This window comes from Myiozetetes cayanensis, unplaced genomic scaffold, assembly GCF_022539395.1.
Source record: "Myiozetetes cayanensis isolate MyiCay16 unplaced genomic scaffold, myiCay2020 scf23, whole genome shotgun sequence".
Classification (NCBI taxonomy): Eukaryota; Metazoa; Chordata; class Aves; order Passeriformes; family Tyrannidae; genus Myiozetetes; species Myiozetetes cayanensis.
The window spans coordinates 6,726,830-6,834,905 of NW_026087445.1; the positions used below are offsets into that span (position 1 = coordinate 6,726,830).

The 108,076-nt window shown below is 43.9% G+C and overlaps 3 protein-coding genes across 7 annotated transcripts; 1 reads left to right on the top strand and 2 right to left on the bottom strand.

Annotated features, from left to right (window-relative positions):
- Window positions 1-3,978: 3,978 nt before the first annotated feature.
- Window positions 3,979-67,867, bottom strand: AK8 (adenylate kinase 8). Its single transcript, XM_050320330.1, is given in 14 exon segments — window positions 3,979-4,566; window positions 6,178-6,258; window positions 29,267-29,408; window positions 42,668-42,757; window positions 44,384-44,443; window positions 44,446-44,514; window positions 47,112-47,312; window positions 47,869-47,940; window positions 49,448-49,529; window positions 55,973-56,041; window positions 61,146-61,259; window positions 61,923-61,972; window positions 65,796-65,880; window positions 67,769-67,867. Coding segments are annotated over 14 exon segments (1,455 nt in total). The 5' UTR covers window positions 67,862-67,867; the 3' UTR covers window positions 3,979-4,319.
- Window positions 67,868-68,672: 805 nt separating this feature from the next.
- On the top strand, window positions 68,673-72,581 carry SPACA9 (sperm acrosome associated 9). Its single transcript, XM_050320335.1, has 3 exons — window positions 68,673-68,816; window positions 71,354-71,556; window positions 72,171-72,581. Exons 1-3 carry the CDS (start codon window positions 68,673-68,675, stop codon window positions 72,508-72,510), a joined length of 687 nt encoding a protein of 228 aa, XP_050176292.1. The 3' UTR covers window positions 72,511-72,581.
- A 4,572-nt stretch (window positions 72,582-77,153) lies between these two features.
- TSC1 (TSC complex subunit 1) lies at window positions 77,154-104,292 on the bottom strand. Of its 5 annotated transcripts, none has more exons than XM_050319945.1 (23): window positions 104,206-104,292; window positions 97,311-97,373; window positions 96,100-96,275; window positions 95,132-95,235; window positions 94,341-94,493; window positions 92,551-92,695; window positions 91,390-91,544; window positions 90,997-91,070; window positions 89,395-89,573; window positions 88,821-88,930; window positions 88,473-88,596; window positions 87,990-88,102; window positions 87,597-87,669; window positions 86,162-86,260; window positions 85,501-86,068; window positions 85,219-85,262; window positions 84,412-84,578; window positions 83,400-83,582; window positions 82,935-83,045; window positions 82,335-82,457; window positions 81,184-81,371; window positions 80,916-81,077; window positions 77,154-80,193 (listed from the first exon to the last, which is right to left on the bottom strand). In XM_050319945.1, exons 3-23 carry the CDS (start codon window positions 96,203-96,205, stop codon window positions 79,707-79,709), a joined length of 3,468 nt encoding a protein of 1,155 aa, XP_050175902.1. In that variant the 5' UTR covers window positions 96,206-96,275; window positions 97,311-97,373; window positions 104,206-104,292; the 3' UTR covers window positions 77,154-79,706. The 5 variants fall into 5 exon arrangements, with proteins under 5 accessions (XP_050175902.1, XP_050175903.1, XP_050175900.1 ...); XM_050319946.1 differs by having other exon boundaries at window positions 81,184-81,368; window positions 87,990-88,105; XM_050319943.1 differs by having other exon boundaries at window positions 87,990-88,105.
- Between the last annotated feature and the right edge of the window lie 3,784 nt (window positions 104,293-108,076).

The window sequence follows — 108,076 nt, forward strand, 5'->3', positions numbered from 1 at the left end:
GCACTGCCAGCTTATTGAACCTGGTTTCAGACTGCTGGGGAAGGGAATTTTCAAGCCCACAGTGTCAGCTTTGCACGCCAGTGGCGATCCTTTGGCACGAAGCTTTCACTTCTCACCTGACCCATTCACAACAGTGCCCAGGAATGGGGATTTCATTTTTGTTTAAACCAGCACTTGTCCCTCAGTGCATTTTTAACCAGCAAGGCTGGAATAGCAGAGCCCCCCTCAGGCAGTAACGTTTAACCCCTGGTGCTGCTCTGAGGGGGTTTTTCTGCCCACTGAGCAGCTGAGGCTGCTGCAGGAGACCATTTACCTCCTGGATTCGTGGTGTGCAGTTCTGGGAACACACAGGTTAGTCCCATTCCTGGAGCACTGGAACAACACAGACAGTCCTAACCAAACCTTTTGCTTTCATCCCATGGGAAAGGCAAAAGAGGGAGCAAGGTGGGAGCACCTGCTGCCAGCTCCTCGTGCTATTTTGCCACTAGTGGAGTTGCCTCCCCAAACTAACACATAGCAGAGACACCAGGTGAAGTGCTGCAAGAACAAATCCCCCAGGATCAGGGAGTTTATCTCACTATGTTTTTGCCTAAATGTTGCAGGACATTTCAAACAAGTGAATAGTTGAACTACTTCACCATTTGGTGGTGAACACTCCAGCTGTTTATGGTGCCTCATCTCCAGATGGAGAATCACACCAGCAGACTGATGGTTCCTGCTGCTTTTATTAAGGGTTGTGGTATTTTCTCTTGCAGCTGAGAATCAATATAGCCAAAGGTTCTGTTCTGTGTCCAAAGCCAGTGTGTCATTGTCCCTGATAAGTAGCTTCTGATAGCATTTAAGATTTGCTACTCGCACTGATAACAGACTTTATCCCTCCTCCACTGGGATGAAGAAATCCAGGCTAATCCAGGTTTGGTGGATAAGCAGAACAGCTCTGGACTGTACAGTCCCCAGTGCCTTGGTGCTGGATGCCATTCCTGGAACTAAGGTGGAAGTCTGGGGTCATGAGGACTCAGTCCTGTCTCCAAATTACAGCCCCTGCTCTGGAACTGGTGACAGGGGACTTCATTGCTGCCTTTTACCTCAATTCAGCTCTGGGTCAGGGGCTTCATCATTCAGTCACCCTTTCCTTTCATGTGTTTCCTCATCCTATTAATCCTGTGGCATATTTCTAGTGAGGAAATGCTAATTTTTGTTGCTAATGCACAAAGCCAATAAGCATCTCCCTGATTTTCTTAAATTTACCAGGACTTCCACTGGCTAATGTATCATCAGCGATCATGAGCGACACAACACCACTTTCTCTGTCCTCATTAAGGGTTTCTTGACATAAAAGGACTGAATGCAAACACAGTCCTAGTTCAAGACCAACAGATCACACTGCTATGCCTTAAAATACCCTTTACAAGTGTAATCTCCCCAACACAGAGCCCTTCCCCCTGTCCCCACTCGGGAAGTGGGACAGCCTTGCAGGCACAGCTGCTGGAGGCTCAGGTGCCACCTACAGCTCTGGCATCGGGGAGAGGATGAGGGAGAGCCATTCCTGCTCCATGGAGCAGGTCGGGGTTCATGGCTGAGGCTGTGCCATCACCTGAGCAACATCCAAACCTCAGGGGGAGAGGTCAGAGCAGGAAAATCTTTCAGGAGCTACAGGGAGTTCCTGCAGAGATGGTGCTGGAGGTACAGGGTGTCCTGTCCAGGGCTGTTCAAATGTCCTTCCACCACTGAAGGATCTGGTGCCAGGAGCAGGTGGCACAAAAGTTTGTGGAACAGCTGGACAAACACCTTGTTGCTGAAGTAGGTAATGAACAGCATAACATATAGGGTATGGCACAACCTCCGAGCAGCCCTCCCTGCAAAGTGTCTCTGGGAAGCAGAGTGATGGAAGATGTCCATTCCAGACCCAGACAAGCTGTACAATAAGTAAAATCTAATCCCTGCTGTGTTCTTCCCACCTCCTCTTTACCTTGTTTTTCCCATTGCTCAACATTTGTTTTGCCAGAATAAGATGCTAATAAAATCGAGCGCAGTTACCAAATTGGTTTTCAAGTGTTGCATTCCAATTATAAAAGCCTAATTCCTCCTTCCACCCACTGAACCTTTTTGGCATTAACAGGCTTTACTATGCAAAGTCATGCAGGGGCTGTTTCGTTTACAGTAATTAAATGAATGTCAATTGTTTTAGTTGTTTCTGAGGGAGAGTTCTACATGAGTATTAGCATGTTCTGCTAACCCTTACGTTCTGCACTTCAGGCCTGCTGCAAACCCTTGGGGGTTGACCATTGACCTGAGACTCCATACCCAGACATGCCAAGCGCATCTCAATGAGACTGAGCCCTTTTTCTCAGTTTCTATGGAACCAGCGGAGCAGAACTAATATAGAGCCCGCATATAGATGAAAGAATGAAGAGGAAAAAGGGCTTTACAGCTAAATTAATTAAGCAGATGTACCTGTCTAATTAAAGATGCGCTGTCCCTTTTGTACCCCAGCCGCAGTACAAACAGTATTTAAATCCACTCTCTTCCCATTTCATCTATCAAAATATTTAGTAGGAGCGCTCAGATGAAGGTGATATTAGCAAGATGAGCTTCCCATGTATTATTAATAGAAGGGCTCCCAATTATGCATGAATGCTGCAGCGTGTCTTGATAGCAATGGCATAAAAACCAGCTGCCCGAGCAGTTACCAAACAGCACATTTGTAACAGGTAGGACTGTTACAAATCCCTTGCCCAGCTGTGCACGAGGGTTTGTGGCTGAGCCCTGTGCCCTGGGAGCAGCCTCTGCCTCAGCCTGGCACCAGGAGCTGGAATTTCTCAGGGCAAGAGGCATCGAGGACTCAGCTGCTTGGATTGGGCTTTCTTAGATCTCAAAGATGCTCACTCTGAGATTTTTAAGATTTCCAGCCCTCGAGGCTGAAAAGTCCAACTCCCATTCACCAATCCTGCCAAAGGTATTGAAAATTCTGACTTTAAAGCCACCCAAAATAACACAAGATTGTCACAGCCATCCAGATAAGCAGGGTCTTCCCACCTGGAGTTACTCCAGAGGAACAAGAAGGAAGTTTGGCATGTACATCTCTCAGTTCTCCAGACAGAATCAGACACACACAGTTAAAAACAGCAACAAAGACCCAAAGCTATTTACAGCAAGTCAGAGAAGTCATCTAAAAGCAAAAGGCTTCTGGAGGTCTGTCCTCTCTGAAGGGACAAGGCATTTGCCTCCTGCACATTCCCAGACACAGAGATTTCCAGGAGAAAGCTGAGGCTCCTCCCCATCCCCTGGTCAGGGGGAATTCACACTCACACACAAGGGAGGAATAGAGGGAGCCGTAATAGAGGCATCAAAGGCAGTTCCCCTCTGAGCCACAGCACAAATCACACCCCTTTCCCACAGGCATTAAGGATGTGCAGAATCTGAGACAGCTAAATGACTGCTGTGCCTTTCATCTGAGACTTTCCAGTTAAGAAAGACTTACCTGAGCATTTACTGCAGCCAGATCCAGTCAGAGCAGAAATCCTGGGCACCAACCTGCCCTGGCACAGCCCAGTCAGGGCAGCTACAGATTTGGAGCTGGGCTTCCCCCAGCAACACAGAATTAGTAACTTCTCTGCTCCTGCAGCTCGTTATGTCCTTGATCGGGATCTGAAAGTGATGAACCTGCAGTCACTTTCCTGAGGCTCTGGAGATCTTTTCCAGCTGTTCTGAGTCTTCCTGCCCAGCAGAACAGGCTGACAGGGATGGCTGGTGCATCTGCAGAGGGTTTTATCAGCGTTTTTTTTTAAGCAATCTGAGTTGACAAGGGAGTAAAAACCTCTGCACCCTGACCTGCACACTGTGCTGTGTTTGGGGACAGTTCACTGCAGAGCTGGGAGCTTTGCTTTCCTCATTCTTTAGTGATTGCTGGCAGCAGCCTGGGACAGAGCAGTGCCTGTGTGGGTTTAGTGGAGAACAGTGGGTGAATTAAGACACAAACACGTCTAACAGCTTTAATACTCCAAATTGGCTTCGTTGGTATTACACAGTTAAGACGAAACTACTACTCAGAAAGAGAAAAAGATATTTGAATTAAACAGGACTTCCCTCACCACGGTGCTTCCTACTTTGCATCATGAAGCAAAAGCCAAAAAAATTTCCTCTACAGCCCAGTTTCTTACTCTCTGTACATCGCTCAGCCTTGGTGAGCTCCAAATTTAACACAGCTTGGCTGACTTCCTCTTCCCCTGTGATACCCTGCCACTGCAGCAACCTGCACAACTGCAAATATGACAGGGAAAAACTTTCAAATCAACTCTTCCAGCCACCGTCCTTTTTAATTACAAATGTCTAAATTTCCTACATGGAAGAGGCTTAATGATGCAGCTTTCTATGAACTCAAAGACAGCATAAGGGTCTTGGTCAGCATTGACATAAAAGGCATCTTCATAGAAATCCTCCAGGTCCTTGACATTCCTGTAATAGCTTTCCAGGCGCTTCTCAATATTTTCCTCCTGGTCTCTGGGGTTCTGCCTGAGCCGGGCCTGGATCTCCGGGGTGGGAGCTGGTCTGAAGGTGGTGTGGTATCTGGAGGGGAGAGAGAAATGCCCCTGTGTCAGCCCAGGCTGAGGGCAGAGCAGCCATTTCCTGATACTCTATCACAGTTCCTTGCATGTGCCTCTTTTCTACTTTAGGTTGGGGTTTTAAAACAAAGGACTCAGCAGGACAGAGGGTTCTCATCCTCAAAGTCCTGCCAGGTGACAGCAAAGGAATCCTGAGGGTGTTCCAGCACTGCCAGAGGCTCCCAACAATCTCTAAAAGCTCCTTTGCAATCAGGTGTTTAAATTCCCTGCCATGGGAACCGGTAATTCTAACTGAGGAAATGTCTCCTCTGCCCTGACACAAAACCACTTTATCCCTCTTCCTGTACAGCCAAATTTTCTGAAAGTTTCGGGATAAGAGAAGCAGAGCTTGGGTCTGTGCACAGAGCTGCATTCCAGCTCCAGCTGGTGCTGGATGTGGACACAGAGCCCCTTGCACAGGAGAGTCACTGAGGGCACAGTTGAAGGCCACCCCTCCCCTGCCCTGCAGGGGTGCAGCGTTAACACCGTGCCAAGGATTAGACCCAGCACTGAAAACAATTCAATTCACCAGGAATCTGGGAGGAATAAACCCCAGAGTTTGGAAGAGGAAAGCGTGTTAACTGGAGCAGATACTGAACAGATACTAATCCTGATGATAAGAAAGGCAAAGATGTGTGAATGATTTGCTTCAGCCTGTTCATTTCTGCCGAACAACCACATCGCTCATTACTAGAGCAAAGAGAGCAGTTACAGCAAATCACTGCTGCTGTCACAAGTTAATGCTGCACCTCGAGTGAGATGTCTGAATAATCAGCTCTCACTTCGGGACAAATCCACTATTTATGGCCTTAATCTTTGAGGGCTCAGTATTTGTCTTTGATGCAATAGGATTCGACCTTTAGAAAAGTAAAATAGTGGTTTGAAAATTTAAGTGTGGGGAATCATAAAAACAGACCACAATTGTAAATGCACACCAACTCCAGCAGGTATTTAGGAGGATAAATTTGTTACTTGTTCTCCAAAAAGCAAGGGGGGAGAAGGCAGTAAAGCTGAAGGTCATTGGTAAGACAAGGGGGTGTGATGCCAGTGAGATGAACTGCCACGTTGGAGAGCCCAACCTTCCAGTGACTCAGTGGCTCCAACGAGTTTGCTCTACTGAGCAGGAGATGTATTAATACCTCCCACCAGACAGGACCATCACAGGAGCCTGGGGAAGTAAAATGCAGCAAGTTTTCCATTTTCCCCAGCTGGGAAGCCTTCAAAATTCCCACGGGAATGTCTGAAAACCATCTGCATTTAGGTTTGGTTTCAGCCATCTTCCCTCAGCATTATGTTACCAACCAATTCAGTTACCATTAAAATGTCAAACCTGAGCTATTTGCTCCTGTAGGTTTTAAATCCTGCAGGCTCCAGGATGTAAAATGCCCTGTTCTGGGGAGCAGCAGGAGGGTGGGCTGGTGCTCCAAGAGCTATGAAAGTTTTACCTTGCCTTTTAAGGAATCCCTAAGCAAGAGTACAGCATTCCTGAGTTCCTGAGATTTCTGTGAAGTCTACCTGGTGCTTTCATCTCCCTGGCAGTCTTGACAAATGTTAAACACAAGGCAGGAGTGCAAACCTTTGCCCAGTGACGGGGTCCGTCCTCCGCTGGGACAGTCGCTCCATGACGGACTCGTAGGGCAGATTAAAGAAAAATACCCTATGGAGAAGGTAACAGTGAAGTGCATTAACACCCCAAGAACATCACCTGTGACCTTCAGAACACGAGTTAATGTTTATCCAAATGAAGAGCACGCTCAAGCACGGCAGTGACAGCAGCACCCAAACCTGCAGCGTCACCCACATGAGCTCAGGCACAGCATCTCTCCTCTGCTGCTTTGTCCTCACAGCTTTTTGGTCTCCAGGTCAGCCAAACAGAAGTTCTCTGGCACACAGACTGTGTGTGCTGTGTGCACTGCCAGGGCAACACTGGGGATAGACACTAGGGAGGGAATTCCAGCTGGAGTCTCTCTCAGGGTCCATCACAGCCTGCTCACCAGCCAGCACTTACCTCTGAATTTCTCTGGATCCAGCTTCTCGACCCAGATAGCAACTACAGTCACAATAACATGCTGCAAAAGGCAAATTCAAAATGTCTACTGTTCCTGTCCAGGACAGAAAAAGGGCTTGTCTGCCAGCATTATGGATTCCTCCCTAAAACCAGCACTGCACTACTCGGTGCCCACGACAGGGATTTTCCTCTTGCTGTTTTAGTCCACTTCCACTTCTTTTGTCCTTGTCTCCCCACAGTGGGAGTCCTTTGGGCTCCCACTCCTGTCCTGCATCCTTGAAAGGAGGATGAGGACATGACCCATGGCACATGCTGCTGGTGACAATTCCCTGTCCCTCAGGGAGCAGTGCCAGGCTCAGGGAGCAGCCCTGCTGGTGACAGCGCTGGAAGCAAACGTTAAAGCTTCATTTTAAGACCAAAACCTGCAATTCCCACTGAGTCTGAACAAGAGAGGGTTGCTCAGCACCTTAAAGGCTCAGCCCCTCAGTGCCAGTGGTGAGGGTTCCACACCAGGAACAGCTTTTTCACTAGAGGATGGAGCTGGACTTGCCAACTCATTTCTTACAGGTGACACAAAAGCCCGACTGGGATGCAGACCCCGAAGACAAATCTACCACTCCTGAGCCCAGACACACCACCCTGTGCATATAAACTGTTGTGCCCATCTCACACCAGCTCCCCCTTGGCACTTTGGTTCATTATAATGGTCCTGTTGATTTTATGTTCACGTTCAAAAGCTCTTCAGCAGAAAATTCCTGATAAACTGCTGAGCCTGAGCAGAGCTGAGTCCCCCATCCCCCAGCTGCTGCAGACTAAAGCAGATCAGCACAAAGATCACATTCAACAATTAATTCAACCAAAATAAAAAATGAGGCTTCCTTTGAACCTATGAAAACGGGTTTTTACCAAGAGAGCACGACCTGAAGGCTGCAAATACATCTCCCTTTCTAATGCACCTTCTCCTGCTGCTGCCTTCAAGGCCAGGCTTCCTGTTTTCATTTTTGTCTGCCTCTCACAGGAGATACTGCGTGCTTTAGACATTCACCAAAGGAACATTTTACACTGACTGGGTGGGATCAGACCAGATGAAAGGCTGAGCTTTACCTTGGCGTGCACGTAGCAGATTACGAGAATCCTTTGTAGGATTTAAAGTTATGAAAATCATCTCTCTTTTCAAATGTTTACAGATAATGACTTCTATTCACACTGTGGTAACAAAATAACAGCCAGGAATAAAACATTCAAGATCTTGGAGATTCCAAAGACAGGGAAAGAACAACAGTTTCAACACTCTTTTATCCCTTACACTCTTAACATTTTGTTTTTCTTTGTTTCTGTTGCCCAACAATGGCACAAAAACGTGATTGTCAGAGTAGGTAACATCTGATGATGTGTCTCAAGATGAATATTCTAGTAGAGAGGAACAACATTTATACAGTCATGATAATTGATACGGCTTCCTATTATATTCTCAAATAAACAAACCCACTAAAGGATTATAACCTGGCATATCAAGCAAGCTTGTCGTAATTCATAGTTACTAACACAAAAAAGTATTATGGTATTTGAAACAGAAGAGCCTAAAAAACTCCCACTTAAAAAGCTACCAACAAAATGAACTCTGAAAGCCTTGTCTGAGATTCCCTTCCTTTTTAAACAAGATGCTGCTTATTATCCAGCCTGGTGTCACCATTAAAGAAGAGTGCAGGGAAGATGTGGGAGGGTACAGACATCCCTGCTAATATGGATTTTTTTTTTCCCCCCACATCCACTCTATAACAACACACACAGAATATGCTGCTCAACAGCACAAACTCCCAATCCAAGGGTCCTTCCAGGGGAAGGTGGGATGCCTTACCCTGCCATTCCACACATCTCCTGCAGATAAGAGGAAACAACACTCCCCAGGGCTGTCAGTTTAAAATCGTTCAGAAGCAGGAAAAAAAAGATGAAGGGGAAAACCACTGACAGAACTACAGTCTAGACTTAAAATACTTCCAATTAGAAAGCTTTATTACCATTTTGAAGGAGACACATACCCCACACAGTCTATTATGCAGCCCCAGGAGGTTTACTCACATGAGTAAAGCCTATTTACATGTGTGCACTCTGTGCAGCCTTAGCCTGGGCTGTGTGATACAACTCCTGCAGCTCCTCGAGGTATTTCTGAGCAACATTTCACCTCTGTCCCTCCCTCAGCCTGCTGTGACTCTGATCACATAACAAACCTGACCCTCCAGCTGTCCAGGTATAATATAGTAATAATAAGACAGAGAGCTGCACCCATGACCTTGATCCAGCAGTAACTGCAACAACTCCCTGCAAGCACTGGCTTCATCTCCAAGCAGAGCTTGGCCCCCTTTCACACACCAAGTGTGATTTTTTTTTTTCCCATAAATGCCTCCTCTGTAAAGCTCACTTTAGGAATCAGCCAGGCTTTGTATGTTGTAATGTGTCACAACTTCTATCAAGGGGAAATATGAAACAGATGTCATCAGAACTGGTAGACAGGGAGGCGAGGAAACACAACTCATATCAAAGTACACCACATTATCCTGCTGGATTAGCATCCAGCACAGCTCCCCTCCCAGGGCTCTTAGTTCAGCTCCAACAGGTGAGTGGTGTCAGTCAGCACCAGGTGAGGTGCTCCAGGAACCCTCACTCCTGTGTCACAGGCTTGGCATCCACCCACGGGCAACCAAAAATCACTGGCACCCAGTTACAGATTGGTGTTCCCAGTTACAGACTGGTGCTCCCAGTTACAGACTGGTGTTCCCAGTTACAGACTGGTGCTCTGTGGGGTAGAACTGGGTGGAACCTCCCAGGTCTCTGAGGACAAACATCCCCCTGACTCCCACTGAGTGGCAACACTGCTGCTGGATGCAGGAGGGATTCACAGGCACAGCTCTGTCCCTTCTCCTTTGTTCCATCTCCCGGGAGAGGGTCCAGCCCTCTCAGGTTGCACTGATAACAAAACCATTAACACAAATATTAAAAGGCAAAAGGAGTGTCAGAATCCTGCCTCTTCCTCACTGTACTTGACATCACTTCTCTGATCTCTTGCAGCTCCCAGACACACCAGAGATTAAATTCCAGCAAATCAATAATGTTGATGACACCTTCGCTGTGTACCCAGTCAAATGAGAGCTGCTTGCCTTTGGATGACGATGGAATGTGTTCCAGCTCTAACAGCTGGAATATAACATTGTTTTCCTACCAGCCATCTGGCATTCCAAAGGGGTATTCCAGTCGCTTCTGGCTACTTGGACAGCATCATCTAAGATCCTGGAGATCACCAGGGCATCCTGACGGCCTCCCTTGTCAAAGGGAGAGAGGAGAAGGTGAGGCAGAGGTGGCAGAAGTGCTAATTCACAGCTGACTGTGAGGCAGCATTTTTGGAAAAATGTGTCACAACCACACAATAAGTGAAGGAAGGGGTTTTTTTGACCTACACAACAGCATTCAGCTAATCCTGAGCTGCATTTGTTCCAGATGGCAGCCAACCCAGTTAATCCAAGTTATTAACAACTGGCAGTGCTCAGAGCTGTCCTCAGAAGAGTTTATTTGGTGGTGACTTTCCTGTTTTCTGGGTATAATGTCCCCACTTAAAGTACCTGTAATGGAAAAATGATGAGTGTTGCCATGAGACCAGCAAGTGCTGTGTGCCTGAATCCTGGAATCCCTGTGCTGGGGAATAAGGAACACTCCTCCTGCTATGGACAGTCCCTTTCCAGGATGGCTCCACTGCCCTTCCATCCAGCTGCTTTCACATCTCCAGAGAACTGAGGCTCTGCCACAGCCTTGCACCCCTGTAGGTCCTGTCATTTAAGCACAGCTGTTCTATGAGGCTGACCTGGATGGATCCAGATGTTGACTCTTCTAGACCTGAGCTATTTTCTTAGGTCAGCTTCTCATCCTTGGCATCTCCCAGCACCTGGAGTAGCTCTGGATGGACATTGGAGGAGTGGAGCCCAAAGCCAAGCCCTTTGTAGAAAACTGTTGTTGTGAAATGAGACCCATACCATTAAATCCAATCGAATTCATACTTTGTTTTCATTTAAGGATGTAAAGACAACACAACATGATACCTGAGACAGGATCCTGACTCCCCAGCTGGCTTTTAAAAACAGAGACTACTGACTTGCTTGTGGCTACACCAGGGCCCAGATGAAACCTTGCAAATAAAGTTAGGACGCTGAACTTAAAATAAAAATACCACACCAACCACCACTGGGCCACTTTTAAATGGAGCACTTAAACTTTTGATTTGAAACTGCAACTTTGAAAATAGTAAGCTGTTAATCTTTCCCATATTTTCTTGACTCCTGTACATCTTCCCTGTCTCAGGCAGGTACCAGCTGCCACATTCCCATTCTTCACGCTCTGCACTCTGCAAAAAAAAAAAAGAAAAAAAAAAAAAGAGGCCCCTGCTGGCCAATTCTTGTTTAAAATTGTGCATAATTGATAGTGGCAAATCTACCCCAGCTGTGTCTAAAACCTCTCCAGGGGCAAGAAAAACACTCTCTGTGACTGTCATTAACTACTAAATTAGCAAGTGCTCCTGGCAGTTTACAACGTACCACATCAGTCTGCTTTAAAAAAAAACAAAACCAACAAGAATGTGAAGATCAGATGCTTTGTGTGATCTCAAAGTTACAGCAAACTTTGGGGCCAGAACTTTGACAGAACTCCAGCTAAGCCAGAGTAAAAGAGAACAGGAGAGTGGAAGAAAGAGAGGAAGGAACACAAAGTTACTTTCTTTCCCAGGCAGACAAATAGAAAAAAATATCAAATTCAAGGCTAGAAACTTGTGCCTTTCATAAGGCACAGAACATCTTACTCCATATGGAGATGTCAACAGTGTCACCTGATGCTATGGCACAATTCCCCCTGGAAAATAACTCTCCTGGAGGACTCGGTTCTGGCAATGCAACAGCTACAATTGTTGTAATTGAAATACAAAGCTGAGAAAGAGATGAGGCTGTTGGAATGTATGGATCCACAAATGCATGGAAAACCTTGGGGGACATCATGGACTGAACTGGCAGAGTGACAAGAACCATCTCTAGGAACTGTCCTGGATTTGGCTCAACTGTGAGACCCCTCGGTAAACCTGACCATGGTTTTTTTGGTGTTACAAGTTTCCAAAATGTATAAAACTGCACAAACTTGTGGATTATACAAGGACCACAGCCAGACAGGAGAGGGATGGCAGGCTTGGTCAAGGTACCAAAACAGTTTGCACTGCAAAAAGGTCTTTTCCTTGGGAAGCACCACTGAACGATCCCAGCAATATGGCAAACCAACTCAGTGTTCCAAGCTGACAGCTACAGATAAGTTTAGATTTGAATCCAAGTGCCTGATCCCAGCCACAACCCAGCCCATCTTGTGTTTATTAACTTTCTAGCCATAGCTATTGACTTGGATCAATCAGTTCCCCTCAAGAATGTTCCCTTCCCTGGAGCACAAAGACACCTTGAACCTGAAACCTTGGCTAAGCCTCTTCTCAAGCACTTTGGCTCAGTCACAGGATCCTGTTTCCACAATGACATTCTGCATTCCCAAATCCCCTCTTAAAAATTAAAAACTGGTTACACAGATCCCATCAACCTCTTCCCCAGCCTCGTTCAGGTTTCTCTCAGTGCAGCTCTAAACCAGCTGTTCTGCCCATGGGTAAACAGATTACAAAGGCTCTTCTGAGGCTGCACCACCGACTGGAGATGAATCTCAGTTTCCTCCCTCTCCTAAATACTCCTTCTGCCTGTCTCTGCAATGGATAAAATGATCCTTATCTCTTATTTATGGAAGGAGCTGTTGGGAGGTTTTATTCACTGATTTCTTTCAAATGCTGGAATATCTCCTAATGAAAGATGCTTGAGTCTATTTTGGGAAGTAATTTCACCCTCTAGGTTTCAGCCATGAGGGAAAACACTTTGCCTAAGCACTAAAACACAGGTTAATCAGCACAAGTGTTTTGCTCATCGAGCTCCTATAATGATTCATGGGACAACAAGCTATTTCCAGGCACTGGATCTTTTCAAACGGATGCATTTCTGCCCAATAACTCCAAAAGGCAGCTAAGTGGGACACTATTCCCAGGACGTGGCTCCTGGCCAGGGGAGAGAGATGAACAACATCCTCAGTAGCTGCAGATGTTCCTTCCCTTCACCAGCAGTGCAGAGTAACGACTCCACTGGATGTTTTCCACCAACCAGTTCCATGTGCTGAGCTCCACCAGCCCAGGAGAGGGGTCCCTCCTGTGTCCCACCCCACCAGCAACATCCCAGCCCAGCCCACACGGTGGGAACAGGCACGGGCTGGATTCAAGCTGGGATAAAGCAAAGCAGCTCCATGGGCATCACCTGGATTCACCCCAGCAGGAACCCCAGGCCCTGGGGCAGGCAGAGCCCTTGCAGTGGCCTGCAGAACTCGGGGCTGTGGGAATGTCACACGAGCACAGGGAAAGGCACCCAGAGACAGAGCAGATGTTTTTGTAGGAGTGGCTTCAATGCATTTTTTAAGGTTTTTTTTTTTTTTTTTGAGAAGGCAATATTAACTCTTCCCATCTGTAATAAGTGGCTGGGATGCACTAGTACCTCCATTCAAAACTGCTTTACATTTCTCCCCTCATTTTTATTCTTTGCCTCCTCCTTACTCTCAGCTGTTATTCCAGCATCTTTGCATTCCCCCTGGAGTTCATTCCAGCGGTGCTTTTTGAATCACAGAATAAGATGGCAGCCAGCACTGCTCTGGAGGGTTGTGGATGGCACCATTCCCACCCTGGGCAGGGTTAATCCAACCCCACCTCAGATAATCGACAGCCTCTGCAGCCCCAGAGGCCCCAGGTCAGGAACCTGAACCCCCTTCCCCGAGTGCAGCCGTGTTTCCTCAGATCCCTGCAACCCTCCCCTGCAATAATTAGATGCTGCAAAGCAAACCTGAGTGGAGCAAGAGCTCCAGGGTTAAGAGCCAGCAAACTCATCTCAGAAATGATGCCTTTGCTACCCATCTGCAGCTTCGCTTTGGCACCTCCTGCTCCTGACAAGGAAACCTATACTTTTCTTCCTTATTAAATAAATGGAATCAAATTTATAGTAAATGATACTTAACCCCCACCTCCACCATTTAAACACTAACTTTTGCTGTTAGTAAGATATTTGGGATGTAAAAATAAATAAAAGAACTGACACCAAAAAAATGTATGATTTGGGGGCAAGGGGAGGGAATAAAGGGATGGGTTATAATGTGTCATTTTATATATGTGTCAAAGGAAACCAATTTCATAATAGGGAATAAAAATTCCCTGTTTAAATACTGTCAAATAAATCCTCAAATGTAATAGGGTTCACTTCTGGGGAAAGGAAAACTAAATCTGATTAAATATTAATGTGGCGTAGTATTAATTAAGAGAGAAAAAAGTCCATCAAGAGAACCCCAATATGTTTACTGTGTCCCCAGGAAGCTGGAAAATTTCACAATCAAGTGTGTAAATGTTCTAAAAAAGGGTCCTGAATATTTTATGAATATTTGTCATAAAACAGAAATAATAACCACTGTGCAGAGCTATTAGAATTAATATTTATGCTGCCCGCCATGAAATATTCATGGGGACAGAGAAAGGGGGGCCCGTAAGACAAGAATTAATTTACATTGGGCTTGGTTTACCCGCTGGCTTGATGTTTAAAGACGGCTTGACAAGGCTCCATATGAATCCGTCAGTCACTTGCAGCGGTAGGTGGGGTGAAGGCAGGGGGAGGAGGGGGGGGGAAGCGGGTCCAGGCTGCTGACAGCTCACAGATTGAGTTTCTGACAGCCCTTAAAAAAAAAATCTAAACGGCCCCCCACCTTTTTTTCCTTCTTCCATTGCCCAAGGCGCTCTGTACTGCCACCGTTCATCCGATCTCCCCTTCCATCTGCTGAAATTAAGGAATTAATGAGCGCTATACACTTTACAGCAGGCCCCAGGAATGTTTACTGGTGATTAAATTATAATGCAGCCAGGCTGTATAATTCATGAACCAATTAAAGGAAGTGTTAGTTGATTTGATGGGATGAGGACGTACAAAAAGCATTTAACTAATAGGGAACCGTGGGCTGCCGGTGGCTTTGGCTTTCTCGGATTACGTGGCTAATTGCTCTGCTTTATAGGGCTGTCACAGATAGCCATACATATTTCATTGTTCTCAAATACTTCAATTGTTTGCTTTCGTGTTGCTGCTGTAATATGTAGAAGCCCAGCCAAACTTCAGTGTAGTTAAAGCACTACCCTGCAAAAGCAGGTTGCTCTGGGAGGAGGGAGGGACGAGAGGGGCAGAGGGAGAAGGCTGGCTGACAAAGGAGTAACTTAAAGCCTCAGAGTTAAATGTCACTCAGCAATTACATGATTAAAAGGTGCAACATATGATAGTCTTTTGTTTTACAACTTTTTGGACACTGCTGTTCTATGCTGACTTCAGCGGGGAGAAAATATTGGTCCAGCGGGCTGCTTTTTGGTTTTAATGCTGAGAAGGGAAAGGAGAAGGTGGAGAGGGGAGTATATTTTTAAAAAAATCCAGCAAGGAAGAGCTAGATTGCTGTGGCTATCAAGAATAATACACGGTGTTTCAACTTACATGGTTTGATATTCTAAAATACCGGAGAGATGAAGGGGGCTGATTTCCCATCTGGGAGAACGCTCCGTGTCTAACTCAGAGAGCTGCTGAGTCGTGCCAGCTGCTCATCCCAACAACTGCAGTTTATTACACAAGAAATGGGGGAATTTGCCATTCCTGCAGTTTCACAAGGCACTCCCCCACAGCTGACAGGCCACAGGATTTGATGAAAAGGATTCTCTGGATTTGAAGGGGCCTATCAGTCAAGTTACTCCTGTCCTCAGCCGAAGCAGGCATGTTCTTCCAGCAGTGAAATCCCCCAGCCCACATGCAGAAGTACAAGTATTGCTGAAGAAATTTTTGTGGTTAGGCCCTGAAATCTGTTGAATAAACAACAAGCTGGGTGAATATTCTCTTTCCAATGACCACTGCAGACCTCCAAGGGTCCCTAACAAGGTGTATTGTCACCCACCTGAGGGACTTCGTGATAAATCCTGACACCACCACCCCTCCCCATCTAATTTAGAGCTTTACATTGCAAAGTGTTGAACAAACACCAACTGAATGACTTTCAAGATACACTATTATGTAAAGCTTATAATCTGGTTCATCCCTTTTCTCCCTATCCCTCCAGGATTTGGCTTTGGAAAGCAATCCCTGTGCAGTGCCCTCCACCAGAAAAGCAGAATGTCTCTGCAGGCCAGGGCAGGTGTTTACCAGGGAGGCAAGAGATCTACAGTCAGTGAATATTTACTTTTTTCTAAAAAGCAGAGCAAAGCTAAGTAGCCCCAGAAAGAAGGAGCTGAACATCCCATTTCCCAGGATACCACTCAGATGAGCAGGCTCAGGGTGAGGTTGTCCAGGTGGAGAAACAGGTGGGAAAAAAAACACCTTGAGCTACTAAAGAAAAAAGATTTCTCATATAGAGAAATCTATTTCCCATATAGAGAAATCGATTTCCCATATATTGATAATTTGTGCCAAGCTTCTGGGTTAAGTAGTAGAAAACTGTGGCTTAAGAAATTAATTAATTTAATAGGTAGGCACCAAAATTAGGGGCAATGACACCAGTCACACAGCGGGAAAACTTGTCATTAACCCACTGGGAGGTTGAGTAAAATGGAAATTGGATTGCCTGTTCTAGAAAATAGAAAGGTTAAATTGTCTGGGAGATAAAGTTGATCCTAAACTCTCCTAAGTGGGCAGTGCCTCGGCTCTGAAATCTGATGAGGCAGATAATCATCTGGACAGTTCCACACACGGTTGAAAGCCAACATGTGATTCTGGGAGGCTTTGAATGCTACCATTGTTGGATTAAACACCTCTGCAATTTGGCAAAATCCATTTTGGAACGAGTTTATGACATTCAGCACCCGAGACAGCGACAAAGAGTGTTTGTTAGTAACAAAAAAGTGTGTTTGTGTAGGCAAAGTGAGCTCAGGCACATCCCAGGAGCAGGGAGAGGCAGCAGTGTGGGTCTTGCATGGGGGAGCAGCAGAGGTGAGCCCAGGCTCAGGAATCACTCTGTGCCAGTGATTGCTAAGAGGAAACGTCAGAACTTCCCAATGTCAAGGAATCAGAGGCGCTGCTGAAAGTGTTTTCTTTGTTTCTTTTGAAGTGCCCTGGATATAATCAATCACACAGGAAAAACTCCTATATTTTGGTTCGATGTGGAAAGGGCTATTTGCATTTCAATCTGTCCAACTTATCCTGCCAATAAAAACAGGGAATCATGAAGAAGAGATCAGGCCACTGGAGTGGAAAAACAAGAGATGACATCCTGCAGACCTTTCAGATAAAACAACTCCTTGTTTGTAACATTTCTGTTGACGTCCCAATATTTCTGAATGATTGGGTTTTCAAATGAGATCAGTCAGCATGCAAATGAGGAAACAGGATCAAGACATCTCCCACATCTGATTGGAGAGAGAAATTATCAAAAGACCCTTTTTTCATATCAAATTTCCATCACAAAAGGTCAAACTTTCAACTCCCATTACTTTTGCTAACTGCATTTCACTGTGCCTGCCAGCTCATTGCTGCTGCTGTTTGCAGAGGGAAAAAAGAGAAGTAACAAACGATTCCATCTTCTCCCACATCTGTCACACAGGATGGACAAACATTTTCTAATCTTATTCTATTTTTCTCTACAGCCCTCAAAATCCTTGCAGCCAAAACATCCCTTCCAACCTGATTAGCTATTCCCAGGTTGTTTTTATTTTTCTTACGGGTTCTCTTCAAATTTTCTACCCTCCGGACTGACAGAGCACCAGCTGTGTTGCCAGAATGGTTTGTACCACAGTTTGGCCATTTAAAACACTTTGTGATGTGTGCTTTCCTAAAATATATTTCCTTGGGTGTTGTCTGGCTGGACTGATGCCTAAATACACAAGTAATGGATGTTCCAGGCAAACCAAAGACAAAGAGAGAGCATTTCAAGGATTTCCCTTGAAATCCTCACACAGGTACATTTATTTCCTTGCAGTTCATCCTGGCCACAAGCACTGCCTGGCCTCCTGCAGATTTGGAACATCTGATCACGGCCCAAGATTCCAAGGTTTTGCTCAAAACAGCTCACACAGATTCAGAGGACTCACACCCCTGTGTGCAAGCAGAGGAGCAGCTCAGCCCCCCGAGGGCTTTTCAGGTTTAAAGCTGAATTTTGGGGCAGCAGAGGCAGCAAGTGGGGCAAGCACAAGAAAGCGAATTCATTAGTTAAAAGTGCAGGACTCAACGTATTTGGTGCTACTGGTTCCATAAAAACTCTCCCTCAACATTATTATCATTGCCACATATACAACCCATCCAATCAGCACCTGGAGATTTCTGTTATTCTGCTTTTCTCTGTTGTTCTTATTACTCCACAACTAAATGTTTCACAAAGCCATTTCCTGCAGAAATATTTATGCTCCCAAATGTTTATTGGCCCCTCTATCACAATCGAGCTTTTATGAGCACTCTATACAGAACACTGAATTAAATACATAATTCCTGCTCTCTCAGATCTCACTGCTCTGTTTGTCTATTTTACACAGCCAGGCACTGTGGTGAACTGCAGAACACCTTGGAGAAAATCTAATTTATATGGTAAAGATATTTCTATCCACGCTGATTGTGTGGGCTGGTGATTACAGAAAGCTAATGAGGACGAGGACGAGGGAGGGTTTAAATTCCATTAAAGGCTTTTATTCATTGTGCTGGTTTTCCTGAACAACGTTTTTCAGTGATTTCTACACAGCTGTGGACACCAAGCTCTGAACCATCACAAGCTGAGCTGGAAGGAGATGGGAGGATGCTCCTGGAGTCCCCAGGAAGGGCTGGAGCTGTGCCAGGGCAGGCTCAGGGTGGATCTCAGGGAAAGGTTCTTCCCCCAGAGGGTGGTTGGCACTGAACAGGCTCCCCAGGGCAGTGGGCACAGCCCCAAGGCTGCCAGAGCTCCAGGAGGGTTTGGACAATGCCCTGAGGGACAGGGTGGGATTGTTGGTGTGTCTGTGCAGGGTCAGGAGTTGGATTCCATGATCCCTGTGGGTCCCTTCCAGCTCTGGATATTCTATGGAAGTAGTGGTGGATATATTTTATCTCTAGGTCTCCACTCTTCCCAAGTCTGTTACTAATGAAACACTAATCACCAGCCCTCCTAAACAGACAAAAAGGCATTATCTGAAAGGTTAAAGTCTGTAATGTTTTCTTTTTTTTCCTGGGCAAAGGTTGTCCAAGGATGAACAGGGGATCTTAGTCCCTAGGTAAGGTCTGGAGTTCATGAGATTTATACTGGGCTCTTCAGTGTAGAGGAAAAAAAAAATAAAAGATCTGCTGCATGGAAACTAAATTTGACATTCAGATACATTCAGAACTGAGTGTGGGGCTCTAATGATGAGTAACTGTGTAGTAAGTTATTCAGGCTTGGATTGATTGAACAGGCAACTTTTAAATAGAGAGATTTTTTTCCTCTAAAAGATACTCTAGTTCAAACAAGACTCTGTCTAAATCTGTTATGAATTACAATGTGTTTGGAATTAATCAGACAGAATGTGACATCTAACAAAAAAGAAAAAGATGGATTTTTCTTCTTAGAACTGTTTTAAATAAAGATTCCTGTTCCTTAAAAGGCTTAACCACTTTGCATAACTGTTTGTACCCAGGAATAAACTGAAGGTAAGGGCACTCACCTCCACTTGCAGTTTGCACATATCAGGAAAACGTGGGAAGCTGAATGTTTATAATCATTCTCTCCCTAACACAACACAGAATCCTGCCATAATGAAAAGCACCTTTTACACAATCAAATCCTCTGCTTCTCGCGAGGGCAAAACTTCCAGCTTACATAACAATTAAAGATTTATGGTTCATGCAACCACCCCAACTCCCTGGCACAGACTTTGTTAGAATTAGGCATATTCAGAAATGCTAAACCCCTGCAGCAGGTTTTTTAAGGGTGGGGAGGAACCCAGAGCGGGGTTTTTGTGTCAGCTTCCAGGAACGAGCTCCCAGTGCCATTCCCGTAAATCACCCCGGAATATCCACAGTGATATCACATCTTCCATTAAAAAAAAAAATACTGCAGCTTCTTTCAGAAGCACTGCCACTTGCCATTTCTTTGAGGTAATCAGATAGCTGTTAATTAATAAACCTGTCAGGTGAATCGTCCTGCTCCGGTCATCATTATCCATTCTGTAACAGGATCCTGCTATCAGCACTGCTCTCCACCCCATAGCTTCCAGCTCAATTAACTTAATGCTATGCAAATGAGAGGCTCTCCTCATCATTAGCTTATAGCCCACAAATGTTAATAACATAATTGGGCCTTCAACAGGGTAATTAGACACGATTTCTTCCATTAGTCTTACAAGGCTAATTATTGTTGATAGGAGAGAGGGGATGAGTCCCAGTGCTGCATGCAAAGAGGGGCATCTGGTTAAAGCAAATATAGACAAACCATCAACAAGGTGAAACAACAGTTGAGAGCTCTAGCAGGGTCAGGTAGGGGTGGGGAGGAGGAAGACATCATGAGGAGAAAGTTAGGAACAACTGGAGAAGTTCTCTACAAGGTAGGAACTAAACCCAAACACTCAGCTTGACTCTGCAACTCTCCCGCTCTTAGAACAGGAAAACATCCTGAAACAACAGGATGCTTAATAAATCCTAGGAAGATACTCTCAAACTTTGGCAGACAGGACAATTTGGAAGCTGTACTGATCAAACTGCCCAGGTTTGAAATGCAAATATGCAGCCAGGAGACCTTAAGAACCGAATCTGATCCTCCATCTCCCTGGTCATTATGTCCAACCCTCCCTCCTGCCATCACTGGGGTTGCTGTTTCTCATGGCATCTTTTTTTTTCCCAACAGGTACTTGCTGTAAGAACTAGAGGAGGTTTAGATTGGATGTTAGGAAAATTTCCTTCATGGAAAGGGTGGTCAGGCATTGGAACAGGCTGCCAGGGGAAGTGGTGGAGCCACCACCCCTAGAAGTGCTCAAAAAATGTGTGGATATGGCACTTGAGGACATGGTTTAGTGGTGAACATGGTGGTGGTGCCATGATGGTTGGACTTGATGGTCTTTTCCAACCTTTTTAAGGATTGGAAGGGCCTTTAAGGATTTGGTGATTCTAATTACAGAACTGGAATACACGGAATTCTTTCGTAATCGCAAAGCAAAAATGCATTTTGGCAATTTATTCGTGGAAAGCTAACAAAACCTGGATTCAGCAGAATGGACTGGCAGTAGCATTTTTAACACACAAAAAGAATAAGGCAGCAAGTTTGAGCTGAGATTATATTCTGGCTCGTGGAATGAAACCTTGGGGGTTGTTCCTATGCCAGTTCATCCCGTGCAGCCTCATCCACGGAGATCAGAAATGTACAGCTGGAGACAGAGTTCTGTGAGGAAACTGCACTTTTAAAAGGAGAAAGTAAACTTTCCAAAAATATGGCAAGTTCCCCATGGTCACCATCACTTGGCTTGGACATTTTAGTGTTTTCCTGCAAACCCTGTTAGGGAAAATGTTTGTTAATCTGAAGAGCCCACAGGGCTCAGGGGGTTGAGAAAATACATTATTTCTTTATTTTGTTTCTATTTACTTTAACTTTGGGGCAAGTTCATGGCCAATATGAATCCTTTGATTTCACTGCAAGTCCGTGAGGTGGAACTCTTCCTCTACACCAGGCTTAAAAATCAGTTTAAATTATATTCACAGAAGTAGCAGCATTTACTAGAAGGTGAAATGAAACAATTATTCTTTTAATCTACTGAGCTTTGGTCAGTTCTATGAAGAGAACAGACTGTCCTGTGGCTTGTTCACCCAGTGGGTATCAGTGGGATATTAATCAGCATTTACATCAGAACAAATATTAGACCACAATTCTTTTAAGAATTATTTTTATCACTTGCAAAGCACGGCAGTGTCTTAGTGAGCTCAGAAATACTGCATGTGTTAGAAAAGGATAAATTTAAAAGCCTCTGTGGGACAGATAAAAGCCTTTCACACAATGTATTTAAAGCCTTACAAGGACAGCATTCCATAACAGGGAATTTTGCAAACATAATGAATTTAGGGGCAGAAAATATGATTCTTGCACAGCACAAAACCCCTGGGTCACCACTTACACCAGAGCCAAAGGAAGCCCACTGAAGTGATAGTGATTGATACATTTATGTGACTGCAGGTGATCCAAGGCAATAGAATTAGATCCAGTGCATCTGTCAGACAGAAGGGATCATTCCCACATCTTTCCTGCAGGATAAGCTATGACAGTATTCAGTTCTGCTCTCTTAAATTGCCCTGCACTTACTAAATTTACTTACTCGAAAATTCTGAGCAAATATCTTGTTCCAAGGCAAACAGCAGTAAATCCACCCATGTTTTAATGAAGATTACACTTTCTAATCCTCGTGGTAATGACAAACTAGCCTCCATTCAATATGCAATATTACTTGTCAGTTTTAATCACCCAAGCTGTATTGTATTTGCTACAGACTGATGCACTTGTCTTCCCAGATCTTCAGCCTGGAGAATCCAAGCAAAAGCAGTGTAATGCCTGTTCTGCTGATGGTTTTCAGGGTGGGCCAGTGTTGCCAGCCACACCAGCTCTGAGCAAAGCCTTACTCTGGGATCAGTCTCAGATCCAAAGAGAGGCCACTAAATCAGAGCACAGCTGGCACAATCCTGCCTGAGTTTTTTACTCCAGAAATCCTGAATTCTGGTAATTATGGAGTTCATAAACTGAGTTTTAACCTGTACAGATGTGAGGGTGGCCTTACTACATTTAGTCAGAAGAATATTCAGTCAAATCTTGCTACCACACTGCTGAAGTAAATGGTAAGAGGTTGACATGATGTGAGATGCTGGACAACACTGGCCAGCCCTCCCTTCCCCTCGTGCTTTCTCACACACTAAATGTCTTCATCCCCATTTTTCACACGTAAAACTCTCATCAGTTTTATTTATATGTGTTCTCTTACCCAATGCAAAGTAAATGCATTGGCAAATTAAATCAAAATGCTGCAGCATCTTTATATTTGAAGTTTTTCTCCCTCACTTATTTTTCAGAAGTTTTTCTGGTTCCAGTCAGATCTTGAAACCAAGCATCTTCCTTACAAAAAGCTCCTAAATGCTACAAAATCAGGCTTGCATGTATATGGTTCTTATTTGTGTGTGAACTACTGAGTTAATTAAGGTGAAATGCTGAAAATGACTGCTTTAGACCATGAAGAAATAATCAGAATTGAAAAAGCACATCATATTTTACCCTGAGAGACCAATCAGTGTTACAATTCCACGAAATGCACTGATGGTGCATGACTGTGCAGCCACAGCTTTTTCTTACAGACCCATCTTAGCAAAATTATGTTAAAGTGGCTCTGTAGCAAACAGAGGAGCTGCAGGATGATCCCTGAGGGCCAGAGCTGCAGCACTCACACAGCACCCGCAGCATCCCTGGATCCCACCCGGAGCCAGTCACAGAGAACAAACTGGGAGACCCCGGGGAACCCAGGACCAGAGGGTTCAGTGAGCTCTGGGGGTGCTCTTTGGTGCCCAAAATGTGTGAATAAAAACTTCAGCAAAGTGAGGGTGGAGGGGAAAACCAAGGTTAGATGACTTGGTTAATATTTAAACAACACTTTCATTTCCCTGATTGTTTCATTTCATTCCTTAAACAAAAGTTGTGTCTTAGATGAATGTCCTGAACAGCCCTTGTTGATTTGTAGAGATTAGTACCATGAAGTTGTCATTGTGAACTAGGATTTTAAAAGTCTGGCTCTTCTTTCAGGCAGTCCTCAGATCTCCTCTCAGAACAACACAATTTCCCCTGACACGATGGAAAAGTGAGAGTTTCCAGTGTTCTCCTCAGCTCAGCTTCCTGAGCAATGCAGGAAGGGTTTAAAAGCAAACATGAGAACGTGGCTACAAGGCTCAGTAAAAATCCTCATTTTCTTCTGGGAACTAGAGACAATCTCAAATAATACCCCACAGTAAAGAGTTTTTGTCTGCAGGGACACAAGCCAGAGGTGACTGGGAGCAGGAAGGGCACAGGACTTTTGAGGAGCTGACCAAACTTCTTGGATCTTGCCTCTTTCTGCAGTGTTGCCTGGCTTAGGTAGCACCTTCCAACCTGCAGAGGCAAGTGTTCCAACAGAAAGCTTCCTGTAATGTTGAATTTGACATCAGAATTTTTGGACTCTTCAAGATTCAAATACAACCCAACATCACCTACTCAAAGTCACCTTGATGAAAAACTGCTGCCACTACACAGGCAATCTGGCAGCCAAAGGAGGAGCTGGGAGCTGTGCCTGGAGAGCATGGAGACTTCCCAGTACTTTGGGAGGAAGCACTGAAAGCATTAACAGCAAGACCAGTGCTTTCCCAGTTCGACTGTGTTCCCATGTGGATATAGCAGAGACGTTGCTGTTTTGGTAAATCTTGTCTAAAACTTGCTACCATTGCCAAAAACACGAAAAGCAGCCCAGACTCTGCTGCTTTTACAGAGTTTTCTCTATTCAGTTCAGCACTGAGTTCAGAAAAGCAGCCTTGATACTGGTGGTAACTTCCAAGAAAAATGGTTCCAACATAAGGGCAATCAGGACAGAAAGCCTTCAGGTTTGTTATTTGGTAGAGATAGTTACTGCAAAAAAAACCCCAACACCCTCCTTTCTTTAAGCAGCAAAAAGAATGAAAGGGTTGTGCATGTGGTTTTGGATCCTTAAAAATAACAATAAACCCAAAAATATTTACTTAGAAGTAGAAGCTTTTCTTCTTTCTTTTCCTGGAGGCTTCGGAAGCTTGCTGAGATCAGAGATCTCCTTAATTGCTGCATCCAGGATTTCACCAAACAAACTCCAGCCATCAAAAGGAGCTTGTATGAGATGAGGTAACTTCTAAAAATAATCCTTGCCTCCCACAACTGAAGCCAAATATACCTCCTATTCTTGCTGGAGCAGAATCAGCTTGTGACAGCAAATGCAGCATCCTCCAGAAAGCCCCGAGAAGGATTTTAAAGCTGCATTTGATGTTTTGCTATTGCTGGCTCAAGATGCATATTAATGCCCTTCCCCAGGAGAGAAAGGCTCTTATGGTACCAATATAGGTCAGGCAGAATGTGCAGCAGAAGTGACATAATCTTTTTATTGTAATCATCCAATTTTCTATCTATTGGATTATTTAAGAGCATTAGCTTCTATTCAGATTAGTGTTGTGTTCTGGGGGAAGAGAGAGCACAGACCAGTGAGGAGGAGGAGGAGAACAGAGAATGAGGATTCCCCACTGATGGCTGAACCTCAGAGCTGCTTCCACTGATTTTCTGGGGGCAAAACTGTGTGTGTGTGGGATTTTTTGCACCAGATGTGGGTGTGCAGGACAGAGCCTCAAGCCAGAGCCCTGCACACCTTTCTGTGCCCAGCTCACTCAGAGCACAGCTGAGGGTGTAGTCACCAAAGGTAAGAGGGGAAGACAAAAATTCCTCACCTAAAACACACTTCCCAAAACAAGCTTCTGATTCCTAAGCACCCCACTGGCCTCAGGGAGATCCCATTCCTTTAACTCCCCTGCTCCTTTAGCTGATCCTGCTCCTTCAGCTCCCACTTTCACCCCGAGCCTGTTTGATCTGAGCAGGTGCTGGAGGAGGAAGAGCCCAGCTGAGGGGGCAGCACTGACGTGCAGGGGGATGATAACAGGAAACCCATCAGGATTAGTGAAGACATCAGTCACCAAAGCAGCAACCACAGAACAGCCTGGGAAGAGGGAGCTGAGGAAAAATTGGGAGTGATGAAAACCAAGAATTGTTCTGCCTGTTATTTTTATGTATTAAGCCAAATCCTGCATAAGTCACTTTTCCTATTGTTTCTCTCTCTCCCTGGTGAAGACCAATTTTATTACTGATTTAGTACCTTGATTACCACATCATTTTTTTTACCTTGAAAATAAGGAGAAAATAAGATATAATTGTAATGTTTCTTCTTTGCTACTCATCAGATTTCTGTATGCCATCAATTAAAACCACATCTGATATAAATACACAATATCCATCATTTAAATTAGGCCAAAGTTTTAAAAATGCTCTGTAAGATTTTTCCATGTCAGAACAATTCAATCACTATTATGTTTCCCTGATGCAACTATTTTGGGATTTAGCTTGTTCCTTGATAGGAATTTAATTAAGTCATTTACATGTAATTTCCAAATATGTAGCTGTTACAAAAGGCAGCAAAGAAACGAAAAGGCAAAAAGAAACCTGAGGAGAGCCAATCTTTAACCAAAATATTTCTGATATAAAAATGAATCTGAGGAATACATATTCAGTGATAAGTATTCCAGTCCATGTCTGGTAAACTCCCAGATAATGGCAGCATGGTGGGGTCACTGGGGTTCTATTAGCTCAATTAATGAGGAGTAAGATAAGGCTAACACCCAGCTCTTCAAACGGCTCAAAAATAGAGCTGATAGTAATGGAGTTATTAACCTTCGCCAGCCATTGAATTTTGCTGCTGATTCAAACTCCATTTCCTAGTTCAGGCCTCCATTAATAGGCTGTTTATTATCCCTAATCCACATTGGGATCAGCTGCAGAAATATGAAAGCCCCATGTAAAAAGCAACTAGTTAAAAAGAAAAAAAAAAAATCTCTTTTTTTTTTTCCATTCTGATTTTTCCCTTTTCAACATATTCAGACATTCTACCTTAGAAATTAGGAACTTCATTATCCTAAACTGTTTGAGTACAGGTTCTTATCAGAGTGATAAAAAATAAGCTTTAAATATATTATGTAAAAAGATGACATAATTGGGGATACAGCCACATCATTCTGAAAACTAAATATGACACACCTGCAAAACTCACACTGGAGAAGCTGTTGCTGTTTATTTTCTCTACTGAGGAAGAAACAACTTGAATATTGAAAAAATGGCTATTTGAAATCCATTATATATGTACTGTTAGGTCAATCCTCCAGGTCATCCCTCCCCTGCTAGTGATGATGGTGATGATCACAGATTCACAACAGATGACACTGTTGCTGCTGAATCTTGTTTGCAAGTTTGGGAGAGAGCAGGAGGGATTAAAAATATTTTGGTGAATATTAAATAGAATTTTCGGTGTATTAGAACTGCCCATGGCTACATGATACATTTCTTATTACTGCCCAAGCATTAACCATGAAAACAAGTTAAAATAGCTATTTTACAGCGATCTGGGGGAGGAAACAAAGTCAGTCCTTTGCATCAGTTCAGAGCTTCAGATGCCAACCTGTGTGTCTTTTACTCCAGAGCTGAGAGGCCACTAAATGGATTCAGCTCCTCCTTTGCCCTAAAGGCTGCCACACTTCAATAGGATTGGGATCCTGTCCACTTAGGCAGGAGCTGCTTGGAAGGGAGGAACACAGAGAGCAGCTCCGGTCTCCTGTGAGCGCAGGGAGAGCAGCTCTTTGGGAGCTCTTTGAGTTCTCCTGCGCTCAGCAAACCCTCCCTCCACTGCAAATTCTAATTTAAAGAAAACCCTGAACCTCATCTTTCCAGTGGAAATTGAATTATTTCCCTGTTTGTTCCCGGGCAGTTCTTTGGATGCAGTAGCTGATGCTGTACAAGGTTTTTTTTTATTATTACATTTTAACAAACTTTATAGCCCATTTTGTTTGTTTTCAAATAACTTTATTTTCCTTCTTTTCTACCATCAATTACTAGGTTTGTTTTTCTTTCCATAAGATGGAGGAGTCAGGAGACTGATCCTGCTCAATGCTGTATAATTTAGTATTATGTATAGTAGCTTTATGAGGTGGGAGTCAGATAAAACATAGTATTTGAACACTAACCATTTATTAGCTCTAAGGAATAGATTTGTGACTTGACAAGCAGACAATAACTCTGTGTTCTGATCAGCCAAAGAGGTCTACTCTGAGTTCAAAAACCAGAGTAACATTCTCTTTCACAAATAATTTTGTTTACTGATGTGACTAGATTTTAATAATAAACTTGATATATATGTAAATTTATTTTAATCTAATTTCATCAACAGAGCCCTCCTAAAAATGAGACTTTGTAGATTGTTCTGTGTCTGATTTATAGATTTCTACATCCTATTCCCAGATTGATTTCAAGGCTATAATTCTATCAGGTTTTTCTCCTGATGTCAGAAACACCACCTCTGCAGATAGTGTTTTATAACTAGCATCACAACTGCAGCTGAATTACTGCCCTGCTGTCCTAGGCTGCAATATGTCCTTTTGTTTATAATCACCCTCTCCCCCTTATATCCCTTCTACTTCAGCTTCCTGGAAAACATCAGCTCCCAAATCAATCAGGGAGCACAATGTCTATTTTTGTCCCTTCCTTCAACCCCTGTGTGAAGCAGCGGGGGCCAAATCCTTCACTCAGCTCTGAATGTGCAGAGCTCTTTAAAGCAAAAGGGAGCTCAACAAATGGATCAGTGCTGAATTTGCACACACCCAATTTTATAATGAGCTGTTCTTCCTCACTTGACGAGGTCTCAGTCCTGTAAAGGAGCACGTGGGGCACGCTCGAGGGTTCACGCTCATCTCAGGGACTCAGACACGTGTTTAGGGATTCAGGACCTTCCTTCTAAGGAATAATCCATGGAAATGATATTTAACTGAGTCTAGTGTAAATTTTATGATTATTTCTCCACTTTTCAAATAAAACTACCACTGTTTTCACACACTTTTTTTTTTTCAGGCCTTGGTGGATGACTGTCAGCTCCCTCCCTTTGCACTCCCCTCTTTCTCTCTCCACAATAATCTCACCCTTTCCCATCTTTTCCTCTCCCCTGTACAGGGAGTGGGGAGGGAATTCAGGGCAGCCACACAGGAGACACAGGACGAGTAACTTTGCCAACCTACACACCTTCTCTACTTTTGGGATAAGAACAGCTTCCTGGAAGCATAAAGACTGCAGATTTCCATGTGTGCCTTTGGAATGGCCACTGTGCCAGCCAGTGGTAGGGACTGAACCCTGGGAAGGGAGTGGAGAAGCCTCTCAGCTTTGAGGAGTCCACCAGCACTTCAAATCCTCACCACTTTTGGACCAGCTGTGAAAAGTCACCCTATTTTATTTCCTTGGCACTCATAGCAGTTCTCTTTTGATGCTGATGCCTCTCATATTACATTTCTGAACAATTCATTACGCCTCAAATAAAAGATCATTCTCATGTTGTTTTTAATTATTTCACAAGCCCCAAAAGTCTCATAATGAGCTCCTTGCAATACCAATATCTTTCCATGGTATTATTCCAGGGCTGAAGAAAGAGATCCTCCCTCCTGCTGCAAATAAAATCCACCTTCTGATATAATCCAAATTTTAATCTGTTTCTTGGGGGTTGTCTTTAGAGGCAACTCAGACAAATAACCAGAACAACCAACCTCTTCTCTCTCCCACAGTTTGGCCACCTGGAGCATTTTTAAGGCCAGGGCTCTATCTCTACTCTCCAGCAGCAAGACCCCTTGGCTAGCTAAGGAAGCCATGAATTAATAAGATGCAATAGCATATTTGACGTCAATAAAGATCTGTATCTTTCCACAAACAATTTTCCCATAGGTTGTAACGTCGTGATTGCTCAGTTTCTTACCTGTTTGGATTAATCTGGGCTTTGTGCAGCTTCTCTGCCTGCTCGATGTCCCTGGGGAAGCCGGAGAGCACCCAACCATCGGTCAGGCAGTCGAGGTTGCTCAGGCGCTGCGTCAGGAGCTCCAGGACGAGGTTGTCTGGGACTGCAGAGGATTAAAAAGGTGACATTTATTTTGTGTGCTGAGTCTGCAGTTCAGGAGGATGCACACAACTTCCTCTGGTCAGAGTGCTCCAGAAATCACATAGAGTTACCCCTGTTTGGGACTGAGAGATTTTGGAGAGAGGAGTCACTGTTGGCTTTTGCATATTTACTGTGCCCCCATGAACCCCCAAACCCATAAGGGACTGCAGGACTGAACTAAAGTATTTGGTAAAAGCTGATGCCTCCACCATTTTGCAACGTGCTGCTTCTCTCAGCCACGCTGGGCTGATGTCACAGCGCCGTGTGTGACACAATCTTAGCAAAACACAAAAACAATGACCCGAGTTGTGTAAAAGAAATCCTAAAGCAGGAAAGACGTTTCTGAGCATGCTGTGTTGAACCCAGCAGGTGATAATGGCTCTGCCACAACAGGCTACCTGTGCTATTGCTCCAGTTTGCCCAAAGGCTTGAAGACTTTGAAAGTGAATTTTCAAAGTGTATTTCAGCTACTTTTACTACTCCATTGATGACTCTCTAATTTTAGAGATTAAAGTTCTTTTTCCTCAATTATTATTTTCTTTCAGGACAAGAGAGAGAAAGAAAGAGGTGTGGGTGTGTTGTGCTGTTGAGCTTCCAGCAGATCCTGGGACATTCCCCAGTTCCAGGGCCAGATTGCTTCCAGCCCTCATATGGGAAGGAGAAACTCTGCAGCCTACAAGAAAATTAATAAGATGCAAGATGCTGACTGGGATTGCAATTACTGCTGACTGGGATTACAGTGAAGCTTTAAAAATTCTCTTTAATGGGACACAGTGGTAAGGAAGTACCCTGCATATTTTCACTGGAGTCTTCATAAAGTAAAATATTTCGATCAAGATATTTAAACTCAGGTAAATTGGGGGGTGAGAGTGGGAAGGTGCTTGGTTTTTGTTTTTTTTTTTCAGAATTAAATTATGAGGTTCAACATGACTGACCATAAATTTTCCAATGACTGTTGTGATGTGTTGGTCTCAGTGTCAAACAATCCCAGTGAAGGGACAGCAAAATCACCTCGAGCTGCTTCCCAAATCAGCAGCCAAAACAATTCCCAGGCAGCAAGGAGAGCCCCTTCCCTTCATCTGCACAGTGTGTCTGACACACCGGTGCCTCTGCTGAAAACAAGCCAGAAAAATTGCTACATAAATCCCCATCATGGCATGTGGATGTTTTGATGCTCACCCTGCCATCACATCTGCATACAAAAATACAACAACAAGTGCTTGTAGGAGAGTGTACGTGTCAGATTCCTAACACTGCACTTCGCTTCAGGACAGGCTGACAGGAATCTGCCTGTATTTTAGCAGAGTGAATTATTAGCAGTGCACATTTCTACCCTGGGTGCAAGCAGGTTTGAAACTGCAGCAATCGAATCCATCTGCTTCCTGAAATTTAACATTGCACCTCTATCGTGAAATTCATTACTTCTCCTTTAAATCATCAAATTACTGAGTTTACAGAACTGCACTCAGGATTCAGTGTACCAGCAAAAAGGGAGGAAAACCGCAGGGAATTAATTAGAAAACAGATTAGTGTATTAATTGAGGATATCCACTTCACATTATAAAAGAACAAGTTAAAGAGAGCAATATTCTCCATCTGCTGAAATGAGAAGAAAGAAAGAAAAAAAAAAAAACAAACAAAGAAATGGAATAAACCCAGACACTTGACAAAGAGCAAAATGACAATGCAAACCCAGGTATTCCATTAAAAATGGGATTCATAAAATTAACTCTACAACAGCGCAGCAGCAGGCAGGGATGTTCTCAGGCAGATGATACTTCCCTATCCAAGGCCTGAGCTGCAGGCAGGGATGGGAGGGATAACAGGAGGATTTCAGTGCCCTTTGCAGGGCAGTTCTTCTGCCCACCCTCCAGCTTACAAGAACTGGTACAAACCCGAGACATCCCAGGAATAAAGAAAAACAAATAAACCCGCCTTCCCTTTCCCAAAAATGTATTCCACACACAGAGCAGTGGAATTTTCCCCGTGCTCCTGAATTTCTGGCTGCAGCACTGAACTTTCTTGTCTTGATGCATGTTATTTTATGACAATTTCTACTGGAATCATCAACATGGGTTTATGGAGATGGTAAATTACAGGATTTTTTTTTCTTTCTGTAAAAAATTCAGAATGCTAGAAACAGTTTTCCAAGGAATTGGAATAAAACACACAAACTCATCAGCTAAACTGCAGTAGGATTCTGCCAGAGCTGACATGCCTGGGAGATGAACAGGGAGTCAGGGCAGAGGCTGAAAGCCCCAGGAATGGCACAGAGACATCAGTGGGTATGTTGTGCTGCTGAGCTTCCAGCAGATCCCAGGAGACTGCCCAATTCCAGGGGCCAGATTGCTCCCATCCTTCTTATGGGAAGCACAATCTGCAGCCTACAAGAAAATTAAAAAGCAGTTGTGATGGGAACCTGGTGGCATCTCCTGGATCTGATCACTTCCCCCAGGCCTCCTGTGAGCCCCCATGAGCAAAATCCTCCACCTTGGCCGGTCACTCCTTTTGAACAAAACTGAAGCAATCACAAGAGGAAAAAAAAAAATCAAGATGCAGTGACAATCAATGAATATTTTGCCTGATGACACTGCAGGTTTGGGGTGTTTTGAGTAGCAGTGGGGAGATGTGGCAACCCTGACACCTCTCCCACTTCAGCTGTGAGCGACTGGAAGACATCAGCAATACCCTTCAGGTTGTTTGTTCGCTCATGTACATATATACATCACTGAATAATATAGATGCTTACATATTTTCTGTGCCTCCCTCCAAAGCTTGATGGTGAGAAATAAAACATAAACAAGTCAGACAGCGAGCTCTGCTCTCCTCTTGATTAGCAAACATACCTATCACTTCAACACAATGGGGGAACAGAGCTCGTTGGCTGCTCGGTGGCATTACAAAGTACATCAGCTGCCCTTGAACAGCAACAGTCACACTTAAAACAGCTGCATTAAAACTGTAAAACATCTTCCACAGACCAGAAGGAAGGAAATAAAAAAAAATAAAAATTAAAAAAAAAAAAAGGGAGAAAAAAAGGAAGGAAAGAATCAGTATTATTCTTATTTTGTAGTACAGGCAGAGTAGGTAATGAAGAACTCTGCAGCACAGTATTCCTTTTCACTCATGTGGAACTGTCTCTGGAATGTAAGGCAAATTAATAACCTGTAATTGGAGGGGCACACAGCCTGTGAGGAACTAGCCAGAGGTCTCCTGGCCTTAAGCACATGACCCAATGGGTATATTGCAAAGTAAAATATAGAGCTTTTCTGATGAGACAGTCAATCCACATGTTTTAAGTAGATTATGAAGCACAAGAGCTTTGAATAATCAATTCCTTTTCAACATAAGCCTGTGTGAGTTTCCAACTCTGCAAGTTGGGGGAATGAGACTCGAGAGAGATTTTACTTTATCATTAGAGAAGTCCAAAGGTAAGTTTCTTGTAAAAATTACAATGTGCTGCTACAAAGAGCTACCCAGATTAGGTAATGTGGAAGCACATCTCTATTAGGGTGAGAAATCGGGTACAGGAGTAAAATTCATCCCTCAGAAGTAAAGCTGCAGAGCCAGGTGATACCTGAGAGCATCATTTCTAGCTGTGGACCAGGGTCACAGTGACATCAGACATGGAACACAGGGCACAGTGAGGCCCCAACCAGCTCCATATAGAAATGCAACTCATTCAAGCATATATTCCTGCCCACCACCAACCCACACACCACTGTCTCCTTCATCTCCCAGCCTGTCTGACCACATTAATGGTCCAGACCACCCAGCTGAATTAGCAGCTGAGGACCCAAGGAGTGATCTAATCAATTCAAGGGTATGATCAGCCAGGGGACAGAGGACTGGGGCTTAAAGTGCTGCTGTTCATGCTGGATCTGCTGTGTGGACACCAGAGATTTTCTGTCTCCTGGGCTGTCAATCAGACCATTTAAAAAATAAATTTACTTCTCAGAGCTTCAAAGGTTTTCACAGGTATCAGGTACTCCTCATGAAGTTCAGAGGAGTGTGGCCTATTAGCTCTTCCCCAGCCCATGGATCTGCAGGACTAATAGAAACCTGGATCAGGCAATCAGCTACAAAACTGAACCATCTGCTCAAGACAAAAGTAACAGAACATTAAAGGTACAGTCTGAAAGGCAAAAACACCACTTGAGAGATTACAGGGCACTATTCTCCAATAACTTCAATGCTGTCAGTGCTCCAAGCTATACAATTATCATATTTAAGTTGATTCCTCCTCCGTATATTTGCCTTTAAAACAGACTTTTGAAGGGTATTGACTCACTTCTCCAAACCTATAAAACCTCAGTTTTAGGCACAGCATAAATGCATTTGCAGATATAAATTCTGTCAGCTTCATGCTGTAAAAGGTTTAAGGTCCTTTTGACAATACTGTCCATTTACACTTCATCCTGCTCATAGAGATTTTTTTATTTTATTTTTTTTTTTTAGCTGGGTCTGAAGACTTTCACAGCTAATTCAGATGCCTGAGGCTTGATCCCAATAGTTGACAGTTAACATCTTGCCCTGAGAATAAGCTACTGCCAAAGGCTACTTTCCTGGGTTGTCCTGTCAATCCTAAATTTAGCAAAGCATGAGATTTACTTATGTTATTCCTCTAGAAACTCGGGATGATTCACAACGAGTAATTGGGTTTTCCTATTCTGTTTTCTTGCCCACATTAAGGTCCTCAGAGATTGTATCGATCGAGACTGTATCAATTGTTTTTTAATGTGTTTGAGAATGATTTAGCAGTGATTTACCGTCGCGTAGGCTGATCGATAATTGAGCCTAATCCTCCGAGCCGCCCGGCTGGCGAGGACGGGCAGGTTTGGCGTTCAGCCGGGTCGGTCACCGGCGATAAACAACCATCCGAGTGCGAGCAGCGGCACCGGGAGGAGAAGGGAAAAAAGGGAATCGGTTCTCAATCACAGAAAATGCCGAGCTGGAAGGGACGCACAAAGATCATCGAGACCAACCCTCAGCCCTGCACAGGACTATGCCCAGGAGTCACACCGTGTACCTGAGAGCATCATCTCCCCCGGAGGGGCTTCAGCCCCGCGCACCCGGGGCTGTCCCGGTGGGTCTCGGGGCTATCCCGGGGCTGTCCCGGGGGGTCCCGGTGGGTCTCGGGGCTGTCCCGGGGGGTCCCGGTGTTGTCCCGGTGGGTCTAGGGGCTGACCCGGTGGGTCCCGGGGCTGTCCCGGTATTGTCCCGGTGTGTCCCGGGGCTGTCCCGGTGGGTCCCGGGGGGTCTCGGGGCTGTCCCGGTGGGTCCCGAGGCTGTCCCGGTGGGTCCCGGGGCTATCCTGGGGCTGTCCCGGTGGGTCTCGGGGCTGTCCCGGGGGGTCCCGGGGGTCGCGGCCGCCGTTGGGTGTTCTCTGTCTCCACCTCGCGGTCTCTTCGGGCATCGCAGCCGGTCCCGCCCCGCTCGCAGGAGCCGCCGCCGCCGAAATCCCGGGAATTCACGGGAAAAACGAGCCCGCTCCGGGGGCTGCTGAGGCCTCCTGGAGTACCGACCCCTCCAGGCTGGCACGGAAACACTGGGAACATCCGCGGTTTTCCTGTTTTTGGGGAAGGGATTGAGGCAACGCAGCAAAGAGTGGCACTGGGCGGTGATCCATCAAAGGGACCATTCCCACGGAAATCCCGTCTCCACTCGCTCATTTTACACACACGGCACTGCCGAGAGAGGGCTTCTGTAAGAACTGGCATAATTATTTTAATACAGTAAAATAAATAGTGCGATAAAATATTTCCTTTCCACATTTTAAATATTTTTGTTTCTTCGAATAGATTAGAATCTTTCCTTTTTTTAAACATTTTTAAAATTTTGTTTCTGTTTCGAGGTTTTTCTTTCGGATTTTAGTAATTTAAAATAGGAATTGGCTGTGTTAAAGAGGAAATGCTAACGTTTTAAAAGCAGGTTTGATCCCAAATCATCAATCAAACGACACCGGATAAATTAAGACCTGCAGAAATGCCTTTTAAAGGAGAGCAAGCGCTGCCTCACAGGTATCGAGCCAGAGATTCAGGAATGTACATCTGATCACATTTAGTGACGGGGTAAGATGCTTACACTGCTTTACCTGTCAGCAGCAATGACAATTCAGTCCAAAATGAGTACCCAGCACACAAACAAAAAGCTTGTTTTCCCCTAAAAATACGGCCTCTTGTGCTATTTTCTGTGTATTTGCCTAATGGCACAGGCTCCCAGGATGAGCCAGTGGGCTGATTGCAAGGCCACAATCCACACCCCTGGGTTCCCATCCACACTCACTCACTGACTGCAGAGAGGCTCGAGTTGAATGAGGTTTTCTGCCTCAATTTACCTGCCTGTCAAAAACCGCTCTGAACTGCCTCACAGGGGTGTGTCTAACCTGAAAGTTTCTAAAAATAGAAACAAAATGTATATTTGCACTACTTCTTTCATTGCTCTGGCTTCCACAGAGAGAATACAGCACGAGGCAGCAACCACAGTTTGAACCCAGCAGACACATAATTTCCATGATCAACCAAGTTCCCTATTTCCTCCTTATTTCTAAGAGTTCAGCTCTACTGAAGAACACAGGGCTTGGAATAGCACAGAATTTGGCCTACAAACCTCTTTTTGACAGAGATAATATTAAGAAAAAGGGATAAACGTGGTGTGATAAACATGGTGAAAAACATCTTGGCTTTTTACACCCAGTGCTGCTTCCCCACACCACAAGAAAGGAGGATGCTCATTCCTTACCAGGGATGCCTGGTGCCAGCACACGCTCTAGATCCCAAACAGTCCTGTGTTTCCTCTTCCCACTCCTCCTGACACCTCCCAGCCACATTAAAGGGACATTAAAGGCAGAATTTTCTGTTAAATTCTCCAAAAAAGGGGATGCTGCCAACATGTAATGTGCTTTTCCTTCTGGTTTTGGTATAAAAGCTCACATGATGTCCCCATCCTAAACTGCAAAGAGAAAAACACACAGAATTCAAGTCAGCAGCCCCGTGCTGAGGAGACAGTGTGGGAGGAAAGGAAAGGAAAACCCACTTTTCCAAGTTTTTAAGAATGATTGTCACCAAGAAAGAGCAATAGAAGAGATTATAATCTCAATAAGAGATTAATACTTCACATTTACATTGCACTTTGCTGTTTAAAAGCCCCTGACAGCCAAGGGCCACATCTTCACTCAAATCCATGAGGGTTTGTGGCACCAATATTGGAATATTGACCCTTCAGCAACAGTAGGAATGGTGAATACTGCTGGAAAACCAGGAGACTGTCAACCTTTGTACAGGCAGGCCCACATCCACTGCCTGCCTGATTATCCCAGCTGCTCCAGACAACAACTGCACTCATTTCTTTAATCAAACCACATTTCTTTTGCCTGGTCTGGCTTCCAGGATTGGCTTTTTTTGGGGTGGTTTATTTTTTTTTTGTTGCTTTGTTTTCACTCCTAAGCAGGGTGGCCTTGAAAAAATGTCTTTGTAGACCAAGTCTCACCTCAGCTCTGAGCATCTGTGAGACCAATTTTGACTGTGGCATGTGGTGTAGAATAGAGAAAAATACACTCAAGATTTTCAAATGAAGGAAAAGGCAATTCTAACTTACCATCTTGCAGTGATTCAAGACCCAAAAAAGTAAAAATTAGGAAAGAAAATGACAACTTACTACCTATATGCCCTCATGTAAAACTTTCTATGCTACAGCCTTGCATCTTTTTATAAAAATATGGCCACCTAAAACAGGAAAAAAAAAATATAAATTTTATTTTGTTCTCTTGACCACCAATTTTCTCCTAGTCGGAAAAAAGACTGCTACCTATTTTCCATAAAAAAACCTTTGTAGCAGTCCCAGAGGAAAAGTCAAAAGTTTGACTTGAAAAACGGAGCTACTTCAAAAGCATTGTCAAAGAGAGGTGAAGGTTTCTTAAAAATGCATAAATTAAAGTATGGTGTATTCATAAATATCTCCATAACTTTACACAGTGTATTTGTGGGTGAGGTGCACATATAGGGGAACATATAGAACCACTATAAACCCAACTTAAATGAAGCAGAAAATCGATTTGTTTATTAGCTCCTGTTTGGACTCTGTGTGTGTGTGTGCGAAAAAAAATGAAAGAAAAATGGAGAGGTTTTTTTTCAATAATAAAAAGGGAGTTGCACTGCAGGGCCCCTAAAGCTTGTGAAAAATTAAACTCGACGGATTCAAACTGTCCTATTTCCACTTCAAAAGAGAAGAGGCACTGAGCTCTTCCCAACTTATCTTCAAACGCCCAGCACCCTAGAAAGTTTCTTTAAAAAAAATAAAGTCTCTCGTTCCCCCAAGCACTGTACCCGTTACTGTAGCTGCTGTCTCTCCCTCTTCTAATTATACCCATGTGAGTCTATTAATCAACTTGTAAATTATTTAGAGAGCCATGCGCTGTCTTCAGCCAGTACAAACACACTGCATGCAAAGACTCGCTGAAAACCAATGGAGCTCCCAAAGGGTCTCTCCAATGTTCAGACAGCTCACAGCTCGCCAGCACAGCTCTTAAAAACAAGGAATAACACTCAGCTTTACCTCCTCAGATATAAAGATTTACTCAGCCTTTCAACTCTGAAACTCCTTGCAAGTTTTTAACAAAAAGAGCTGTTTTATTGTCGGAGCTGTGTTTGGCACTTAGTGATGAGAATATTAATTTTGTGTCAGAAAAAAAAAAAATAAAAACAACCTGAGTGTTTTTCGGTGAGGCTGTGATCACAATCACCAGGGGACCCCAACTTTCAGAGGCTACACCAAAAAGCACCCCTTTAAAACCGTTCCAATTTAAAATAAGGGGAAAAGAAATCCATATTTGTACGGTAATAGTTTTTATTAGGGGAAAATAAAAAAAAAGGGAGAAATTAGGGAATTCCAGATTTTATCCCCTACGTGCAAGACTGCCATTGGGGACAGCTTCAGATATTACTGCTTAAAAAAAAGAAAAAAAAAAAAAAACCAAACAGAAAAAGGAAGGGGGAAAAAAACAACACAGATTGTGTGTGTTCAACTCTAACAGGCTGCAAACAGTGCAGTGTTATCTGTCTTCCATGAATCAGCTCTCTTACCACCTGAATCTTCATTTTGGTGGAAATAACACACCCAATTACCCAAACTAATAGCAGTTCTCCCAGCTGAAAAGCAGGATCTTACTGGTTTGGGAGTGGGGATCTTTTTCCCCCTTGCTCTTCATGGTGTTTTCCAGTCATCTCACTTTTCTTGGCTCAATTTATTGCTGCCTCACAAACAGATATATTAATTAGCAGTGATCACTCCACTCTAAACTACCATGAAAATTGGACAGAATGACATACAAATTTCAGCTGACTGATGACCTGCCCTATTTTTGTGGGGTTTTTTCAGTAATAAGATGCAAACACCTCAAGGGGGCAAACACCAGGGACATTTGGGTGGGGGAAGCAAAAATGCTTTCTACAATTTTTTTTTTTTGTCTCCCAGGTTATCAAATTCTGACAGACACCTTTAAAATGGTGAACACAGATCCTGTGGATGGAGGATAATTTAATTTTTAAGTTAATGTGTGCCCATGTTTTCAGTGAGACAGGTCTAGAAGTCAGTCTAGCCCTTCTCAGAACTACAGGGACAGGAATTCTGCACAAAGGTCTTCCTCAAGCCTGTGGGGATCTAGGAGGGGTCTACCTACATCATCTGCCCAGGGAAGGACCAGTGTTCCAGAAAATTTCATGAGGAATCAAACTAAATAAATTAATTTATGGAGTTGTCTTGCTGCCTGTGGGAGGGTTCTGGCCACTACACTCACCTCTCACTCCAAATGAAAGTCTCCCCAGGCTGCCCAAGCAAATGGAGTGAGCTAAATTTAGCATTAGTGACCAAGATTTAATCTAACTGGAGTCAGTGAGCAGAACACTGGTCTCAGACTCCAATGCTGGTAATTTTCTGCCCAGAGTATAGTTAGTAATAATTGCCCAGTACTCAGTGAAACCACAATATCCTAAAGGAACAGTCTGTGCATTTCAGACTGGTTGTCCAAAGCACAGTTCTATGTTTATGACAGACAGAAAGCTGTCAGGTTGCTGAACTTATCACCAAAAATGCATTTTTCAATATCCAGTGTGCACCTACTAGGCTAGTATGTCCTGGGAATTAAAAAATTAATGGGCTCAGAAATATCTATGCTGCCTTCATTAAGCAAAATAAATCCCCATACCCAAAATTGAGGAGTTTGATAAAGCAGGTCTTTATGAGACAGTAAACACTAGAAAATACAGAAAATGAGAATGCACTGGGTTGCCTTCTGGGGTGAATAATAGAATTGTCTGGGCTGTTCCTGAAATACATGATGAATACCTGAAGCAGCAGTGCTGAAAAACAGCATGAAGGATGTTTGTGAATCCTAAACCCATGAAGAGATGTGCTAGTCAAGCTGAACTAGAACAGAACAGGCAGAGCAAGAGCCCCAACAACTCAATAATGAGTTAGCTTTGACTAAGCTGGGTTTGGAGCCTTGTTAGGACCCCACCACGTGCCCTGCTGGCATCTCTTAAATGACTAATTGCAGGCAATCAGTCGTGTCCACGAGAAGGGAAACAGGCTGAGATCAGTCCCCTGGGGGAGCACTTTAGGAACACATGAGCCATATCCTCGAGGTTTCGTGGCACGACGTTCGTTTTGCCCAGTGATGATTTGAGTGCAACGTTTTTCACGGCCTGCCTTTGGTTCCACTATTCTGGGATGGTGTCACTGGCACAATTCCTCCCCCAAAGGACAAGCTGAGCCCACTTACAACTGCAAATGTAGTGAAAATGTTGGAGTTCTCATTGCTTTCCTGTCATAACACTGCCTGCTGTTGACTGCACCAACTCTTTTCAAAGGGAGATTTCCTTGAAACTGGATGTGGTCAATAATGATGTGAGAATCTTTCCCCTGTTTTAACCTGGTTGTAACTCTGCAGCAAGAGAGCAAAGATGCAAAGATCCTTTGCCCACCTTTCCTTTTCAGTACACTGCGTTATTTCATTTTCCCCGAGCCTCTTGTGAGGGCACTAATGAATTCCTGTTAGTGTTTACTAATGTAAATTCATTCTTTGTTATCCCTGGGAGAGGAGGATTAGCAAAATGACAGAACTTATTATTTCTGGTATTGCTATATGATATTTATCTTTACTCAGCCCTTAATTTTGTCCCACTAAATAAAATATATGTGTGCATACAAGCAAAAACTAAGGGAGAATTTTTAGCATAGTGTACAGAAATATAGTTATGATCCCTATTAACATTCAGAAGTGTTGTACAGCTTTATTCCTCCATGCTGTATTAAAAAAATTAATCTAAATCTGAAATAACTTCTAATTTGGAGGAAGAAAGGAATTACAGCTTCAATTTCATTTTCCTGAAATGAAAGCAGCTCCCTTGGACTGAGGATGTGCATATTTTTAGGACTGGCTAAAATTTATGACCTCTGCAATTATTTTAGTCTACTGGGAATGCATTTGGTATCTCCTTAAAGGAACTGTAGTGGTTAAGATGAAGTTTATAAAGTATACAAAGAACATTTTAGTAAAGAAAGCTCGTAAAGGACCTATCTTTGAATAAATAGACCAATCCAAACTCCCATCTCATCCGTAAGTGAAATTTAGAGAGCGAGGCATTTACAGGGGTTGTCCTGCTCTTCAGAGAGATGAGGAGAAAGTGAGACCATGAATAAAAGACACAGAGCTTAAAATTATCTCTGTGTGTGAGTTACACACAAATAGCCACGCTCAGGTCAACCAGACTGTACACATGGAGAAGTTATTCCCACACAAGAACACCTCGGACCCACCGCATCAATTGACCTCCTGCCTTGGAGTTAAATGGCCACTCTGAGCAGCAGCATCTCCAAACCAGAAAATCCTCTCCCAGATCTCTGTGCCTGTTCCAGAGGAGCCAGCTTCTCCCTTCCAGGCTGCAGAGATCCATGCTTTCCATTCCCATGGTTCCCAGATAACCCCCTATTCCCAGTAATATGGAAATTAATGAGCTGAGTTACTCCACTATGAATAAATGCAACCCATTCACTAGAGACGAAGTTTAGAGTTAAAATATATTACCTTGTGGCTTGATAAAGTGCCTGACAGAGGGATAACATTCCCAAAGCTACAGGCTGTCAAAGGTCTTTTGGAAATGCTTAGAAAAGTCCTGAATCTCTTGGTCTGGTATCAAGGGAACCTCAGTTAATTTTACAGGCTCATGTTTCAGATCTGTCTAATTCAGTCTCAGAATTAAGCTATTGTGCAAAAAAAAAAAGGGAGGAATTTCAAGCTTTCCACCTCACCAGATAATTTCCTTTGCTAAAAATAAAAGGCAATGAAGATTTCGCTTTTCTCAGGGGGGGTTTGCTCAAAATTCCATTAAAACTGAAGCTTAACTGAGATTTCTCCATCTTCAGCACGTTTGTCTCCTTGTGTTTGTACCACTGGTAACTGTTTGGCCTGGTGCCAGAAACAGGACTGAAAGTCCCTTTTCCAGGCCACTGTAATTTGGCAAAATAAACATTCTTCCATTCTTACTGCAATGCAACTTCTCCTCTGTAACTACAGATCTTCTCTGGTTTTTAATACCCACCACACAGAGACAGCTCTGCTCGTGCAGGACTCCCAGGCAGAGAAGCTGAAGCTGCTGCCCTAAAGAGCTCCCAGGATTTATGATTTATCTGAAATCACTGCAGAGCCTTCCAAAAGCAAAGTATGCTTAACATTCTCTGTGGTTGTCCCCTCCTACAACCAAAAATGCTGAGAGAAATGAAGTCCAAAGAACCTTTAAGTTTAAAATATTTGTGTGGAAGTGCAGGAATTTAGGGTAGCGTTCTAGAAGTCAACATCCACATGTAAAATGAGACACAGTACTGTGCTTTATGACCAGTTTAACACAACAGTGTGCTTTAAAAATTAGTTCAAGATTTTAAAATCATATTAGAATCCTGATTTTGATTGAGAGATAAAACCACAGGGTTTGAATTTCAAATTTCACTGGAGCAGTGAATTATTTGCTTTGAAGATATAAAAAAACCCTCATAAAATCCAACTTCTGTCACGCAGTGCTACAAATCCCACGGAATGGATGGAATTAATTGACTTCCAGGTTACTCTTAAGTAACTCAGATTAGAATCTGACCAAGAAAATTCACTCACAACTCAGTTTTTGCCACAGATTTGTAACTGGGGTGTAATGAGAGAACAACGTGCCCTACCTGGCCATCCATTGTCAATGTAAGGCTTAATGAGTTCTCCAAGATTTGTGTTGTCTGCAGCAGCTTCCTTTAGCAGTTGCCCACAGCAAACTAACAGGAAGGAAGAACAAAAAAGACACAAGGTTAAATTTTAAAAAGGAAGCAACAAAGAAAAGAAAAAAAAAAAAAAGAAAACCCAGAAGCTGCATACTGGGATAAGGTCACTGAATAAAACAAAAGTTGTATGTTTTTTGGGTTTGTTGTTAGGAATTTTTTTTTTTTTTTTTTGGTCAAGCAGAGTGAAAAGCAAAGAGAGGGAGAATATTGAATAAAAAAAAAGAATATGTTTGGCAAAGAATGTATTAAAAATGGAGATGGAAAGATATTAATCAAAAATGTTTCTGAAATAATAACTCAGGGGATTGCCAGTGGTTTTCACTTTTTATAAACTTGTAATTACTGAATAAAGTTACACCTGCTGAACAGCATCTGAACCACACTGCTGGAGGTGCAGATAACACACAGTTCAAGGAAGGGACTCCCAGGATCATTTAATGATCATGTAGGAATTACATTCAAAAAGCTGTGCTAATGCAATATTATCATTGACTTCAAATACACAGAGCACCAGGAGATGCAGATTTAAATTTTTAGCCTTGCACGTGAAATATTGTTACTTTGGACAGCATTTGGTGACCCAAGTGATTGAGTCCCACCTGCCCCACATGAGTCAGATCCAACAGAGCCTTGTTTTCTGGGACAAAGCTGATAAAGTTTAATGTTTAAGTGACAATTTTAACTGTCACTAGTTGTTCTGGAGAAGCAAATTTATATTTACAGTAAATAGTGTAAGAAGATAACAGAAACTCATGTGCATAGACCCCAACCTGAGACACCTAAAATGCACACACCTAAATTCAGTCCAATTCATGTGATATTTAAACATAGGTTTAAATTTTTAAGCCTGTGCTTCAATCCCAATGGCCTAATTGGAAATAAAGAGGGATTTATTTCGTATACATTGAAGGAACAGTAAAGAAACAAACTTGCCGTTGTTTAACTAAGAGGATATGACTGATCAGCAAATTTTACAGATATTAGACATTGGTTTAAAACAATTTATAGCCATTTCACTATTAGAAGATGTTATAGAGCACTTAAAATACTGCACCAGTCCTATCACCAAGCTGCACACTCGTATTACAGAAGTTTGTAACATTTGCATGCTAACCATGAACAAGTCTCATACAGGAGTTTGTTGGGTCTCTTTTACAAAAGAAAGAGAATGTATCTTTCACTAATTCCTTCATTTTCTCCCATGTTACTTCAGATGTGCAGAACCTGAGTACTTATTAAAGTTCAGAGTAAATTCTATTTTAAAAGTGCCCCAATTTTGGTCAGACAGCTGAGACTGCAAAGACATTACTCGTAGTCCACTGATCCATAGGAGAATTCAGGGCACTATAGGAACTGAACAATGGAAAAATACAGATGTAAAGGGCATAAAAATGATGAAATGATGACTAAAAAAAAATGTTAGAGCTGGTTTGTCACAGCACATACTCTTGGTTTATGCCTCTCCATTCAAATACTTTTCACTTCTCTCCAAAATCTGACATCCGTAGCAAGGGACAGACAGAGACATTTTATGAGCAAGTAAGAGAGACAGCAAAAGATAAATGATCAAAACCAGAGAAAGGGGGAATTGAGCAAAGTGCATATTTACTGAGAACTTACTGTTGACAACCCCGTATTTCTGAGCTATTAGTGCTGCCTGCAGGCTCTTCCCACTGCCTGGGGGCCACAAAAGATGATCCGTGGGGTGAAGGGGGCGGCCGATCTGTGCCGGCTTTGGACATAGGCAAGAACTAGAACATGAGAGAAAGGCAAACAATACAGTTTGTAGCCTATTTCTTTCAAAAAAAAATAAATTAAATAAAATCATTAACTTGTCTCTTCTTTAAAAAAAGGTTGTCATGTTGATCATCATTTATTTAATCACTGAAACATCCAGACGTGCAACCAAAATAAAACTGTCCCATCAGCAACTTGCTCTGAGAGGCATTTTAGAAATCTTACCATCATTACACTCCTCTGCTCTCTTTCATCAGTAGCTGTGAAACCATTTTAGAGAGCAGATTCAATTAATAATCGCTCTTTTACCATCTTGTTTTTAGCAGAAGCAATTTTTGCTTGATAGCTGCAATTTTGCCACGCAAATTATAGAGGGCTATAATTACATTTAATACTTTCTGCAGTTTCTGAGCAAATATTTAAGTGTAAAAACTCAGGATGTTAAATTAATGACATTTATCCAGCTGTGTGTGATTAGGACTCCTAATTACAACACTATAGACTTGTAGCACAGGGTGTCATGACACAGCACCGACAGCACAAAACTGTGTATCGATGTGTTTTCCTTTTGTCCATCATTTCTGTGTAATATGCAGAGAATATTTGAGCTTCTCTGTCTGATTCCACTCATCTGCTGGGCATCATTCTCCTGAATTTTGTATCATGCAGGAAACAGAACCTTCATGCCCATGTGCAGATGATGAGAGCTTTGCAAAGAGCACAGCACACGTGAAGCAGCATCAGTGTTCCCACGTTAGAGAGATCTGAACTTTGTTACAATCCCAAAACAGTAATTGAGAGATCACTAAGAAGCCAAAAGCTGTCACAGCTTGGTAGTGAGGAGAAACTGGGATTGAATTTGGACATGGCCAAACACTCTCACTCCTTGTGCCCTTTTTATGGCCAACAATGCCAGAGGAGGAGCAGCTCAAGCTGCAGCCTCACTCAGGTTTTTGTGTGATCTTCAGATCCAATAAAAGACTCTCCAAAGAGTCCCTGTAATAAAACAGTATTTTAGTCCAAGCTTGTTTGTATGAATCAGAAACCTACGTTAAAAAAAGCACAGAGGGTTTGGTGGAGAACATCCTGAGGGATCAGTATTTTAACTGCCAAGGTCAACACATGGCTCTCAGCTTTTCTGAGAACCTTCTCTTAGACAGTTTGGGATCATTAAAAAAATCTTTTCTAATAAGGAAGCATCTCCAGCAAACTCCAGCCTGCAATTTCTAGATAGCAGACCTAAAGCATTGAGAAATTCAAACTGCAACCCCATGGGATCATATCCCATCATATCCCATCTCTTCCTGCAGTGCCACAAGCTGTGCTGGGATCCCAAACCACCAAACTGGATTTGATGTCACATATCCTTGCCCAGGGTAGCAGCAACTGAGTTGAAGTTATAATGCTATAATTATGTGACACAATCCCCAATATTACTAATATTTATGAGAGATCTCCTCTTTCTTTTTTTTTATCTCTTGCTGGAGTGATAAAAATACTTAACAAAAGCACCTGGAAAATCATAACAGAAATAAGTGTTGTTGCTGCATAATTTCCTAAACCCCAAGTATCAGCTACCCAAGCAGTGCTCCAGTTATTCTGAACATTTTCCATAACCCAGTGTATTGAAAAGCACAAACATTACAGGCAAAGCACCCTGCTTACAAATGATGCTTAATTTGCAGTAAATAACCAAGTTAATTAGGAGTAATGATCCCCTAGACAGTCTCCACATCTAATTATTCTTTAAAAAAAAATCTGGCTGCTTGATGCACTGCAGAAAAAAAGATCTAGAGAGGATTTTTTCATTCCAGTTTTCAATTTATCTCACTACATTATTAATTAATAATAATTAATATTCAGGCACTCACATTTTTATTTACAATTCAAGGCATGAATTCTTTATGAATGATGATATGAACTTTTAAATTTAATTAAGTAATTTAGAGGTAATTAATGTGTAAATTCAGAATATAAACTTCCTACTTGTTTATCTTAAAAGTGTGGCACTCGTTATTAAAAAAAAAGACCTTTTTGAGATGCAAAATTACTGGGATATAACAGATCATCTGCAGACTGACAGCTACAAAGTACATCATCAGTTGGTCTTTCTGGCAGTTTCCTTATTCTCTTCTAGAAGGATCAACATTAGAAGTCAGATTGCATTACAGTCAAGCAAAGCAAACAAGAGTTGTTGAACACAAAAGCCACCAGCACAAACAGCTTTTAAACAATGAAATGTTACTGCCTTTGAACTACTCCTGCTTCTTGTTATCAGGCTTTGGATGTTACCAGCCCTTTGGGAGATCAACAATCGAGCCACAGGGCTCCCTTTTAGAGAGAGCCTCACAGAAATAACGGTGGCATTTGCTCATCCCAGTCTGCTTTCCTTGGCAGGACTGGGCAACTGAGGCTTTCCAGTTATCTGCACTTACTCCAGTCCTGTAAAATAATTACCAGGAACAGCCCAAACACTGCACTAGAGAGAACACAACCCAGCTGGGAGCCATCTGTGTTGACTAATCCTACAAAGTGTCCCTAACAGCCAGGAACGACCTTTCCAACAGGACCTTCCCAACTGTCAGATTTTGCCATAAACGCACATATTTACCCTGTGAGAGCACATCCATGGAAGGCTGGTCTGCATTGATGGATTTCAGAACTTTCTGGTAGATCTGGAAAACCTCAGGGAAGTTTCTGTGATATTCCAGCAGTTTCTTGGACACCTCTTGTTCGGACAGGTCGTCGGGTTTCACCAGCCGTTGCTGTACCAGAGGATCGCTCGGCCACTCGAAGGTTGTGTGATAAACCTCTGCAAGTCAGATTGGGAACTAAGAGCACATCTTAACAGGTCTCTGGTTAAGGATGTCCCTCCCAGTTCCCCTCCTAAAACATTCAGTTTGATTTCTTTATTGAGCAAAATGTTGCTCAGTAATTTTATTTTGTGAAGGGCGATTGGTAACGAAACTCGACAGGACAACACAGAGCAAAATCTGCTTGGTGGTGATTTAATGGAAGATATCTAAGAGCATATCTGCAACTCAAAACCAGAACAGGAGCTGGCAGAGATGCATTGCAAAATTCTAAGCTCCTATGGACAGATCTAACCTTCAAATATTCTGTACTGCCATAGTCTGCTGTTTGCAGGCTGAATATTGAGCTTTACATTTCCCTCTATTTTATTGACCCTGAAAATAATGCAACATCAACAAACCCTGTTTTCAAACAGTTTACATTTATAATTAGAAATTCCTACTAATTCTTGAAGGGATGCCATTTAAATTTTAATCCCATTAATACAACAATGATTTTGAGACCACGTAACACTCCAGTTTGTAGTGGAGATCAGGAACAAACACATACAGCACCTTGTGTGAGGGGGTCAAGCCTTTTCCCACTGTTCCTCTCAATCAACACAGTGTCTGAAGCATAAAGCATAACTAGGCAGTAAAAAAGGAAAAAAGAAGAAAAAAAAAGAAAAAAAGTGTAGTTCTTGTTAGTTAGTTGCTTTATTTCCTGTAACTGTTTAAATGTGTCCTAATATTAAAGGTGGCTGGATGCCCTCAAAGCAGATTTGCCTCATTCTTATTTCCCAGTATTCTCCTTGCAAATATTTTAATTCACTTTTAATCAGAATTTTGCTTCACCTACTAGGCAATATAGTGGGATAAAATATCCATGAATCCAGTACCCAGGAGCATTAGCTGTGCCTGTCATCCCTACCAATTAACAACTGTCTCTGGAGCCTGGGACAGAAATACCACAAAGCACTTGGGACTGATTCTCTTCTATACCACAAGCCACCACTTTTCACCCAGGTACTTTGTTAGTGAGACCAGTGAAACTTATTTTTTTATAACCTCACAGAAAAGTGTTCAAACTTGATTAGAAGCATCAAAAGATGGAGCATCTGTCAGCTCCCTGGGTTGCTTTTGGCTAATCATCCTCACAGTTAAACACTGTAATTTAATTACTATTTCCAGCGCATTTGATTATTGTTTCAAACAAGTTCTTTTTATGACTTTCTCCTCCGTATCAAATAGCTCTTTCAGGCACTTTTCTCCCTATTAAGGTACTCACACACCGGAAATCTCATCTCCTCTCAATCTTCTTTTTGATTAACTAGACAGACTGAGCTTTAAGATTCTCATTCAGGTCTTGGTGGCACAGATATAATTGTGAGCAAAACTCAACTTCAGATGTTATTAGGTATATTAAAAATACATGCAAGTACTAGACATTAAACATTTTTGCCTAACTCTATTGCAGCGATTCTGAATTCTTCATTAACAGCCAAATATCCTCCAAACCAAATCCAAAGTGACAATTCATCAAGTTGGATAACATTCTGTTCACTGTGCACTGGCAAGCTCTACATTTATCATTTCCCACTGTATTCCACACAATTGTAATGATTTCTTACATTCTAAGTGGGTCCTTTAACTATATTAATTTGGGACAACTGGCAAGGGCAGCTGTCAAGGTCTTGTCTGTCAGCCCTTTGTCCAAATCAAGGCAGAATCAACCCTTACTCTGAAAGGTCAAGCTTAAAATCAGGATGTTTCCACTTCACTTGGTCAAGTTTACATTCTCTAATTCAACAGAAGAGTTAATTTGTATTTTAGTACACAAGGAATTGATTTAATCTGAGGATAAAGGCTGATTTTTAGAGATGGAAGTTGCAAGTGAAGCTACTTGTAGCTGCTCAGAGGCACTGCAGGGTCTTGGATCCACAGAACTCTGATGTGTAAGAAGAAAAGGGTTCCTGTGTGAAAGACAGGGTTTAAAATCTCACAAGTTACCTCAGATTTCCAAGTGGATCTGAATCATTCTGAAATATTCTGCTGTCTGGTGACTCTGGTGTTGAATTTATTGAGGATTTTTGGGGACAAGTGCTTCTAGTCTTTCCTACTGGATGCAATCACACATAAACCTTGTACTGCTTACCAACATGTCTAGGAAAGATGCCAAAGGATTGCAGCATCCATGCCTGTTCCTGATTTTCAGGGAAGCCTTCCAAAATCCATCCCTATTGAACGAAAACATGAAACAGTTATTGATCCTGGAAGAGAAAAAAAACAACAAACCAAATTAATACTAAATATCAGTGCTATTTGCACAAAAATTACCTCATTCTCATCCCACAACAGCACAAGATTTCTTAGGGATGCTTGTGAGAGAAGAAAGCAAACATGGAGCACTGGTATTTTTGTGAAATGCATGCACTGAAACCACTGCCACAGAGCAAGGGGAACTTAGGGGTTGCAGCAGTGATTTTTCCCCACACACACGTTTCAATCTTTAAAAAAAACCCAAACCAACTTCTATCTTGAATAAAAACAGCCCCAAAACAATTTCTACAGTTTTGAAATATTCAAAAGGATACCAGCCCACACTGTGTATATATATAAAAAAAAAGAAGCTAAACAAATCTAAAGACAGATTTAATGCCAAGAACACTGAGGAAAATATGCACGCTTTCATTATTTTCTTAAATTATACAGGAAAACTCACAGTAATGGAACCAGCGCTCCCAGAGCTAATGAAGCAACAGAGCAAAAGAAAGGAAAAAGAAAAAAGAGCCTTTTGCTCCCTTAAGTCCTTGTTATAGCCAGCTAAGTGTTGGATTGAGCATCTTTAAAAAAACATTTACAGATCTGTGAAATACCGTAGGAGAGCTGCAGCCTCGCTCAGTTTTTGTCTGATGCAGTATTTGAAACCTAATCCACTTCCCAGGCTCAAGCCTGAATCTTCTCTGAACTTTCCCTAATTTATCTGTTAGTTGCTTGACCACACATGTCCTTGCTCTATCCCAGACCTCAAACTACCTTTGTGATGCTGCAATAAATCTGGGAGCCATCTTTGCACCGAAATAAAGGAGATATTTTAATGCTGCATTAGCTGGCAATCGTTATCACCCCCACATAAATCTGATGTTCTGTCCAAGGTGTTTCAGGCAAAGACATCTCCACGACTTCTCTAGGAGGGAATGGGCCATTCCAATTACACAGGAAAATAGAGTAGACTATTTAAAATTCCTTAATTAGCCTGGTTTCAGGGACATGTCATCCTGCTGATACCTGTAGAAAATAAGAGACTCGAGCAACTGCAAGGCATTTTTGCCACTCCCAGTGTTTGCTCTGCCGAATTGGAATGAACCACTGGCTAAGGTCACACAGGTGCTGAGAAATCAATTTATCCCCTGGGACTCGCAGGAGGCAAAGCTGCACAATGTTTGTACTGGTGAGCTCAGAACTTCAGCACTAGTTTGGAATATATTGGGTACAAAATAGATATATAGATATATATAGGCCCAGATTTTCTTCTAGGGAGAAATGGCATCTGAGGTCTGAAGCAAATAAATTGATGCCAATTTACACAGACTACAAATGTGGCTTATTTTCTCCAGTCCAAGAGCAACACTTTTGGAGACTAAACCAAAACAAATGAAAAAAACCCACAAAAAACCAAAAAACACCCCACAGAACCTGATGTCACTACTGCTTATTGCTCAAATCACATGATGTGCAACAGGCAGTGAACACAATATTGTATTTTAACAATCCGTAGCAAACTTCTAGAGGTTTATATACAAATTTCAAAGGCAATAAGCAACTTCACAGCTAAAATGTTTTTTTCTGGTTTTGGAAAACATAGCTCAATAAAGAGCTTCCTGCAACAAATACATTTTAGGGCATTCAACAAATGCAAAATAAACACACAGCACAAAAATAGTGAGCATTTTGGAGCTGATTTCCAAAGGTCTCCGAGTTCCAGGGTATCAGTCAGTCCCTAATTAGAATACATTATCCATCTACTTGACACTTCAGTGAAATGTCTATTCCACCACAGAGCTGCAGCTTTGTTCAGAACAGGTTTATTGATATTCTGCTGCATTCCCTCTCCATACCCCCAGTGGCTTGGTTCTGTTTTATCACACATCAAAAAGGCCGTATGCTCAGGGCACCCCATGCACAGCTCAGAGCTGGAGGTCTGAACAGCTGCAAGTAGTGTGGTATCACAGGAGGGACAAGCTCCAAGCAGATGTCACAGATAAAAAAAAAAAAAAAAAAGGGGGGGAAAAAAAAAAAAAAGAGGAAAAAAAAAAGGGAGTGTGGCTTGGGAACGAAGCAGGAGGAAGCGAGACACAGCAGAGCAAGACCTGACTGAAAATATGCCTATCATGCTTTCTGCAAACACTGGTCTTTTCTGCCCTCCTGACTATCATTAAAGTGTAATTAGTAACTTCACATGGTAAATTTGTTTCTTTAAGAAGCCATCTATTTTTTTTGTGCTCGGTAGCAGTCACCTCACAGCCACGCTCGGGTGGCACCTCCTCACACCGAGGGTGGAACAAAGGCTAACAGTGAGTAATTCCACGGTGCCTTTACTCTGTGGCCACTGCTCCCTCTCTTTCAGCTGGAAACCTCCATCTTTTCCCACATAAACAGAGCACTCTGTTCCTGCCTCAAAGCCAGGTGAGGTGATCCTTGGAGATCGAGGCCATGGTGAAAAAATCAGCAACAAGGAAGCACCTTCAAAGCCATCACTCTCCTCTCCAGATTTCGGGAATCTGGAGAAAGGGAAATGCTCAAGGTCACTCCCAAGTGTACATCTCCCTCCTTTGCTGGGAGTGCTCTCAGCTATAATACCAAGCCTACAACTTTCACACTTTCCACCACAACAATAATGACTTGGGTATTCAAGGTCTCTCCTGTTATTTGACCTGTACATCCTCCATAGTTTTTTTAATTACAAAATCCAAAATTGACAGTACCTTTGAATAATGAGAAGGGAGAGCACACAGAAATAATGCTGAATTACGTGGCATGTCTGAAACAAATCTCAGCCACAAGCCTAAAGGTCAAAGGTCACGAACATGGTGCTTTTAGGAAAACAATCACAACAATTTTCCCACATCATTATTCAGTGGTTTTGAGTAAGTACTACATGGTTTTCACTCCCAGCTGGAGAAAGGGGGCAGACAACAACACACAGAAAAAGGACCAGTAATAGCTTTGCCAGTATGGATGTAAAATTCTGGAGATTTTCAGAGATTTTTCAGATTGAGGAGTGCAGTAGGAATATGGTCCCCCCCAGCTCCTGCAGTGTGGACGATGGAAGAAGCTCAAGCCCTACTAAAGTCCCATTAGAAAGAAACTTTGTATCTCCCACATTATTTTTGCTGGTTGAGCAAGATGCAAAGCTATTTTTAAAAGTCCCAGTCTTGTCAGAAAGCAGAAAAGATGGTGAATGGGCAGGTTCTCTCCCCAGATAAATGCGTGTAACATCATGTTCTTTGCATGGAGTTTCACAGACAATGTGATGCTCTTCAGCTACCAAGGTAAAACCAAGAAGAACCAAGAGCCACTGCTCTTCTTTGCCTTCCCTTTCAAGGACAGCCACTGCTCTTCTGAACTGTTTAATACCCCTCCAAAGTCATTCTGCCACTTGTTTTGTGTGAATCACTGGCCTAAGATTAGTTTCTAAAGATCCTAAGACTTCAGGAAGGTGGCTCAGCTCACTCTCAGCTACATCCTGTAGCAATCTTTTCACTGGCTCTCTGCAGTTCCACGAATTCCCTCCACAATCCCAGCAGTCAGAGGGGCTGCAGCCAACCTGTACAACCCTGGAAGAAGGAAAGTCTCCATATCAGCTTCACAAGTCCCATAATGTTTGCAATAAGTTTCCTGTGTGTGTGCTGGGAGACCTCCCCATCTGATCCCTCACGGTCCTGACCACGTTTGTGTTCGAAGAGCACGTAACACAGAGTCTCAGCAGGGCTGTTGATCAGCAGGAATGCTCTCCTCAGAGAATGCCTGTGACATCCATAAACCTGGGAGTGTCAAAACAACGGCACAGAAAATTCCGTGTTCCTACTGTCAGTGGGATGAAAGCCGTGCAATTAATGCCAGGCCAATGACACCACAAGGAGAAATAAAACAAACAGCTGGTGGTAGTGTGGTCCAACATACTGCTCCTAATCTATTAACATTCTCAGTAAAAAAACATGCTGACTCATCTTTTGAAAGAAATGGCACAAATCTGTTCAAATGATGTAAAAAATCCACAGCATTAATTCTGGTTTGAATCACACAAGGCAAATATTGCAATTAAAATGCATAGATCCTCTTTTGAATGAGAAAGACATACACAGAGTGACCACAAATTACTATCTGTTAATGTAAAGATTTTTCATAACCATCACACATTTGGAAAACCAATTATGTGGTTTTCCTAAAAACAGCTGAAACCTTCAGCCATCCTATTCTTGCTGAAAGTCAGGGAAGCTTTATAAAGGTTTTTTTTCCCCTTAGTTGGGTAAGACATCCAGCTCTGATTCAGTGCTGCTGGTGATAACAACAGGAACATAAAATGTAGGCAGGACTCTTTGCAGCTGTTGGCATTTTCACCAGATTGTCACCTCACTCAGAGTTTTACATGACCTAATACTTTAACTTCACTGGGAGATCCTGCCCTCACTATTGACAGGAGAAGTAGAGCCATGCCAACAATTATGGAAAGCATAGAGCAATAAAGCATGGGGTGGATGCAGCAATGGATTTTGATTATACATTAATAGTAAAACTCATCTTAACAGTGTCATAACCAGCACTGGAAAAATTAGCTGCTGAAAACATACTTTTTAAAATCAGGTAAAGAAACTTATGGGGAAAATAACTTGGAGAGGTTTTAGGGATGTTATAAAAGCCCTAAACTGAAGAGTTATTCACCTGCTTGCTAGTTCACAACACCCCCTGCCATCCAACAGCTCTCCTCCAGAGAGTATTAGGGGACAGACTGCCCCAGCAACTCCTACCTGTGAGAGAGCATGTGAGAAAATACTTAACCAAACTGTTGAAAACACCAGGGAACCCTCCCTGCCCTACCTGCTCACTGCCACAAGCACAACCAGAGGAGCTGTTTGTGTTCACCTGAGGGGTCTGACACCACCCAAAGCCTGGCAGTCAGGAAAGCAGTTCCTCTCTTGGTTTATCATCTTTTCAACTTGCTCTCATTTCTGCAGCTTTAGAGATATTTTAAACATCCTCACTCGAGGAGAGGTTTCACCCGAGATCGATGTTCCACATCTTGCCCCAAGGACAAGGTAGTAAATCACACAGTCACCTGACTTGCTGTATATCCATGATATCTCATTGCACTGCCTGCATAAAAAATGTTGACATTCATAGTCATTTTTTTCCTGCTCATTTGCTGGTATATCCAGAGTTGACAATATTGGTTTCTACAGCTACACTCTTTAATCCAAAATACCACAAAAATGAACAAGACAGTACACCACATGTGTGTTTTTAAACAGGCTCTCCTGCCAGCTGAAGGGCCTGTGTGAATTTATTGCAGAGAAACAAATATATCAAGTAGTACCATACATTTGATCTGGAGTGCTAAGCAACTATAACAAGTCAAAATAAAACAAAACAGCTCAGCTAAAACGACCTTCAAGAGAAACCAGACTGACCCATATAATTCAAGCACAGTGCCTAGAAATGCATGAGGTCAGGAAGTTCTACCTGGCCCCTGACCCAAAGGGGTGGCTGTGACAGTGACTGCTCTGAAACCATCAACTATTGATGAGAAAAAAGCTGTTTAGTCCTTCATGAACACAACACCTACTTTGGACTGGACTTTTTCCTCTTTAGAAGTGAATCAAATAATGTGCCATCCTTATTTTGGCATGTTTACAAACAGTGTTTTATCCATGAGATTGGTATATCTCTTACAAATAATCCTTTATAATGGGCTGACTGTGAACTCCACAAACCATAACAACATTGGAGATTTTAAAGAAAACACATAAAAATGATTTTGATCTCCTTGAGTCCAGACATTAAATTCAACCAGGATCAATCTACTAAAGTTCTCTGGGTTAAAAGTCTCTACTTACATCAAGGCTAAGCAGGAAGGGGAAAAAAAAGAAGCCACACATCTGAATACAGCTAAACCTATTCAGTTGCCTATTTGTATAAGCTAAGAGTGAACATATTAGTTAATACCTCGAATATATTCAAATACACTTTTCCCTAACACAGGAAAAAAAAAGAAGACACAATGAAAAACAAATAAAATTGAAATGAGTAACTTTAGACTCTCCTCCCCCCCCTTTCCTCAGTAACACTTAAAACCTTAACATATTGATTTTTTGTATATTTTCTGTTTATCTGTTTTGTCCACTCTATCTCTGCCAGTTGCCCCAGGCAATCAACAAAGCTCTGCTTGTTCAGCCTTTGATCATCTCCGTGCTGGAAGATTAGCATATGCATACTCTCATCCTCCCCTTTATCCTGTTAATAAAGCTCCAAACTCCCTCCGCTGATGTTCAAGAAAGCAACCGGCTCCAGAGCCCCCGATGATTTGCCCCCATTCCCTGCTCTGCTCAGGACTAGGAATGCTAACTACTGCACGAGTTGTGTAAGTGCTTATCCCCCCGGCCCTCTGAGGAGCAATTCTTACTTGTTTGATGCAGTCCACGTTTGACAGACGTTCCTGGATCAGATTGGCCCAGAGCGCGTTGGGAATTTTCTAAAGAAAGAACAAAAAAAAAAAAAGGCTGAATATTCACAACTGAGTTCAAAAGGAATTTTACCATGCAGGCACATTCTGGTTAAAGGTGAAGTGAGATGTCTTCTTAAAAATAAAGAAATAAATAATTCAGTGTTAAGTCCCAGGTCATTAACATGAGTTAATGACAAAGAGTTAATAAGGGCACAAAAATCAATGTTAAAGGCAAGCTGAACACAGAGCGTGAACATCCATGGGGTTTGTTGCACACCAACACGGAGGCAGTGCCAAGTTTTACACACTAACACACAAATGAGCATCAGACCTGCAAAATCCATAGGAAAATCACATCCATAAGTTGTCCTTTTTACCACAAGTGTCTGATCCACGACTGTGTCAGTGGGCTCAGCATCAGGGATCTCGCCAGCCATCAGTGAGACAAACAGGATCTCAGACACTGAGTGAACAACACAAAGAGTCTGATCTCCAGGTTTGGTTCATGGTTTCAAGTAACTCTCTGTCATCACCCAGAAAGATTATTTATAATGTATTTTATAGTTAAAGAGAGATTATTTTTAAGCTCAGGACTGGGTGGAATGGGGTGGAAAGTGCATTTGCCAATATTCTCAGAAGTGCTGTTGAGTTCTGTGATTCCTACTTTGTCCATATCTAGAGATGTTTTGTAAGGCAGCATTTTCTATGAGACAGAAGAACAAAGTTCCTCTACAGATTTAACACCTTCCCAACACTTTTTTTTTTCCCCCTAACCAAAGTCTGAAGGGTATAAACCCAAAAAGGAGCATTTCTGTAGGCTTGTGTTAAACTAACAGAGGTAGAGAAATATAATGACAACGTGGTTGACTATGAGGAAAGATTTAATAAAACCTTTATTGTATCATGAAACAATGCCACCAGGAGTGGTGGAACTGCTACCACACAAGCCACTTTAAAGGAGGATGGAGAAAACACTCCAGAACACACAAAAGAGGCCAGTGTGGCACAGACAAAGTGGCCCAGCCAGGCAGAGGGGTTTGCTCGGTTTGTTTATCTCTGCTGTCCCCAGCTCTCAGCGCCTCCTCCTCACATCAGCCATTCATAAGGCAACTTTCGAGCAGGTAAAAGAGAAAAAGGGAAGGAAATCGCTGTGTTTCTTGGAAGTCAGCAGGTCCCTGAGGGTGGTGTGTCAGAGCCTCCTGCAGCCCCTCCCTGCTGGAGCTGGGCCCGCGCCTTTGAGCCTGTCACCTTCCAAAGGGGCCCCACGCTGCTCCCAGGAACAGCCAGTGTCTTCCTCACTTCTTTCATCTGTCATGTCAAGGCAGGCTGCAGACTGCTGGGGGTCCTCTCTGCTAAGCCTTGCCAAACCAATTTAAGCCTTCTCTGAGTGCAGTGGTGTGTTCTGAGTCCCCTCTTTGGCGCGGGGTTCACTGCACAGACACGATCAAGGACAAGCGTTCAGGTGTTTCGGTGCTTCAGCTCCTTCTGCTCTCCGTGGCTCAATTCCAGTCTCATTTCCTGGGCAGTTTTGCTCCTACTGAGCAGTGGCCTACAAAATCATTTCCAAGGGGTTGCTTGCAGAATGCCTAATTATTCAACTAGAAATAGTTATCTTTGATAGATATGATGGTCCATTTAGAATTTCTCTCTCATAAACACATAAATACATTGTGAGCTCGGTGGATGGGACTGCACCTCCCAGAAATCTGCAATAAGGGACAATGGCACACATTTGATAACAGCCAAACCACACCTCACCTACAGCACTCAGAGCTGCCCCAACATTCAGCTCAGGTAAAGGAAACATCTGCTGCTGTGGGATTTTGTTTGTGTTCAGACCACTTTTCTATACACACTGGTTTAATCACTGTTTCCATACTGCTGAAAAACTGTACTCACTCATGATTAATTTTAAATATCCCATATTATTTAAGAGACATCATACTTCAACTTCCATGCCTGATCTACCCAGACTTACATCTCAATGGTCTTTTCATAAAACTCTCATCATTTTTTTTTGGTAGGGGAGCACTTTCACTGGACATCTTTCTTGAAAGCTTTGGATATATTTGCTCTGAAAACACGACAGCTAAAAACTTCTGCCTTCTCCAAGTTAGCACCTTGGAGAGCACAGCAATCAGGTTTCAAGAAATTTGGTTTAGTATTCTCTGAATCATGAATGGTTAGATTTAATTTGTTCAGATAATACACATGAAAGGCTGGGCTTTAATGGATACACAAAACTGGAACAGTTTTGTTCCTTCAGAGTAGTGTACCCTGGAATAGATTGGAATGCTGACCATGAATAGATAAGGATGCCTTGGGTTTTTCTCTTTTAAAAAGCACAGGGACATGATGCAACTCTAGGGCAGTTTTAAGTTATTAGGGAGAATGCAAACACCTCAACTGCAATTTAGTGTGGCATTAAAAGCACACCCATCCCCCAAGCCCACAATTACCTCAGTTGTTTCAACTTCTTATTTTATCCAGTTAACAGGAAAAGTGAAACATGAAATAGCTCATCATTAGACTTCACTATAGGAAAACCTGAAGATGCTTCCTATTAACATTATAATAACTAGAGATGAGGGAGTAATTTGCAATGTTTTATCCAAAAATGTAGCCTCTTTTTCTGCTCATAGAATATTTATTGATAGCCCATGGTTCTTCAATTTCCTGAATATTCCAAAAATATTTGACTTCTTTTTGGACTATTTTTACACGCAGAATGATCCCATTTTACTTTGAACAATCAACATTTAAAATTCACTACCTGAGCTGCGCTCATTAGGAAATGGCCAGGTGTGTGGGGGTGAATGACTGCATGTCCAACTCGAAAAATTGAGCTTGAGAGGATAATCACCTATTTTAAATATGCTCTTCCATGAATCCTCGTGCCAGGAAAACCCAAATGCTTCAATGCTCGCTGTGAGTCAATGCAGAAGAGATGAAAGCTTTGGTTGAAGGTAAGTGAGTAAAATAATGTGAACAAACATTTGCAGAGCTTTTTGCAGCATTTGCCCAGATCTGGTAACATTGACCTGCTGACCTAGAACTGCCTGACCTTTGGCCCTGGGGTTAATTCAGCCCCAGTAAGTTTATACGTGGAAATGACATTAAATTGGGTTATATGATCTTCCCACCAGACTTCCAAAAAACACAGCCTTAGTTCCTGCTTTTCCTCTTCTCCATTTATTAAATTGCTTTGGCCAGGACTCCCAACTTTTCAATGCCCTGGTTGCATCAAAGGTAGTGTAAACAGCTATTGTTCTGTTCCTGAAAAGAGATCCAAACCTATTAGTGCTAATGGATGCTCCGTGGGCTGGAGGAGTCATTTACCACTTGCTGCAGCAGAACCAGGGCTCAGTTACAGCAACAGGAGATTCAGGCAGCAGCCAAGAATCAGGAAGGGAAATATACAGCTCTTGAGACGAAAATTTGGCCACATTTTAAGTCACTGTAAAGCTTGCATTGATTCAGAGGAAGCAAGGAGTTCCCTCTTAGTTCTAGGAGTTATGTTTGAAGAAATAAACTCATATAAAAGAACAAAATTACTTAGCCAAAAGGTTCTTCTAGACTCTAAATCTCAAAACCAAAGGCAGTCAGCACAGTGCTGAACCACCACCAGACTCTTTGGGCCCTCCTCATTACCTGATTAGCCTTGACATTTTTGACTTTCATCTTCCACACCATCCATCTTTTTAAATCAAATAAGCCCAAAAGGACACCCTTGAAAGTGCATCTGTATAGTCTGAAATATGTTAATAATTACAGTAATTAAACCAAAGGGAATTTTTGTTTTAAATTCTCCCCCTCCAAGTATAAATTTATGAACCTATCAAAACAATCTTTAATAATTAGCAAGAAGATTTCAAAGTACATCTTCTCGATAAGAATAATTCTGTATCATCCCAGCCAAATGCAAACCCTTTTGCCAGTGAGTTCAGTGAACTCTCTCCTCTCAGATCTTGAAGTGTATTACTTGAGCCATCTCCAAACTTCATTCACTAATTCAGTGGGATAAGATCACCCTATTTCCAGCCTAATTTTCTAAGGAAAAAACCCTAATCTGTGTATCACACTGTCTGCCATCTCAGTGAATTATGAATCTGTTGGCCAATTCCAATCTTAAATTGAATTTAGCAGGGGTGTAGAATTCTCACAGATATGAAATTGCTTCAAATTTTATGAAAATAGGTGATGAGGGAGAAAAGATACATTCAAACTAGTGGACTTGCTAGAATGAGTCCCCAAAAACCAGACTGCTTCCATTTTATTTCTCATGGAACATTTTGACATCTGGAGAAAGAAATCAGCTAAAAGGGCAGGAATCAGTAGCAGAGATGTTTCTCTGTATTCAACATATTTTCCCATCTACTTGTCACTAATTTTGAATCAGGACATCTGAAAAAAAAAAAATGTTCTTTGGACCAACTGCTTTGAACATCAATTAGGAGGCCCACAATGAAGCATGAAAGGATTTAAAAAACCTGTCTGGAGCAGACACAGTACCTGGAGCTGGGGAGAACTGAACAATCTGAGGAGCTGCTCTTGCCTCAGTTTGAGAGCTGCAAGGGCTGTCAGTCACTGCCTGGATTGTCACACTCCTTTGGAGTTAATGCACCAAGTAAGTTATTTGTGTCATGCTACAGAGAAATCAAGCATGCACAACTAAGTAGCACTGTCAGATCAAAAAAAGTTCTTTGTGTACACGTTTTCCCAAGCATTTTGTACCAAAGGAGACCTGAGAGATTAATGCTCATTTTTAGTGAGATTACCAAACATGCTCAGATAGAAGGCTCGAACCATCCTGTAAATTGTACTGTGCACTCCTGGACTCCTCCCACTTCTGTTGCTCATTTCAGGGTTAATTTTTCAAGCTCTTCATTACTTGACATTGTCTTCCTCTCCTTCTATGCCCTGACACACTTCTCTTTGTTCATCTCTTACCCAGCAGAGCTCACCCTTCTCTGAAAGATGTACCTTACACATACACAAATGTACAAACCACCACAGCCAGAAGAGTATTTACTCTCATCTGCTCAACTCATAGCAGTGGATAATCACTGGAATGCCACCTAATTCCTGTTCTGTGACATGAGAACAGCTGTTCCTGTATTCCTGTACACACCTGATTTTTTTCTTTATATGCCTTTGCTTCCTCTGTCAGCGCTAATGTTTCCTTGAATAACAAAGTCTCCTGAGAGACACGGATGGCATCAAAATGTTTACTGAGCCACATTGCCTGAGGGAAGAAGAAGAAAAAAAAATACAGGTTGAAGTATTTGGAAAGAAAATGAAGCTTTTTTTTTTTCTTTTTTTTCAGAAGGCTGCAGAAAGACAGAGCTTTCCCAGCCATACATTTAAGGGTACAGACTTTATGTGTAAGTTTAAGTGGTTTCTTATGAAGACGTTCCAGAGTCTACAGCTCTGAATGAGGGCTTTTTCATCTCCTGTCCCATAACACAGAATTTAAAGGAAGAAGTATTCTCCCTAGTATCACACACCACCATCACCTGCAGTTTCTGTGGTTCAAATACAACTCTGACATTTGCAATTAAGTGGTGCCAGTGGACACGAGACGACTGACCATGCAAATGGAGAAACCCACAACAAGGGAACGCTCCAAATGTGTCATTACAGTGCTTCTCACAGGTTAATCAGTCCTGCTAAAACAAGGCAGGCAGAATTCTGCTGCCTTCCAGAGCTCACTTTAAAATTTCCATTTAACCTGTAGTGCAATGTACAGGTGTCTCCCCCAGGAATGCCACCCTTCAATTTGCCTTGTGCTCTTCTATCACTTAGATAAATCTGAAAATTATTTTTCCAGAATAAAGTTTACACAAATGCTGGGCTCATTACAAGGTAAAGAGTGAGCAGTGTTACAACACTGAATTAGGCTACTTACAACTGTAGTTTTCCCAGAAGCAGGTGGACCAAGTACACAAATTTTTGGAGCTGTGAAACAAGGATATGTGAATGTCAAGATGCAGAACAGCAAAGATCCCGACCAGTTTCTCACTGTTGCATTGCATAATATCGGTGCAGTCACAATGAAACAATTATTTCAGTTGGAAAGCTGCCTCAAATGGAGGCTTCAGGATTGGGCTCCACTGGGGAAAAAAAGAGGGGAACAGTAAGACAGTGCCAGCTGGGTCCTGCTTTAATCTCCATGGTCAATGAGATTAACACTCTGACTAACTCTGCCATTTGAAGAGATAGATGAGGTCTATATATCTCAATCCATCCAAACACACTGATAGTTTAGTGGCTGAACCAGAGCATAAGACACAAACATCTCCTTACCCAAGTTTGACTCTTATTCCCAAAACATTTACTTAGAACTAACATATTTTGTGATGAAAAATTATTTCCCTTTTTAGTTTCACCTAAATAGGTTGTGTCAGGGTTCAGAGGAGATTTAGACACTGCAAAATGAAGCACTCTCTCGCTACGCTTTTTGACAGCTACCTTCACCTTTCCAAGTCATCATTAAAAAGCAATTTTCCTCATTTTCTGCTTCTTGTGTTTCTCTATTGCAAATCCCTCTCCTTTCTCTGAGGGGGAAAGGTGCAAAAAAGGCATCCCAGTTCTGAAGAATCCTTAATCCAATGCATACAGACAACACAATAGGCATTACCTTCATAAGCTTTGTCAGGAATGAATCAGAGGCAAGAGAAGAGAAAATGGAGTAATTCCTAGGAAAGCATCTAGAACTTTTTCCAGAAATACACCTTGGGCTGCGACTCCTTGAGCTGTTGTTTTATATTAACAGCTTTGATGTTTCCCCCTCCACCAAACCACAGAGGGGAAAAAAACCCAAACCAAACCAAACCAGATTATTTACAGGAGTGACTGGTTAGTATTTACTGGGAGTAAGGCAGGTCAAAGCAGAGGAGGGAGCTACTCACCCAAAAAACCTCTTCAGCTCTCCATAACCAGGGGAGATGGTGTCTGATGGTTACAGACAGGCAAGGATGTGAAATGTATTTTTATGAGGCCTTCCAGGTACTTAACAGTTATTGGGCAGGTGCAATTTTTAAACATACATGAAACCCAAATTACGGATTCATCTTTACAAAGTTATCTGACTTGGAAGGTTTAAGAACAACTCCCCCCTTATTGGTTCTTGCAAATGCAACAGAACTAGTACACAATGTAGAAAAATACTTTAAAAGGATACATCAGCTGTTTTTATCACCTAATTTCTTTCAAATGTAATGTGATTAAATCCTAGGGTTTTTTTAAATCTAACACCTTGAAACTCCAGCCCGGTACTTAGGAATTATTTATAAACAGCGTCATAAAAGAGTGCTCGGGTGCCAACACTAATCAACTTCTTCAAACCACTTCAAAGGAAATCAAAAAACCTTTCCATCCACAGATCCTTTTGAGGTTTAACTAGGAGCATGATTTAAAATTCACAAGAAAGCCCTTAGGTATTGAAGCTTTAATACACAGCTTTCTTGGACAAACGTTTGATAAAAAACGAAACATACCATTATATACACCATCTCATGCTTTAATATTGCCCAGGGCTACTGTAAATGCTCACTTTGTACTAAATCTGGTTTTCTCTCTGCTTAGTGGCTGGCAGCAGATGGGGCAGTGTAATTCACTTGATTTACTCATTTGCACACTTGTAAGACTCCTCCAAAGCTTTCTCCCCAAACATATGACACGAGGGCACAACCAGGACGCCCCTGGATGTCACGTTTAACCCCCTCCAATCAACAAATAGTCAGGGTTTAATAGCAGAGATCTGAAGCAGCAGCCAAATGAAGCCGGGAAATTCCAGAAAATGCTTTTTTCTTCAGTAACAAATCATATTTAATTCTGTGTTTAGTCCTGATGAGATGTTACAGGATTTACTCTTCCAAGTAAAGTAACTTTTAACATTCTACAGCGGTTTTATCAACAACAAAATTAATCCTGGAATGATGCAAAATAACAGCTGGACTCAGTGGCTTCCATTTAAATCCAAAAGATTTTATTATTAATATTAATGCAACAAAATTTGTTCAACCTGTAAGGGAAGTCCTTTGTCAAATGGTCCATCCTGAACATTCTTGCAGAACTTTTGAACATTCCTTCAGAAGTTTGGGTGTAAAGGAAGAACTCACAGAAATGCCTCTTGGATCCTGAAAGCTCTTTTTCATTAGCACAAACCAAGATACCTGCAGAAAACCTCCATCTCTGAATGTGAAAGAATTATCAGCCTTTTTGGGGCCCTTTAAGGTTTTTAGAAGGAACACATAAAAGAACAGTGGGACAGAGCCCTGAGCACATTTGACCTATGAGGTTTTCCAGGCAGATGTAAGCCATAATCATCATTAGACTTGTTTATATTTTTAAAAGTGCTTTAGATCCTATTATTAATTAAAAAGGTTTTCTAACTTCACACCTGGGATAGATGCAATGCCTCTTTTCCACATATCTCTGTTTGAAATTTTCTCTAGGGCTAAAACTGTCTGGCAAGGCAAGATCATGAAAATTCATCACTCTCCTGATGGCTCTAATAAGGTTTTTTTTTTACCTTCTAAATAGTCAGCACCTTCCAACCATGATCAAAAAGTAAAAGCAACTCTGGTACACATTTCCATTACATTATTTTCCATACAATTTATTCTTAAAACAACATTTAGGCTTTAATTTTAATCGGAGTTCCTCTCCTTCCTTAGAAGGTTTTGCCAGCCCAAGAGCAGACAGCATTTTCCCTTTGACAAACAGCTGCTGTAGATCTACCTTTAGCCTCTAAGTCCTGAAGCCATGAAATGGGAACCTGCCTAATTCTGGTTGAATAATACTGAGGGGCTTAGGGACAAATGTAAGCTCAGTGTGGAGAAATTTCATCAGCATCCTCTCAAACTGCATGGAATTCTTCCACAGATCTCTAGACCAGATTGATTCCTCACGCTGCTGCATCAGAAAAGGCTGGGAACAACTGGCAGGGTTTGTTTGGTTGGTTTTTTTTAAACATATTTAGCAGCATTTCAATCAACACCCACCTGATCAGCACCACCAAGGGCTCACAGCACCTCCAGCGATCACGACTGCCTTGATGCTGCAGCAGAACTTTCATAATGGTTTAACTCTGGTTTTAAAGAAACATCAAAGCCCCACGACACCAGCGCTCCCTGACAGCTCACGCAGCACAAAAATCAGAGTGCACTTGTGCACATCCAAATATAATCTGCCTAAGGGTGAACAGTTTGTAAATCAAATCATTTGATTGAGGGTACAAGCTTTTTAGTGTGCAGAATACAGGCTTCCCATTCACTTCAGCAGGTTTTGTTAACACACAGGAGCAGACACGCTCACTGTTCCTTCAGCTGAGATGGCATCGAGCACTGGAACTCATTAACAGCAGCCAGTAACGAACTAATCAAAACACAGAGAATCTGCCAGCCCAGGTAGAATAGGAAACCAAATTTACACCTGACAAAAGGAGTAATTAGCGAGCTTAAAGACAACAGGAAATATCAGATGGGGCACAGAAGGCATTAATAATTGATACACCAGAACTCTTTGTTATTCCCTTAGAGGGTTTCATTGTTATAACTGTTAAAGTGCATTTTTTATTAGATTACCCACTAAAAAAAAAAGGAAGAAAACTGAAAGCATCTTGCCTATAAGTATTCCAAAATGCTCACCAGTTCTGTTTGTTCCCCCCCTCCTCAGTCTGAAAAGTTTTGTCTGTCATCTGCCAACTGCAGCAGTTTCCAGCAGCTGTTTACAAATAAGGGATTGAACTCTTCATGGTGTCTCCATTTTCACTCACCATCATCGTTGTTCTGCTTTAAATGGTTTATCATGAACTCAATGGGATCATCTGGCTTATGAATTAATAGCTCTTCAAGCATGTTCTGCAAATAAACAGGACAAAGTCAGAGGAGAATTTAACAGCTCTGCAGTGATGGTATCCTGCATTTTTACAGCATTGTTACAATGAGGATTTTAAACAGCTTATAAATGCTTATTTATTTTCTTTCACAGGCGAAGTTGAGACTCCAGAGCCTGTTTCAGATGCTGAAAAAACAAAGATGGTCAGAAAATTGCCAGTAAAAACAAAATCCCAACCTGTTTGCTATGGTTTATTTGTGGTACATTCAGAAGGTTTGGCTCGAGCAGTTCGGGGTCGGCAGCGGCTGAGTCAGAGCTGACACAAAAACCACACAAGGAGTGGCAACTTTCCACTGGTTTCAGGGAGGATTGTGGCTTTCCAGGCAGGGAAAGGACTAACCCTGAGGAACACCAACCCCACTAAGACATTTCAGCACAGCCCACGAGCTCTGTAATTAAAGCTAAACATCACACAGAACTAACGTTCTGACTCAGATAAGCTGCAGAAATGTTAACAGACATCCAGTTCTAAAAAGCAGCCATAACACTTTAATATTTGGAAGTAAATCCCATAGAGTCTGTATATTCCATAAAATTTTATATCCTCACCAATTGATTGTCTTTTATTGGAGTGGCCTATTTTCCTTTTCTACTTCATTGGAATAATTAAACCACTCAATTTTTTTTTTTTTTATAAACTGTTTCACTTGCAAGTTCTGATGCTTCAAGGTCTGGGTAGCAAAGAGCCTAAACCATAAAATTTATATTTTTATTGGAAGTTCATTTAAAATTATTACTTCCCAGCAACACTCATTTAAACTTATAAATCTGGATTTGGCACTGCACTTACCAGCAGCTTTAAAAATAACAAACCTGAGCAAATCTGGGCTTATTGCCATTCAAAAGAGTTCAGGCTGACAGTGATTGACACTGCCACTGTTTCTCGCCCAAATCCCACCTTCAAACCCTTCATTTGATTCAGTTCTGCTAAAAATCAGTTTAATTTCACGTGAGTAGGTCTGTGAATCTCTTGGGGGAGGTTCATGATTTGGGTCCCCCGTTGTAGCTTTCACATTTCGTGTTTTGTAAATGTTTAAAGCTCGGGACAAACATTTCGAGCTGTGTTTGTTTGTGTCACTAAGTTGCCACAACACAACTGAAGTACCACAAGAAAACGAGAGTCTGAGTAAGTCCCATAAACATTTTATGCACAGTGAGGTCCTGGAACTGCAAAACACAGTATTTCCATTAAAAAAAAAACAAACCAAAAATATTATGCTACACTGGCCATACTAAATAGCTTTAGTTACATGAAAAAAAATAATACTAGATTAAAAAAAAAAAAAAAAGATGAGGCAAGAAAAATAAACATTTGTGCGTATTTTAGTGAGATCTGAAGAAGTAAAAAGGACTTTCTAACAGAATTATGGGTTGTCCTTCACACAAACCCCACGCACGACACGAGGGCTTCTCCCAAACTTACAGAACAAAACACGCCTTTCCCTAAGGCAGGGAAAGCAAATTTGCTATTTCCTGAAATCCCAGCGGCGCTGGAAGTGCCCTCCTGTTCCTTTCTCTGCGACACGCGTGTCACCGAGCAGCCACGGCAGGAGAGGGTTTCAAAGAGGTGGTGACTCTGACAAAGGCAAAACCCTCACCGCGGTTCTCCCTGCACTTAATTAGTTATCAATTTGTTACTGTCTCCCCCTCCTCCTTTCACACACTCCTTTTTTTCCCATCGGCTGCCACTTTTTTTCCTCCCCAAACCCGCCAGCTACGAAGGGCAGCAACTGTTAATTAGCATAATTAACTAAGAGAGCGCTCGGCCCTTTCCCACACAGGGGGACACCCTCCCGTCGAGCTCCCACAGCAGGCGGCACTCGGCGCTCCCCCTGGGCCGTCCCCTCTCACCTGCAGGAGCTGGAAGAGCCCCCGCTCCTCCGCGTAGGTGCCCACGGGCGGCGGCCACAGCTGGGCCGGCTCCTCCATGGCCGCCTCCGCCATGGCCGCCCCTGGCAACGCGACGCGTTGCTAAGGGTGACGTCACCGCCGCGCCGCCTGGTGAACGCCACGAGGGAAAGGGAGCGAGGAGACGTCATCGAGCGGCGCCCGTTGCCAGGGAGACGGCGTCGCGGTTGCCGTGGCAACGGCGGGCGGAGGCCCCGCGGTCACCGCTGTCACCCCGGCCAGTCCCCCCATCCCGGCCCCTCCCGGGGAGCTGCCGCGCCGCCCCCGCCCGCACACCGGCCGGTAGGAGCCGCAGGGCTCGCTGGGCGCCCGCGGAGCGCAGGGGAACGGGCTGCGGGGCGTCCGGCGGGCGGGGCTGCGGGAGAGACCCCCCCCCAGCGGAGCTGCGGATCCTTCCCCAGGGTCACAGGCGGGAGGGGTAGGTTAATCCCGGCCCCGGGATTAATGGGGGGGAGGGCGGGGGGGGTTGGAGCCGCTCGGGCGGTGGGTTCAGGGCGGTGAGAGGAGCCCCGGCTCCCCCCGGCCCCGCGGGGATGAATCGCATCTTTACAACAGAGCCACTGGGGTTTATGGCAGCCCATTGTCAGCGCTCCCCTCTGGGCTCTCCGCCTCTCTCTGCAGCATCATTACTCACTGGCTCACTGCCTGCAGGGCTCTGGGGCCGCGCAGCTTTCACACAATGTATCTTCTCTTTTTGCTTTTTTTTAAATCCCCCCCCCCCGAAGTTTTTCCCCCAACCTACACAATTCCGGCTCAGGTGAGGGAATTACATCCTTAGAATCACATCGTTTCTAAAAGGCAGCTTCCTTTCTCTCCTTCTCTCCCCCCAATCCAGAAATAAGTAAACATGAATGAGGTAGTGGAGACTCTAAGAAACATAGAGCAGAACTACAAGATCTTCCAGCAGCAGCAGTTTACATTTACCAAAGCACTGGATCACACCCGAGAGGAGGCCCATGACTTGATCAGACCTGTGGCCACCATCGTGCAGGTACAAAGTATCCAGCACAAAAATACCCTGCCCAGGAGAACAGGGACAACACGGGGTGAGGTCAGGGAGGAATAAATGTTTTTTTACCAGGGGAAAATGGACAAAAACTCCCTGGTAATGGTTGTTATAACTCTGCAAACCCGTGGCAAAATTTGGGGAGAGAAATACCTGTGTGAGGGTTTATTAACACAGAAGGAATCTTATTCCTGAGCATTTCTGATTGGTTTAACACTAAATTTAACTGGTTTAACGCTGTCATTTTGCTGCTGAGGCACAGCCAGAAATACAGGGCACAAGAAAACAATCAAACCAACCCTCCTTCCCCAGCCACTCGTGGAATCTGTAATCCTCAACTTGGAGGAACCAGCAGGCTTGGCTCTTCCCCCTGGTATTGGTGCTGCTGTATCTTTCTATAGTGCTTATTAAAAATAATGGCTGTGCTACAGAGGGAGGATGATGGATTGAGGGCTGAGAGTCCCAAGTGGGCACGGGGTTTTCTGGGCTGGTAAGTGAATTGTCTTGGAATTTTTATAACATGGGATGTTTTAAGTAGAGCTTAGACCACCTGGAGACAGAGGAGGAGGAGGAGGAGGGTGGGGGAAGAAAAAAAAATCTGAATAAAATCAGAATTGTGGATTTGAGGCAGCAGAACCCAGGCACAAAACCCAGGTGGATGCCACAGGCAGAGTGAAGGCCAGGCTGTTATTAGGATTAGGGCACAGAAGGAGCTGGTTGTGTTTTCTGAGGGCTGACTCTCTCATATAAGGGCTTTGCTCATTGCATTGAAAGGGATTGGGGCAGACATTGCACTGAGCCATTTTTTCCCCCAAAAAATAGGCACTGAGATGTGTAACATTATAAAAGTGCCAATCAATATTCCAGTGGCACTGAGCAAGCCTGGACTCCACTTCTTGGCAGAGGTGCCTGTGGTGGGGGGTGAAACCTCTGGGTGTGACCTCAGAATTGCAGGGATCCACAGCGTCCTCTGTGACACAGCAAGGCGGGAACTGCAGCCCTGGGGGTCCAGCCACCTCATCCCAGGGGGAGGATGGGAAAGGGAAGAGGGCAAACTGCCAGGAAGAACAGGGAGCAGTTGGTGCAGCATGTATTTGAGCAGGAGCTGAACTGCTACCAAAAAACTCCCCTGGTGGCAAAAGCAGGCTCCCATTTTACCCAGCGCCATTCTCCCTGGTTTTAATTTGTCATGGGAGGGCACAAGAATAAGAGCAACAAACGCAGAAATACGTGTGGTCTCAGCCTACAGCTGACTTGGAAACTACAGAAAAAATGAGATTCCACTTGAACATGGCTAAATTTCCACCCCCTCAAGCTTTTTGTGGCAGCGTTTTTAGTGTGATGAGATTCCTTAGAGAAAAGAGGAGATCACAGGAAGGGGGAAAGGTGGAAGGGCACACCACAGTCACACAAATAGCAACAGCTTCTTGAAGATTTCTGCATGGAGTAGGGCACAAAGTCAAACCCCAAGTGGTTTTGTGGGACCAGATCCTCAGTCATTGCTTCAGCCAGAGCCTCAAACCCCTCAGGGAGTCCCTGCCTGCAGAGCTTGGCTGTGGTCAGGACCTTGCAAGTGGTTGCTGTAGTGCTGTCCCTGTCCTGTGCATTAACTCCCTGTTGCTGATGTGGCCAACAACAATTTCTCTTATCCCATCTGTGAACATCCAGGCTAAAATGATACTCTCATTAGGACTATTTCTGCTCACAGCAGCAGTAAAAGATCCTGCCACTCACAAGAACACAACACTCAGTAAACAATGTGGGAGGGGGAATCTGTAGTGGAAATGGAACCCTCAGGAGCCATTTTTTATTTTCCTTACAAACCTGCTGAGAATTTGGCCAAGCACAATCCATGGCTTTTCTGCATGCAGCGACTGTACCCATGTTGGAACAGCTATTCCCTTCTTGTAACCTTACAGAAAGCACTGGAGGTGCTGGAGTCCAGCTCTGGCTGCCAACCAGCCACTCACAATTTTACATTCTGAAGTGCCTGTGATTTCTTTGGAGAAGATACTTAATCCCTTGGCATAACATTTCCTCATGCCATGCCCCTCACTGTGAGTGACACGAGGCAAGCAGGGAATAGCATTGCTCTGACAGGTTGGTGAGGGTGGTTTAGGTTGCATGGGTTGGGTTTGCAGTTCATGGTGCCACAGAGAGAACCACGAGGAATGAACGATGCAAACCCATCACCCCAAACCAGAACCAGTTCGGTCGCTGCCCTCACTTCCCACCCTGCTCTGCTCAAGCAGAGGGAGCAGACAGATCCCACTCACACTCAGCCTGTTCATTTAGTGCTGGATTTGGCTGTGGTGCTCCTACACTCCTTCCAGGAGTGAGGAAGGCTCACAAGCAGCTCCCTCACCCCAGCCTTCCTCAGCCACCAGGAATGACAAGCGAACATCCCACAGAGCCTCACACCTGCAGAGAAAGCAGCTCCTCACCACTGACCTGAGCAACTTGGCAGCACAAGTTAGATGCAATTGAACATCTGACTTACCTCTGCTTCCCCCCATGGACAGGTGCAGGTCTACAAGGACCACCACTGCATCAGTGCCACCGACAGGCGCATCCTCAACATGTTCATCTCCATCTGCAACGACCTCCGCAACCTCTGCCAGAAGCTGGAAACGGTGCACCCCGGGGACCACGTGACCAACGGCCTTTTGGAGAGGTGCAAAGTGCTCCTGAACGACAGCAACGACCTCAGTGCCATCAGGGCCACGTAGGTGCTTCCTCCAGCTCAGCCTCTGGGAGTCCACTCCTGACGCCGGCAGACTGGCACTGCACATTCCCACTGGACTTCCCCAGCAGTTCTCTCACAACACCTTCCCAGCTTTAGTGAGGGTACAAGGTGCTGCCCAGGTTGCTGTTGGGAAACCACTGTCAGCCTCCATTCACAGAAAGGGGGCTGGGTTTGTTTATTTATAATTTTTACTGGTGCATGGCAAGGCATTCACAGGCCCTGAAGTCCCACGCACCACGGGGTCACCACCTTGCAAGTTGTTCCCATAGTCCTGGTCCCTGTCCTGGTTACTCAGGTGCATTAACCTTTGTAACCCCAGGCAGGTCCCCTCCTCCTCCTCCTCCTCCTCCCCTCCCCAGGGCTCATTTCTGTGGGGGAAGTGTCTGTCCATTCTCTCAAAGTCTTCCAGGTCCATCCCAGCAGCCAGGGTGGTGTGTTTGGCAGGACTCATTCCTCAACATGCAATTCCATCCATGCCTTTCTGTTTTTGGGAAATGGCTGGCTGTGCAATCCTGCTCTTCCCAGGGGGATCTCAGAGGGGGATCTGTGGTCTCCCAGGGTTCCTCTGCCAATTGTTTCCTTTTGTCCCACAGATACCCCCATGGTGTTGTGAATTACCTGAGCTTTGAAGAAGCAAGGAATACTTATGGAGGTGTGGTGAGCCTCATCCCCATCGTTATAGACCACCTGAAGGAATGGGTAACCTACACTAAAAGGCACCTGCTGCATCAAGTGAGTCATGGACGTGCCATCTCCAAGAAGGAGGCACCCACTTCCCAAAAACCATCTTCTGTGCGCTTTGCAGCTCACACCTCCGTTAGTAACAAAAATACTGTGCAATTGCAGGAAAAGGATTTCCAGAAGTTCCTGCTTGAAAATCAACGTCCGAAACAAAAAGCTCCCTGGAGGCCACCGGGCAAACACCCCTATTAAAGGATCACACCTCCTGCTTACCACCTTTAATCAGCTGGCTGATTAAAGACAGTGAAATGCACACTAGAGATCTGCCCTGAGTCCACTTCCTGAAGAGCTGCCCTGCCAGCCAGCCTGGGACAGACACACACACTCTCTCCCTTGCTGATGTTTCCACTCTCCTCCTCAGAGTCATATCCAGACAGAAGTAGCTGTAGCTACAGCTGGTCCCTGGGACCAGCACTGCAGTGGGAGCAGGGAATAGTCAAGAGTCATCAGGTTGTAATCCCTCAGACATGAATCTTGGACAAGCCACTTGAAATGGTTTACACTCTCTGAGGAACATCCCCTCACTCCCCACGGCCAGCGGGGTGAAGAACCTGTGTGTCTGAAGGACATGACCCAGAGCAGCAAAGGCCTGTTATTATGGATTCAGACATGTCTTTGGGATTTAGACTTGCCCCAAAAATTCCCTCACCGAAAATGTTTGGTTATCTGGACCACAGGATCCATGTGTACAGGACACTGATGTATCTCCTGTACTCCTGTACATGCCACTGGCCACAGTGCTCCAGCTGTGCTCTTTCACTGCACCTTTCCTGCAGGTTCTACACCCCAGAACATCTCCCCTTGACCTAACTCCTTTGCTATCAGAGCCACAGGTGCAAAGGAGAGCAGAGTTCATTTTGCCCTTACTTTGTGTGTACTGACAATATCCAAACTCGAACAAAACACCCCCGTGTTCCTCAGGCCTCTGCTAAACTAAAAGTCATTTCCACCCCGTGGGATTTGCGGGAATCTGGTGGGAGCAGAGAGGGTGAAAGCTGTGGCCACGTTCAGATGGTTCCTTTTCAAATTGCAAGTTAAACTGTCTGTGCTTTCCCTTTTTCAAGATGAGAATCCAGCTTGTCTGGCTCTCAAGGATGTCAGGAGGCTCAGTTCATTAAAACACGTGAAATATGTTTTCACACCAGCTTTCATACCAGCCCTTGGCAAGTCTAGCACAGTTTATCCCAGTGCTGGAAGCATCTCTCATTCCAGCCTGCTCTGGGAGGGTCAGCAGAGCCCCATTCTCTGGAGCTGAGAGAGGTTTTTAAGGTGCTTTTAATCAAGCACCGTTAACTACAAACTGAAGATCTCAGTGGTGCAGTGCCTGCCCTGCATCTCACTGCTCTTTTCCCCTCCTGCAGGCAAATTACCTCCTGCTCTTTGCTTCCTGCTGGAAGACACTCCTGAATAAACAATTTCCCTTTGCATACCTGGCTCAGTTTGCTAAAATTATGAGAAAGCTTCTGCCTTAAGATGACCAGTCTCTGGCAACAAGCAGCTAAAACAGAAGGGAGAATTAACACAGAGGAGGGAGCGTAGGGAGCAATGAGAGCAGCACTTTTATTCCTCATATAACCCCACTTTCTTTTGCACTTTCTTCCTACCCCTATCCACTGGTGCTGGCAGTGCACCCATCCCCTCTGGAGTAGAAGCCTATTTTTAGGGAGACACGATCCAAGTGAACTGACCCTTGCTGGGCTCCAAATGGTATCGAAGGGTCACAAAGAGACTCCCGGGCACTCCTGGGGCCACGACCAGTGGAACGTCACTGTCACCCTCTCTGGCTGCACTTGAGAGCCCTGGTGCTGAGGCAGCTTCAGGCTGAAAAATCCCAGTTGCTGGCAGCTGCCCTGTTGTGTTTCATGTTGCAGACAAGTGTCCAGTGACAGTTGCTGCCTTGGAAAGTTTTTCAGAACAAGCCCAGGCTACGTGGACTGAACGCTGACAAGTGTCAGGGACATGAGAGATGCTGCTGCCAGATCTTGTTTCCAACCTTCCTGGCCCTGTCCTGTAGTTTAAATTTGAACACCCAGGCTCTGATGAGACCAAAATTATCCTCCAGGTTGTAGGGCACTTTGAGCTTCCACAGCACAAATGGCAGGGCAGAGCAGTCCCACCAAACCCAGCCCACCAATGCTGCTCAAACCTCAGTGCAGTTATTTTGCACTTGACCAAAGTGAGACACACAAGAAACAGCTCCCAAATCTTAATAATAAGATTCATACACACATAATAAGGTGATACACACAAGAAACAGTTCCCAAATCTTAGTAATAATTTCTAGCCTGGCCTTATCCTTTCAGTCAGTGTCACGCAGCCAAAATTTTAAGACCCAAGCAGAAAAATGAGTGCATAAAACTTGCAGTCTGAGGTTTGATAATGACAAGACCAGAATCTGTTGGAAGACTGCAAAGTTAAGTCTCACAAAAACATCTAGACAAATTACTTAATTTCCATACAAGTTCTCCTCTTCCAGACTGGATGGACACTTCAAAAGACAAAAAGATACAGCAAGAATTGTTTTTCTCTACTACAAATCAAGCTGTTTGAAGAATTTACATAAACAGGATGTAAATGCCAAACACAAAAGTGCAATAAAGTTTTACTTTAGCCTCTGTGAGCATAAAATTGCAAGACACACACTGAGAAACCAGGCAGGGCACCAGACTGACTTTCCTACAGATCTGTCAGTTAGTCCAGAAAATAAATTCCACTTTTTTTGTTCCAAGACTGAAATAGAGATATGGGCTGGTAACAGATGATCTCAACAGAATCCTGGCATCTGGAGGCTATGAAGTACCTCTGTGCTCCCCTTGATTCAGATAGAGGTCAAACCAGGCTTTTGTCTACCTGAGCAACCTGGTGTAGTGGGAGGTGTCCCTGCTCCCTGCAGGGGGGTTGGACTTGATGGCCCTTAAAGGTCCCTTCCAGCCCAAACCATTCTGTGACAAAACATTCCGAGTTAAATATCTGGTTCCAGCGTCTCACACGTTGAGAGGATGGGGTACAGCTCAAACCAAGTGTTGGGAATGATGGTGGGCTCTTGAGGGGAGGAGAAGGGGAAATGCAAGGGAGAGAGAGAGGAAACAGCATCCCAACGATGTCACCAGAGCCGATGCAGGATGGGCTTGGCAGGGCCTCTAGCGGCCACCTCACATCACTGTCCCATTTTTACACAGTTCCAACAATCCTGTCTCCCCAGTCCTGACCCCACAGGGGTTTCTGAACACTGGTGGCAGGTACGCAGCCCTCGGATGCAGCATTCCCGAGACGGGCACTGCGGGGCCGCTGCTCCCGTCACAGGGAGCTGTAATTTCAGAAGAGCCATCGGCTGTTCCCTGTCACCAGCACCGTCAGCTCCCACGTCATAAACACCCTGCAGGCAGGAGAGCTGTTTACCTGGGAGCTCTGAATTCCCTCGGGGCAGCACCAGCTCGGTCAGCTGAGCACCAAGCACAGGTGGCTCTGGAGAAAGCAGGAATAGCGTCTGGCAGATAGCAAAGAGCAGAGCCCGAAACTGGAGGGAGAGCTTGGAGCCTTGAGGAAAAAAAAGGGTTTAGCCAAGTAAAGCTCACAGACACCAAAATCACAACAACCAGCAGTCAACACTGTTTAGAATAAAGTCTTGTCAGAAAAGAAAAGCCCATGTGAACGCTCCCTCAGCTTCATTTGCAAAGCTCCTGTGCATGAACAAAGTAACTCAGCTCCTGTGATTTCACAATCTACTTCATAAGCACTTTTAAAATCCACCATTGTGCCGGCAGCTAAAGTGGTTCTAATAAATCAGGATCAATCAGCAAAGGTAATTGAACTTCCTGAATGTGAAGTATTTCCTTCCCTAATGGCTCCTGTGTGTTTTATTAGCTATGCTATAAACTACTAAAGGTTCTGCTTGGCATTAGTGAGGAAGGTATTTATTCTTCTCTTTTTGTACCCTACTGAATATACTCCAGTGGGTAATTTTATTTTTTTCTTTTACGCTGGCAAATGCAGCTTTGCAATGCCAGGCTTACTAAGGGATACACAAAGTGGACTTAAAGTAAGTGCAAGTAAAATTCACTTTGTGCCTTTTTTATTTCACTTACCTGACGCTATAGAGCTCATTCCAGTGCTGGGGGCATAAAATAACTCTCTGTATCACTTAACTTCAAGTTAATGGTTATGATAACTTCTATATAAAATTCTCCATATGCACTGTTACTAAAGTGTGTCCACATATTTAAGAACTATCCTCAGTCCTTAACTGGAATGCTGAGGTCCAGGTATGGATTTCTAAATTGTTTTGAGCAACCTTTTAAATATTCATTTATTTCAAGAAAAAAACCCAACAAACAACCCACACATAAAAAAACCCCCAAACAAACCAGTGAGAAAAACAAAACAAAACAAGAAAACAACCTTAACCTACCAGCAAAACGGTCCCCAAATTCCCCTTGGTCAGAGGAAGTGTCCTCGCACAGCTATGGACAGAGCCAGCTTCCAACAGCAGCCCCAGCTTTGCAAACAAGGCTTTGACATTTCCAGCTATTAATTTCTCTAATCACTGTGCAGTCTCTGGCCTGCAGGACAGCAGAAAGCTCCCAGGCAGATCTGCAGCACCGAACTGCCTGCAGTTAATTTACGGATTAGACTGGCACGTTGTTGGTGAGTTTGTTTGCCACAGAATTAAAAAGGCTTTGGCTCCGTGCAGAAAAATGAGCTCCTAATGATGAATCCTGTGCAAAGGAGCAGCAGCACTGACCTGCTCTGGACTGTCACAACTGGGAAGATGTCTGGACACCGAACTCCATGTTTTGGTCCCAGGAAGGTCGGCTTGCAGGGAATTTAACACAGAGTAGTGCAAAACAATACATTTTATTTGTTCACAGTTAAACACAAGCAACTGCCTTGACATTTTAGAACATTCTAATAAGGACAGCAAAACCTCCTTTTGGTTTAAGTTCTCTTTAGCTTACGATTGTACCATTTCCTCGTTTTTCATATTTATGGCATTTAATGTGGATTGTTTAACATGCTTACAAAGAGCGAGGCAGGGAACAGATTAACTTGACAAAGACAGCAATTTTAGATTTAACTAAAAGCAGTCAGTTAAAAAAATCTGTTTCCACTTCACTGATGGGACCCCTTCAAACAAACTGCAAGTTAACTACATACAGCAGATCCACGATTTTTAGACTTACAAAAAAAAAAAAAAAAAAAAGAAATAATTGCAAAAAATTTTTGTTCCTCCATAATCTTTGTGGTCCATAAACAAACCGAAAGTGGTTTCCATTACTATCCTGGTGCTAAAATCCTGTTTAAAAGAAGAATAAAGCCACCTTATCAATGAGCTTGAGTCACTGCCAGGGCGTTTCTGTAACCGACACAAAACCCACCTCTCCTCGGAACGCCGGATACACCCCCGGGCTGGGCAGGGCAGGGTGGGGAATGAGCTTGTCCAGCATCCCAGCCCACCAGGGCAATGTGCAAACCGTTCCCTCCCTGGGGCTGGGATCTGGTGGGGAAAGGGGCAGGAAACCTCCAAATCTTCCCGAAACACACGCTACCACGTTTGCTACCACTAAGTCTGAGAAAGCCTAAAGACATGTCGACAAAACCAGTCTGGCACTTACAACCAACTCTCTACTCTCTATTCCATGCAGAGTCAAGCTTGGACACAACCACTGAAGTTCAACCTCTACTCTCAGGGCTCCGACTGACCAACCCAAAGGACACGGAAAATAATTTAAGACGGGCAGAAATGTATTTAGACCCTGGGTGTTACGGAAGAAGCGGAAAATGGGAGGGGGGGAAGTCCTGTCAGGAGCGAGCCAGCACAGTGCCAGCTGCTTCGACAGCCTCGTTCCTATCAAGGTTAAGAAGGGATTTGAACTACAAATGCAAGTGTTCTTGGACTTGATTTCTATGTGAGGCGATTCTTGAACAGCAGCTGCCACCCACAGACTGTTTCAGAGGAGAGGTCACGTGTGAGGGTAACGGTGAAGCCCGACGTGTCCGAGCACAGCCGGCCCCACACACATCCAACATTTAGAACAAGCACTCTCTGCCTTCCTAACAGCAGGCTCTGCTCTGTCACGAAGGAGACTGAGTCTGACCACTGACAAGCCCTGATCCCAAAATCCTCCTTCACAGAAGGCTCATCATTGACTTGATTAACATCGAAAGGCTTCCCGCCAGGATTCCGATTCCCAGTTTGAGCAGGATTCCTCCTCAGCCTTGCCTTCTAAGGAAGCAGGATGAGGGTGAAGGGGAGAGACCTAGAGCCAAATTGACACTGCTGAGCTCAAAAATGTGCTGCAGCCTGAGCAGAAGAGCACTCTGAGGAAACCATATTCTGAACGCATTCCCAGGAAGAATGAAGCCAATTGCTTGGACTCAAACCACGGTGGTCTTGCTCAGACCAGGAACAAAGAGCAGAACTGTGAAGGAGGGTCTGGCAGCACATTTCCCTGATTAGAGAAACAAATCCTCCTCTGCAGATCTTCATAAGCTTGCAATTCTACATCCAGGTTCTGCACGCTCTCCCTACTTGAGTAAAGCTTCCTTCTCCCTCTTCTCCCACCCCGATTGCTTTCCCATAGGAACCAGTCTGAGGTCAGTAACAGTCTGTCAGGCAAACACTTAAAATACCAAGAAGATCAGAAGCTAGTGTTTTAACAAGTCTTCAGCATTTACGGTCTCTTCTGCATTACAAGCTCCAGTTCCTTTTTGTCTGTTCAAATGTAACTTTCCAGGAAATGTTAAGGACAATATAAACAATGATCATGAATGAGGGAGAATGAATCATTTTGCAGAGGTACAGTATCTTTAAACATTTGGGTATGCAATCAGACTCCAACTTAATGAAGACTGAGGGATGTGGGACAATGGGCAGGCAAAACAGAGACCCTTAGATGAATGCACTGGAAATTCTAGTGCTGCTTCTTTCCAGGATGAAAGGAACTGAAGTCACCTGGACAGGCAGCACAACCAACTGCTCTAAATTGGAAGCTTGCAAGGAAATACAAAGCATTCAGAGTAGACTCACAAATGTTAATTTGGCCTCATATTGCACTCAAGTTCATCAACGCAGCCACTCAACCGGGGACAGGGAGAAAGGGCAAAAATACTTGCAAATGCTACCAGTTGTCCCTTCAAATTAGTACACGCTGCTAAGGACTGAATTGGAGAAAGAAGCAAGAGTTAGGCTGGGCATTTCAATTCCAGACCCAAAAATCCACTTTGCATTCGTTCAGCAGCCTCCTTCGGTTCCTGGCCACCGATCCTGCTCCGCTGCATGAGCCACTGCTCAGACCAAAGAAACATAAAAGCTTTTAGTTAAACTTGCACTCACGCCTCCTGTTCTATGCCAAGAATATGAAAATAACACTGATTGACTATCTTCCTCTTTAACTGTGGTCATGATGAGTTTCATTGTAGTCCATGATATGAAGCTGTCCAACACTGCTTTCCTGGAGCTTGGGCGAGAGGCTGAGGTTATCGGGGCTCGGAGGGGCCTTCGACTCCACGCTTGGATCTTTACATAGTTCAGTCTTTAGAGCATCAGCCAGCCTGTTGATGGTCACACCCTCCTCATCGCACTGGCTCTCGCTCTTGTTGCGAAATAATTCTCGTGCCTTCATTCCAAGGAAGCTCTTGGAGCTGGGGAGTGAACCTACAGTCAGAGGGACAGTGGACGAGGGCTCCAGCAACACGGACGTCTCCCAGCGACTGCTCAGCCTCTGGTTCGGGGGTTTCTCTGGGGTGGAGAGCTCGCTGTTGCTGCCACCCTTACTGCTACTGCTGCCTCGAGTGCTGGGAGGTTTGGTCTCTCCGTTTCTGCCAATGGTTTCTTCACTGTTTCCTGCCACTGTATCTTCATTGCCACAATCCACCCTGTTTGGGAAGGAGGGAGGATACAGTGTCAAGGAAATCACAGCAAGTAAATGATGGAGAGGGAAACACTGGCCAAGGCAGGTTCCTTGGATCACCTTCCATTTCTGCTACTGAATTTGTACTTCAACAGGTTTCCTCCTTTCATAGTTCTGTGGCAAAGCAGGAGTAACCAGAAGTGTCACACACTCAGCTTTGCAACGTGCAATGCTCTAAGTCCAAAACAATAATCCCCCAGCAGAATGCAACTGGATCCTGATCTGCTACAGCAGAGACCTGGACATCTACCTTGGACTGGAGATCTTTCCTTTACCCATCCCAAGCACAGTGATCACCACAAGCTGGCAGTGCAAGGATTACCCTGATGCTGTGGCAGAGTTTGGTGTAGGAAAAAAGGCACAATCTGAAGGGAATTACAGCACTGCCCAGGTGCTTTAGGCAGGCAGATGTAAAACAAACAAACACTGAACAACAGCAGAACAATTTGTAGATTAAAGTGCGGTTTCTCTCAAATTTGAGTAACAGTCCAGCTATCTGAGAAGTACTGCATCAGCACTTCCAGAGTTGTCAAGGACTCCCTGTAACCTGGGCAGAGTCCTGAAACAGATTCAGTCTGTAAAAGGTGGAGCAACACGAATATTTTGGGGTGATGCATCCAAGTGCTAGGAATTCCTCAAGGATACCAACTGTCCTGAGTCCTACCTATTTCACATAACCACCCTTACCTTTCTTCTGCTGCTTCAGCTGCTTCTGTTTTATCATCTTCAAGTTTTTTCAGCAGGCTGTTCTTCTCCAGACGCCCAAACAGATCCAAGATCTCCAGCTCAAATGCCTGTGTGATTCTTTTCTGGGCCTTGTACCTACTTTCTACTGCTTGCAGCTGACCTCTGAACAGAAAAAGAAACCAAAGTGTCCAGTGTCTCCAGAGTCTGCCTCAACCGTGATAATGCACATGAGAAAGCACAGCTAAAATGTTACCTAGGAAGCCCCTACCTTGCTTGGATTTTGACATCTTCCAGGTATTTCTTTTGCTCCAGGAAGAGGTGGTCCTTTTTTGCAAGCTGAGATTCCAGTTCAGCTATCCTCTTCTGGGAAGCATCAAGCCTTTGGCTTTGCTGTTGAACACAGGACTTTGCTTTCTCCAGTTCTTTCCGAAAGGCAGCGTGCAACATTTCAACCTCCTCGAGGCAAACGACACAAAGTTAAAGCATAATTTGATAGTGTGTTATTTTTACTGGTGTTCAGACGTGTTTCTGATGTTATAAATAGGCCCGTTTTAAAGGAGGAGAGAATGAAAGCGGCATTTCTAAAAACAGATAGAGAAAACTGGCTATGCTGAGGATGTACACTGTTAAAATAACTCCCCATCACTGGAATTTATTAGCACATTAATGTTCCTTACGAAAAGCTCTTTTCATCAAAGCAAACTTGCCAGTTCTGCACTGGATTAGAATAGACAAACTCCATTCTAAATCCATTTTTGCAACATGACATTCATTAAACAGCAGTAAAAGCCTTTTTTTGGGCTTGTTATTCACCTTCTTTAATTACTTTCTCTCACGCAGAAACAGTTATATTGTTGGGTAATTTACTTGCTTCTAATTAAAAAAAGGTTTCTTTGAAGTTAGGAAGTAAAACCATATGAACCACAGAAGTTTTAGTGTAGCTACTACTAATTTCTAATAGGAAAATGAGTGAGTGAGAAGATTAAGATGTTTGTTTTAGAGCAGCACCTCACGAAAACCAGTAAAACCCTGGTTAAGATCTTTCTCCAAATTCTGGCCCTATTTCCCTTCATTACTTTACCAACAATCTGCTGTCAATTATATTACAAGCACAGTAACATTTTGGTCTTTGGAAAAAAAAAATTGCTAAGAATTTATATCAAGTAGCTAAAACTGACTTCAGGTGTACCCCAACCACTCCTTCTGAGCTTTCAGAAGGGGCACTGAAGATGTTCCTTGAACCTACAGTGCAGACAGATATCTGAACAAAAGCAAAATCAAAGCCCTGAAAATTAATTTCAGGACAAAGTTATCTGTTAAGTTATGAGGCATTTCCTTCTGAACCCAAGGCTGGGAAATGCTGGGTGATGCCCTCTAGTGAAGCCTCCCCAAAAGTCCTCCCTTGCAGCTCTGCAATACCTTTGTAGTGTCTGTGTGCTTGTGCTGCAGCTGCTCCAGGTACAGCTCGTTGACCTCCCCAAGAACCAGCAGCTGCCTGTTCAAGAACTCCATCTGCTGTTGCACTGACTCGCTGTTGGAAAGCTGGAAAGAGAAAGGGAACAGGATCCAACCTTGGGATGGGTGGTTCAGCAGGAGAGTCACAGCTGACAGGCACTGTGTTCACAGGGGACTTTTACAAAGGGGGAGATAAAGACAGAGCATTGTAAACAGTGTTAAATAAATGAGTTTTCATAAAGAAATGTGAATTTTCATTCAACTTCTGACATAAACAAGATCGCTAAAATGGCAAGATTTAATACAAGTTCATAATGCTCAATCTGCAAACTCCTGCTGTGGAAAAAGCAGCCAAAGTGAGAAGACTCAGAAGCCCTCGAACTGAGTTCAGTTTCCTCACCAAAATACATTTTTCTGTGTTGCTTTTGTGCAATTAATATCAGACTAAAGAACTAAATACAGCCTTCTTTCAGAACAAGAAAGAAAAAGCACCTGGTGAAAATTATGAGACAAAAAATAAACAGAAAGACACAAAAGGACCCTTGGAGCACTGACTTTTCTTACCTTTTGAGAAACCTGGCTAAGCAGCAATTCAGTGTGACACACCTTGTTGTTGGCCTTCTTCAGTTCTAACCTCAGATCTGCTATCATATTCCTGCAGTCTTCCAGCTTGGTCTGTTCAAGTGATAAAAAAATTACTCAGGGTTCTGAAACTTCACCAAGGACAGCAAGGGCACAGGGTTGGAAAGCTGTAACTCCCAGCACTGGAAATCGAGTTATACTGAGCCCTTGTGAAAGCCCCCAAACCAGCTCTGCCTTTTCCTATTTCCAGACTAAAGACAGGACAAAACAACAATAAAAGCACCATGACTAAGCTAAGCACTTCCAATTATGCATTGCCTCGCTGTGAATTAAGACTACATCTCAAAAAGAAATGTGCAGCTTTCTCTCAGATATTTCATGCCTTGTTATTAAGAAGGTTATTTTTAAAACCAGTCAGTAGACAACAATTTTGTTCGTGCTTCATACCTGCAATTCCTGGCTCTGGTTGTAGAATTCCTCCCGGTCGTGCTGCAGCTGTCTGATCTGGCTGTGAAGCTGAGCCACTATATTATCATGTTCCTCCTGAAACTGGTGGTACCTCGCCTGTTCTTTCTGCAGACTCAGTTTCAAGGCCTGGATTTCCTTTTCCTGTAGCTTCAGCTGATCTTTCTGTTAAGAATCCCACATGAAGCATCAGACAAGGCACCTGCTTATGAGTTAAGGACACCTGTCCTAAAGGCCCAGCCAAGCAAAGCTGTCCAGGGCAGGTAAACACTTTTCCACACACAGAACACTTTTATACAGGGCATGTTCTTAAGGCTTTTGGGGTTTGGTTTATGAAATGGTGATAAGAGTGGACAGGCTGAGAACTCCCAGCCACATCCAAAGGCGCGAGGAGCAATAACACATTTTTACACTGCCCCTCATGCTTTCAGTGGGGCCTTGGGCTTCACAGCCTGAAATAACAGTTTGTCTTCCAAAATCCATTTGGAAGTCTGTTTTTGGCTCTTGCAGTGAATCACCAGAAGGTGAAACTGTTGATGGAATTAACAGAATGAAACACACCTAAATCTGTAATGAGACATCTTCAATGCACTTATAACTTCAAATTGCAACATAGTGAACACCTCTGGAAAAGAACACTGGAGTTTTCAGTCTTTGCTAATTATTCCTCAACTGGGGACCAAAAGGACAATATTTCCTTTAATATGCAATGAGGCATTGAACAACTGCTCCACTACCAGGGAAGCCTTTAACATTATCCACAGGCAAATGCTGGCAGGGGTCAAGCATGAAGGCAGCCACTGATTCAGCTGCCTGAAGTCAACTAGAAACTACTGCCTTTAATGACAGCGCACGAGTCGTTCCACAAACACTGACCTCAGCAAGGTGAGAAATGAGGCTTCTCTTTTAATCGAGTGGCACACTGGCCAGACCAATTAACACTTGTTAAGCACCAGTGTGTTTCCATCAGTGCTAGAGCTGGCTCCCTGCTCACCATGGCAGCGTTGTGCTCCTCCAGAGCCGTAGCTTTGATGACTTTCCTCAGGAGCCGGCGGTTGCGCAGGGCGTGTTGCTGCCTCTTGAAGCGCTCGTACAGCAGCTGGTTGTGCAGCAAAAGCAGCTGGTTCCGCAGGGTGTGAATCTCATCCGAAGGGGGAGAGCCTGGATTGGGATACAGAAGAGCTTACTGAACTGCACTGGCCCTGTTCCACACATGGGAAGTGTTTTCTGAAGTGAAAAATTAGATTTCAAAATCCATCTGCTCTATCTGACCTCTGACACAAATTTCAAACTGTAAACGTTTTTCCCAAAGCAACATGTGTGTGTGTGTGTGTGTGTGTGTGTGTGTGTGTGTGTTTCAGATGGATTCCTCCCCTCACTAAGGGGAAAAAAGCAAGCTCACCATCACCACAGAAGCCTAAGAGCACAGAACTATGACAAACACACAGGTTGAAGCAGCAAGAAAAACAATCATCAGTTTTAGATTCAACTGTTAGTGAGGAGGTGGAAGGATGTGCTGGATGAGCAGCACCACTCTGAAGCCCAGCAGGTCTGAAATGGTCAAAAGCAGAAGTGTCTAGAACTGTGGGGAGGGCAGTTTGCACTTTTCAAAGATGAAAAATAGCAGCTCATCTCACTGGAACACAGCTACCTATCTGCTAAGCAGATAGACCACGGCTTAATGGAGGGCACCATCTTTTTGCAGCATTAGTTATAAAAAAACACAGGTATGCAGGTCATTGTTTAAGCAAGTCTAATAATAGAGGAACACATTGCCAAAACACAGGAGAAATTTCCTCACCTCCAAAGTGAGTCCAGTCAGCAGATTTGCTTGGCAGAGACAGTCTGAAAAATGAAAATGCAGCATTAAGTTTAAATATAAAAAACACTCTGCAAGTCACTTGAAAGTAGAATGTGCACCTCAAAAGAGCTTGTAGCCTGGCAAAAGCACAATTAAGTCAGCTGGTATAAAAAGAATAAGGAGGAACTGTGCAGCTGCTTTTCAGGCACAGCTATTAGGATTAAGCCAGTACAAAAAAGGAGTAACAAGGAAGCTTGTAAAGTAATATTTTCAGTCACCTACTTGTTCAGCTCCTTAGTGTGTGCATCTGCTCCTTGCTGAATCAGCCTGTCCAGCACTTCCACGGGAGAAGTCGAGGACATGCAGTCATCCTCCTGGGTTCCCTTGGCTTTCTTTAGCAGCTCCTCAGTCTTCTTGCCAACAAAGAGGTAGGCAGTCTTTGGTAATGCAACCTCGAAGAGGTGCTCGTAGAGGGGAGGCTGCCCACTCCCAAACACCACCCTCCTTTGTGCTGGTACTTTGCACGGGCTGGGAGTGAGGATACTCGTCTCCCCAGAGGTTCCTTCCCTGTTCCCAGCAGGGCTTTCCCCAGAGCCTCCACAGGGCTTGTCTATGGGAGTAAACGTTTGTTTGGGTGTTTCCCGTGCGTTCTCAGGCCCAGGCTTGTCCAGGGATGTTAAAGGCTCAGAGGTCTGGCTGTGTCCCTGCACACTGGAGACGGCTGAGTGGGTTTTCTTCTGAGAGCCTGACAGACTTTCATTTGTGCGGTAAAACGGGGAGTCAAACCCTCCTCTAGGCACCATGTGTTCAGCATCGGTGGTGATCTCCGAGATCTCTTTAGATATTGCATCTGAGGAGAGGGGGGAGCACCATTATGTACCTTGTATTTCAGCATTACAGACATTTCCTAAGCTCAGATGTGGGTGAGGGTGACAGGCATTACCTTCCTCTCTGTCCTTTTCAGCGCTGTCTTCAAACGACAAACCGCCCAAAAACTCCGCAAGATCACTTAAGGTTACTGAACTTTTACTGCTGGGGATGTCTGAAAAAAGAGGAAGGAAAATCAAAAAGTTAGTTGTTCAGGTGCTGTTTTCTCCAGCCTTAGCACAGCACAAAATACAAGTGTTTTACTGCTGCAAGGTCCTTGGGATAAGCTTGTCCCTCCTTCAGATGCTTCCTCAAAGGAGGAAGTTACCTGACTGCTGTTCCATTCCATGTGGGAGCCAGGTGGATCAGTCACAGGTCAGTCCTGATCCCAAAATGTAATCTTGTAGACTTAACATCTGCTATTGCACAGCCTCTGTAAGGATGTGCTGTTTGCAATTTAACCCATTAGGTAACTGGAATAAAAAAGGGTGGCTCATGTGCAGCGTGGCTGTACTTCCACCTTCACATTAACCTCCCTTCAGCTTCTGCTCTGGCTCCACAAGGACACAGCACTTGCCTGAACAAAGGAAATTTAGCAATCTGATGTAATACAAACTTGCCAACATGTGGCTACTGATCAAAACCCCGAGAGAGCTGCCAGGGGGATACCAGAGCATGTGGGACAGAAACCTCACGCTCAGCTCAGTCACAGGTCAGGAGCACAGGGAAAAACCCTGCCTGTTCTTAACTTGGAATTCAGAAAGTTCAGATTCCAGTGTTCCTACACAACTACACCAAGGAAATCCAGCTTTAAATTTCACTGTCATCTCCACTTTGAAGGCAGTAAAGATTCACAGCACAGAAGTCTCAAATACGGTGCCAAAATGCTTTCCTACCGCTGTCACAGATGTAGATGACAGAATGGAAAATGGAATCTAGATTTACCTATTGAAAGTTGAGTTCCTCAACCATCCACTGCTGATTTCAATATTCCACAGGACTTTAAAAAAAGGTTCAAGTACAGCAGTATAATTGCAGACAGGAAACAAAGTTTTCCCAAAAGCCTTTAAAAGGGAGCATCATATCTATCCTTACAGTTTGACCCAGACATGTGACATAAAACTTGCTGAAGTAAGACTTCATATATACAGCTTGCTGCTTCTAATTAAAAAAAATTCATCCTCAAAGAATCAGCTTCTATAAAAAATAAATATCCTTTTTCAGCCTTCAGTGTAGGTCTGTATATTTAAACATTCATAAGAATACATGAGAGCCAGGTAAGAAAAAACCCCTGCAATCTATTTCCTGAAGGAGAATGGTTAAAATGAAATCAAAAGCTCCACTAGGTTTTAAGTTGAATCACAGTTAAGGCAGGATCCTGGAACTACAAAGAACTCAGGGGGGAAAAATAAAGATAGAAACCTGTGGAAAAGCGTTTGGGAATTGGAACATGTGTCAATAAAATTGGATTTGTTTACAACAAGCAATGGGGAGAGGAAAATGGAGTTTACCCAATGATTTATCGCTGTTTATGACATTTTGCTGTCGGTACAGTAAAGGCCTCCCAGAATCTGGTTTGTCCTCCTGAAAAACAAAACAAACCCGAAATACATGATTTGCATTAAGTACTGTTGGAAACAAAGCTCTTGGACAGTTTCACAGAAACACATTTACTGCAAACAGATGGCTTAAACAGCAAACCCATGTAAGAAGTCTGAAAACTGTGCAACTGGAAGTGGCAATAGTTGTCTAAACTTAGAAGAAAATGAGTTTTTGCAACGAGATGCAGCATTTTTTTAATAAACCAGTCACTCTGATTTTTCTTTCTCAGTTATGGTCACTGCATGTAAGGCAAGTCAATGAAAAAAAAACCAGATTAGTTTGGCAGAAGAATTTTGTAATACCTTTTTAGGAGGCGTGGCAGCAGCTGAAGGGAGTGAAACATGCACAAAGTCATCTGAAGTGCAGGGTGGAGGAGGAGATGTGGCTGGTGTTCCCAAAGGTGTTCCTTTCCCCCCTGCTGAAAAGGAGCACAAGGTTTCTCAGCAGGCTCCCCCTTCCTCCTTTCAGCTGATTTATTTTATGTGAAGAATTGTATGTTTAAACACTATCTCAACCATTTACTTAAATCTCTTTCCACTGTTTATCAATATAAAAGTGCACAGTTTCCAAGAGGCTGCTTCAGACTTTGGCACTGAATTCTTGGATTTCCCCTCTCAGTGTTTGCACCAGCACTGCTCTAGGTGAGGAGTTCCCAGGAGGCACAACTCAAGCCTGTCAGATGGCACAGTGTGGCATTCCCATTTAAGAGGCTGACAGTACAATTTACAGCTGGAATTTCCATTATGATAAACCTTGGAAGCCGAATTCCAAAACTCAGCACGTACCAGAGGTGCCAAAAGCTTTGCTGTAAGGTTGTGATGCAGACTGGGATGACTCTGATGGGACGACTCCAGGGGAGGTGGGTGGGGTGGTCATACCACACACTGCAGAAGGGCTCCAGATGGTGACCTGTGCCACAGACACAGAACACACATCAGAGCTCAGAAAAGGAACATGGGAAGCCCCCAAATCCAGGTCCTCACACAGGAAATCAGGTAGGGATTAAATCTGAAACGTACACAAAGCACTGAACAATTCACAGCACTTCTCAGAAACGTGAATTTTTAGGATGTCACGAGAAACTAGGAAAGTGCAAAGCATGAAAGGTTGCTGTGCTTCATCTTCTGCTTTACCTGCTGTGGCTCAGTTGACAGCCTCGAGGACTGTGGGCTCAGGATCTGAGGTAGCTGCCCTGGCATTTGTGATAGTGTTGGCCGAGGAGTGGAGTACGGGGTAGAAGTCCCTGAAAGTTTAAAAAAAAATAATGAATTATAATTTAAAAGTATCCAACACATCAAATAAAACTCCATGGTTTTTCTGGTTAGGATTTAAAGGCTTGTAACCAAAGCATTTCAAATCCATTCAACACAGACATTTGTACTAGCAAACAAGAGACTTTTCTTGCAGCTTAAAAAAGTATCTATTGAATATATAACATACTACAGCTTCATATTTTAGGTTAGTTTGGTTGTTTGGGGATGGTGAAAGGAAGAGGAGGAAGAGACAGTGGAAAAGCAACTTTGTGAACATGTACAAAACATGTATCTATATATTTCTTCTTTGTAATGATGGTTTATTTTCTGGTGCCTAAGAATCAGACTTTAAGTGGGATAAATCAGTAAGATTTTTTTTTTGTTTGTTTTTTTTCCTCTAGGGCCAGTTTTCCTCCAGCAACTGGGTACTGATAAGCCATCAGACAGGTCTTACCATAGCTGCTCTGTGTGTCAATGTAAGAGCTGGCACTGGGGTCAGTTTGATGATGTTTTAAGCTTGTGCAGAGTTTCCGAGACACAGAGTAATAACCATCTTCATACGAGGCTTCTGCAGGGTCCAGGGAGATTTTGGCACATTCTATCACAACATCATGAGTTTCTAGTCTTTTCCACCTGCAGACAGTTTTTGGATCCAAAAGAGTAAGTTAGTCAATGATTGTTAAAAACAAAGAGTTCCTGGACATAGGAGGAATTGGCTTGCAGGATGGCTCCTTTGTTCCAGACAGCTTTGCTAATGCTCCCAGCCCAACTGGAACAAGGCACCACACAGAAATTGCAACCAGGTGACTTTGTAAGAGGGGGTCTCAAAGAGGAGACAAAAACAGCCTGGACAAAGAGATCCACAAAGGTCTGCCATGGAGCACTCTGGAAAGGAGGAACAGCACACGAAGACTTGGTTGATCCTGAGCTTCAGCAGCTGGAGAAATCAGCTCAGCTAGACTCAGATGTTGGTAGGCAAAATTTAGACATGCCAGCAGTGAGGGAATCTTATATTATTTAAGCCAACACCGTCTGCAATGCCAGTTTCAGGTCTGTGATTTTCCTCCCAAGTTTGGGGAATGTTTTTGAGGGTTTTGTGTCATATTACTATCTCCTTCATCCTGAAAACTCTTCCTCACTACATCAAGCAGCCAGATTAGATCTGCCCAATATTTTCAGGGCATGGAAGTTCACTGTAAAGAACACAAAGCCCAGAAGGCTGTCTTTTAAAGTGCTTTTGAAAGTAAGATATTCTATGTTCAAGATACCAAATCAGAAGGCTTCCACTGGTAGTTTTGTGCCAATTTTTGTGCTCCTTAGTGGTGCCACCCTCCCCCCTGCCAAACTGAGCATTGTGACACTCAATGGGTTCCCAGTTAGGAGTGATTTCCTAGTGGCTCTGAAAAGCAGGGCAAGAGCACTACAGTGCAGCAACAAGAGTCAAATTCTCCTCTTCAGTGGCTGGGCCTGTGGAGACAAGAGAAAAGCAGCAAGTGGTGCTGCTGCAGGCAAATGAGCCTATTGCTAAAGAAATCTAATACAGCTGATAATGTTAAGACATACCTGTTAAAAGAACTGATCTGTTAAATGAACCAATATCTAGGTACCAAAACAAGACACGCTGAAGCCATTTTAAACACTCAAATCCCACATTCTTCAACAGAACCAAAAGGAATATGACCCAAACCTTAAGCCAATGGAAGCATGTCCTGGTAGATTCACTTTATTCATTACAAACTCTTAGAACTTTATGAGGATGTCAATTGTTTAGTAGAAGACAGATTCCATCCCAGACACAAGATGAATTTCAAACCCCAACACTGCTGTTAATGGCCTTTCACAACAGCTTTTGCTTGTTCATCCAGCTGTAAAGCTGGGATGAAGAAAGTCTACGTGTTTACCTGGTGTGCCTGTGAATCTGGGTGGCAAAACACCCTGGGCACACGGTGCTGCTGGCACAGCCAAGGGTTTGCTGCACACCTGCAATAACCCCACTGAAAGCTGCTCACTTAGAGCCTCTCCTAAGAGCAGAGTGAACAGATATATATTTATATACCTTCGTGGGTCCAGTTCGTGGTCCTTGGATCCAGTCACTAATTCTGGATGAATTCGCACGTGTTCCATCATTGGCTGGGGAGGGAAAGCAAGCAGAGGGAGGTGTTACCAGCACAGCACCTCTGGATTGCACTGAGCTGCACAGAACCCATGAGAAAACCACTGATCCCAATCACTCAGAGTGTTGCATTTAACAGATAAAACCAATTCACATCACAGCTTCAAGAATTCATCTCGCTCCCAACTGAGTTTTCAGTCCAATTTTTAATCTTTTGTTTTGTTTAGCAGCCCTCAGCTAAACTGGCACATTTCTGGTATTTCACTGGCAAATCCCTGCCTTTATATGGCTGTGAATTCCTTGTGGCAGATAATACATAGATGAGCAGCACTTTACCTTGACTACTTCTTCAAAAGTCTCCAAGTTTTCCTTCATACTGTAGTGAGAACGCAGAAAGGAGACAAAATTGCAAGGGTACATTCCATAAAGACGATGGAAGAGAGCATAAACACTGGCATGAAGATGGACAAGGTAAATCTCTGCCACGTGACCTGGGAAAAGCAATTAAATCTTTTTCATTACATTGGAGGAAAGAACAAAAACTTTTAAGAATGCAAAGCAAAAGAACTTTTAAATTTGAAATGTTAGCTGGGACAAGCTTTCTGAGATACAAAGAGTCCCTAGTGAAACTGTGAAGTCTTCCCAGAAAACAGGCAACATTTATTCATCAGCTCACAGCAAAACCAAAAATTAAGATATGGACCATTACTTACAACAGTGTCCTGTCATTCTCAAGTACACATTTTTATTCAAGTTAAAACCCAAAACCCCTCTAGGTAATGAGCCAAAATTTGTAAGAATGATTAAAAAAAGAAAACTAAGGCTTGTTTTACCTCAGACTAAAAGCTTGCATCCACAAAAAAGCAAGCAGTACAGACTTGAATCTTACTATCCATCTTAAAGTTCCAATCCTACTTGCAATGCAGAATTGCTCCCTAAATAGCATCTCTATGTGCTTAACACAGCATTTGTTCATTCAGCCATGAGACACACACACAGACACTGCCAGGGTTGGGTGTCAGACCCCTCTCAACAAATTCAGCAGAGCCAAGGCTGTAAATGAGAAGACCAGTTTTACCAACACTTCCATGACTATTTAGCTGCACGTTAAAATAAACTCTTACGTCCGTTGATTCTTTCCCCTCCCCGCTTAATCTGGGAATCTCCAATTCCCAAATCATCCGCCTCAAATGGGAGCATTTTCCCTTCTCTAGCCAGTAAGATCAATCTCTGCTTTTCACTGTCATCAGGGCAGCATTTTGGTGCACTGAAACTTCATGTAGTAACAGCACCACATGGAAGAATCTAAGAGACTTCTGAATTTTAAGCAAAGAACTCCCCAATGCTATTGAAGAACAGAACAGCTTGTGGGCTTAATACACCATTTTATGTGTTTAAAATCATCTCAGACCATTAAGAGCCTCACAAAAGAACTGCAATAAAAGTCACAGGGACTCTGCCAAACCACAGCTGCATGCAACAAAGTTGAAATCTCACCTGGATTCTGCAAGCACCAGGCTGAGAGACGCCCAAAGATACCAAAGAAATCATGAAGGTACTGTTTGCCAGACTGAGGAATCATTGGCAACATGGTTATTAGCACTAGGACACCTGTGGTGAGTACTACTACATCTGTGTCAGTCTGCAAGAAGGGAAAAAACCTGCATTAGTTAAAAGTGTTGAACTTCATTTTTTTTTCCAAGGATGAAGTGAAGGCTGAGTCATCATCATGGAAAAAGTTCTCTGTTGAAACAGTTCCTCTGAACCCTACCACAGCTTAATGATCCAAGATTACTGAGTGTTTTCTCATCCAGAACAACTCCAAGATTTGGGATTGTTGTTCCTACTCTGCTGCTTTCCTGCACAAAGACTTGACTTAGTTCAAAAGGGAAAATCACCACAGTTCCAGTTCCACAGCTGAGTGGAAAAAAAAAATTACTGGTATGTGAAGCATCTTATGTGTCACCTTCCTTCCTTCCCAGAGCTAAGAACACACAGCACTCAGAGCCCCTGGAACTGCCCATCTGCCCAGGGTGTCCAAGGGTGTTGGCCAGTTACCAACACAGGGCTCAAAAGCTTTCCTCCTGAGCTGGCTGATGGCTCTGGCTGCTGGATACTTCACCCAGCAATAATCCAAGGATGCTACAACGCCTTGGCTTGGACTGTGAGGAAGGGATGTGGCAGTGAAAGCCTCTGGCTACATGGAACAGTATCAGAAAATGTTCAAACTCTTTCCCACTGGAGTCCCCACTTGCTCCCCCAGTTCAAAGCACATTTTCCTTGGTAGCTCCTGTGCTTTGGCAGCACAGGGTGTACAGAACACAGGTAAGGTGCTACTGAGCTGCTCTTGGTACCTCCCAGGAGCCACCAGGGCTGAGGGGACCTGTTCAGTGTGAGGGATTTTTCTTCCTCTGTGTCTACCTCAGTCACACACAAACTATTACAGCACATTCCCTGTCCCTTCCCATTCCCCTGTGCACATCCCAAGCACTTCCACAGCTCTGTTCTATTCCTACCAGCTTTCTGACTCACTTCACTCCTCTCTCAGTCCCACTGCAAAGGGTACCAGAACTCACCAGGAGTTCCAGTCACAGCACTTGTAGCTGCTCCTTTGGCAGTTACAAATCAGTGGTGGTTTTGTTTTGAAGAGCACTGGCACTTGGCTACATCATACATTTAGATGTCACTTCAATGTGAATTCTTCACCATCACATTAAATTCCATCACTGACTATGCATTCCAGGTCTCAAAGCACTTTCCATTCTTTACTCACTGTTGCAGGGCTGTACAGTGTTATAACCGACAAATTTGCAGATGGGAAAAAAAAACACCACAAAGCAGGGGGAAACAGCTATGTCCTTGTAATCCAGCATGTCTGGAGCTCAGAAGGAAAAATCTGCTAATTCCAAGGTAATTTCACTATGGAATAAGCTATTGCACAGCCCTTCTAAGCTGCAGGTAGAGTACACTGCCTTGCGTGCACCATTTCAGAAGGCACCAAGGGCAAGTTACTGGATTTCTCATGAAGTTCTTATTCAAGACACCCATCAACTTCACCAGGGGACCTCTTGAACTTACTTTTCAAAAGTTTTAATAAAATTTCCTAACTCACAGATACACAGTGACAGTGGGTTGTAGAAACAAAGACTGTCAGCAATAACAGGGGTCTTTAGCTCACATTAATTCCCCTGTGGCTTAAATGACACCAAACCAGAAACCAAGTGCCTTGCATTACAAGTATCTGTGTTTACATCAGGTGTTTTATGGACAACGCTGAGAGCTCTTACCTTGAGACATTTAAGTAATGAAAGCAGGAGGGGTGCTTGAGAAAGTTTATGTTTCCAAGATGGTTGTCGTCTTATCACATGTCCCAGCAGAGAGAGAGTGGGTAAACGAGTAGCAGCTTTGCCCATATAATCATTAATTTTGTCCAGTAGATGCTGATAAAGGGTTTTGCAGAGAGTGGTTGAAAAAGGAAAGGGATTTATATTTAGTTGCTGTATGTTCTTTTTCACCAATCTATATTCAGCAGTTTTGACCCTGTGAGTGATGGGAACTGTGGGCATTTTACAAATTCACAGGATCCAGGAGGAAACAAAACCCCAGCAATAACTGTAAGAGGGCTGGTAGACAAATGCAAACCAGTCAGTCCAGAAGTCACTGCACTGGGAAATGTTTATAAGTAAATAATGAAAAACTAATCTGGTCAGCTGCCAATTTGTAGTGCCATTCCTAACCTATTCAAAAATCCTTACTTGCTCTCAAAATATCCAATTTGTTTTGGGCCAACACATCCAGGACTGACCAAGCAGCACAAGCATTGCAAAGAGACAACTCTAATCCTCAGAAAACTTTCCTTTATAGAGGTCCTTTGCTTAATTGGGTCAGTTTAAGCAACTCAAGAAATGGAGACCTTTGAACTTTTTTTAAAGCTTAACTACTCTTACTACAGAGATACTACATCTCTACAGCACGAGGTAATTCTACACCAGCCTGGAACCCCAGAGTTCTAAGAGCTGCTATTTAAAGGCTGCTTCAGTCCCAGGCTAAAATCTGCCATAACAAGATTTGTTTTTACCTTGTCATGAGGCTCTTGCAGCGTGGACAGGATATGCAGTGCCTGCTGAGAATTGGTTTCCAAGTAATAGTCCACCAGGTTGTTGACAAGCACAGGCCCACGGTCTGTCAGTTGGGGAGAAAGGGAGGGGAAAAAACACTCTCAATACACTAAAAATTAAGCATTTGCTACAGGGACATTGCAGGACTTTTAAACAACTATTACACAATTTATAACAAGAAGCACTACTTGGTGTTTACCAGACCTTTGGGAAAATGAGACCTCTCAACTACATTTCCTGGTTCCAAACCACTCAAGCAATTGCATTTGGCTCAGGGAAAGCAACCATTTATTTTAATAACTAACAATTACTGTCTAACCTTAAAAACCTAGAGGCAGCTGAACTGCAAGGGTACCTTACCCAGTACAGGTAAAGAGTTCAGGACTAACTTTATGTTCTCTCCCTTCAGCAGATAAAGGAGAGCAAGTTCAGGGACAAGGACACTGGCAGAGCTCTCAAGCTCTGAAAAGGCTCTGTCAGCACAAGTGATGCCTTAATAGCAGCAATCACTTCTCAGAAAGTCTGGGTCTGTTTTGTTTTGCTTTGCTTTGTTTATTTTTTTTTTTTTTTTGAATTAACAAAATCCCACCGGTTCTCATAATGTGGATGCCACCTAATTCTTTCCAGATACACTTGACAAAGAAAGTTTCATCAGCTCCCACTTGAGGCTGTGCCCCAGGAAAAGCCAGTCATCCTCTAAGAGTATTTTAACAATTACATAACAGACCTTCCAGGAGCCATGCCATTAAGCAAAATGAACTGAAGAGAAGCTTAAATCCTTAAAGCAATTTCAAACCCAAGTATCAAGGAGTTTCTTTCAAGCTGCATTTGCAAAGACAGGGTTTGATAGAAAAAAAAATCACATTTATTCTACCTTTACTGGTGTAAAAGCAAAACCCTTCCTGGAATTACATAAAAGGACACATACCACAAACGAGATTATCTTTGAATGCAGCTGTTATATCTTCCAGGACACCCAGAATTGGAGAATCCAGCATCGAGAGGAGCTCACCAACATTTCCCTGCTGTGCCATGATGCACGTACTGACATGAATGTGGAGGTCAAAGTTTCAGGAGGTTCCTCATTGGTGTCTCTCTACCAGACTAGGAGAGAAGAGAGAGCAGGTGAATGAACTTTTCCATCTTAAATCTCTCACCTTGATTTCTTTTCTGCAGCATTGCCCATTTCACACTGCAAGGATTGCTCGAGTTTGCATGCCTGCAGTAAAAGCTGCAAGAGAAGAGTTTCCAAAAAAAAAAAATGTTATTAGCAGGGTTTTCTTCCCCTTTTTCAAAAAGACAATAATCTGTTTTGCAGAAGACCTTGGCAATTATAACTAGACTGTCAAGATCATTCTCTTACCAGCTTAGCAAACTAGAGCTCAAGTCCATTCCTCCATTCCTGCTTTCTTACAGTAATTCCTCCTCAAACCACCTTTCCTTTGCACAGTGGACTAAACTCTGGAGAAAACACCCACCTCCAGATCCTTCTCCACTCCTGTGACCAGCCCAGGAATTTGCTGCCCTGGGCTCTGCATTGTTTCACACCAACAGATTTGGGCTTTAAGACTTGAACCATGGCCAAGCTGCAGCTGTTGGGAAACTCAGTCAGGGTCACTGCAGCTGCTGCTCTCGGCCACCCTGGGCACACCAAACCACAGGCTGGGCAGCACAACACGTGTGTGACTGGTGAATAAAACATTACAAACTGTGTGACTGGTGAATAAAACATTACAGACTCTGCAGTGCAGGAACTGTGGAGAGTATTAAATGCAACAGCGTGCAGATAACACGACTGGTCAGGTCCTCAATAGTAAGTGGGAACAAATCTAAGCCATTTCAGGCTTTTTGGATGGCTTCTTCCCATGTCCCAGCATCAGAGGGATTCAGGTGTCACATCTATCTACCTACCACAATATGAAGTTTTTCTTCACCCATAAAAATCCCGTGCTGAACCTTTTCCATTGGCAGAAAGAATCTGGAGTCACATCACACCTAATTTTATCAGTAAGGGTTTCTTTTCCCTCCTACTTCCAGCCAGCACATATTGTTCACTTCCCCCATGGAAGGCAAGACTGACACATCCCAAGTTTATGCATAAAGTCTTTTTTTTTTTTACTGCAATTGTTTATACAGCACCTGTTCTGTGGACGAGCTGAGCTTCTGTCTGCAGTGCTGTCAGCCACACACCTTTCATGATCACTGATAGAGAAAAAAGCAGGAAGAGGTCAAGGAAAGGCACAATTTATTTTTCTGTGTATATTCAGAACAGCATTCAGTTCTTTACAGGGATGCACCTCGTCCCTCCTGCACGAGAAAAGTCAGCCCTTAGGCTGAAAAACACCAAAAGGTGTTGCACAGCTGCCCTTTCCAGAACTGCCCACAGGTTAAGCTGTGCAATTGCCTCCAGCTGGATGGCTTTCACAAGACTCCAGTTTTGTACTGTGACCCTTCAGGAGCTGCTGAAGAGCTGTTATTTGTGATAGGTAAAATCTAACACACAAAGAATCCTCCTCTATTCTGAGCCTAGAATAGTTAATTTAAGCCTTTAGATTCTAGTCAAAACACTGTTAGGCATTAGCCAAGGACCATAGTTCAGTGCTCTATTTTAAATAACACTCTAATTACCTGTAGACATCTCACTTTCTTGGTTTAACACTGTTACCGGCCAGCAGGAGTTAACGTGGCCACCAGTAAACTTTGTCATTTGCAACATATCACTCCGGAGTTGCAGAACTGCCCAAGGTCACTTTTCTCAGTGCCACCAGACATCGGTTTACTTAATCTGGCACGGATTGCAAATTCAAAGGTGATAATATGGCACCACTCTCACTACAGGCGTTTCAGTAGGGACTGACTCGCTGCAGTGCTCCAGTAATCACCATTTCAGGACACAAAACACCCCACCCTCAGTTTTCAGTGGTCACAACTGAACAGTCCAAATAAAGGCTCATGAACAAGCAGCCAGCACAGTCTGATCACTGAAGTGTTCAGATTTAAAGGTTATTTTTTTCAAGCCTGATGCTGGCAAGACCTTAAACCTACAGACTTAAAACTGGCTGGTGGTGTAAGCAAGACTTGGACAATGAAAAAACCAATAACTCGGAGTGGGGGAAAAGTTACTTTTTACTCAAACCAGAATGGATTTCTAATCTATAGGTTCCATAAAATTAGAGCTGGGATTTGCTGTGGATTGGGGTTCTGGGTTTTTTATTTTTATTTCTCCACATTGTGCAGACTCCCAAGCTTCAACTTCTTCCTCAGAGCACTTGTTGTTTAGAAGACAAACAACGCTCAAAGAGTGACACCATCCTTTCAAAAACTTTGAAGCCACTCATCCGTGCAACCTGAGGAGCCAACCTTCCACTTTATTACTCCTTCTCAGGCCTCAGCTGCTTTTTGAGTTCCTAATAAGTGTTATAACATCGAATTGACTCAGTGACAGCTCTACTGAGACACCCAGACTGCATTCAGAGGGGTGTGTAGAAAAGCAGCTCCCTACAGAGAATCCGCTCCTTCATTTCTGAGAACACCACCTTGGAGAGCAAGAAAGGCCTCACTGACACAGATCCCTCCATTTCTGTCAGGACACAGGCTCAGCGATGGTGAAGCAACAGATCCACCAGCTCCCTGAGCAACCTGAATTAGCTGTTTTAAAGTCTTGTTAACAAAAGAGAGGCATGACCACACCCCCAGGCCAGCTGCAAGCAAAACCTGTTTGGAGAATTAAAGCAGCGTGAACATCAGTCTGTGTGTTTTTACCCCATAAAAACCCTGCCAACACTTTTTCTCTTTGACCCTCCTCCCCCACCAGTGAAAAGAACGCTTTTATTTCTTCTTTTCCTCTGGATGGGGTCTGGAAGTCAGGTTCAACCACACACTTGCAGCCAGATGGGGGAAAACACCAGTTGAGATGTTGAGCAGGTAAGAGGATTTGGGCCATTGTGCTGCCATCAGATAAGAGCGGGGCTGATAACCCAGCTCGGTCCCGATAACGGGATCATTTCCCGAGCTCCCTCAACTAAAACAGATGGCTGGAGTGACCTTGTGCCAATAAATCCAGCATCGTTCATTTAAACTTGTCAGTCATGCCCTGGAGTACCTTAAAGTGGAGCAGCCTCCACTCCAAAAGCCCATATTTGAAATACTAATACAAGTATTTCAAGCCACACTCCAAACCAGGGCAATATTACACACAAATACTTCAATAGGTGGAACTTCACCTGCTGAAGTTACACCAAACCAGGACAAAGTTGTCACCCCACCATACACAAATAATTGCAATTTTAAAAATTAAATTGTAGGTTTTTCAATGCAGGATCTCCTGTAAAGTGAAATTCTAAATAAGACTGAGATCCTCTCATCGCATCAGCTCTGCTGTGCCCAACACAAACGAACAGACCAGGAAATTCCTGCAACAGCCTTAAATCACATCCCACTTTTTTAAGCAAAGACAGCTGAGCAGCTACTTTACAGGCAACAGGCTTTTAACTGCAGTCAGAAAACGCTGCGCTCTGGCAGATGCAGTTCAGCTCCCAGGGGCTGTGGTGTCACAGTGATTTATCACAGTCCTACCAGGAACTTGGGATGTGATTTTCAAATCTTGCAGATAAGGACAGGGCAGGTTAAGGGGCTCCCACCACCTTGTGAAACAGCGAGATCCTCCACTGGATGCCACAGTATTTTTTATCTGGAATTGATACATCTGTGGTGAATCTTTACAGTATCACATCACAACCCCCTCCTTCTGCTCAAATACATAGTTACAAGATGCTTCCATCTCTAGATGTTCCAGTCATTCCCCCTTTAGAAGAAATGCCACATCCCTGCAGCCACACTTGGAACGAAGAGGATTAAAACAAAGTCTGTAAGTTTTCCACGTGGTTTGATTCACTGACTCTTCACTAACTTTTAAATTAGTTTTATATGAAAGATCCAGGGCACTTGGTTAGTAAAGAGTAGAATAAATCTAATTAAATACCTTTTGAAATGCATCATTTTAACTTCACTGGAAAATATAACAGCACTTCTTATATTCAAGAGCTTTCATTCTTATATTCAAGAGCTCTCATAAAGACAAATTTTAGTAAAAAGTATTAATTTTAAGTACCAACACAGCCTTGGAGCCAGCTTACAGAAGGAAAGGAGAAGCCAACAAGGCAAGAACCAAATTTAAATTGTTATTTTTTTCAGTAGCCAATTTAACCACAACACAAACCAGTTTAAACAACAGACTCGAGACAAAGGCTGTAAAAATATTAATTGGAAAAGGCTAAATAGAGAAAGAAACAGCAGAGTATTCCCAAAGATTATGACTTCTGTAAGTATTTCTGTCAAGGGAAGATGTTCTTCTGTTCAGTGTATTTTTATCTCGAGCCAAATGAAAAAGCAGCTGGTAGTGCCAGTTATGCTGCTCAGAGGGTGGGGAGGAGGGGGACACACACCACAAACACACCCTCCTCCCACAGCACCCTTTGCTGCAACAACACACAAATCCACACACCAGAAGCGCCTCTTCTGGAGGTGGGGGATCAACATCAGCATTTTATCTCTCCTTATTAATCAGGAATTAAATTTGGGGCATGGCAGTGAATGGTTATTCCCTCCCTGACTCCAAGAGAAAAGGGAGATTTCAACACCACGAGAGCAGAATCTCCAGATTTACACTTTTCCACCTGATTTCTACTGCAGGTAAGGGCAGCTCAGGTGTTCAGGTGCTGCTCTGGCAAAAGCCACCAACGAGGACAGAAGGATTTTACAGCAATTGTTGTTTCCAGAGAAAAATTCACGTTGGCAGCACAGCAGCCCTTTTCACTCCAGCCTTTGAAATGCTGCTCGGAAAGGATTAAGCCTCACTCCTCCCATCCAACACACAAAATCAAAGCCTGCTTTAGGTTTCCTAACAACATCCAATTTTATATTTCCCCCCCAGTTACAGCAAACACTGCCATCACAGAAGTGACATAAGCAATGAATGAAAAGGGACAGCAGGGAGAAAAACCATTGGTGGCCCAGGAAAGCAAAGAGCTGATTATTCCCTTTTTCACCACCCAGGAATAACAACTCCAAACCTCTGCTCAAACTGATCACTACAACTGACAGTACAATCAATTTAATTTATTTATTCATTTGTAAAGAATGAAGGTGTCTGGCCTCTAATATTCTTCTGGTTAGTTTAAGATCTGATACAAGACTCCAATCCTAACTTGATATTAAATACATTCACTGTGTTACAGGTGCTTAACTGATGTGGGAACAGGAAGGTCACAAAAGTCCAATAACCATATTCAGCATTTTTTTAAGATTCTTCTGACTCTCTGCTGTGCTAATAACACTATTGCTAATTGCTACTCCTCAAATTTCTGTCGGAGGGAACATTGTTTAAAAGGAACCCACGTGTAAAAAAGCCCAAAGACGGCAGGGCTGACACCTCACCCTTTGGCAGGAGCTCTGCTAACCAGCCCAGCTACTCAGTGGAATTAGGGAATTATTTCATTCCTTCCACCCAACTGCACATATTAATAATAAATAAATAAATAAGAACAAGCCCTGGTTTTCTGCACCAATTCAGTTAACGTTGCACAAGGAAGGTAAGTCCAACTAAGGAATCTTTTTTAGCCACGAACAGGTGAACTGAGAGCTCCAGCCTTGGCACCAACACAAGGACTGAGACTCCAAAATCTCTGCAGCACTTTGGGGTTTTTTTTGCCCCCAAGAGGAATCTTTTAAAATATTCCCAGTAAACCTTGAAACCACTGCAAACTATCTGATGTACTCACTGAGGCATTTTAACTGCTCCAAGAACTGAAGTCAGCACTACACAGAACAACAGCAAGTGATGTGCAACTGTTAAAGTGAAAACAAAACATGTACAATGCCCAGAAAAGTGACAGCAATTCTTTACTCTTAACGTGCTACCCAAAGAAATGATTATGCTAACAAAGGAAACATCATTACTTGTCCTCATTATGTTTATTAAACTACATGAAAATAAAATGCAGCAGCCTGGTAGCAGACCAAGATCTAAGCTGTAACATTGTTTCTCAAATATCCACCTGCCTGCAACACGCCACAAAATCTGGTCCCCTCCCCTGCCTCCACCACGGATTTGTTTTAATTTGCTTGTTATCAGAGAATCCCAGAATGGTTTGGGTTGGAAGGGGCAGTAAAGATCATTTATTCCACCCCCTGCCATGGGCAGGGACAGCTTCCACCAGCCCAGGGTGCTCCAACCTGGCCTTGGGCACTTGCAGGGATGGGGCAGCCACAGCTTCTCTGTGCCCTGTGCCAGGGCCTGCCCACCCTCCCAGGGAAGGATTTCCTCCTAATAAAGGAGAAGGGATCTTTTGCCAATATCAAATAAACGTAAGAGTGTGTGCACACTTTCAGCTCGTGCACAGACTGACTGGGAATCCCATCCCCAGCTCCTGTCAGGACTAACACGAAGGTGTCCGGCAGTTGGAGGAATTTCAGGAATCACTACAAGTCAACATCCCAGCAGTCCAGCTCCAAATAAGAGCCAGCAGCCATTTAAAACTACAAATAGCTACTAAAGACAAATATTTGCTCCAACACCAAAACATCTGCAATTGCCCAGTGTATCTCACATGGGAATCCTTTAATAGCGCTACTTTTTTTAGCCACCATAAAAAGCAAATTTTCAAGTAACAAAGAGTTAAGGTGCCATGATTAAACACAGCCAGAGATAAAATCACTTTAATTAAAGCTTATCTCATGACACATTAGATATTCTGACTGTATTTTCATCTGGGTAAGTCTGTACAATTCCTCATAAAGGAAATGTAGGACTGGGCTGCTAAAAACCTCAAAACAAACGAACAAACAAACACAAAGCAAAAAAGTGTCTTACTGAGCAAAGGATTTTAAGCCCCTTGGTTTTATTTTAAACTTAAATGTGATGTAGCTGGTTTTGATAAGCAGAGTATCTGATGGCTGCTTCCCAAAGCCAACAGCAGACAGATGCACTCCCAATGTTTGCAGTGATTATTAAAACTTCCAGAGTTTTCAAAGATTCAGTTTCTAGCTGTTCACACATATAAATTGAAAAGGAATTTTCCCACTTAATAGGATCACTTCAGTAGTGCTTCAATTCTGACAGATTTCTAACAACTATCCCCAGGACTTAATGGCAGGAAACTGCAGGATCAGACCACACAAAGAATGAAAACCTGGATTGGCATCCACTGGAAGGTTCTCTGGAAACAGCACGTCTGGAAACAGTTCTGGAAACCTGATCCCAGTTTCTGGGTCATTTCCATGGGTTTTGAATCATACATTCCTTTAAGGCATGTTCTTTCTTTCACTCATTGCCTTGTAAAAGACTCATTAAAGAGAAAAAACAACCAACACAGAACGGCCAGGAGAGAAGCTCTGACTAAACTGATAAAACAATGACAGAGGCTGCATCCACAGCAAACAAAGGGTGAAAACTTCAGGACTGCAGCCCTGCAAGTTCTTTGTGATAACAGGAAGCAAAATGTTTTACTGCAGAAGTAAACAACATCCTGACTTTCACATTACCTACCCAGGAGCAAGGAAATGAGAAAAGCCTTCCTCACCGAGGGGACAGACTCCAACAACTGGTTCATTTAATGCCCAACCCCGGACTAAGGAACCTCCTCAGCGAGCCACTGAGGCAGGGGAAGCCTGGAAATCGCTTTTGCAAGCGTTTACTCAGCGTTTCCACGGAGGATACTGAGCCTTTTCTCGACAAACCGCGCACAATTAAAGGGCTGGTGGGGGACCCGGGGGGGGCAGAGCCCCCCAGCCCCCCGGGCAGCGTCCCAGAGCAAGCCCGGCTGAGGGGAAGGAAAGGGGACGGAGTGAGGCAGGAAAGGGGATGGAGGGGGAACATCCCCCCTCCGCCTTCCCCATCCCCCCGGCCCCTTCCCTTTCTCCTCCCCGAGCCCTTTCTCCCTGCTCCCCCGCCCGTCCCTGTGCTCTGCCTCCTCCTCTCCGTCCCCGCGGCTGCCCGCGGTGTCGCCCGGGCCGCGGGTTGGCCCGGCGCACTCACCTGTCCCTGAGCTCCCCTCAGCTGTTTACCACTCCGGGCTCCCTCGGCCCACAGGGCGCCGCCATCTTGGCCCTGCCTCCCCCTCCCACCGCGGCGCTTCGCCCCTCGGATCCCTCCGCCGCCAAACCTAGTCCCGCCTCACCGCCTCTCTCCCCCGCCGGCCTCCCGCCTCCTCTCCCCGTCCTTCCCCGCCCCGCGCGTCCCTCCCGCCTCACGGGAGTCTCCCCGCCGCGGTGCGGGGGTGAGCGGGGGACGGGGGGGTGCTGCCCGCGGGCGGGTGTCCCGCGGCGGAGGGATCTCGGCGGGGTGGGGGGAGCGGTGCGGCCCGGTGGAGGTCGCGTGATGCGGGGGGGGCGGGGCCGCGCGCGGGCGGTAAACAAGGCCCGGCCTGAGGGGACGGGGCCGGCCGGGGGCACGAATGGCTCTCGGAGCTCCCCTTTGCTCGAAATTCCGCCCGAAAAGTGCCCTGGAAAGTGCAATAAATGCCGATAAAAAGGGCTCGGAAATCCCGCTGTGTGTGTGCGGAGCGATGCTGACGGGACGGGGCGCTGCGAGTCCCACCCAGAGCACCCCCACCTCCAACCCCGGGCGCGCACCCCAAATGTCATTGATTTTACTCGGTGAACGTTCAGAGCTTGTTTCGTTCACCCTTTTTTGGGGAGGAGGGACTTACTCGTCCAGGCCACACACCGCAATTCTTTTAAATTTCTCCTCTCTACCGTGTGGCAACCACGCCACGCAAAACGTTCCATCCTTTCTTTCGACACGGGGGTTAATTTTTCCCCTGAGGAAAACGCAGAGTAGGAAAGAAGAGTGGAAATTAGCACGGGGAAGGTCCTGCAGCGTTGGGGTTTGCGTGCAACAGGTTCCCAACTCCACGTTTCAATGCCAGCACTGGTGGGATCTCTGTGGTTTTCATCCCCTGAGCTCAGTGGGGAGAAAAAGCGCTGCTAATCTGACTCTGGAGTCCCTACGAATTGTCCCCAAATGCCAGTAGGAATCACAAATTTGCAAGGTGGAAACTAGGTGTAAGGAAAGAAGAAGAAGGAAAAAAACACCCCAGATTAGAGCCCCATCAGTTGATTTTTAACTCGCAGCAGCAGTTTGTGTTTCCCAGCTCTCATCCCTGCAGGGCTGAGATAGTTCCTTCCCACTGCACCTGCGATGGGTCATCCTGCCTCGGGATGAGATAGAGTTCCTTGGAGCCAGCATATTTTTAATCCAGTCCTGCCTCGTGCGTGGTAATTAATATTTATTACAGCCTGGACTGAGTGATGGTATTTTTTTTTTTTTCCCCTGCTGTGCAGGAGACATGTTTGTTTAATCTGCCACAGGAAAGGGTGGAAATTAGGATGAGCTTCAGAAAAGAGCTGGAAGCAATTAGTCGTGTTATTTTACTGGGATTTAATTGTTGTAACGTTCAAACTGATGAAGAAAACCTGGATGCTGTAGCAGGGGTTTGCTGCTGGATTTGAAAGAAAAAGCAGCTGCATTAGAGTGGATGTGATGTGCTGTAATTAACCTGTTTATTCTTACTGAGCTATAGATTTAAAAATCTATTTCATTAAGATGCACAAGAGCACAGGACATGCAGGAAGAGCTCCCAGCAAGGCCCACAATTAAACTGCCCTTGTGTGCAAGCACAGCTCTGAACATCCCCCATGGCCCGTGTGGGTCAGGGCCAGGACAACCCTCTGGGAGCCCAGATAAGCCCTCTGTGGCTCTCCCTTCTCTGCTGATCCTGAAATGAGAAGAGACAACAGGGAAAATGATATAAACAGGAAGAGCATAAAATAAGAATGGCCACACGGGGTCAGCTCGAAGGTTCTTCCAGCCCCAAATGGCACCTCCAGCGCTCTGGGTTTGTAATTCAAGCCTGTGGAAATCACCTTTCAGTGGTGATTTCAGTGGAGAGGTGATCAGTTTAACAGCAGCCAGGGACAGGAATCCAGGGAAGAGCAAGAACACAGGTCAAGGTGATCACTGACTGCAGTCCCATCCTCCACAGGAACTCCTGAAGTAAAATAAAGGGAGGAGGGGTGGGTGGGAGCTGAAGCAGAGCCAGCAGTGTCCCCATCTCCCTTCAGGCATTCCAGTGCTAACAGTCAGAAATGCCTGTGCAGTCTGTGCACATCATCCCAGGGGTCAGCTGGTCTGCAATTCCATCTGGGCTGTGTGAGCCGGTGGCTACCTGGGGAGGCAGAACAGCTGGTACAGATGTTACTGCCACTGGAGATGGAGTCATCCTTCTTTTCCACAGGACTGTGCCCAGTGCTCTCTGGAAAACAGCTGGTCGGGAAGGTTTATGAAACATAAAGTCATGGAAAGGCCTGGGTTGGAAAGGACCTTAAAGATTTCGACACAACTGCTTTTCTAGAGGGTTTTTTTTGTGTGGTTGACTTGCTTTTACTGTCTCCACTTTAAGGCCCTCAACTCTGCAGCCATTTGCACTTGCTGTGGAGGGGAGGTCTGTGCTCAGGGGTGCTGGCAGGAGCCGGCTCTGATGTTTCACAAAATAACATCTCGGCCCTTTCAGCAGCTTGTCATTTTGCTGTTTTGTTTAATTCCTGTAACTGTCCTCATAAGGAACCCTGAAGCTGCAATGTCCATTTTGGGTTTCTGTTACAATGGCTTGTTTTTGTAGCGGGAAATGTAATCCCTCAAATGCCTGTGTTTAAGGGGATGCAAATCAGCTCGCGAGCACAATGCCTTGGGAACGTTTCTTTCATGCAAAACCCGGCTGGATAAATAAAGAGGGGAGGAGGGAGAGGGGAAAGGGATTGTTCGCTTCTGTAAACAACGAGAACTAATTATGCTCGGTAAATGACGGATGGGTTGAGATCAAAATCTGAATCTTTCTCAATGCGGGTGAAATCCTCGCTCCTATCTCGGAGTTGCATCAAGCCCCGTTGCACAGCCTTGTCCGGTGCCGTGGGGCAATGACACTCGGGGCTGTCCCGGCAGAGGGTGGTGGGGACAGCGGGCAAAATCCCTCTGCTGTCCCCCTGGAGTGTCTCCTCTCCCTCCGGGAAACACCAGCCTCCCTGCGGAGGGGCAGAACAAAGGGTGTCGCTTCCTGGCGTTCACCGCCCTGAGCTGCAGCAGGAAAAGGGACCCAACGGAGTCCCGGGGTAACGCAACCAACCGTAGGAAGCAGCGAAAGGCGTTTGACAGCTCGCAGGGAGCGGGAAAACTCCATCTCCTAAGGCATTTTCCTGCTGGTGGTGTCCCGGTACTCGGCACTCAACAGCTGCGTGTGCACTTATGGACCTCTGGAATTACAAACTTCTTGGAAGGCACCTTGGCACTCCAAGCCCAGAGGGAGGGCAGGAGGGGACGTGGAGAGCACACCACAGCTCATGGCACTGTGCACCTGCACGGGCAGGAAGGTTGGGATAAGTAAAGAACAGGTGAAATCAAGGAATTACTCCCCTCTCCTCATCTGGGGAGATCAGCTCTCCTTGTTTGTCCCCGAAAAGGAGTCCTGCTCAAGGATTCTGAAAGGCAAATCTGCGTTCTCCAGCACCTGTGCTAGAGAACAGGCTGGGAACAGCCACCCTGCCCCTGCTCCATCCTCCCTCCTTCCACCTGCCATTCCAGGGGGCTTTGACACTCAGTTATCTCCCATTTTCAAACCCATTCTCAAACCTTTTTTGAAATTTAAGTGATAGAAGTGCAAATTCTTATTATTGCTCTTGAAGAGCTTTTTTGCAGAGCTGTTGTTAATGAGCTTGCTTAATGAGCTTTCTTAAATCTATATTTATACCCTTTATACAGCTGTACATAGACAGAGCAATGCCTGAAATATGTGTGGATGGCACACACATATGCCTCGGAAAATGAAGGCTGATTAACACACATCTTCTTTGGT

Excerpts from the sequence above, each read along its gene's own strand:
- SPACA9 (XM_050320335.1), top strand. The coding sequence starts at position 68,673 with ATGAATGAGGTAGTGGAGACTCTAAGAAACATAGAGCAGAACTACAAG. Across the intron at positions 68,817-71,353 it reads CTGTGGCCACCATCGTGCAG|GTGCAGGTCTACAAGGACCA; the intron begins GTACAAAGTATC and ends CCCCATGGACAG. Across the intron at positions 71,557-72,170 it reads CTCAGTGCCATCAGGGCCAC|ATACCCCCATGGTGTTGTGA; the intron begins GTAGGTGCTTCC and ends TTTGTCCCACAG.
- TSC1 (XM_050319943.1), bottom strand. The coding sequence starts at position 96,205 with ATGGCACAGCAGGGAAATGTTGGTGAGCTCCTCTCGATGCTGGATTCT. Across the intron at positions 91,545-92,550 it reads CTGGTGCTTGCAGAATCCAG|GTCACGTGGCAGAGATTTAC; the intron begins GTGAGATTTCAA and ends TGCTTTTCCCAG. Across the intron at positions 89,574-90,996 it reads CACGAACTGGACCCACGAAG|GTGGAAAAGACTAGAAACTC; the intron begins GTATATAAATAT and ends AACTGTCTGCAG.